Source organism: Hyperolius riggenbachi, chromosome 10, assembly GCF_040937935.1.
Source record: "Hyperolius riggenbachi isolate aHypRig1 chromosome 10, aHypRig1.pri, whole genome shotgun sequence".
NCBI classification, from domain to species: Eukaryota; Metazoa; Chordata; class Amphibia; order Anura; family Hyperoliidae; genus Hyperolius; species Hyperolius riggenbachi.
Genome location: NC_090655.1, coordinates 24,687,937 through 24,819,450, shown reverse-complemented (window position 1 = coordinate 24,819,450; position 131,514 = coordinate 24,687,937). Strand labels below are relative to the sequence as shown.

The window sequence follows — 131,514 nt, the reverse complement described above, 5'->3', positions numbered from 1 at the left end:
CTATATACCATGTATCCTATATTACAGTGCTGATATATATAGATATGTACATCCCTATATCTATCTCATTATACAGTGCCCTATATATTACCTTACTGCCCCATACATGCCAATGTATACTATTACTATATACCATGTATCCTATATTACAGTGCTGATATATATAGATATGTACATCCCTATATCTATCTCATTATACAGTGCCCTATATATTACCTTACTGCCCCATACATGCCATGTATACTATTACTATATACCAAGTATCCTATATTACTGTGCTGATATAAATACAGATATGTACATACAGTACATATAGCTATCTCATTATACAGTGCCCTATATATTACCTTACTGCCCCATACATGCCATGTATGCTATTACTATATACCATGTATCCTATATTACTGTGCTGATATAAATACAGATATGTACATACAGTACATATAGCTATCTCATTATACAGTGCCCTGAACATTACCTTACTGCCCCATACATGCCAATGTATACTATTACTATATACCAGGGGTAGGGAACTTATGGGTCGGGAGCCAGATGTGGCTCTTTTGATGGCTGCATCTGGCTCACAGACAAATCAGTAGGGTTTACTTCACTAAGCTACATTGCTCAAGCAGCGCAGCTTAGTCTGGCAGCGCAAGTAAAATTTTCAAAGTGCTGTAGCATGCACTACTAACTTAATCAAGCTCCGCCCAAAACTAACAGCTGCCCCAACTGTCCCACCCTGGAGCTATCAGGTCCAGTGACTTTGTAGGACGAGATCTCTGCATTTTGATTGGCCCAATAGGCTGCCTGTCATTTGACAGGCAGCCTATTGGGCCAAAACGCGGGGATCTAGTCTTACAAAGTGAATCAACCCCCAAGTCAGCTAGCTAATTGTACAAGCTGTTAGTCGGTATTTCTCCTGTCTGGCTCTCAGGGAAATTGCTAATGTTGCTGAAACCCAAGAGAAGCTGAAGACGTTTCTGGCACTTCCGCTGCTCAGAGGATCAACTGTATACACATCACCATAGCAATAGGAACGTGAGCCCTCTGCTGCGCATGCACACTTTGCCAGTTTGAAACATACTGTATGGCTCTCACAGAATTACATTTTAAAATATGTGGCGTTTATGGCTCTCTCAGCTAAAAAGGTTCCTGACCCCTGCTGTATACCATGTATCCTATATTACTATGCTGATATACAGTGGCTTGCAAAAGTATTCGGCCCCCTTGAAGTTTTCCACATTTTGTCACATTACTGCCACAAACATGAATCAATGTTATTGGAATTCCACATGAAAGACCAATACAAAGTGGTGTACATGTGAGAAGTGGAACGAAAATCATACATGATTCCAAACATTTTTTACAAATCAATAACTGCAAAGTGGGGTGTGCGTAATTATTCAGCCCCCTGAGTCAATACTTTGTAGAACCACCTTTTGCTGCAATTACAGCTGCCAGTCTTTTAGGGTATGTCTCTACCAGCTTTGCACATCTAGAGACTGAAATCCTTGCCCATTCTTCTTTGCAAAACAGCTCCAGCTCAGTCAGATTAGATGGACAGCGTTTGTGAACAGCAATTTTCAGATCTTGCCACAGATACTCGATTGGATTTAGATCTGGACTTTGGCTGGGCCATTCTAACACATGGATATGTTTTGTTTTAAACCATTCCATTGTTGCCCTGGCTTTATGTTTAGGGTTGTTGTCCTGCTGGAAGGTGAACCTCCACCCCAGTCTCAAGTCTTTTGCAGACTCCAAGAGGTTTTCTTCCAAGATTGCCCTGTATTTGGCTCCATCCATCTTCCCATCAACTCTGACCAGCTTCCCTGTCCCTGCTAAAGTGAAGCACCCCCCGAGTATGATGCTGCCACTACCATATTTGACAGTGGGGATGGTGTATTCAGAGTGATGTGCAGTGTTAGTTTTCCGCCACACATTGCGTTTTGCATTTTGGCCAAAAAGTTCCATTTTGGTCTCATCTGACCAGAGCACCTTCTTCCACATGTTTGCTGTGTCCCCCACATGCAGAGCAGGGACAAGGTCCTCCAGCACCTAAGGCTGAGACACCAAAGTGCGCCCCTCCATCCCTCCCACCCCAGCCGTCACACACTGATTGCTATTAGACTAAGAGACACAGGGCCCATAACCTCCCCAACACATTAATATCTAGTTATCTGGCTTGCAGTCACTGCTATGTATCCCATTTTCTTATTTCTTTCTGCTTTATACACAATTAGGAATGACAGCTGAATGAATTGTGCGCCCCCTCCTACACTGCGCCCTGAGGCTGGAGCCTCTCCAGCCTATGCCTCGGCCCGGCCCTGCCCACATGGCTTGTGGCAAACTGCAAACAGGACTTCTTATGCTTTCTGTTAACAATGCCTTTCTTCTTGCCACTCTTCCATAAAGGCCAACTTTGTGCAGTGCATGACTAATAGTTGTCCTATGGACAGATTTCCCCACCTGAGCTGTAGGTCTCTGCAGCTCATCCAGAGTCACCATGGGCCTCTGCATTTCTGATCAGCGCTCTCCTTGTTCGGCCTGTGAGTTTAGGTGGATGGCCTTGTCTTGGTAGGTTTACAGTTGTGCCATACTCCTTCCATTTCTGAATGATCATTTGAACAGTGCTCCGTGGCATGTTCAAGGCTTTGGAAATCTTTTTGTAGCCTAAGCCTGCTTTAAATTTCTCAATAACTTGATCCCTGACCTGTCTGGTGTGTTCTTTGGACTTCGTGATGTTGTTGCTCCCAATATTCTCTTAGACAACCTCTGAGGCTGTCACAGAGCAGCTGTATTTGTACTGACATTGGATTAGACACAGGTGCACTCTATTTAGTCATTAGCACTCATCAGGCAATGTCTATGGGTAACTGACTGCACTCAGATCAAAGGGGGCTGAATAATTACGCACATCCCACTTTGCAGTTATTTGTAAAAAAATGTTTGGAATCATGTATGATTTCCGTTCCACTTCTCACATGTACACCACTTTGTGTTGGTCTTTCATGTGGACTTCCAATAAAATTGTTTCAGGTTTGTGGCAGTAATGTGACAAAATGTGGAAAACTTCAAGGGGGCCGAATACTTTTGCAAACCACTGTATATAGATAGATAGATAGATAGATAGATAGATAGATAGATAGATAGATAGATAGATATGTACATCCCTATATCTATCTCATTATACAGTGCCCTAAACATCACCTTACTGCCCCGTACACGTCAGTGTATACTATTCTTATTACGATTATACAATTTATCCTGCATTACTGTGCTGATAGATGGATGGATGGATGGATGGATAGATAGATAGATAGATAGATAGATAGATAGATTAGATAGATAGCATCTAACTCCCCTACCCTAGTGCCTCCCTATGCAGAGTCCCTACCAGAGCTTAAATGAGAGGTTACTCACCCAGCTCTCTGCATTCCACGGACAAGATTTCCTTTCAGTCGGGGGCACCGCTAGCTACTTATTACCGAGGGTACCTCTGGCTACCCAATCCTAAGGGACACCTATAGCTACTGTATGTATGACAAGCTAGGGAAGTAAGGTAGAAGTGACAGCTGGGCCAGCCAGCACACTTGCAGTGCGGTTCGGTGGGGGTTTGTAGGTTCATAGAGGGGAAGTCTAGGGTGCCAGGACATCCGTGCCTATAGGCTCCTGTGATGCAAATCCAGGCCTGGATAGATAGATACGATATCCCAACTCTTCCTCTTTCTTCCTCATTTGTTCCACTTTCAGGACTCATATAAAAATCTATGTAAATATATGTATTTTTCTACTGAAAATTGTGTTTAACCACTTCGCATCCAGACCTTGTTTTCCCCTTATTGACCAGAGCAGTTTTGACACTTTAGCAGTGTCCCTTTTTAATCAGCCATAACTTTATCCTTACTCATGACACTTAACTGATCTAGGTATCGTTTTTTTCAGGACAAACTAGACTTTCATTGGCGGGTATTTTATCCCTAGACCAAAAAAGTTTTCTATGCATTTTAATGGGAAAGAGAGGGGGGAAATGAAAAAAATGCATTTTTTCCTCAGTTTTTATCAATTCCAGTTTAAAAATAAAAAGTACCACAGGAGATAAAAACATGTCACTAGTATTATGTCTCCCAGTATTGAAAGCAAAATGTGTCCCAAGTATCAGACCCCCCCCCCCCCTTATAGCCAGATGTGTCCCCAATATCAGTCCCCCCAGTATATCCCAATGTGTCCTCTGTGTTTGGCACCTCCCAGCATAGATAGATAGATGTATCCCCAGGATTGCTGCCCTTCATGTGTCCATATGTGTCCCCAGGAATAGTGGTCCCCCATTATAGCCAGATGCGCCCTCAGGATTTGCAGGTGCACCCAGGATTAGGGCCCCCCCACCATTATAGCCAGATCTGCCCCCAGTATAAAATTCTACATTTGAAAAAAAAAATATGTGGCCCCTCATACTTTATTCCCCCCCCCCAGCTGCACATTTTACCCCCCACCAGGGGTCCACACACCCCCATATGACCCAGCCAGATGTCCCCCCCCCCCAGGCAGCCCCCTCGGTGGCCAGATCACTATAAAAAAGGATTAGAATGCAGCCTGACTCACCTTTTCTCGTTCCAGCGATCAGCCTGCAGCCCAAGCCTCCGATTGCCGCTCTGCACACAGCCCTGTGATGCCGGTTACCGGGTCCCGGCTTGATGACGTCATCAAGCCGGGACTCGGCTATTCAGCATCACAGGGCTGCGTGCAGAGCGGCGATCAGAGGCTCGGGCTGCAGGCTGGTCGCTGGAACAGGAAAAGGTGAGTCAGACTGCTTTCTTATCATTTTTTTTTTTAGCAGATCCGACCATGGAGGGGGAGAGATGAATGATCACGCTGTTTGCTACAGCGGTGATCGTTCATCAGTGGGGGGGTCACTAATTGGCTACAAGGGAACATTTTCCCTTTCACCAATTAGTATTGCAGCTGTTAGTGCCAGGAGGTGTGCTCTGAAGCGCACCTGTTCCTGCACAACAGGGCTGCAAGCAGGTCAGTATATCTACGTCGCTGTGGCTTGGAGAGAGCCACAGCTGACGTAGATATACTGTAGCAAAGGAGAAAGTGGTTAAACTTATATATATATATATATATATATATATATATATATATATATATATATATATATATATATATACACACGTTTTGGGGGTCCCAAGAAGTTTACATTGTAAGAGGGTCCATGGATTGGGAAATGGCTCTGAAGCTAAAATTAATATGATGAAAAGTGAGGATAACACTGGTAAGCACATTCAATTTTCATTGGGCAATCACTGACCAATTTTCCAAGATTGCCAAGCTTCACATGCATTTTTCGCAATGTGAAAGCGCAGTGCAATGGAGGTAATGTGTGTTTTCCTGCTGTGGGGGGAAAAAATACAGTGTTGCATTTTTTCCTGCACGGTGTGTGTGATTCCATATTGCCGACTCTGAGCTGCTGGCCTGGCCAACGGCCAAGTGTGCCGAAACTACAAAGAATTGTCTGTGGAAAAATGCAACTGTTTTGCGCAGACTCAAGTGTGACGCTTGCCCACCTGCACAGTCTGCTGATAGCATTTAAAATCTGTTGACTCTCATGCTATATGGAGGTGGTAAAATTGGCCAATCAAAATTGAAGGTTTGTAATGGGCTTTAGACAATACAATACAATCTTAGCCCTGAGCGTGAAACGGCCGTCAGGCTCCTGCCCATTGCCCAGCATCCACTGCCACTGCACATACTCACACACACTCACACATACACTCACACACACATACATACTCTCTCACACACACATACACACACTCACATACATACTCTCACACACACACATACACACACTCACACACACATACATACTCTCACACACACACATACACACACTCACACACACATACATACTCTCACACACACACATACACACACTCACACACACATACATACTCTCTCACACACACATACACACACTCACACACACATACATACTCTCACACACACACATACACACACACACACTCACATACATACACACATACACACACTCACATACTCACACACACATACATACTCTCACACACACACATACACACACTCACATACACATACTCACATACTCACACACATACATACTCACACACACACACATACACACACACACATACACACACTCACATACACATACACTCTCTCACACACACACACACACACACACACACACTCACACTCACACACACACATACATACTCACATACTTACACACACACACACACACACACACACACACACACACACACACACACACACACACACATACTCACACTCACACACATACTCACATACTCTCACACACACACACTTACATACTCTCACACACACACACTCACATACTCACACACACACATACATACCTACATACTCTCACACATACACACACTCACACACTAACACACACACTACTTTTACCTTACATAGTTTGGTTAAAAAAGGACATTTGTCCACCAAGTCCAACCAGAATAAAAAATAAAGAAATAATGCTTAGCTATTCGCTGTTCTGTCTGTAGTTCACCTGATTAGCAGTCTGCTTGCCAGAAGGAAAGGCGTGCTGTTTAAAGGTATTAAAGGACAACTGACACGAGAGGGATATGGAGGCTGCCATATTTATTTCCTTTTAAGCAATACCAGTTGCCTGGCTATCCTGCTGATCCTCTGCCTCTGATACATTTAGCCATAGCCCCTGAACAAGCATGCAGCAGATCAGGTGTTTCTGACATATTCAGATCTGACAAGATTAGCTGCATGCTTGTTTCTGGTGTTATTCAGACACTACTGCAGCCAAATAGATCAGCAGGGCTGCCAGGCAACTGGTATTGTTTAAGAGGAAATAAATATGGCAGCCTCCATATGTTTCTCACTTCAGTTATCCTTTAAAGAGACACTGAAGCGAAAAAAAAAAATATGATATAATGAATTGGTTGTGTACTACGGATAGTTACTAGAAGATTAGTAGCAAAGAAAATATTCTCATATTTTTATTTTCAGGTATATAGTGCGTTTTCTAACATTACATCATTCTATAATATGTGCAGATTACACAACACTCAGCATTCAAAATGATTCTTTCAGAGCAGTCTGTGAACTAATGACCTCTCCTCTGGCAGAGAAAAAGTAAATATTTCAGGAACAGTTTAGATAATAAAAGTCAGATAACAGCCCTCTCCATGACTTTGAAAGTCGTAGAGCTTAATGGCTTTTTTGCATAGAAATAACAACTGGAGTTTCTTAACTCTTCCTGTACTGCAAACAATTAGACTAATTTATCTGATCTTAATGTTTTATTTCTTAGCTGTACTACACATACAAATCATAATATCATAATTTTTTTTTCGCTTCAGTGTCTCTTTAAAGGTGATATTTAGTGCACAACATGTTACTTGCCAAATGAAAGTTCATCCTTATTGACGTTGTGTGCATTTGTGCCTATCTACCTAATGTAAACATTTACATAATAACTGAAGCAGGATTCACTCTGTATCCTGGAAGGTTTTTAATCCTGACCTATAAAGTAGATTGTGGTATCCAGTGAAATGCATTGTGTACAGTGTAGATGCTGGCATGAAAGGTCAGAATAGACATGAAAGGTCAGCCACATAGGAGAGGGTTGTGATCAAAATCACATGACAGGAAATGAGGGAAATCTTTTCATTCTTTACCACATTTAAAAAAAGCCACCTGTGCCCCACTGGAGAGATTTCACCTTAAGGTGGCCAGAAATCAGGCAACTTGATGGCCGATCAACCATCCAATTCGATTTTTATAATCGTATTGGATGAAAATCGGTGCCGCCAAGTGCACACCCGACTGACAATGCGACCAATTTCGGGACGGAAACTGGCATGGTCAATCGTGCATACTGCAAGATGTCGGGCCGAAGTTGGTTGGGTGTGCGGCGGTACGGCAGACGATTTTAGAACAAGCGAGGGAACCGCTGCCGCTGCAATATATAAACGTGTGTATTTATACATTACCTGTCCGATGTCAGCCTCCATGCGGTTTACGTCCATCTCGCCGGGTTCTGCATATATGTTAGCGGCATGGATGCTCACCGCGTGGAGGCTGCTACAGGACAGATAATGTATATGTATGTATAATGTGTATGTATAATGTATAGAGATAAAAAGGGTCAGTAGTTCATAGATTTTAGCTCTGGCATACTTCAATGAATGTGTCATTGAGCAAAAACAATAAGACAGTTAAAACTTAAAAAGTAGATTTAAACATAAAATAAAACCGTGGAATATCTTAAAAAGTCATTTTTAGGAGAAGGAAGATAGATACAAGTGTTTGATTTATAAGTTTATTTTCGCTTTTGGGGTCCTTTAAAAAGGACAGATGTGTATACCTTCCTGCAGGCCTGTTTCTTGGCCCAGGCTGTCCAGGCTAAGGCTCCCTCTAGTGTACAAGGATGAAAGTGCGAAAGCAAAATTAAATTTCACAGAAACAGAGCATTGGTGGACAAGGGCCATGGCAGAGGGATAAATTCACCTGTCTCATCACCCCTCCCCCCCTATGAAGATTAAAGCTGACCCAAACCAAACATTTTTTTAATTAAAAATATTTAGTTGCAGCACTCTGACACATACAAAGATAAATAAACACTCCTTCAAGCCTATGATCATTTCAGTGCATGCTTCTCACCCTTTTTTTTTCATAGCTAAGGTTATACTGGGGGCAGCCATTAGCAATTCCTCCATTGCCGGACACCTGCTACTCCACTAGTTTGCCGGAAAAATTCCGGCAATTTGAAAGGAAGGGAGGGGTTCCTCCAATACATGTAAAATATTTTATATTTGTCATCATGCAGCTGAAAAAAGGCTGCTATTTATTATTATAATTTAGAAAATAGATTTTATTTCTGAAATCTTGTATTTTTAATTTCGGTCCGCTTTAAGGTTCAATCTCACTTAGTAGAATGTGTTGGCAGCTGGTTTCTAGGAAGGATCGGGTCACATTACCCAGCACAGTGTGCTCTACAAAGGTAGATAAGATAAGATTGTATGAGCAGAGCTGCTATAACATTGCACTCATAGGCACCAGCTCAGGGCAAACCATTCTCAGCCTGGCTCACGGATATGAAAATCCCAGGCAGTAATGCTGGGCATACACGGTGCGTTTCTTTCTTATCAATCGAGCCGCTGGTGGGCTCGATTGATAATATCCCACAGGTCCGATCACGAATGGTTCGACTCCCCGCTCAATTCCCACAGGCGGACGATGGCAGGGAATTGAGCGGGACGATAAGCAGCGCCGGCGGGGACGAGCGGTAATCGATTCGGGCGCACGAGCGGACGCGCGGGGACAAGGCGGGAGTCGATCCGGGAGCTAATCGAGCCACCAGATCGCACCGTGTATGCCTAGCACAACTAGAACAGTAATACTATGTGGACTAGGAAACGCGATCGCAATCGTGCTGCAATGCCACCACTACTCACCTAATTTCCACTAACGAGATTAAGATTTTATACAAAGCATAGAAGCTCAATTGCACCGAAAACGCCTCAGGATGAAGATTGCACTACGGAGAAAATTGTGCCGCAAATGGATTGCTCTAATGGAAATGGTCACCACCGTTTCCTTTAGTTTTAAGGGAAGGTTCAAGCAAAATAAAAAAAATGAGTTTCATTTACCTGGGACTTCTACCAGCCCCATGCAGCCATCCTGTGCCCTCGTAGTCACTCACTGCTGCTCCAGTCCCCCGCTGGCAGCTTGCCGACCTCGGTTCAATGCATACATTTTTACGCATTGAACCAGTAATGCGTAAAAATGTATGTGTTAATGTTCCTGCACTAGCGGGAATGCGTAAGAATGTACACAATGCGGCCCCCGACCTCCGAGGTCGGCAAGCTGCCAGCCGGGGACTGGAGCAGCAGTGAGTGACTATGAGGGCACAGGATGGCTGCATGGGGCTGGTAGAAGCAGAACTAGCTGGCATAGGGGGACTGGCGGAGCAGTGAGTGACTACGAGGGCACAGGATGGATACATGGGGCTGGTAGAAGCAGAACTAGCTGGTGGCGGGGGACTGGAGCAGCAGTGAGTGACTATGAGGGCACAGGATGGCTGCATGGGGCTGGTAGAAGTCCCAGGTAAGTGAAACTCATTTTTTTATTTTGCTTGGACCTTCTCTTTAAAGGATAACCGAGGTGAAAATAAACTAATGAAATAAACAATTGTATCTATCCTCCTCCTCCTCCTAAAAATGACTTTTTCAGATATTCCACAGTTTTATTTTATATTTAAATCTACTTTTTAAGTTGTTATTGTTTTATTGTTTTTGCTCAATGACACATTCATTAAGGTATGCCAGAGCTAAAATCTATGAACTATTGACCATTTTTATCTCAATTCCTGCTCTCAGAAGCCATTTTCTGCTAGGAAAGTGTTTTATAGTTATATAAGATAAATTCTTATCAGTGAGGGTCACACTGTAGTCACTTCCTGTCTGAGTCAGGACTGAGTCAGCTACTTACATACCTGATATTTAACTCTTTCAGGCAGAGAAAGAAAAAAAAGGAACACAGCATAGTTATTATTGTGCTAGGCACCGTACATACACATGTCTATCTCATCATGTCACACGTCACCTCAGGTATGGCTTGACATGCTATGGTGTTACCAGGCGGAAAACATGTGCACTGAGATGTGACCCCATGGGGGGGGGGGGGTGTCTATTCACTACAGATAGCGAACAACAGCAAGTACCCGACTGGTGCGCAGGATCAGCTGACAGGCTGCGAATACACCTCCCAGCCTCCCGTGTGAAAGAGACCTCAGTCCTCTGCTTATGCAAAATCTTTTCCCTTAGGCTGGTTTCACAGTGGGACGTTACAGGCGCACGTTAGAGCAGCCTGTAACGCACCCCACCGCACAGCAATGAAAAATCAATGGGCTGTTCACACTGCCCACGTTGCGTTACTCAGTAACGCTGCGCCATAAGACAACGTACTGCATGCAGTACTTTATAAGCGGCAGAGCCGTGTTAGACTGCTTGCACATGCGCAGTAATGTTGGGGAGGAGCGGAGAGCGGCCAGGCACATGGCTAATTAATATTCACTGCACTCAGTGACGTGTGACGTGTACTTCCTGGAGCCGCTGCTCTGTGCGTCGATTGGCCGGGCGGGACCACGTGATGCCGCATGCGTTCTCGAGTGCGCATCACGGCATCACGGACGCCAGAGTGAGCTGCACAACGCGGCTCACTCTGACGTCCACATCAGAGAGCACCAGGCGTTGCGTTAGGGGCACGTTATGCGACCTTAACTTCCCCTAAAACGCAACGTCCTGGTGTGAAACCAGCCTTAATCCATATATTGAAGACAGAGCCTCCAGGCAGGCCACTACTGCTGTGCTTTATTCTGAAAATGAGGCTTTGAAAGCAAAATAACACAGCCACACCATGTATAAATATTTATTTGGAGGGGGGGGGGGGTGTTAACACAAACAACTAAAAAAATATAAAATATCAGTTTGTAAACATTTCAAAAATTAACCCAAATCCTCGGAAGCTGATTGATACCTTGTTGTGTAGGGGAGCACCTAAGTAATCCTCCCAATGTAACGGAGATAAATACTTACAGGCTGAGATGGATTAAGATTTAACGAGAGAGGCTGCCATATTAAGGCTAGGTTCACAGTGGGACGTTACAGGCGCACGTTAGAGCAGCCTGTAACGCAGCCCACCGCACAGTAATGAAAAATCAATGGGCTGTTCACAGTGCCCACGTTGCGTTACATAGTAACGCTGCGCCACCAGACAACGTACTGCATGCAGTACTTTGGACTCGGCTGAGCCGCGTTAGACTGCTTGCACATGCTCAGTAATGTTGGGGAGGAGTGGAGAGCGGCCAGGCACATGGCTAATTAATATTCACTGCACTCAGTGACGTGCAGTGTTTACTTCCTGGAGCGGCCGCTCTGTGCGGCGATTGGCCGGCGGGACCACGTGATGCCGCATGCGCACAAGAGTGCGCATCACGGCATCACTGACGTCAGAGTGAGCTGCACAACGCGGCTCACTCTGACGTCCAGATCCAGCACCACCAGGCGTTCCGTTAGGGGGACGTTATGCGACCATAACGTCCCCTAAAACGCAACGTCCTGGTGTGAAATTAGCCTTACTTCCTTGTAGACAATTCCAGTTGCCTGGCAGTCCTGTAAATCTAGCATACGTAGTCAAAACCCTGGAACAAGCATATGGCTAATCCAGTAAAACCTGAGTCAGCTAATTCAGAGTACCTGATTTGCATATGCTTGTTCAGGGTCTATGACTAAAAAGTATTCGAAACACAGGATTAGAAGGACAGCCAGGCAACTGGTATTGTTTATAAGAAAAATAAATATGGCAGCCTCCATATCACTCTCATCTCAGGTTCACTTTAAAAGGAGAACTGTAATGAGAGGGATATGGAGGCTGCCATATTGATTCTTTTTAAAGAAGAACTGTAGTGAGAGGTATATGTAGGTTGCCATATTGATTTCCTTTTAAGCAATGCCAGTTACCTGGCATCCTGCTGAGCAATCTGCCTGCAGAATCACACCAGAAAGAAGCATGCAGCTAATCTTGTCAGATCTGCCAAAAATGTCAGAAACACCTGATCTACAGCATGCTTGTTCAGGGTCTATGGCTACACGTATTAGAGGCAGAGGATCAGCAGGACTGCCAGGCAACTTGTATTGCTTAAAAGGAAATCAATATGGCAGCATCCATATACCTCTCACTACAGTTCTCCTTTAAGATATGGACGCAATCAGAACCAGTTACCCTACCAGAAACAGCCAGGCTGGCCAGATGACTTATTACATCAGCTTCATGGCAACTAATGTTCAGGAATTAACCACTTAAAGAGACTCTGAAGCGAGTCTAAATCTGCGTTTTTATTCTATTTATGTAAAGCACTATAGCTGGTGCTAAACCGCCGCATCCCCGCGGCAAAACGAGAGGTTTATACCCCAAATCCCAGGTGCTAAATCCAGGGAGCGCTTCCTGCTTGAGGCAGAGCTTAGGGCTGTAGCTCTGCCTCTCAGCGAGTCAATCCCCGCCTCTCCCCGCCCCTCCCAATCTTCCTTTACTGAGAGAGGCGGAGATCCGCGGGCAGATTGACAGGCATGGAGGCAGAACTGCAGCTCAAAGCTCTGCCTTCATGGGCAGCAAAATCCACGACCAAGAAAGTCGTGGATGTTGCAGAGGGGATTTGGGGGGTATAAACCCCTCGTTTTGCTGTGGGGATGCAGCGGTTTAGCACTAGCTATAGTGCTTAACATTAATAAAAGTTAAAAACATGAATTTAGACTCACTTCAGGGTCTCTTTAAACGGCGGAATACCAATGAATCGCTGCACATACACGCCTCAACTGCCGTAAACCCACTCTATCAGTGTAAGCAACTCCCATTGGCTTACAGCTCCCATTGGCAGACAGGGTCATGAGCTAATGAAATCGGCCCCTGACCGGCTCACAGGTCTCTGTCGTCAGAGACAGCAGGGTGAGTGAGCGGTGATGGGCAGAGAGCAGCAGCGGTGAACTGAAATCTATGCCCTGGCAGCTGCAACAGCATCAAAACAGGGTGCAGATTTCAACTAGTGTCGTCCTCAAAGGGAACCTAAACTGAGAAGGATATGGATTTATCCTTTTAACATAATACCAGTTGCCCGACTCTCCTGCAGATCCTGTGCCTCTAATACTTTTAGCCACAGTCCCTGAACAAGCATGCAGATCAGGTGCTCTGACCGACGTCAGGCTGGATTAGCTGCATGCTTGTTTCAGGTGTGTGATTCAGCCACTACTGCAGCCAAAGATCAGCAGGACTGCCAGGCAACTGGTATTGTGTAAAAGGAAACATTCATATTCCTCTCAGTTAAAGGGGTTCTGTGGAGGGTTTAAAAAAACAAAAAACTGACACTTACCTGGGGCTTCTATCGGCCCCCTGCAGCTGTCCTGTCCCGCGCTGTCCTCTACGATCCTCTGTTCCAATTATTCTTCTAATACAATTGCGGTTGCGTGGCCATGCGCTCGGGTCTTCGGGAGCTTACTGCGCAGGCTCAGTATGAGGTTTTCTCGTACTGCGCAGTAAGCTCCCAGAGACACGAGCGGGAGCGCACAGTATTCATCTAGTTAGACGAATAATTAGACCGGGACCGGCGGCAGGGAATGGAGGATCGTAGAGGACGGCATGCAGGGGGCTGATAGAAGCCCCAGGTAAGTGTCAGTTTTTTGTTTTTTTAAACTCTCCATAGAACCCTTTAAATGGTTAATGTATTTTCAGTGTGTAATTTTAGTAGTAACTCTCCCTCTAGTGGAGAAAAGGCACATTGCACCAGTTCTAACAGTTGATTTCAAGTCCAACAAAATTCAAAACTGTAACAAGCAGGGCCGGATTACTGACCAGGCAACAAAAGCAGTCGCTTGGGGCCCCATTCAGAGTCAAAGGGGCCCCATCAGCACATAAACCAGCCCTCGCCATCCTGTCAGCGGTGGCTGGATGGTATAATGGTTAAAGGGACTCTGAGCAGTGCAGTAACTATGGAAAGATGCATATCATTTTAAAGCTCTCTATCTCCTCTTTCCAATGATATATAAACGGCCACCCTATGCCTTTTAGTTTTTGCTATTTTTGTGATCGAAATCAAGGCCACAGGACGACTTTTCTCCAAAGTCGGCAGCTCGATTCAGCACAATGCAATGAAATATAAGGAACCCAGGGGGATTTAATTACAAACATCATGCTGGTAGGTGTGAGGATGTAATGAATTAGTTGTGGGTATGCTTAAAGGCATACCCACAGGCACTGCTCGAAGTCCCTTTAAGGGCTCTGCCTCTGACACAGGAGACCAGGGTTCGAATCTCGGCTCTGCCTGTTCAGTAAGCCAGCACCTATTCAGTAGGAGACCTTAGGCAAGTCTCTGTAACACTGCTACTGCCTATAGAGCGCGCCCTAGTGGCTGCAGCTCTGGCGCTTTGAGTCCGCCAGGAGAAAAGTGTGATATAAATGTTATTTGTCTTGTCTTGTCAAATGTTGCCGTGCGCTGATGATTGTCTTCAGAGCCAGGCTCTCCTCCTAGGTCCCCCTCCTGCTACTGTGCGCTCTGCCGCTGCCCATTCCGCCCTGCCTTCCCACAGAGAACCACAGCTGCAGTAAGAATGATAGCAGCAGATGGCAAACGCTCACTCACCTATCCATGATCCAAGCGATAGAGATCCCGTCATCTGAAACCCATCTGTCACTTCTACAGTGCAGCCGCTGGCTCTGAACTTCCTGATTCTCAGATCAGACAGAAAGTAGGAAGTAGTAATAGCAGTAGTAACAGAGCGGCAGCACTGTAGAGGAGACAGATGGGCTCCGGATGACGGGACCTCTATTGCTTGGATCGCAATAGGTGAATGTGATTCATCTGGTGCTGTCATTCTCCCCCACTGCGGCTGCCTTCTCTGCTGGACTATCGTATTCACTGGGATGGAGGCTGCATGGTGGCTGTCTAGTTTGGGAGGAAATCGGTTGTTTGGTGGTGGGGGTGGTTATGTAATTCTATCTGGGGAACGGCTTCCGGTTTGGCGGTGTCCAGAGCTTTCTGCTATTGCCAGGCTGGAGATGCAGGGGGAAAGTGCTGCTGCTGTGATATCTGGCGCCCTCTTCACAGGGGTGCCCCAGCCCCTGACTGCAAATGTCCCAGCCATTCATCTCTCACTCTGCATTTTGCCGCTGCTATTCCCTGCATTGTGCACCCACAGAGAAAAGCGGGCTGTTGTCCATAGCAACCAGTAGCTTGGCTGCCCCGGTGTGTGTGGTATGTTGCTGTGCAGCTGCATCTTCTGATTCTATTACGACATGATGGGGGGCCCAAATCAGTTACTTTGCTTAGGGCCCCATTTAGCCTTAATCCGGCTCTGGTAACAAGGCATAACTTCTGCAGGGCAGCAATCAGGATGATAAAGGGACATTCTTTATAGTTTCATCGGCCAAAATGTACTTGCCTCTGCAGTGCAGCTCGATTCTCCTCCTCAATGAATTTAGCTGCTGGGTGGGTCCTCCCCTTAGTGTTACCCACTGCTGTATTTATTGTATTCTGTACAGTGCTATGGAATATAATTGGACTTTATAAATAAAATAATAAATAATCAACATGACAGCCTGCAACATTTGCCTTGTTCAATTTTGCTCGTAGTTGGGCATTTGTTGAAAACAAGATGACAAATGCACCACATAATTATGGAACAACTTTTTTTTTCGAACCCTCTGCGTCACATGATGTCCTTCAAGCTGCAAAGAAAATGGGACTGCAGTTACATCGCTCAAGGACTTTTGCGTTCAGTTGACACCACAACTACTCTGTGAAGCTGTGCATTTCCCCCACACAACCCGGAGTGAGGCCTACAAACGTCAGTATTCTTGTCCAACCACTGGTGTCCTTTGTCCATTAAATTGTCCATCCACCAGCAGCCACAAGCGGCCAGTTTTGTTAAGTTTTGATAGGCCTCAGGCTCTTAGAGGGCGGGACCATAGCATGACATCACAGTGGCAGGATTTACAAAGGGAGGGAATTGATATGCTGGAGGAAGCGGGAATGTGCTTGAGGGAGACAGGAAGAGTCTTGGATAGGGTGGCACATGGTGGTTTATGGTAGGGCTCATGGCAGACAGTTGTGCAGAGCAGGGATAGGATGGAAAGGGTGGTATAAACTGAAGTCCAGGACTTCTGGGGCAGCTGTTAGGATTATAGCTTCTGCCGTCTGGACTTTCTAGAGGTTGCTGCTTCTTCCACTTTGTCCTGCGGTTCTGGAACCAGATCTTCACTTGCGTCTCGGTTAGGTGGAGGGTCAGAGCCAGGCTCAGCCTTTCACACACCGATAGATAACGGCTGCTGCGGAATCGGCTCTCTAGCGCTACAAGCTGTTCATAGGTGAAAGCGGTACGGGCTCGGCGAGGCTTGGCGCCACCAGTGGACGACTTGGGGTTGTTCTGTCCAATCTCTGTCTTCACGGAGTCTTCTTCTGGCTCCCGGCCTTCAAGGTCTACAGAGGATCCAGCTTCATCTCCAGAGCTCAGGGCAACGTCTGTGCTCACATCTGTTTATAGGAAGAGAATAGTGATAACGAGTGAGGGTCTAATATCAGCAAATATACAATATAACATCTACTGTATGTGTCATATACTAAATCCTCTAATGCTGGGAACACATGAGACTTTTTTCTGTTCGATTCTCCACTCGATTGATTCTTTTATCTTCCGCTCATTTTTCTTATCTTTTTCCATTTACTTCTATGAGGAATCGAGCAGTAAAACGATCAAGAGGAATATCGGACATGATCGAATTTATCAATCGAACGCATCTATCGAGCAGGAAAATGAAACGTATGTTCCCAGCATAAGTCTGTAACGCTAGACTCGTGGCTTCAGATTACAGTAGAGTCTCAGTTACCCGGCATCGGCGGGGATTGGCTGATGCCAGATAAATGTGCTTTCTGGTTGCTTGAGACTCAATGTTAAAAATACCCAGTTTTTAAGCAGAGCCAAGGCAGATTCTAGACTTTTTGTTGCCTGAAGCAAACTTGAGGGAATGTGCTGCCACACCCCAACCCATCCCCCCCCCGGGTTTGGAATGATCGCACAGCACCCGATAATTTCCATTGCACATTTTAGCTGCGGTGCGCCCCCACCAAAACAAAGAACCTGCATATAGGTAGGTATCCAGGTATAGGTGACCCCAGTATAGGTTGCCAGGTATAGGTGCCACCCATATAGGAAGCCACATATAGGTGACCCTAGTATAGGTAGCCAGGTATAGGTGACCCCAGTATAGGAAGCCAGGTATAGGTGACCCTAGTATAGGTAGCCAGATATAGGTGACCCCAGTATAGGTTGCCAGGTATAGGTGCCACCCATATAGGAAGCCACATATAGGTGACCCTAGTATAGGTAGCCAGGTATAGGTGACCCCAGTATAGGAAGCCAGGTATAGGTGACCCTAGTATAGGTAGCCAGATATAGGTGACCCCAGTATAGGTTGCCAGGTATAGGTGCCACCCGTATTGGAAGCCACATATAGGTGACCATAGTATAGGTAGCCAGATATAGGTGACCTCAGTATAGGAAGCCAGGTATAGGTGACCCTAGTATATATATATATATATATATATATATATATACACAGTTGCTTGCAAAAGTATTCGGCCCCCTTGAAGTTTTCAACATTTTGTCACATTACTGCTACAAACATGAATCAATTTTATTGGAATTCCAGGTGAAAGACCAATAAAAAGTGGTGTACACATGAGAAGTGGAACAAAAATCATACACGATTCCAATCATTTTTTACAAATCAATAACTGACAAGTGCAGTCAGTTGCCGATAGACATTGCCTGATGAGTGCTAATGACTAAATAGAGTGCACCTGTGTGTAATCTAATGTCAGTACAAATACAGCTGCTCTGTGATGGCCTCAGAGGTTGTAAAAGAGAATATTGGGCGCAACAACACCATGAAGTCTAAAAAACACACCAGACAGGTCAAGGATAAAGTTATTGAGAAATTTAAAGCAGGCTTAGGCTAGAAAAAGATTTCCAAAGCCTTGAACATCCCACGGAGCACTGTTCAAGCGATCATTCAGAAATGGAAGGAGTATGGCACAACTGTACACCTACCAAGACAAGGCCGTCCACCTAAACTCACAGGCCGAACAAGGAGAGCGCTGATCAGAAATGCAGTCAAGAGGCCCATGGTGACTCTGGACGAGCTGCAGAGATCTACAGCTCAGGTGGGGGAATCTGTCCATAGGACAACTATTAGTCGTGCATTGTACAAAGTTGGCCTTTATGGAAGAGTGGCAAGAAGAAAGCCATTGTTAACAGAAAGCATAAGAAGTCCCGTTTGCAGTTTGCCACAAGCCATGTGGGGGACACAGCAACCATGTGGAAGAAGGTGCTCTGGTCAGAGGAGACCAAAATGGAACTTTTTGGCCAAAATGTAAAACGCTATGTGTGGCCGAAAACTAACACTGCACATCATTCTGAACACACCATCCCCACTGTCAAATGTGGTGGTGGCAGCATCATGCTCTGGTGGTGCTTCTCTTCAGCAGGGACAGGGAAGATGGTCAGAGTTGATGGGAAGATGGATGGAGCCAAATACAGGGCAAACTTGGAAGAACCCCTTTAACTGAGTTTATCACGAGACACAGTGTAAAAGGGCCCATTCACACTAGAAGCGCTTTTCTGAGCATTTAGCAATTAGCATTTGTTTAAAATCGCTCCCATTCACTTTCATTAAAATCGTGGTAATGAAAGTGAATGTGAACAATTTTTAAAAACCGCTAATCAATCGCAGAAAGCTCAGAAAATCGCTTCTAGTGTGAATGGGCCCACAGTGCTTTTGAAAATAAAGAAAACCCTGAGGATCCTCCATGAGGAGTTGGACTAGTCCAAAACCTGTCAGATTTTCACTATGTATTGCGATAGTAACCTAGGAGAAAAGTAATTTATAGAGCATTTTACTCAGGGGGAATGTACGCCTTATAAATGTGTACATGTATTTTATAAATATTACAGTTTTTTGCAACAGTGGTCCTTTGGGCCTCCTTACCACCAAGACGTTGCGTTTTAGGGGACGTTATAGGTCGCATAACGTGCCTCTAACGCAACGCCTGGTGGTGCTGGACGAGGACGCTACCTAGAGCCGCGTTATGCAGCTCTTGGTGCGCCTGTTTTGTGCAATGTGATGCGGAGACCACGTGATCTGCATCAGGTGGTCCCGCCGGCCAATCGCCGCACAGAGCGGCCGCTCCAGGAAGTAAACATTGCACGTCACTGAGTGCAGTGAATATTAATTAGCCAGGTGGTTTACTATGTCATGAATTTACTATATCAAAAATTGTCCTAGAAATTGCCCAGCATGCTTTGGTACAGTCTCTGCTGCAAAGGAGCAACTCTGTCCTCCCATTGGAGGTACAGTACAAGCACTTGCGCATTTGGTGGACTACAAGGTTAACCACTTCAGCCCTCAGTCATTTTCACTTTATGCATCCGAGCAATGTTCACCTCCCATTCATTAGCCTATAAATTTATCACTACTTATAACTGTATCACTACTTATCACAATGAACTGATCTAGATCTTGTTTTTTTCCGCCACCAATTAGGCTTTCTTTGGGTGGTACATTTTGCTAAGAGCCACTTTACTGTAAATGCATTTTAACACGAAGAACAAGAAAAAAACTGAAAAAATTCATTATTTGTCCGTTTTCATCCATTATAGTTTTAAAATAATACATGCCTCCATAATTAAAACTCATGTATAGTATTTGCCCATTTGTCCCGGTTATTGCACCATTTAAATTATGTCTCTATCACAATGTATGGCGACAATATTTTGTTTGGAAATAAAAGTGCATTTTTTCCGTTTTGCATCCATCACTATTTACAAGCTTATAATTAAAAAAAAAAAAAAACAGAAATATTTCAGCTTTACATTGATATTTAAAAAGTTTAGACCCTTAGGTAAATATTTACTTTTTTTTATTTTCTTTTTTAATTGTAATGTTTTTTTTTTTTTTATTAAACATTTTATTTGGGTATTTTTGGGAGGGTGGGATGTAAACAGTAATTGTTTTTTTGTAAATATGTGTTGATTTTAATTTGTTTTTAAATTTGGTTGTGGTTTTACTTTTTGGCCACAAGATGGCAGCCATGAGTTTGTTTACATGACGTCACTCTAAGGGTAACATTTACACTTAGAGCGACTTAGGGGGACGTAGGAGTCAGAAAAAGGGAAGCTTCCGAGAGAAGCTGTCGCTTTTTCTGCGGGGGAGAGGAATCAGTGATCGGTCACCATAGCCCAATTCATTGATTCCTGGGCTAACGATCCGCGGCCGGGGGCACGCGTGCATGCCCGCGATCAGCCGAGGGAGTGCACATGGCCTCCTGGAAGTAGCTAGTACGTCCAGGAGGCGAAAGTGGTTAAAGAGAGTCTGAAGCCGTTTTAAAAATCAGTTTTTACCTCGTATTTAATTTAACTGGTGATCTAAATCTACGCCCTGTTTTGGTGGGCTCCTCGCTGGCAGGGCGTAGATTTCAATCACCGCCGCAACGCGCATCCGTTTCCATCAATCCCCGCCGATCAAACCCGACGTCTCTAGCCGCAGCTCACTGGCTCTGCCTGTCTCTATGAAGGCAGAGCCATGTGAGTCGGTCAGGAGCTGATTTCATTGGCTCCTGGGCGTGTCAATCAATGTAAGCCACTCCCATTGGCTCACATTGATAGACACGGTCAGGAGCCAATGAAAGTGCCTCCTGACCGGCTTACATGACTCTGCCGTCATAGAGACGGCAGAGTCTGTCACAAGGATCCCGGCGTGTGACGGCGATTGCGGCGGGTATGCGTCGTTATTGTACCAGCGGTCTCTGGTCCTTAATGGGGCAGAGACCGCTGGTGCTTAAGTGGTTAAAGATCCTTGCCAGACCCAAAATGATGCATTCCCACGGCCGAACGAGGGTTTTATATACCCTTAAATCCCCGGGACAAAAACCTGGGAGCGCTGCCTGGTAGAGGCAGATCTTAGGGCTGTAGCTCTGCCTCTACTCGCATCAATCCCCGCTGATCGCCGCCTCTCCCTGCCCCCCTCAGTCTTCTTTCACTGAGAGGGGAGGGAGAGAGGCGGAGATCCGCGGTGTATTGATGCGAATGGAGGCAGAGCTACAGCACTAAGCACTGCCTCCCTGGGCAGCAAAATCCACGACCAGGAAAATCGTGGAATTTTGCCCTAGGATTTGAGGGTGATAAAACCCTCGTTCGGCCGGGGGATATCTTATATTTTAGGTCTGGCAAGGATCCTTAAACCAAATAAAAGGTAAAAACTGATTTTTAAAGGATACCCGAAGTAACGTGACATGATGATATAGACATGTGTATGTATAGTGCCTAGCACACAAATAACTATGCTGTGTTCCTTTTTTTCTTTCTCTGCCTTAAAGAGTTAAATATCAGGTATGTAAGTGGCTGACTCAGACAGGAAGTGACTACAGTGTGACCCTCACTGATAAGAAATTCCCCCTTTTTATCCAGGGCTGTGGAGTCGGAGTTGGAGTCGAGGAGTCGGGGAAATTTTGGGCACCCAGAGTCAGAGTTGGAGTCGAAGTCGTTAATTTCATAAACTGAGGAGTGGGAGTCGGGAGTCAGAATCAGATGATTTTTGTACAAAATCCACAGCACTGTTAAGTATTACACTAAGGAGTCGAGGAGTCGGAGTCAGGGCCATTTTGGGTACCCGGAGTCGGAGTTGGAGTCGGAGTCGTGGTTTCATAAACTGAGGAGTCGGAAGATTTTTGTACCGACTCCACAGCCCTGTTTTTATCTCTTTCTTGCTATCAGAAGCCATTTTCTGCTAGGAAAGTGTTTTATAGTTGGAATTTCTTATCAGTGAGGGTCACACTGTAGTCACTTCCTGTCTGAATCAGGACTGAGTCAGCCACTTACATACCTGATATTTAACTCTTTCAGACAGAGAAAGAAAAAAAGGAACACAGCATAGTTATTTGTGTGCTAGGCACTGTACATACACATGTCTATCTCATCATGTCACATGTCACTTCGGGTATCCTTTAAAGAGGCTTCGGAGTCTCTTTAAGTGTACCTTAGGGTTGCATAATACAGTATCCAGAGCCCCTTAAAAATCCGTCACTGAATAGAAGCAGCCACTCGCTTCCTTTGAGTGGCTCCAATACCTCCGCGGGCGGGACTTGCAGCACCAGCCTGAAGCGAGCAGCCAACCATGGGTTTCACAGTGACATATGCACCGCCCACTGACATATGGCGCATGCACCGCCCACTGACATATGGCGCATGCACCGCCCACTGACATATGGCGCATGCACCGCCCACTGTTTACTATACCCAGAGTCAGCGTCACGTAGGGGCCAAAAACATGTTTAATATTACTATAACAGAAGTTGTATTATATCTGGGATTACTAAGCCAGGCGTTTCTCCCATCGAGTTATAATATGGAGACTGATCGGGACCTGGAGAGTTAGTTTACTACACCCGAGTTTATTATAACGACATTATACTGTATAATAAGCTGCGTAGTATAATGAGCTTGTCCGGTCTGCGGTGACGAATGTCCCTGATGTAGGTGACAGGGCAGGATTGGGCTGGCAGGATTTATCAGGCCGGGTGATTAGGGAGGAATTGCCGACTTTCTTTAGCTGATGGAGAGAGCGGCTTGCGATGAGGATCGATAGCTGTCATCTCGGCTACACGGGGTCCCCTCATCAGACAGGAGGCCTGCGCACAGAGATAGGCAGCTACCACTAATGGGATATTGATCATTGTCAGGGACAGCGGTCACACTGCTAAACCTACCTGCCCCTGCCTCCCACAGGGGCCAGAGCAATTACCCAGGGCCCTTTGGCTCCAAGTAATCAGCAAGGCCTTATCTCCGCTTCAGCATCCTGGAAACGAGTGTCTGATTCCCGGGGACACTCCCAAGTCCTGTCTGCGGAAATTCAGACCAGCTTTGGTGACCGCTAGTGCTGTTATATCTCTCTCTGCGCTGGTCAGATTCAGTGCGTCTATCCTCCTATACTAAGAGCGGACCTGAACTCAGAACTTCCTCTCAACAGCAACAGCATAATAACATTTATAGATAAACATTTCTTTGTTACAGCTGATACAAATCCTGCAATAAATCTGCAGTGTGTCTACTTCCTGCTTTCATGGAAGCAGACCTAGGGTTAACATCCTGTGTCTACAAATTAGCTGCTCTACCATGGTAGACAGCCGAGAGATCAAATTACAGCTGTAATTAGACACAGATCAGGGGTAATTAGACAGGCTAAACTCTCTAAAGGCCTACACTTTGCTAACAAAATAATCCTCTTTTCTAGCAGATGAAACAATATTTGTGCAGCATAAATACTAAAAAGCAAATAAAAACTTGTTTAAATATATATAGAAGAGAGGTTCATTTTGTTAGCAAAGTGTAGGCTGGCTGAGCAGGTTACGATTGTGATTGCATGACAGATGGATTTGATAGAACCTTTCGCATTGATGTAAAATTGAACTGTATGCTTAAAGCGGATCCAAGATGAATAACTAACTATAACAAGTAACTTGTCTATATATCTTATCTAAAGTTTAGATAGTTTACACAGCAAATCTAGCTGCAAACAGCTTCAACAGTTTATGATTATTTATTCCTGTGTTACGAGAGCAGCCATATTCTGTTTGTCACATTACACACAGGCAAGCTGATCTGCATCTCCAGCCCCTAGACCAGGCATGGGCAAACTTGGCCCTCCAGCTGTTAAGGAACTACAAGTCCCACAATGCATTGCAGGAGTCTGACAGCCACAGTCATGAGTCATAAAGGCAAATGCATTGTGGGACTTGTAGTTCCTTAAGGGCTGGAACCCACAGGAGCGCTTTTGGCAGCGTTTTGGCAGCACTGCGATACGCTAGCAGTTTGCCAAAACGCTGGGCTAATGTTAATGGATGGGGCAACTTCCACAGGTTAGCGCTTCAATGTAAAGTATTGAAACGCTAGCAGAAACGCTCAGCAAAACCTAAACTGAGCGGTTTTGCTAGCGTTTTGCGGTTAAGCACACTGTAACAAAATGAAAAATAATTCACAGGACCAATCAGGATAAAAACGCAAAACGCAAAACGCTAGGCACCCGCTGGGGAAAAAAATACAATGTTGCAAAACACGACCAAAAACGCGCATGAATCCGCTTGCAAACCGCTCAGACAAAACGCTAGCGGTTGCGTTTTGCGTTTGCGGTTTTCAGTGGGTTCCAGGCCTAACAGCTGGAGGGCAGAGTTTGCCCATGACTGTGAAAACTTCACTTCCCTCTGCCTCTGAAATATCTGGCTAGTAACCTCCTCCTCCTGCCCAGACTGAGCTCCCATAAGTTTTTACTACTAAGGCTCAGAGTGCCAAGGCTCTCTGGAGAAGCTGTGGGCAAGGCTTGTTTAGTTTATTGGGAAATAGTGTTAAAAAAAAAGTATTTAGCTTGAGGAATGCCCTATAAACAATATGAAAGGAACACAATTATGCAATGAGTAAAAGTTTATCTCGGATCCACTTTAGGCCTCTTTCACACATGGACGTTGCGTTAGATGCGACGTTAAGGCCACATAACATGTCCCTAATGCAACTTATGTGAGCTTTGAAGTTGGCCGTTCTATAGAGCCGCGTTGAGCGACTCTTGATGCGTCCGTGATGCGTACTTTTTGACGCATGCGCCGGCGGAGACCACGTGAGCGGAACACTCCGCATCACGTGGTCCCGCCAGCCAATAAGCGGCCGCTCTAGGAAGTAAACACTGCAGTGCAGTGCATATTAATTAGCCATGTGGCTGGTCGCAATAGCGGACTCGCCCCGCCTCCCCGCCTCACTGAGCATGTGCAAACAGCCTAACGCCGCTATAACGTACAGCATGCAGCACTTTCTTTAAACGTGCTGCGTTACAATGTAACGCAACGTGGGCACTGTGAACAGCTCATTGATTTTTTATTGCTGTGCGGTGGGCTGCGTTACAGGCTGCTCTAACGTGCGCCTGTAACGTCCCACTGTGAAACCAGCCTTAAAGTGGACCTGAACTCTTGCACAGGACAGAAGGAAAACCGAGAAATGCTCCCTGTATGTATTTAGAGAGTTTAGCTTGTCTAATAACCCCTCATTTGTGTCTAATTACAAGTTGTAATTTGATCTCCCCCCTGTGTCACCGGACTGCCATGGCAGATAAGCTCATTTGAAAGCACAGGATGTTAATACATCTGCTTCCATGAAAGCAGGAAGTAGGAACACTGCAGATTTATTGCAGGGTTTGTATCCGCTGTAACAAAGAATTGTTTTTCTTTAAAAGGTTATTATGCAGTTGCGCATCTTGTAGAGCAGAGAGGAAGGAACACACTAGGCAGCATTGCACATGCGTTTCCATAGCACATAGTGGAAAACGCATATGTGATTCTGCCTAGTGTGTTCCTACCCTAAAGGTGCGTACACACATGCGACTATAGTCGTTTGAAACGATAGTTCCCCGATCATTTCAAACGACGATCGTTTAAAAAAAAAATCAGCCAACGACCATTAAGTCTAACGACGGACGAGCTAGATCGTTAAAAACGAACGATCTATCTTGGCGGATTTTTTTCAATGACGATCATTTGCAAAAGTAGTACATCGTTGGAAACGGTCGTTCGCACTAGGCTTAACATGCGCATTTCACTATTTCTCCCTGAAACTTCTCATTTTTATGCGCAAGCGCAATCGTTGCTTTACGTGATGTAACGTTCCTTCTAACGATCTGATCGTTACACACATTTAAAAGCTAACTTTACTTAGGTCGTTATTTCATCAATTAAACGTTCTTTCGTCGTTCACAACGAACGATCGTTGTTGTATGTGTGTACGTAGCTTTAGGAGAGCTCAACTCGTAGGTGTTTTCACTCAGATGTGATCAGTTTAACCAACAGGAAAACCAAACATTTGTGATTGTTTAAAGAAAACCTGTAATGAGAAAAAGTTCCCCTGGGGGGTACTCACCTCGAGTGGGGGATACCTCCGGATCCTATTGAGGCCTCCTGTGTCCCACGGCGGTCTCGCTGTGCCCCTCTGAACAGCGAGTATGTAAATATTTACATATGCATACGCATGCGCAGTATCGGCTCACCGCTTGGAGATAGGCGTAAATAGCTGATCGCTGTCGGTCCGCTCTACTGCGCAGGTGCAAGTCTCCTGTGCCTGTGGAGTAGAGCGGACCCGACAGAGATCGGCTATTTCCACCTATCTCTATGCTGAGAGCTGCAACAGCGCCCCCGCTGGAGGCAGGGAAGGTAAATATATTAAGCCTTGTCAGCCTTGTCGAGGGAGGATTGCCGGACACTTCAGGGGAGCCAGCGCTGGATTGCCTGCAGCTACAGGGGAGGGGGAAGCCTCATTGGGACCCTGAGGCTTCCCCCTCCCGAGGTGAGTACCCCCCAGGGGACGTTTTTTTCAGTACAGGGTCTCTTTAAACTTGCTGTTTTTTTTTTGTTTTTTTGTAATTGATCGAAACGATCACTTAAAATCCTTTTACAATTGGTTTAAAAACAGATCATTTCGAATGACTGCGTTAAAATCTTTTATGGTGTGGCCAGAATAGGACAGCAATCATCCGCGTTATAAAGCAAGGGGACTCCGCTGAAAGCGCACTGAACTCCCCTCCACCGGAGAGAGGCAAAGGACTCGTTTGGCGGCGTAAAAGGCGATTATAGGATTGAGGGGATTACAAAAATAATGAATTCACACATCAATAGAACACGTGTGAAATATTTCTGTTTAATTGTCGGAAGCAATGAAGGGGGCACAAGCCAACCACTCTGTGTGAGATAATCGATAACAGATCTCATTAGATGCGTGCGTAGGTTAAATCGGACCTGTTGTCGTTATGACCTAAATATAATTAACGGGGATTGTTAATTGTGCTTGTCACGGCTGTGTTAAATGACGTCTGATTGGATTGCCGTATTGGAGAAGAGTAGAATTAGCCAAAGAAAGGTTGACAACAGCAGGAACAATTGTGTAGTGAGACAATGCCCACTGATGATACAATCTTGACTGTACAATCTTGCCACTTCTATGTAAGATGATGGGCTACCTAAAATATCTATTTAATGCTGGGTACACACGGTGAGTTCCCGCATTGAATGCGCCGCTCGATTCCCGACGATTCGATTATTTCCGAGCATTTCCGAGGGCATTTCGATGATTTTTAGGTTGAATGCCATGTAAAGTATGGCAAATCGACCTAACGATCCATCGAAACGCGAATCGGACATGTCGGAACGCACCGTGTGTACCCAGCATAAAGTACGTTCATTCAGCCTACTTTCTACTACATAGGTTTCCTAAGATTGTACAATCAAGATGTTACCATTAGCACCCATGGTTACATCACACCTAATCGCTGCTTTTAAAGAGAACCCGAAGTGAGAGTGATATGGAGGCCAAATATTTATTTTCTTGTAAACAATGCCAGTTGGCTGGCAGTCCTTCTGATCCTCTGCCTCTCATACTAGAATACAAAAGCCATAGACCCCGACCAAGCATGCAGCAGATCAGGTACTGACTCAGCTGACACAGGTTTTACTTGATTAGCCGCATGCTTGTTCCAGGGTTTTGACTCAAACACTAATTATGCTAGAAGATCGGTATAGCTGCCAGGCAACTGGCATTGTTTACAAGGAAATAAATATGACAGCCTCCATATCCATCTCACCTCGGGTTCCCTTTAATTCAAAAAGCATTACCACATTCGGTAAGGTATAAAAAAAACAAGCTGATTTTATCGAACATGTGAAATATCAATTCACCAAGTGAATGCCTGGCTCTTCTACTGACCACATATGCTATTGCTCCGTTGTTATTGCCTGATGAAGCGGGATCAAACCTGCGAAACGCGTTGCATATTTGGAGTTCATCAATAAAATATATTGACTGTCATTACTACAGTCGTTGTGTGTCTACTTGGAGGAGGTAAGTCCACCACTACCTCCTCTATTTACCAAGAATTTGGTTTTTAAGCTCATTTAGCTTCCTTTTATCCTCTTGGCGCCTCTGTTCTCCTGCATAATATTGAGCCCACCCTGGGTGGAGGGTTGTACCCCCTTTTTCTCATCTACAGAGAGCGACTTCTTATTCCCGAGTGGGGTCAGGAAAATCTCCCCGCCTGCCTTTACAGTGGTTGCCTAATGGTCCCGCAAGGAAACTAAAATTACCGACTTTTGGAGGTAAAATACATCAATAATGTCAGTTCACAAAGATTAGAGTTTGTGGTAACACAAATGAAATGTTCGGTGTCTCCAGCCTTCAGCTGTCAGTACGGTAACTAAGGGCTCATTCACACTTGAATGTGTGAACAGCGCAGTGTTTTTTAGCGCTGGCGATTTTAGAAATCGCCCCAAAAGCACTTGTGCAATGTTTTCCTATGAGAGTGTTCACATGTGCACATTTGATTTTACTAAAATCGCAAATACGCTACATGTACCATTTTCTGAGCGCTTTGGCTCAATGGAGGGTATAGGGAAACCGCAAATTTCTGTTTGTATAGCGAATTCCCGAGCCGCTTCTATGAATAAATACATTGTATTTATTCATTTCCGAGGTTAAAGAGTTCACTTCCTGGCTGAAGTCAGGAAGTGAAAAAAAACCCCATGGCTGAGCAAAAGCGATTATAAAAGCACTTTTCTAAGCGCAAATCGCAGGTAAAAGCTCATCAAAAATAACAGTGTAAAATCGCTCAGTCATTCGGAAAGTTATAGAAGGAAGGCAACAAAGCGCAAAAAACAAACTTATAGTAACTATTTAGGAAAATAAGGCCTCTTTTCCACGAACTGTTGATAGGCAGTGAAATACCTCTCAAACTCTCACAACTGCTTGCTGATGCCTGGTAACTGCTCACTGACACCTGGCAACTGCTTGCTGAGCACACAGTTCAACTGCCCATGGAGGAGTCCTCAATTGCAAAATGCTGAACACAGGGGCGTAACTAGAAATCACAGGGCCCCCTGCAAAACTTTGGATGGAGACCCATACCCCTGCACACTGAATAGGGACTGTCTACAAATGTTTGACTACAAAAGTTTCTACGTTTCCTTATCAGTGGCTGAGCAGATGCAGTCATTAGAAAAACTGTGCAGAGAGCAGAACATTTTTTTTCTCCTTGCCCTTAGTTTTCTGTCTCTCAGGACGGGGCCCCCTGTGGGTTCTGGGCCCCACTGCGCCTGCATCCCTTGCAGGGTCTATTGTTACGCCCCTGGCTGAACAGTTAGGCCTCTTTTCCATGGAGAGATGAAGTGTGTGCTCAGCAAGCAGTTACCAGGCGTCAGTAAGCAGTTACCAGGCAGCAGCAAGCAGTTGTGAGAGTTTGAGAGGCATTTCACTGCCTATCAACAGTCCATGGAAAAGAGGCCTTAAGCCTAGTACACAATTATGATTGACCAATCACTGACCAATTTTACCTACTGCTTACTGCTGCTGCCCTATAAGGGCTTGCTGAGCACACAGTTCAACCGTCCATGGAAAAGAGGCCTGACACGTGCTATATGTGTCACATCTTTCATCCATTTTGCAAGCACTGCAATAATCCATCAAATAATGAATGAAATGCTGCATGAGGAACATTTTTGAGAATGATCACGCAGTTTTTTTTAGTAAATTACAAAACTATAACCATACGTGTGAAAAACATAGTGAACTTTGTAAAATAGGCTGAAACACCAAATGCAGGCTTTTACCGATGGAGGCTGCCATATTTATTTCCTTTTAAACAATACCAGTTGCCTGGTAGTCCTCCTGTTCCTGTGTCTCTAATATGTTTAGCCATTTACCCTGAATGAGCATGCAGCAGATCAGGTACTCTGAGGCCCAGTGCACACCGGGTGGATCCGCCGGCCGAATCCGCCTGAAAATCCGCGTGGCTAATGTATCTTTATGGGCTGGTGCACACCGGCGGTTTGAGGTTTTTAGCAAGCCGCAAACGTGCCTCTTGCTGCATGTTTGCGGTTTGCTTAAAACCTCAAATCGCCGGTGTGCACCAGCCCATAGAGATACATTAGCCACGCGGATGCGGCCGGCGAATTTCATACAAAATCCGCTCGGTGTGCACCCGGCAAATATCGGCTCTCTGCTCCGAAAACCGCTAGCGTTTTGACGATCTCATCGCGGTTTTGGTGTGCACTGGGCCTGACTCTGGTTTTACTGGATTAGCCATATTCTTGTTCCAGGGTTTTGACTCAGACACAACTTATGCTAGAAGATTAAGGCCTTTTTTCCACGGCCAGTTGATAGGCAGTGAGATGCCTCTAAAACTCTCACAACTGCTTGTTGCTGCCTGATAACTGCTTACTGCTGCCAGTTCAACAGTTCATGGAAAAGAGGCCTAACAGAGCTGCCAGGCAACAGGCGTTGTTTACAAGGAAGTAAATATGGCAGCCTCCATATCCCTCTCATCTCAGGTCCCCTTTAAGAAACACTCATTCCATACACTTTCTGCATAATAATGTTATTATGTATTAATATATCAGAGTCACATCCTCATTACAAAGTAAAATAAAAATTAATCAACCAGCTCAGGCTTGCATAAATTGCTATGTCAGAGCTCGTGCACACGTAAAAGCGCTAGCAGAATTGCAAACGCTAAGCGGTTTTGGAAGTGATTTTTCAGAGCGATTTCAGCCACCGGCCTAGAGATTTTGGGGGTAGTAATTTTTTTGTACAGTTTGAGCTGGAAGTGAACAGCTTTTTAAAAAAAAAACAAAAAAAAAAAAAACGCTTGGAAAATCGCTCTGTTCTAGTGTTTTTTAGAGCCATTTTCCACTTTCCTTTACTTAAAGCAGAACTGAAGATTGCCCTAAAACAAAGCGTTTCACTTACCTGGGACTATTGTGACGATATTGCGGACGGGAACGCAAAGAAGGATACGCGTGACCAAGGCTTCTCAGGCGCAGTTGGCGGTAACAAAACTAGCTGGTGGCGGGAGAACGGAGACTCGTGGAGAACCGGCGCGGGGCAGGAAGGCTGTAAGGGGCTGGCAGAAGCCCCAGGTAAGTGAAAGTGTTTGTTTTAGGGCAATCTTCAGTTCCACTTTAACACTAAGACTGAATCGCCTCAGAAATGCTGCAGGACCCACGTTTGCGTATGGGGAAAAGAAATCACATCGCTCTGGTGTGATCCATCCCATACAAAGACATTAGCCAATCGCTTTTCAAAGTGCTAGCGTTTTTAAAAGCGTTCAGAGGCGCTCTTGGTGTGCATCAGCCCTGTGTGTCTGTTAAGTCCCCATTTACTTTCATACTATATGGAGGTGGTAAAATTGGTCAGTGATTGGCCGAAGTTGAAGGTGTGTACCAGCCTTAAAGGACAACTGAAGTGAGAGGGATATGGAGGCTGCCATATTTATTTCCATCTAAGCAATGCCAGTTGCCAGGCCCTCCTGCTGATCCTCTGCCTCTAATACTATTAGCCATAGCCCCTGAACAAGCATGCAGCAGATCAGGTGTTTCAGACTTTAAAGTCAGATCTGACAAGACGAGCTGCATGCTTGTTTCTGGTGTGATTCAGACACTACTGCAGAGAAATAGACCAGCAGGGCTGCCAGGCAACTGGTACTGATTAAAAGGAAATAAATATGGCAGCCTCCGTATACCTCTTACTTCAGTTCCCCTTTAACTCAAGACCACCTCAGATCAGCTGCAGACATCCACTGACTTCTTTGCAAACAAAACACACAATTGTGCAGAAACCTGAGTGGTTCTTTTACCACAAAGCAAACACTTGTGAGCTTCGGGGACTGTAGGGTACATACACCCGGCATACAAATGTCTTTAGTTGCAAGTCAGGCACTAAAGACAGAGGATTGCAGCATGCGGTTTTGAGTGACAATTCGCACCAGCAACAATTGTACACACGCGACAACATACTGAGTGATCTCACAACGGAAGCAATCTGCCACAGACCTGTAAAGTGATCACCATCCTCTGCTTCCAAGCTGTCCACAAGCTGTGCGTCTTTAAGACATTCGTACACACAACACAACAACTCTAAATTGCACGACGTTCTGCACTACAAAAGTTGTGGGTAATAAGACTGCTAGGGCTTGTCTGCAGCCAGTCTTGGTCACGTCCTGCATACTCACGGAGCAATTGTTGCACAAACCGTCCTCCGTCGCCTGTTTTGAGAGATATTTGTATGCTGTGTGTATGGGCCTTGAACTATCGTTCCCTCCAAAAAAAGTGCACATTGTCATTGCTGCATCCACCCGCTCCCTATTACATTGGTATAGAGGCTGCATGCAATATTCGAAAGACACCATGGCTGACAAATGCCTGTGCAACTGCCGATTCAACTGCGTTATTCAACCCCACCTGAAGTGAGAAGGATATGGACGCTGACATATTTTATTAGTTTTAAACAATGCACATTGCCTGGCAGTTCTTCTGATCCTCTGCCTCTAATACTTTTAGCCATAGACCCAGAACAAGCATTCAGATCAGGTGCTCTGACTGAAGTCTGACTGGATTAGCTGCATGCTTTTTTCAGGTGTGTGTTCAGACACTACTGATGTCAGAAATGTCAACAGGACTGCCAGGCAACTGATATTATTTAACAGGAAATAAATATGGCAGCCTCCATATCCCTCTCACTTCTGGTCAGTGTTGCCAACTCATCCCTTTAATTACTGACACATATGAATTATACAGGTTTTGTGGCTAGGTAGATGCAGTTAAGGCACTGATTATGTGCAAATAGCCCCAGAACCTGTAGAACTTAGATGTGTCAGTAATTAAAGGGATGAGTTGACAACACTGCTTCCGGTGTCTTTTAAACACTTCCAAGAGAATACACTAATTAAGGACAACAGATTGAGCTCTGGGGGACCGTGCTGCGCAACTACTACAAAAACAACTGTACGTCTGGTTCCTTAGGCAAGTGCCTATCTCACCTGCCGTTACCAGTTAGTGGCGTCCAACTGTCTCACCTGTTTCCTCCTCAAGTGCTTCAGTCTCTTCAGAACTCTCACTTCTTCCTCTCTTGTTGCCAACTTGACTCAAAATGTCCACAATGAAGAAAGGAGTGTGGAGGTGCTTCCGATTAACGCTAACTTTTTCTTCCGCACCCTCACAGTTGAACATGCCCATGATGACCCAGCTGAGGTCAGTAGGGTCCGTCCAAGCCTCAGACGTAGCAAAGCGTCCTGTGCAGCCGATGAGAAGCGCAGAGTCAGGCGAGGGGCAGAGGACAGATCTGATCGCTGCAGTCCCCTCAGCCTCTGACTCTCTCTGATGACAGGTGTCTATATGAGTCTCCGGGTGGGTTTAGAGTGGGCAATCCATAGAGGAGGAGACACAGCAAGCAGCCACGAGACAAGGAGGGGGGGGGGGGGAAGGAGGGGATGCTAAACTGTAACAGTGACAAGACAGGAGGCGGAGGAGAGCAGTCTATCTTTGGTACCCAGTCCATTTATCTGTCCTTGGTGTCCTGCCATTGTACTCTTTCATGGCCACAATTACCGCGCGTGTTACACGACCCCATCCAGTAAATGCTGCTCTTTTCAGCCTGCATCTGCCCATAATCTCAATCATCTATTTAATTCCTCATCCATTTGGTCTCAGTCTCCAAATTAGTATTGGTTGGTTAGGTATAATGTGAGTTTCAGGGTGCTGATTAAAACAAAGACCTGAGCTCATCATTGTTCTCCGGTGTAAGATTGATGCGGACCTAAAATAACTCACTGTGGAAACAAAACAGGAGAATATTTGTGCTCAGAGAGTAACCAGAGATAACAAGGCTTACACAGAAGAAAGTGACGTCCCAGTGAAAACATACATGTGTACGAAGGCCAATGATGACCACGATTGACCAATTTTGCCACCTCCATGTAGTAGGAAACTCAACAGATTTTGAATAGACAAGACAAGACAAATAACACTTATATAGCACTTTTCTCCTGACAGACTCAAAGCGCCAGAGCTGCAGCCATTAGGGCGCACTCTATAGGCAGTAGCCGTGTTAGGGAGACTGGCCCAAGGTCTCCTACTGAATAGGTGCTGGCTTACTGAACAGGCAGAGCCAAGATTCAAACCCAGATCTCCTGTGTCAGAGGCAGAGCCCTTAACCATTACACCATCCAGCCACTGAATACTATGAACGGACTGTGTAGGTGGACCCTCATACTACATTGAGGTGCTAAGTTTGGTCAGCGATTGCCAAATCAAAATTGAGGGTGTGTACACACTTGAGACAAAAGTCTTTGGAAAATGAAAGATCACGGACCAATTTTCCCCCTTCCATGTAATATGAGGGCATACCTACAAAGTTCGCCATTGTGTAATCCCCTAAGATTTTTTGCCTTAAATTTCCGCATGCGGTCAAAGTGCGCAAATGATGCGGACAGTTACCGCAAAATTCAGTAATTTCAGCAAAAGATCCAAATTCACAATGAAAACACATTATTTCTGCCTTAAAGGGAAGGTTCACGCAGGAGCTGTAAACAATAGAAATCCAAATCCACTTACCTGGGGCTTCCTCCAGCCCGTGGCAGGCAGGAGGTGCCCTCGCCGCCGCTCCGCAGGCTCCCGGTGGTCTCCGGTGGCGAGCCCGACCTGGCCAGACCGGCTGCCAGGTCGGGCTGCTTCTGCGCTCCAAGTTGCGTGTCACTTGTGCGCGCTGACGTCATCGGACATCCTCCGGGCTGTACTGCGCAGGCGCAGAAGTTGTGAGCCTGCGCAGTACAGCCCGGAGGACGTCCGATGACGTCAGCACGCACAAGTGACACGCAACTTGGAGCGCAGAAACAGCCCGGCCTGGCAGCCGGCTTGGCCAGGTCGGGCTCGCCACCGGAGACCACCGGGAGCCTGCGGAGCGGCGGCGAGGGCACCTCCTGCCTGCCACGGGCTGGAGGAAGCCCCAGGTAAGTGGATTTGGATTTCTATCATTTACAGCTCCTGCGTGAACCTTCCCTTTAAGTACCGATTTTTCATCACCTACAAGTAGCAGGTGATATATTTAGCTTCCAATTGACTTTAAATGGAGTCTGGAGGCTTAAAGTGAACCAGAGACGAAGCACCCTCACGTATTTTACCCTATATATCAGTGGGAACATTAGAGAAAACACCTACCCTGCTCTCTGTTTCATCCTTCACTGCTCAGCCTGCTTGTTATCAGCCCTGATAAAATCCCAGACTGAGCATTCAGTCTGGCTTTGCTCAGGAATCATTATAGCAGAGCCAGAAGGGGGCAGGCTTGGGCTTGAAAATATATCAGAGAAGACAGACTCAGCTATAATGATTCCAGAGATGAAGCATCCTTATGTATTTTACCATATATATCAGTTGGGACATTAGAGAAAACACCTATCGTTCTCTCTAGTTTCATTCTTCACTGCTCAGCCTGCTTGTTATCAGTTCTGATAAAATTCTCCACTGAGCATTCAGTCTGGCTATGCTCAGGAATCATTATTAGCTGAGTCCGTCTTTTCAAGCCCAAGCCTGCCCCCTTCTGGCTCTGCTATAATGACTCAGCTATAATGATTCCTGAGCAAAGCCAGACTGAATGCTCAGTGGGGGATTTTATCAGGGCTGATAACAAGCAGGCTGAGCAGTGAAGAATGAAACAGAGAGCAGGGTAGGCGTTTTCTCTAATGTTCCCACTGATATATATAGTGAAATACATGAGGGTGCTTTGTCTCTGGTTCACTTTAAATGCTGTGTTTGCTGAACTTAGAAACATTTTTAGGGGGACGATTTTTTAATGCTACTTTTTTTTACGCATGTTTACCGCAAGTCTAATGCCTGTTTACGGGTGCTGCCGCACTTTTTTTCCCGCAATATACCCGCATGTGGAAAACAAGCGGAAAATTTTTGTGAATGTGGAAAAAATGCGGACATTACCGCTGGCAGTAATTTAGCGGTAAAAAATCCCTTACCGCATACCTGATTGTGAATAGAGCCCAATATCTGATGACCCTCATACTATATGGAGTGGGTAAAAGTGGTCATCGATTGGCCAATCATAACTGAACGTCTGTAACAGGCTTTATTTTAAACAGAAGATGAAATGTATTTCCTAGGAGAAAACTTATAGGAAAAAGTGAATTGGATCGGGCCCATGGTGTGTCATTTAGAGGGAACATGAGGTCAGAGGGATATAGAGGCGGCCATATTTATTTCCTTTTAAACAATACCAGTTGCCTGGCAGTCCTCCTGATCCTGTATCTCTAATACTTTTAGCCATAGATCCTGAACAAGCATGCAGCAGATCAGGTGCTCTGACTCAGCTGACTCAAGTTTTACTGGATTAGACATATGCTTGTTCCCAGGTTTTGAGTCTTCTTATGCCAGAAGATCAACATGGCTGCCAGGCAACTGGTATTGTTTACAAGGAAATAAATATGGTAGCCTCCATATCCCACTCACCTCAGGTTCCCTTTAATAGTCTTGTCTGTCATTATGGGGCACATGTGTTTTCGCCTGCGTTGTCTAGAAACATGCTGCAGACTGCATTTGAATGAGTCGGTTCATTAGGGTGCAGGGATGTGCACATACCTACCATCCAGTTATACGGGCAGTGTAGTTGCAGGTTTTAGCAAATTACGTTAACCTCCTGAGCGATAATCCCGAGCTGAGCTCGGGGTACATCGCGCAAGAGGATTTCTCAGGCCCTGGTGGGCCGATTTGCATAATTTTTTTTTTGTTACACGCAGCTAGCATTTTGCTAGCTGCGAGTAACTTCCGATCGCCGCCGCTCGCCGCCGATCCGCCGCCGCTCGCCGTGCCGTGCAGTCCCCCCCCTCCCCGACCCCTTGCGCAGCCTGGCCAATCAGTGCCAGGCAGCGCTGAGGGGTGGATCTGGACTCCCTCCGACGTCACGACGTCCATGACGTCGGTGACGTCATCCCGCCCCGTCGCCATGGCGACCGGGGAAGCCCAGCAGGAAATCCCGTTCTGAACGGGATTTCCTGCTTGCTCTGATCGCCGAAGGCGATCGGAGTGGGTGGGGGGATGCCGCTGCGCTGCGGCTATCATGTAGCAAGCCCTGGGCTCGCTACATGATTTAAAAAATAAAAAATTTAAAAAAATAGTGCTGCGCCACCTCCTGGGCGATATAATTGTATCGCCCAGAGGGTTAATGTGCAATGCAGTCTCCAAGCAGCAGTAACCCTGTGTTATCGCTCCCAATAGAAGCCTTCAGCAAGTCTTCACTGTGAGCAGCAAGACCTGATTACTGCTGCTTGGCCAGCAAGTGGATTTCCTCAGCTTTTCCAGCTCCCAGTCCGACACCGCCAGTCTCCATAGTGTAACTGAGCCTCAGAATATGAAAATCACTGGACATTGGTCATTCGTTCTTTAGCAGAGGTCACCGGCATGGAAAAGCCATTGGGCAGGCTAGGCAACAAGGAACACTCATTATTGCAGTGGCTGAATAGTGTGCTGGCTAAAGGCTCTGCCTCTGACACAGGAGACCAGGGTTTGAATCTTGGCTCTTCCTGGTCAGTAAGCCAGCACCTATTCGGTGAGGAGACCTTGGGCAAGACTCCCTAACTGCAGTTTTGGAGTCCGCCAGGAGAAAAGCGCAATATAACTGTTATTTGTCTTGTCTTGTTTCTATTGCATCATCAGGTCATGCAAAAGCTAGATGAAAAAAAACAAAACTGGGTCTTTGCTGATCCCCCACCTCCCCTATCTTGTCAGAAAACGGAGAGGGGTGTAGCTATTCTACACAAGTGCAGAATATACTATTAGCAGACTTTAGAACATAGTTTAAGCTAACTAAACGGCGGTTAGTGATTGCCCTGATATAGGTATCTCCGGTGTTTCTGTCGTTAATACTAATTAGAGGCTTCCTAGAAAATACTACAACCACTGTTTTGGGAAGACAAAAGTCCAAATATTTACAGTGTCACAGCCTTCAACATGTTTCACCCTGAAGGGCTTCTTCAGGAAGTGAAAAACGTGTATAGCACCCCCCCCCCCCCCCCCTCCCAGCAGGTTTTTCCAAAGCCTTCCAGTCTGTGCAGTCAAAACAGGCCAGAAGTTGGTGTTTCGCCATATTTGACCGCACTTTAGCGGACTTCAGAACCGGTTTTGCTGATTCCAGTCACCTCCTGTAGGTGGGGCCTAAGTGGATGAGACAGTGGTCGGAAGGAACCCAGTGCTTCCCATGCGATGGCCTTATTGGCATCTTTCAGGACTGTGTCACATTGGTTAAGGGTGCTCGCATTCCTAGTGGGGCAGGCAACGTGCTGGTGGAAACGTGGCAGCTCCTGGCGGAGGCTAGCTTTGTTGAAATAGCTCATTACGATGAACAAGGAGTCTGGAAGGGATGTCTCCCAATGCGTGATGCTATCAGCATCAGGCAGGATGCACACACCTACAAGGACGAGGGAGAACTCTGTGGGCGAGTAGATCCGTCTACAGTTAGCAAGTAGGAGTTCGAGCATGGGGGTGCACTTCTTGTCTAATACCGATGTGTTGGGGCACCATGAGGAGCTGATGTAAAAGCAGATGACTCCACCTTTCTTATTCCCCAGTTGCGGTCCGCCCAGATGAAGATAAAGCCTGGGAGAAGTAGGGTATTGTCTGGAATTTCCTCATGTAGCAATGCCTCTGTGAAGCAGTGGACCGGGGTGTTGCAGCCGATCTCCCTCTTGCCGGAGAGGAAGTGACGTTTTTTCATCTTGTTGGGGACGGAGCAAATGTTTGCCAGGGAGCCGAGGGGATGGCTGATCACAGACCCTTTTTCCTCAGCCTCACAAGGGCACCCGCTTAACTGCCCCTTCGCCACTGACCCTCATGGGCCCTTGAGGCAGGGCCAGTAATTTGTAGGATGTGGCTCCAGACAGAGTTAAATAGGAGCCTGCCCTCTGGGTGAGAGGCTCTGCGTGGTTCCCACTGAATGAGCTGCGACCTGGTGTCACCTGGCTTTTTTAGAAAGTTTTGGAGGAGGCTAGCATCCACTAGGCCCCTAGACTCTCTCCAGGCCCTGGGCAACTGCCTAGGTTTGCTTTTTGGAGGCAGAGGCACTTAGAGTTACACTGATCTGCAGCTGTTGTATACTTCGTTTTTTACTGCCTGATGAAGCAGGGTTACGCCTGTGAAACGCGTTGCACAATTTCTTGGAGTGTATAAATAAAACTTTTCACTCTTGAAATGGACTGTTTGTCTGCTTGAGGAGGTAAGTCCACCACTACCTTCTTTTTATTTATGTTTTTAAATTTTTTTATTGGATTTTATTCTTTTGCCGCCTCTGTTCCCTTCATACAATTTTGGAGGGTCCAGCTCAGCTCTGAATGCAGCCTAACGGTTTCCAGCAGGGCTGTTGAGTCAGTACAAAAATCATCCGACTCCAACTCCGACTCCTCAGTTTATGGAACCACTGACTCCAACTCCGAACTCCAGATACCCCAAATTGCTCTGACTCCTACTCCACAGCCCTTGCATGGCTATGGAGTGGGTATAAAAATCATCCGACTCCTCAGTTTATGAAACCACCGACTGCGACTCCCGGTACCCAAAAATGTCTCCGACTCCACAGCCCTGGTTTCCAGGACTACCTCACATTCTGGAATCAGACATTTTCCCCGCTTCACCGAGGTGAACAAAGCTCAGTCCCCCCTGAAATAACAGATATGACACGCTGGTAAAACGCATACTGATCTCTCCACCGTGACTCTATAATAGTAACATTCTTACCGATCCACTAATACACCGGCGTGTCTCTGAAGGCCTCAGAGCCGCCTGGCATAGCAGTGTGACATTATTACCTCATAACACAGAGACTTCCACCATACCGGACGGCTGCTAGCAGCAGGATTACCATTTCTTTACAGGCCTGCTTTATACCTTCATTTATATTCTGTCCCCGTGCTGCCTGTAAATTGCTTTGATCCTGGGTGTGTTTCACCCCCCAACCTGTCCCAATGACTCTAGCAAGCTGAAATCAATATTCCCAGCATGTGGCGGGCTCTGATAAGAACGCACTGTGCGGTCTTACCCATCGCAAGCGTGGCGCGCTGGATTCTGTATTACACACCATGCAGAGCAGCGGCTGCTGTAACTTGTACCGACACGGAGAACGCAAAAACACCTTTCACAGCATGTCAGACGTCTCATATGAGGTGTCTGCTGTCTCAATAAACAACCGCGACTATTAAAGCGGACCTGAACTCTTGCGTAGCACAGAAGGAAAACAGAGAAATGCGCCCTGTATGTATTTAGAGAGTTTAGCCTGTCTAATGCCCCCTCATCTGTCTCTAACCACAAGTTGTATTTTGATCCCTCAGCTGTGTCAGCTGACTGCCACAGCAGAGAGTGAATTGGTAAGCACAGGATGTTAACAATATGTCTCCTTCCATGAAAGCAGGAAGTAGATACACCGCATATTCATTGCAGGATTTCTATCATCAGTAACAAATAAATGTTTTTCTTTAAAGGTTATTATGATGTTGCTTATCTTTTACAGCAGAGAAGACGCTCTGTGTTCAGGTCCACCTTAAAGGGGAACGCCAGCCTAAACAAACACACTGTCATTCAGTTACATTAGCTATATTAATTAAAATAGATATGGTAGGTAATAAAATCTCTTACCCACCCTGTTTTAAAAGAACAGGCAAATGTTTGTGATTTCATGGGGGCAGCCATCTTGTTCATGGGGGCAGCCATCTTTTTGGTTGAAAGTAGGTGACATGGAGCATATGATGACAGTTCCAACTGTCCTGTGTCCTGATCACCCCTCTCAGCTGCATGCGCTAGGCTTCAAATCTCAAATTCAAAAAAAAAAAAGAAAAAAATATTACACCAAAACAGCAGAACGAGAACAACAACATCAGAAATCCCACCATGCTTTGCACAGCATCAGGGGAAAAATGCCCGGGCAGTTTTCTTCTGTACAGCTAAAAATGAGTTTTAGATAAGACAAACAAAGTTATGATGCTGTGAAACTGTTAAAGAAACATCAAGCCTTTTCAGTGCTGGAGGTTCACTTTAAGGCAGTACCATAATAGCGGGAAAAATATAGACCTACTGTAGACGAGTTCATTCTTACAATTCACAGAGTTTACAATATTAGTTTGAGGCTGCTCTCGCACACATGCGCTGTGCGAAAACACAAACATGTTGCTGTAATTGGATTTCACTGCGTTTTTTTGCGCAATTCTTGTATGCAGTTTTACATTTTGGAAATGCATTCGCATGCGTTTTAACGCATAGCGTTAAAATACATCGATTTCAAAAAACACTTTCATGCAGAACACAAAAGCTGAGTGTATGCAAGCGTTTTCGCGCACGTTTTCATGCGCAATTGCAAATTTTCGCACGCAATTTTCACGCACAATCGTGAATTTTCACATACAATTGCATGCGGAAATTCGCGATTGCGCATGAAAACGTTAGCGCGGCCGTGATATCAGTTATCTTATCACGGTTTAGTGACTCAAGCCCATTGTGTGCACCACTGTGTGACAACTCACTGCACAGCACATGTGAACTAGAATGTGAAAGTCTATGGAGTGTAGTATAGCCTTGTAGATAGCACACGATGTGCTGTGTGATGAAACTGCCAGCACTACACACAGCGTGAAAGAGCCCTAGGCAAGAGGATTGTAGAATAGAAAGAGTGATGTCATTTAGGTGACCTTCTCACTGTCCTCTTGTAAGCAAATAACCTTCCCCAACAGGGGCTTCTCCTAAAACAATGAATTCTCCTGCCGCTTCTCCTAATACTACAGTACCCCCTCCTAACGGATGTGGTGGGTCATAATCCATGATAGGGGCTCCCTTCCAGGCACAAGTTTCAGTACTATGCTAGTAGCACTAGTAACTCCCCGTCCCCCCAGGTAGTGCCTAACACTTTACTTCCCTGACCCTAACAATTCAGCCTCCCCTAACCTACCCCCCAGGTAGTGCCTAACACGTACTTCCCCTCCCCCTCTCCTAACTCTTGTTAGCTTGCTCCTAACTGATGCTTATTGCTAAAAAAGCACTCCTCATCCTCAACAGCTCTTTTGAGAGCTAATGTTGTTCTTGTGATCTATTTTTTTTTGTGTGTGTGTGTGTGTCCCACCTAGGTGGAGGGAGAGGTCAGTATGCCACACTAGGATTCCAGGCTGGGCCTCTTCACTTTAAAAGTGTCCCAGGCGGGGGCGGAGCTTCCCACGGGTGGGCAGGGCTTGTCGGGGGCGGAGCTTATTTTGCACTGCGAGAGGGGCCTTTTTTTGAAGACTTTGAAAAGGGGGGTGCCTGGGCACCCAGAGCACCCCCTGTGCACGTGCCTGGTCCCACAGACACTTGTGTTGCATATACAGCCCTGTCAGTCAGTCGCAGCTGTTGGACCTTGGCTCCTTGGTAATTCCTACTGTGCCACTGCCAGGCCCAGCACATTCAGTGACTACCTGTGTGTGTGTGTGACAGCTGCACATTTGTAATACCAATCCCTGCATACCTGTTCCGTAGTGCACCTACCTACGTGACCGCAAGCAGTGTTATATTATATACCAGTCAGTCGCTGCACCTGTTCACAGTACCTGTGTGTGTGACAGCAGCACATTTGTAATACCAATCACTGCATACCTACCTGTTCAGTGCACCTACCTACGTGAGCGCACGCAGTGTTATATACCTCCAGTCACTGCACCTGTTCATGGTACCTGTGTGTGTGACAGCTGCACATTGTATTGATACCAGTCACTGCATACCTGTTTACTGCACCTGGGTGACTGCACATTGTATTAGTTAAGTCAGTGCATACCTTTCACTTCATCCCCCCTCTCCCAATATGGGCAAAACAGGCAGAGGCAGGCCACCCGGCAAGTCTGTTCGAGGTCGTGCTGTCCTGCGTCCCTGGACCACAGTACAGTGTTTAGAAGGCGCGTGCCATCAACCCCCAAGATTGTCAGGATGTAGTTGACCATTTAACACAGAACACCTCATCTTCTTTAGTTTCTGCACGGAACCGTGACATATCTTCCTCCTCCTGCTCTGATTCTGCACAGAAAATGCTCAGAAATCCTGACAAGTGGAAACAGCCCCATCCTCTTGTATTGCCCATGCGAATTCGCATGCGGGATGCGCATCCGAATTCGCGATAGTGGAAACGGGCCCTCCAGCATCCATTTGATACAATATAACCTTTCCCCACCTTAAAAGACACTTGGAGTTAGAGGTATGTGGAGGCTGCCATTTTTAATTCATTTTAAGCAATACCAGTTGCCTGGCTGTCCTGCTGATCCTCTGCTCTAATACTTTTAGCCACAGCCCCTGAACAAGCATGCAGCAGATCAAGTGTTTCTGATATTATTGTCAGATCTGACAAGATTAGCTACATGCTTGTTCCTGGTGTGATTCAGACACTACTGCTGCCAAATAGATCAGCAGGGCTGCCAGGCAACTGGTATAAAAAGAAATAAATATGGCAGCCTCCTACACTTCTATGGCAGCCTCCTACACTTCTTGCTTCATGTTCCCTTTAAGAAAACTAAATGAAAGTTTAAGTCATAGTTACACTGTATCTCCTGCACAATGGCACACTTAGAATAAGCCTGGATTTTTCCCATTATCCGTGAAAGAATATAAATAGCAGCAGCCACCCTGACACTTACCCTCTCTATAGTAACTCCCACCCTATAACAACTCTGTAATAGTAACTTCTCCTGCAGAGGCCTCAGAGACTACATGTCCCATCATGCAGCGCGCCTGGACGTCTCGGAGGCGTGGCTTACGCCCGGCAAGTCGGCTGTAGAGAGCGGCCAGACATGGCGTCCTGGTGTCGGGGGGTCCGGGCCGTGCTGCTGGATGTCAGCGGAGTTCTGTATGACAGCGGAGGCCCGGAGGGGGGCGCTGCTATCCCCGGCTCTGTGGAGGCAGTGAGCAGGTGAGACGGGGAGCGCCGGAGGGGCGGAGCTTACACTGGTGGTGGGCGTGGTTTAGAGTGGAAGACTCACCTGTGCCAGTCACAGTATGGCGGCCAGACAGTGCTGTACATGGTATTCTGACTTTATAAAGTTCATGAAAGACAAGCATAATCGCCTGTGAATTCGCAAGAACCCATTCGCCTAAGGGCCTGTTTCGGCGTTTCCACTTGTGCAGTGGGAATCGCCGCGGAAAAAAATTTGCATGCAGTTGTATGCAAATTTTCAAGTGAATTCGCATACGATTTCGCATGGATGACTATACGAATTTAACCATTGCAGTGCCTGTGTGCTTTTCCATTGTTTCTATGCGAAGTCGTATGCGAATTTTCTATCAGGGCCCGTTTCCACTTGTGAGGTGCAGAATCGCCGCTGATTCCCCGCTGACGAAATCGCATTCGAGTGCGATTCCGCATGCGTATTTCACCGCAATTTGGCATGCGATTTCGCATAGGTTAGTATTGATACGATTTTAACCATGTCACTGCCTGTGTGATTTAACATTACTTTCTATGCGAAATCGCATATGAAATCGCGGTAAAATATGCATGCCAAAACCGCATGTGATTTCCCTATTAAATACATTAATGGTGATTCGCATAGTGGTATGCGAATTCTGCGGGGTCTACCGTGCAGATTTTTTCTGCACAGAAAAACGCTCAGAAATCCTGACAAGTGGAAACAGGCCCATCCACTTGTATTGCCCATGCGAATTCGCATGCGGGATGTGCTTGCAAATTCGCGATAGTGGAAACGGGCCCCTACATACAATGATAGTCAATGGAGAGTCGCAATTCTGTTTAAAAATTGTGTTTTCGCATGCGCAGACAAACCCCGCCCATCTTGCAGCATATGTTCGCACATTGCATGTGAATTCTCATTGAATTACTAATGGCCCAAGAGACTTGCGCCTGCGCAGTAGAGCGGGCCGACAGTGATCGGCTATTTCCGCCTATCTCCGAGCGGAGAGCCGATACTGCGCTGGGGACCTATTCGGGGAGCTTTATCGCCGCAGCCGTGGGACCGAGGAGGACGGGGGAAGCCTCAATAGGATCCAGAGGTTTCCCCCACCCGAGGTGAGTACCCCCCAGGAGAGGTTTTTTCGTTACAGGTTTTCCTTAAGAGACTGAAGCCTCAGGATGCTATTGAGGCTTCCCTCGCTACTCCGTTGTCCCCCGTCGCTGAGCGCGCAACCCTAGCTAGCCTCAGCCTTCTCTATCGCTGGTACAGGGTCCTGTAAATACGGCCAGTCTGAGCAAGTGCAGTGCGCTCCCTCTGTTTTTTGCCGGTGGATAATAGTACAGCACAGAAGAGGGAGAAGGCTGAGGGTGGCGGTGTGGGAGCGATCGGTGCGGATGGGGCTGGAGGAAGCCCCAGGTATATATAAAACTTTGAAGAGTTTTCATCTCTGGTACACTTTAAGTCTAGTTCATAAATAAATTGACTTTTGCACAATATATTCATTTTTTTGAGTTTCACTTGTATTAAGAAATTGACAATCTACCCTACAACACTCAATTTCCTTAAAAATTGATCAGAAAAATCCACCACACCTGATTGACTTACCGTATATTCCGGCGTATAAGACGACCCCCCAACTTTTTCAGTTAAAATATAGAGTTTGTGATATACTCACCGTATAAGACTACCCCTCTTCCAACGTACACCAAATAAAAAAAAAATCATATACTGGTGCTGTACTGTATGTGGTACCCAGTATATAACAGTATATAGTCAATTGACTGGTTGGATTGGTCAACTCTCCCTCTCCATAAGTGCATAGGTCAGCTCTCATTGACTACCTGTTTATCAGAGCGGTATGGAAGAATAGATTGCGCTGTGCCCATAAAAGACGCCTCTTTCACCCTTCTGGCCCACCCTTGTATCCTATTTACCTCCCTCTCTGCCTCTCAGATCTTGCACATGTGCGCCTGCGCCGCTTCACTACAGTCCTCAGCAGCGAGATCTGAGAGGCGGTAACAGGATAGGGCGTATCCCTCGGCATCAATGATACCCGGCGTATAAGACGACCCCCAACTTTTCAGAAGATTTTCAAGGCTTAAAAAGTAGTCTTATACGCAGGAATATACAGTGTATATATATATATATATATATATATATATATATATATATATATATATATATATATATATATATATATACCGTATTTTTCGCCGTATGAGACGCACTTTTTCTCCCCAAAAAATAGGGGGAAAAAGTCCCTGCGTCTTATACGGCAAAGGCAGGGAATTCCCGACTTAGAAACACCCGCCGATACGGACCGCGACCCGCCGCCACGTCGGGAATTCCCTGCCTGTGTGGCTGCACCCGACCGTTGCCTCTGCCCGCTCCCCATGCCTGTAATGTGCCGGCATGTGTAATAAGTTCCCTCCCGCTGTGTGGCTGATCTCTGCGTGCCCCCGCGAGTGTCTAATATGCCCGCTCCCCCGCCTGCCTTACCTCCCTCCCCCATGTGAATGCTGGCCCCCCCGGGTGTTAATCTGCAGCGGCTTACCTCTCCGCCATGCCCGCGAGGATTGGAGACCTCCTTCACAGCCGCGCATCTCGCTCTAGTGATCGGCATGTGATGATGACGCAATCATCACATGCCGATCACTAGAGCGAGATGCGCGGCTGTGAAGGAGGTCTCCAATCCTCGCGGGCATGGCGGAGAGGTAAGCCGCTGCAGATTAACACCCGGGGGGGCCAGCATTCACATGGGGGAGGGAGATAAGGCAGGCGGGGGAGCGGGCATATTAGACACTCGCGGGGGCACGCAGAGATCAGCCACACAGCGGGAGGGAACTTATTACACACGCCGGCACATTACAGGCATGGGGAGCGGGCAGAGGCAACGGTCGGGTGCAGCCACAATTTACAAACACACACGGGGGACACAGGCACATGGGGCAGGCATAAGGGACACAGAGGACACGGCAGGCATGGGGGACACAGGCACATGAGGGACACATGAGGCATGCATAGGTGACACATGGGGACACAGGCACATGGGGCAGGCATGAGGGACACACAGAGGACACGGCAGGCATGGGGGACACAGGCACATGAGGGACACATGAGGCATGCATAGGTGACACATGGGGGACACAAGCACATGGGGCAGGCATGGGTGACACATGGGGCATGTATGAGGGACACAGAGGACACATGGGGCAGGTATTGGGGACACATGGGGAGACAATGGGACACAGGAGGACAACATTTGAGGGTAACATGTACAAGACTCTCCTGGAATATGGACGCACCAGGTTTAGTATAAATCTTTTTTTTTTCTGGTTTTTGCCCTCTAAACCTGGGTGCGTCTTATATGCCGGAGCGTCTTATACGGCGCGAAATACGGTATATATATATATATATATATATATATATATATATATATATATATATATATATATATATATATATATATAAATTTGAAATCTGATCGGATTTCTTGTTCGAATAAAAAAAAAAAAAAAAGCTTTTGATAGTTTTGGGAAATCTGATCATTTTTATTGATTTGCCGTAAAATCGGGTCACTGTATTGTATCATGTGTGGCCACCGTCAGAGTTCTGCAGTCCTGTGTCGGTGCTGAAGGCTTGGGTAATGTTTTGCAGCCCTGGAGCTGTGACTATACAACACAGCAGGTAATTATATAATGCTGGGAGTGTAATGGCATCCCCGCAGTGATTGCTGCGCACCAGGGGGTCTGGCGGACGGACGCTATATTTAGCCTGTTTTCTGTGCTTAGCTAGCGACAGATGACACCAGGCTTAAATATTGACTTACCTACAAGCCTTGTTACACGGTTCCTGGTGTGACTGATTGGCGAGAGATGCTGCTGGTGAAATATTTACTGCCGCACAATGAGGCGGGCGGTACAGGCAGGTGGTGACTACATGACATGACATGGATTGTCAGTAACCGAAGAAAAAGAACACAGTAAATAGTTAATTTAAAGCGGAATATAACCCTGCATTTCAACTTTGCTCTAAAACATTATTTACAGTATATTATATGCAACCAGCATTTTTTTTTTTTTACTAGACCAGCGTTGGAAGGGTTACACAGAGCTTTAAAGTTCCTGGAGAGAACTGCAGACGCATCCGAAGCTTACATAGATACATTTTGTTTACATAAATGTATCTAAGTGTTGAATGTGATTCACTCTCTCTGACGGAGAAGGAGCTGGAGGACAGCCAAAGAGTGTGTAACATTTATCACTTGTTACATTCTATTTAGTTAAAATGTATCTATCTGAACTTTTGCATATCTCTCCACGGAACTTTAAGGGCTCATTCACACTACACAACGCAAGAACGGACACGATTTCGTGCTTGCGCTTCCATCGCACGGTTCAACGCACGGAATGAACGCCGGGGAGCGCTACAGCGCAGACGCCGGCAGCCGTACCCGTCGGGAAACGTGTGCGTCGTGCGATTTTATGTCCCCAGAAGCGTTACGTCGTAACGCATGGGAACGCACACCTGTAGTGTGAATGGTACACTATGTGCGTTGCGTCAAAACTGACAGCGCAGCACATAGTGTGAATGAGCCCTAAACCTCTGTGTGTAACCCTTCCAATGCTGGTCTAGTAAAAAAAAATGCTGGTTGCATATAATATACTGTAAGTAATGTTTTAGAGCAAAGTTGAAATGCTGGGTTATATTCCGCTTTAAGTACAGACATGTGAGGGTAGTTAGCAAGCTACACAAATCCAATTTTTTTAAAAACCGTTTTATTGAATTTTTTTAAACATTGTTACAAACAGCCCGATGTTTCAGGCCGATTTTACACCTGGCCAAAGCGTTGCAGCGCGATGCTCCACCCCCCATCCATCGCACCGCAATGCTTAAAACTATATTCATATGACTGCTGCAGAGTGCGCCTACAGCATCATATGCTTAGTGCCGCGTCCCCCCGCACGCCCTATTGCCGCCCCTCGCCCAGTGACATACACCCTGCTGGACAGGGGGATTCCCACATTCCCCGTTTATATTTGCAGCGTTCCGCGCATGTGCGCCGCACTGACACCCCCAACAAATTAAAAATGTTGCTGTGCTGTTGACATTTATCATCCCTTAGGCTCCCTGCACACTGCAAATCTGATTTGCGATTCCGATTCCGCTTTTGAAAAATCTGATTCTGGTTTTCCCTGAATGCTATCGACAGAAAAACGCAGGAAAAAACGCAGCATGCAATAACAATTAAAAAATCGGAATCGCATGTAAAGAAATGCTTAAAAATCAGAATCGCATGCAGTGTGCAGGGAGCCCAATACTGACATCTGATCCTTTCTAGTAGTGGTCATACCCTGGTAATGAAGAAACTAAACCTCCACATTCAGGGCTGGTGCACACCAAGAGCGCTCCTGAGCACTTTGAAAAACGCCAGCACTTTGAAAAGCATTTGGCTAATGTATATGAATGGGATGGATCACCCCAGAGCGATGTGATTTTCTCCCAAACACAAACGCGGGTCCTGCAGCATTTTTACTGATTTCTGAGGCGATTCAGCCTCAGTGTTAAGTATAGGGAAGTGAGAAATCGCTCTGAAATGCGCTAGAACAGAGCGATTTTCCAAGCGCTTTTGTTACAGAAGCTGTTCAGTTACAGCTCTACTGTAACAAAAAAGAAAAAACGCTACACCAAAACGCTCTGGAAATCGCTAGGCATGCTTAGAAAATCGCTAGGCACATGGCTAAAATCGTTCTGAAAAATCACTTCAAAAAGCGCTAAACGTTTGCGATTACGCCAGCGCTTTTCCCTCACTTAGGGCTTGTTCACACTGTTAAGGTTTTAAGCGCTGGCGATTTCTAAAACTGCCATAAAAGCGCTTGTGCAATGGTGCTGTATGTGGGTGTTCTCACTAGAGCGTTATGATTTCTTTCCGATCACAAACGCGGTTCCTGCAGCATTTCCTGAGTGTTTGCGCTTCAATGCAAGGTATAGGAAAATCGCAAAGCTCTTGAAAAAGCTCTTTGCAAAGCGTTTTGGTGAGCGCTTTGTAAAAAAAAATACATTGTAATTAATCAGTTCCAGGGAAAATAGTTCACGTCCTGATTGTCATCAGGAAGTGTAAAAAAAAAAAGCATTGAAAAGTGCTTATAAAAGTGCTTAAGAAAGCACAAATCGCCCAGAAAGTGCTGGGGAAAATACTCACAAAAGCTCTCAGCGCTTACGCTGGCGATTTATAATGTGAACAAGGCCTTAAAGTGTACCAGAGACGGGGTGATATGTATACTTTTTTTATATCTGGGGCTTCCTCCAGCCCCCTTCAGACCAATCGCTCCTTCGCCATCCTTTTGCAGCACCCAGATCCTCAGCTATTCAGCCTGTAAAGTCCTTCAGTCTGGGTGTATTGCGCATGCACAGCCTGGCCGCGTGCGTGCACAGCTCTCAGTGACAGGAGCATGATGGAGCAGAACGTGCAGCCAGACTGCGCATGTTGTGACTGGCCCCGACTAAAGGACTTTACAGGCCAAATAGCGGAGGATCCAGGCAACGCAGAAGCGATCAGCCTGAAGGGGGCTGGAGGAAGCCCCAGGTATGTACAATATCCTCCAGAGCTCCTACCATCCACCTCACGATTCCAAGGCTGGGACCTTCTGAAGCCTGTCCACAAGGGCTTGTTGATAGAGCTTGGCTTGCACCTGTAGAGTACCACAGAGCAAAACGGGCTCTGCAGCTTCTAGCCAGTGGCAGCTCCTTGCTACTGTGCAGGCATGAGATGTCCTGGGCAGTGTGGCCATGCTCATTCACTTATGGGAGCGCGGCTGCAAACTTCTGAGGGTCCCAACGCTAGATCGGTGGTCAGGAGGAGGAGGTAGAGCATACATGTCAAACTCTGGCCCGTGGGCCAAATTTGGCCCTCAGAGCCATTAGATTTGGCCCTCAAGTGGTTTCCCCACTTTGCATTATGTTTGGCCCACTCTAGACCACCAGGGGAGCTATATTGGAGATTAAGCCCTAAAACACCAGGGAAGCCACAGTGTTCTCCCCAGGCTCTTTTAGCCGGGTGCTCCACCCGGCTAATTTTGGTGAACACCCGGGTGTCATCTGCTCACCTCCCCATCCTCCTCTGCTGTAAGCTGAGTTGTGCAGAAAAGCACCAGCCCTGCATTCTCTCATCTCGCCCCACCCGGCTAATTTTTCATGCCACCCGGCTAGAAAAAAATGTCTCCGGAGAACACTGAGCCATATGGGAGAGGTAGGGGGAAAGCACTAAACACTAGGGAACTGTATAGAAGAGGGGGGGCTCTAAACACCAGGGAACTGTATAGGGGTTAGAGGGTGGCTATTAGACACCAGGGAACTTTTATAAGGAAGGAAGGTGGCCAGTAGACATTGAGGTTGGCCTCACCAATAGGTCCCAGTGTACAATTTTGGCCCACTTTGTATTTGAGTTTGACACCCCTGACGTAGCGGATACAGCTTCCCTTTACCGAGGTAGGTATCTACATTTTAGATCTGTGGATCTCACAGGTGTGCTTTTAAAGCGCACCTGAAGTGATAAAAAAAAGTTAGTTACCTCAGTAGTTAGTAGCCTCAGGATGGTCCAGAGGCTTCCTGTATCCGCGCACAGCCCACTATTCCAGCACAGGGTCTCTTAATCTCCTGTCTGCATGCCTAGCCGTGAACAAGTACGTACGGACTGGGCATGCCTGAGAAAGGTCAGCACACGCCCAGTAGAATGAAGACACTTGTGCACAGCTTTGTTACTCCACTTCATTCTACTGAGAATGTTTTGACCTTACTTCCCCATGCTCAGTCTAGTTGTGCTTGTCCATGGCCACAAGAAACCTATTCAACTTGTCAGGGGCTGTAGGAGGATCCAGGAAGAATTTGGACAATCCACAGGCTTATCATTACAAAGGGGAGTACCTAACTTTATTGTTTGCTTTAAAGGAGTTGTCAGGCAATCTATGCTGCCCCATGATATAATTACCTTCCTCCATCCTCTGGCAGTCGACATGTCCCACGCAGCAGCTCCGCTCGCAGCCGCCGGCCTGGGGGTCCCCGCCGGAGCAGAGGCCGACCTCTTCTACTGTGCCTGTGCGAGCGCCACTGTCAATCAAGTCCACGTTGTCCGCAGTGTACTGCGCAGGCGCAGTAGTTCTGCACCTACGCAGTATGCTGTGGACAACGTGGACTTGATTGACAGTGGCGCTCGCACAGGCACAGTAGAGGACGACCTCAAGGCCAGCATCTGCACCGGCGGGGATGCTGGTTGGTACACGTTGGCTGCAAGGGGCTGGAGGAAACCCGGGTAAGTATATCATGGGGCAGCATACATTGCTTGACAACTCCTTTAAAGAGGAACTCCAGTGAAAATAATGTAATAAAAAAGTGCTTCATTTTTACAATAATTATGTATAAATGATTTAGTCAGTGTTTGCCCATTGTAAAAGCTTATAAATCCCTGATTTACATTCTGACATTTATTACATGGTGACATTTTTACTGCTGACAGGTGATGTAGCTGCTGCATTCTTTTTTGGCAGTTGGAAACAGCTGTAAACAGCTATTTCCCACAATGCAGCAAGGTTTACAGACAGGAAACTGCCTGGAGTACGTACTCAGAATTTCTTTGTGGGAGGGGTTTCACCACAATATCAGTCATACAGCGCCCCCTGATGGTCTGTTTGTGAAAAGGAATAGATTTCTCATGTAAAAGGGAGTATCAGCTACTGATTGGGATAAAGTTCAATTCTTGGTCGGAGTTTCTCTTTAAGGCCTCTTTTCCACAGACTGTTGATAGGCAGTGAAATGCCTCTCAAACTCTTACAACTCCCTGCTGCTACCTGGTTACTGCTTGTTGCTGTCTGGTAACTGCTTACTACTGCCTGGTAACTGCTTTCTGAGCACATAGCTCAACAGTCTGTGGAAAAGAGGCCTAAATCCCCATGTACATGATACAATTTTTTGTGCGATTCAATTTGATTCATCGACTCGATTTAATCCGACATGTCTGATCGGGATTGTATTCGATTCGATTCAATTTGCCATTGTTTTGCAATGGCAAATTGAATTGAATACCGATCGGACGTGTCTGATTGAATCGAATGGATGTATCGAATCGAATCGCACAAAAAATTGTACCATGCAGATGGGTCTTAAAGGAAGTCATGCACTATGCAATAAACAACCCCCCCCCCCCCCCCCCCCTCAATCAAATCCAAAGCTAGGCATGCATGGCCTAATTATAGTCTGGTACACCGAGCCTCTCTCTCTCTCTCTCTCTCTCTCTCTCCCTCCCTCTCTCTCTCTCTCTCTCTCTCTCTCTCTCTCTCTCTCTCTCTCTCTCTCTCTCTCTCTCTCTCTCATTACAGTTATGAGCTATGATAGTATTGGATTTGCGTTTGTGATTTTATTCAAATCACAACTCTGCAGTGTGAATATTTATTTCAATACGTCGCCATAACCCTTCACTGATCGCCGGCAATCAGCAAAGCGCTGACTTAGGCCTCTTTCACAGTGGGACGTTGCATTTAATGTGACGTTAAAGTCGCCCCTAACACAGCGCATGTAGGTTATAAAATTGGACGTTATTTTGTACTAGGTTATGTGTCTCTTGGTGCGCCGTTTTCGTCGCATACTGATGGAACGAAAACGGCGCATGCGTTACATTTAAAAAAAAAAACCTTACTGAGCATGTGCGACACACATAACGCAGCAAATGTATTGCTAAACACACAGCATGCAGCACCTTCTAAACATTGCTACACGTTACACACAACGCAACGTGTGCACTGTGAATGTCGCACAGACTTTGTATTGCTGTGCGTTAATCTGCGTTGGAATATTTTGTAACGTGCAACTTTAACGTCGCACTGTGAAGGAGGCCTAACGCTCCACTGTGATTGGGGCCTAACGTTTTGCTGCTTTCCAGCACAGGTTAGTAGGACGTGATCGCCACCTTGCTCAAGTTTGTGAAGGGGGAAGGGGTATCTTGACCCTATAGTTGCTTGTTGAGGGATGACTGTACAGACTTGTCTGCATGGGTTTCCTCCCACATACCAAAAACATATAACCGATATGTTAATTAGCTTGGCCCTAGAGTACGGTACATACACTACACAATACATGCATAGACATTAAGGGGCCCATACATTTGCCGACCAACCAACCAATCGACCATCCAATTCGATTATTATAATTGAATTGGATGAAAATTGGTGCTGCCAAGTGCATGCCCGACCGACAAAGCAACCAATTTCATTCTGAAATCGGACGGGAATCGGCCTGTAGTGAATGGACAGATTCAATTAGAGATAAATTTGTCTCTTGGTCAAATCTGCCCATAATCTTCTAATGTATGGGCACCTTTAGATTGTGAGGCCCTTTGGGGGACAGCTAAGTGACAAGACAATATACTCTGTACAGCACTGCAGAAGCTGTCGGCACTATAGAAATACTAAATAATAGACTTCTTGCCAGGTATGCACAGCATAATCTGCAGATGAGTAAACCGCTAGTGTGACATCTCCAGTGATGTATGCAGACTGATGACTGCTAACTGCCATTGTATGGCCAGAGTCAGACACAGCTGGGGTGGGACAGTCTGGACCTGCTCCATGTAATGACAAGCATAGGGCTGGTCCCCCCTTTGTTAGCCTGTTGGAGTAACAGTACAGAAAGGGGACGGCACGAGTACAAGAGCTCTGCAAGGCTCCTCCATACATATCAATGCTGGGCTGGTTGAACATTTACAGCTTATTGTTGTAGGAGCTGCAATAAGGAGTTGAAGGTGACAGCATGAGTTAGCATCTGCTGGCCACTGTCCCCCCACCAGCAGAAGACCTGCACCCTGCAGGAAGCCCTCCGCCGGGGTATATTATACACCATATAGCCAGGACTTCAAAGCCTGCGTGCCATTTTATGCCCGTGCCAGGAGTCTTTGTTCCGGCTGTCTGCACCCTATCGGCCTGCAAATTCCACCCCATGCGGCTTCCTTTATGTGCGGAGCTGAGGTTAAATGGCGGTAAAGTAGGGGCGATCGCTTTCTAGGGATTTCCAACTGTCAGTTCCAACTAGTATTGTTCTGGGTCATCAGACTAATGTTCATAAGAGGAACTGTAGTGAAAATAAGAAAATGTATAAAATTGCTTAGTTTTTTACAGCGTTCATTTAGGCCTTGTTCACATTGCGTTCCGATCGCGATAGCGTTCGCTTTGGTTTTTTTTTTTTTTGACAAGTGTTTTTTTTTTTTTTTAGATTCTCTGCACTTGGGTGGGAGGTGCGTTTTTGTTAAAAGCGCTTTTCTAAGCTCTTTCCCAGGGCGGTTTTTTAATTCACTCCCTGACGCGAGTCAGGAAGTGAACTTTTTGACCCGGAAAAGAATAAATACAAATGTATTTATTCTTAAAGGGGAACTGAAGATAGCGGTATACAGAGGCTGCCATATTTGTTACCTTTTAAGCAATATCAGTTGCCTGGCAGCCCTGCTGATCCTCTGCATCTAATACTATTAGCCATAGCCCCTGAACAAGCATGCAACAGATCAGGTGTTTCAGACTTTAAAGTCAGATCTGACAGCTGCATGCTTGTTTCTGTTGTTATTCAGATACTACTGCAGAGAAATAGACCAGCAGGGCTGCCAGGCAACTGGTATTGATTAAAAGGAAATAAATATGGCAGCCTCCGTATACCTCTTACTTCATTTCCCCTTTAAAAACGCTCACGCAATCGGTGCACAAATCGATTTTGTGAGCGTTTTGCCTATACCTTCCATTGAGGCGGAAACTCCCAGAAAATGGTCCATGCAGCGCTTGTCAGATCGGAAAGCGAACGGAACGCCGCAATCTGAACTACCGCATAGGAAAGCATGGTGTGAGCGCTTTCAGGGCGATTCTGAATAATTACCAGCGCTTAAAAAGATCAAAAAGCGCCTCTAGTGTGAATGAGCCCTTATAGATTATTTAGTCAGTACTCTTTCTGTACATCTTTCGTTCTGCCAGGTGCAGCTCTGCAGAATGTTAGTTTCTGAGAATTCCAAGGCCAGTACAAGATGATGCCAGAAGGCTTTGGTTGGAGACTTCCACACAGCTAAACAGCCTAGGCTAAGCATCACTAGGAAGGCGGGGCTACATGCCAATATACAGCAATACATAGATATAGGAAGGGTTTCTGATGCTGAAACCAGGAACATTAAAGTAAAATTGTCTATCTGGAATAATTTACTGTATTCTTCTATGTGTGTATTTCAATGGATATCTAGACCTTTTTTGTAGATTAGGTGGAGCTAGGTACAAACATGCAATCACTATCGCCTGTGGGGATTGGGAATCGATTTCTTGGGCGACAGTTTGGGGGCCCAATGCTGTACAGATGCATAGCTAGCCTGCAAGTTAGCTATGTGTTCTGTTACTACGATGTTTCCCCTAAAGTAAGACATCCCCTGAGAATAAGACCTAGCAGGAATTCCTAGCATGCTTAAAATAGAAGACATCCCCCGAATGTAAGCCCTAGCAGCAGCCCACATGACACCAGCAAGTCACGCTCAATACAAAGTCTGCATGCAGGAGAGCAGCAGTATAATGTGAGTTCTACAGTCCTGTATATGTGTCAGGCAATTTGTGTTTTTGTTGGAGCCAGCCCTCCTGATCTGTCGTGATAAGCATCAGCAGCTCTTCCCAGGATACACAGCATATCCTATCATAGCTCTGGGGAGCCTGACAGAGTTCTCTGTCTGCAAGAAATAGACTGCAGGGCATACACGTCTCGATTCTACCGCCCGATCGATTCCCTGCTCGATTCCGCAGGCGATTCTCTTATCTTCCGCTCGTTTTTCTTATCTTTTTTCCATTGTCCTCAATGCGGAATCGAGCGCAGAAACGATCGGGCGGGAGATTGGACATGTCGGAAATTATCTATCGAGCCATCTAAGTGGCTCAGAAGAATCGAGCCGTGTATTCCCAGCATTACCCACATGATCAGCAGAGTCAATTTCTTGTGAGAGCCAATATCTGCAAACCACAAGCTCTGTGCATGCTGCTTGTGTTTCAGCATGGCAGGCAGTATATACATTTTGCATAGGAAAACTACCAGTGTTTCCCCCAAAAATAAGACATCCCCTGAAAATAAGCCCTAGCACATATTTTGGATAAAAAATTAATATAAGACACTGTCTTATTTTCGGGGAAACACGGTATGTTAGAGGGGAGTGGCAGGACGTCGAACAGCACGTGACAGGGGGACCGGGTAAGATGAAAGAACAATGGAGTCGGGCAGCATTGAGCCAGATGTCTTGCTGATGCATCGGGGAGGGTATATATAGTTTCTCGGCATAGGCGGCCTTTAGTGCCCACCTTGAATTTTAGGTAATTGAGTCCTAGTAGATGAATCCAATCGGCAGGGAATCGAACGGGAAAATCGATACGTTATGGGCACCTTTACATGTCTGAAGGATTCTCACTGTCAGTGGTGTAGCAGTGGGAGCTGCAATCGCATCGGGGCCCCTGAACTTAGTGTGACTGCCTGGGGCCCTTTTTCAACCGCTGTATGCTAATACATTGGTTGCTGCTGCAGTGGTAACGATCACTTCTATATATGCTTTCAATAGTGATTATCATTAGCAACCTGTTCCCCTCCTCTGCTTACACTTACCTGATACTGAGGCTGTCCTTATGTATTGCGTGTCTGAGGGGGGCCCAGATGAAAACTTCCACTGGGGCCCATAGCTTCTTTGTCTTGAAGTTTTGCTCTTGGTTAGTACGTGGTAATCCTCGTCTGGCAGCAGGAAGTGACGCTTACTTCCTGTTGGCGAATCGATGATGTGCGCAGAAGAGTATTGTTAACCACTTAAAGTGGACCGAAATTAAAAATACAGGATTTCAGAAATAAAATCTATTTTCTAAATTATAATAATAAATAGCAGCCTTTTTTCAGATGCATGATGACAAATATAAAATATTTTACGTTTATTGAAGGAACCCCTCCCCCTTCCTTTCATATTGCCGGGACAAAATCCGGCAAACTGGTGGAGTAAGTGGTGTCTGGCAATGGAGGAATTGCTAATGGCTGCCCCCAGTATAACCCTAGCTATGAAAAGAGAAGGGTGAAAAGCATGCACTGAAATGCTCATAGGTTTGAAGGAGTGTTTATTTATCTTTGTATGTGTCAGAGTGGTGCAACTAAATATTTTAAATTAAAAAAAAGTTTGGTTTGGGTCCGCTTTAAAGTGAACCAGAGACGAAGCACCCTCATGTATTTTACCATATATATCAATGGGAACATAAACAGTAAACACCTACCCTGCTCTCTGTTTAATTCTTCACTGCTCAATCTGCTTGTTATCAGCCCTGATAAGAATCCCTGACTGAGCATTCAGTCTAGCTTTTCCCAGAATGATTATAGCTGAGTCAGTCTTCTGTGATGTCTTTTCAAGCCCAAGCCTGCCCCCTTGTGGCTCTGCTTTGCTGCTATTTATCCTTGAAGCTATAATCCTGGGAAAAGCTAGACTGAATGCTCAGTTGGAGATTCTTATCAGGGCTGATAACAGGCAGATTTAGCAGAAAAAAATGAAACCGAGAGCAGGGTAGGTGTTTTCTCTAATGTTCCCATTGATATATGTGGTAAAATACATGAGGATTCTTCGTCTCTGGTTCTCTTTAAGCCTATCTGGACGGATATATACGTCCAGTGTATTTGTGGCGAGTGCACCACCAGTTTGTTACTAAATGAGGCAAGTGTGGTATCATTTTAATCGTGAAGAGTTGTAGAATACATTTTGGTGTGTCTTAAAGAGACACTGAAGCGAAAAAAAATATATGATATAATGAATTGGTTGTGTACTATGAATAATTACTAGAAGATTAGCAGCAAAGAAAATATTCTCATATTTTTATTTTCAGGTATATAGTGTTTTTCTAACATTGCATCATTCTATAATATGTGCAGATTACACAACACTCAGCATTCAAAATGATTCTTTCAGAGCAGTCTGTGAAGTAATGACCTCTCCTCTGCCAGAGGAAAAGTAAATAGTTAACTAACAGTTGAGATAATAAAAGTCAGAAAACAGCCCTCTCCACGACTTTGAAAGTCGTAGCCATAATGGCTTTTTTTGTATATAGATAACAACTGGAGTTTCTTAACTCTTCCTGTACTGGAAACAATTACACTGATGTATCTGATCTTAATGTTTTATTTCTTAGCTGTACTACACATACAAATCATAATATCATAGGTTTTTTTTCGCTTCAGTGTCTCTTTAAAGGTTGGACACTCGTCACATAAAAAATGGGCAGGGACAAACGCAATCCAACATAAAAAAGTACCGTATTTTTCGGACTATAAGACGCACTTTTTCTCCCCCAAAAGTGGGGGGGAAAAGTCAGTGCGTCTTATAGTCCGAATACTACATATTTGGACCTGTGCCTCCTTCCCCTGTCTGCTATATCTGCATCCCCCTGTCCGTATGTCCCTCTATTTCACAGTGTCTGCCTTTCTGCATGTTTTCTGTGACCCGGTGTCTGCTTGTCCCCGGTGTCGATGTCCCAGTGTGGTGGTCGCGTCCATGCGGCTGCCTGGTGTCTGCTTGTCCCCGTGTCGGTTTCCCAGTGTGGTGGCCACGTCCATGCAGCTGCCCGGTGTGTGCTTGTCCCCGGTGTCGGTGTCCCAGTGTGGTGGTCACCTGCGTGCAGCTGCCATTTGATGGCCAGGCGGTTCCCCCGTGTCTCGGGTGCATGGCTCTCGTGTCTTTTGTCATCGCGCTGTCCCCCGGTGCCGCCACAGCTTGTGTCATCCTGGTAGGTCCTGGACGTCTTTGCAGAGAAGTGCACCAATCAGGCAGGGGGCGCTGGCTTCAATGGCCAATCACAATGCTCTCTGCTCCTTACTCCTATGTTGATAGGACGCGATGATCTCGCCGGCGGGACCACCTCTCCGTCAATTTGGCCAATCACAGCGCGCAGTGATTGGCCTCCAGCCCGATTGGTTGTGTATCTGCGGAGATGTCCAGAACTTCCCGATAATGCAGGCTGCAGCGGTGCCGAAGGACAGCGCGATGGTGGAGGAAGCAGGAGAGGTGTGTGTTTGGGACACGGGGGACAGCATTGTTGATGGGTGGCAGCTGCATGTGTGCGATTGTTGCACGGGGACACTGCAGACACTAGGTGCAGCGGTGTCGGGGAACAGCGCGATGGTGAAGGAAGCAGGAGAGGTGTGTGTTTGGGACACGGGGACAGCCTGGTTGATGGGTGGCAGCTGCATGTGTGTGATTGTTGCACTGGGACACCGCAGACACCGGGTCACAGAGCGCCTGGAGACAGGCAGACGCTGGGACATAGGGGGTAGGGAGACACTGGGACATAGGGGGTAGGAAGACACTGGGACATAGGGGGTAGGCAAACACTGGGATATAGGGGGTAGGCAGACACTGGGACATAGGGGGTAGGCAGACGCACAGATCCTGGGACACAGGGATAGCATGCACTGGGAAAATGGGGATAAAGACCCTGGGCATGGAGGAAACAGGGGACTAAGGAAGGGGGGACAGGGCATTGGACACCAGGACAGAGGACACAGGTGGACAGAGCACATGGAGACAGGAAGGAGAAAGAAGACACGGGGCAGAGGATATGGAGACAGAGGAAGGGTGAAAGAAGACACAGGGGGCAGAGGATATGGAGACAGAGGAAGGGTGAAAGAAGACACAGGGGGCAGAGGATATGGAGACAGAGGAAGGGTGAAAGAAGACACACGGGGCAGAGGATATGGAGACAGAGGAAGGGTGAAAGAAGACACAGGGGGCAGAGGATATGGAGACAGAGGAAGGGTGAAAGAAGACACAGGGGGCAGAGGATATGGAGACAGAGGAAGGGTGAAAGAAGACACAGGGGGCAGAGGATATGGAGACAGAGGAAGGGTGAAAGAAGACACACGGGGCAGAGGATATGGAGACAGAGGAAGGGTGAAAGAAGACACAGGGGGCAGAGGATATGGAGACAGAGGAAGGGTGAAAGAAGACACAGGGGGCAGAGGATATGGAGACAGAGGAAGGGTGAAAGAAGACATAGGGGGCAGAGGATATGGAGACAGAAGAAGGGTGAAAGAAGACACAGGGGGCAGAGGACATGGAGACAGGAAGGGGAAAGAAGACACAGGGGGCAGAGGACATGGAGACAGAAGAAGGGTGAAAGAAGACACAGGGGGCAGAGGACATGGAGACAGGAAGGGGAAATAATACACAGGGGGCAGAGGACATGGAGACAGAAGAAGGGTGAAAGAAGACACAGGAGGGGAAGAGGACATGGAGACAGAGGAAGGGGGAAAGAGGACATGGGGCAGAGGACACAAGGTGGACGAAGGACAGAGGGACCTAGGAGGACCACAGGGGACAAAAGAAAGACAAGGAAAGCATAAGGGGAGCATAATAATTGGAGGGAAAGGTCCATAAGATGCCCCTGCAACATAGACACACCTAGGTTTAGTTGTTGTTTTTTTTCCCCCTGATTTTGCCCTCTAAACCTAGGTGCGTCTTATGGTCCGGAGCGTCTTATAGTCCGAAAAATACGGTAATTTTCAAAATTATGATCAAAGTTGGGAAAGTCTTAGCAAAACTACAAGAGACATAAGTGGTAACATTTTAACCCTGATAAGTTGTAGAATGGAGTTTAAAAAGTTTTAGGGTTGAGTATTCTTTTTAGTCACAAGCTGAGTGAAAAGCAATTAAATTTTCGAATATTCTGTACCAAAATAAAAGATTTGTAAAATGAAAACAAAGTGACAGAATATAAGAGAAAAAAACATGTATTGTTACCTTAGGAACTTGGCTTTTTAACCTCCCTGGCGGTACGCAGATGTGGTGGCTGCGTCCGCGAGAGGGATTTTTTAAATTAGAAGTGTTAGCTAGCACTAAGTTAGCTAACTGTGGCCCCCAAGTCCCCCGGCACCGGTCTGACACCCCCCCCCCCCCGATCGCCGCCGGCAACACTCACCCATCCATGATCCCGCAAGAGCCGCAGCTTCCCAATTCACTTTACTTGTCGCTATGGCGACGATCGGACATGACATCATCACGTCATGCGCAGTTCCGATCCTCCGCAAAGCGAAGCCTGGTGCTGATTGGGAGGCTGCGGGATCCCTGCGGGGTGCGTATACTAGAGGTGATCGGCGGCGATCAGAGGAGACCGGAGGCACTTGGGGTACATGGTTAGCTAGCGAAGAGCTAGCTTAAAGTGAACCAGAGACGAAGCACCCTGATGTATTTTACCATATATATCAGTGGGAACATTCAAGAAAACACCCACGCCTGCTCTCTGCTTCATCCTTCACTGCTCAGCCTGCTTGTTAACAGCCCTGATAAAATCTCTGACTGAGCATTCAGTCTGGCTTTGCTATGGAATCATTATAGCTGAGTCTGTTTTCTCTGATGTCTTTTCAAGCCCAAGCGTGCCCCCTTCTGGCTCTGCTCAGGAATCATTATAGCTGAGTCTGTCTTCTCTGATGTCTTTTCAAGCCTAAGCCTGCCCCTTTCTGGCTCTGCTATAATGACTCAGCTATAATGATTCCTGAGCAAAGCCAGACTGAATGCTCTGTCGGGGATTTTATCAGGGCTGATAACAGGCAGGCTGAGCAGTGAAGAATGAAAGAGCAGGGTAGGTGTTTTCTCTAATGTTCCCACTGATATATATGGTAAAATACATGAGGTTGCTTCGTCTCTGATTCACTTTAACCACATACAACTATTTTTATTTAAAAAAATCCTCCCGGGGCCATGCGATCCCCTGCGGAGGCTAGCCCAACACTGTGTCGGGCTTACCACCAGGGAGGTTAAATATGTATACTATGAGGGTATATTACTGTTATTTTTTCAAATAAGGTCTCGTATTCATCAATGGTGTACAATGAGAAACCTAAATACACAAAACAGAAAAAAGGCACCTTTATTTCTAAATACAATATTGTCCCCATACATTGTGCTAGGAACATAATCTAAATGTAGTAATAACCAGGATGGAAAAGCAAATAAAATTTGTGGGTTTAAAGGGACTCCGAGCTCACGAAAAAAAGAAAAGTTGTACTCACCAGGGGCTTTCTCCAGCCCAGTGCTGGTCGGGAGGTCCCACGCCGGCGTCCTGGCTCCTCTCCTTCTCCCCGCTCCGGTATAGCTGACAGGCCGCAGCCCGGGCGACACTCGGTGGAGTGTCGGGCTGCAGCTTCCGCGTATGACGCGGATTACGTCACACGCCGGCCGCCTCGCGTCATCACGGCGGCCGGCGTGAAAGTACTGCGCATGCGCGATTAAAGCGCGCATGCGCAGTACTTTCACGACGGCCGCCGTGATGACGCGAGGCGGCCGGCGTGTGACGTAATCCGCGTCATACGCGGAAGCTGCAGCCCGACACTCCACCGAGTGTCGCCCGGGCTGCGGCCTGTCAGCTATACCGGAGCGGGGAGAAGGAGAGGAGCCAGGACGCCGGCGTGGGACCTCCCGACCAGCACTGGGCTGGAGAAAGCCCCTGGTGAGTACAACTTTTCTTTTTTTCGTGAGCTCGGAGTCCCTTTAACTTATACTTAGCACTGTTTATTGTAAAGCTATAATGAATGTAAATGGAGAAATAGTGTGTTTTTTCCTCAATTTCCTTAACCTTAATTTTGCTTTAAAATGCATAGAAAATAAGGTATTTACTAAACAAAATTTTCACACACTAAAAGCCTAATTTGTCCTGGTAAAAACAATACATAGATCATTTAGCTGTGATAAGGAGTAATAAAGTTATTGGCGAATGAATGGAAGCAGTGCTGATATGTGAAAACTCGTCTTTAAGTGGTTAAAAATACTCTTCCGCGCATGCGCAACGCGTAAAACTGCGGTGGTCCGCTTAAAAACACGTGTGTTGCCATAGACTTACATGACTTCTGGTCTGGTCTGCTGCACGTCACCACAGGTGCCGCAGGGTAACGTAGGTATGCGCTTGCATTGGATAGGGTACTTCCAGGGCGGCGCATGCAATATGAACTCCCCCATAGACTTTCATAGACTGCAGTAAAATCTTGATGTTGCACAGCGTCAGTGTGAAAGGGCCCTGAGACTCTGTGCACAAGCGACTTTGTGCTGCTGCACCTGCGCATGCCGTACTTGTGCAGGCGCAGTGTGGCCACGCAGTATCCAGACGCTTCCCTCTGTTCAGGTAAGTATAGTATCGATTTAGAAAGTACAGGTGTAAGGGTTCGTTCACACTAGGGGCGTTTTTGCCCTTTTTTGCAGCGCAGGCGATTTTCAAAATCGCCCACAAAACGTGTGTGCAATGAATCTCTATGAGAAGGTTCATATCAGAGCGGTTCGTGCGCTGTGTGTTCAGCAAAGTGGTGCCTGGACCATTTTTGGGGCGTTTTTGCTATGATGGAACGGTGGCACGGTGGCGTAGTGGTTAGCTCTCTCGCCTTGCAGCACTGGGTCCCTGGTTCGAATCCCAGCCAGGGCACTATCTGCAAAGAGTTTGTATGTTCTCTCCGTGTCTGCGTGGGTTTGCTCCGGGCACTCCAGTTTCCTCCCACATTCCAAAAACATACGGATAAGTTAATTGGCTCCCCCTAAAAAAAAAAAAAAAAAAATTGGCCCTAGACTACAGTACTTACACTACATAATATAGACATATGACAATGGTAGGGATTAGATTGTGAGCTCCTTTGAGGGACAGTTAATGACAAGATATATATATATATATATATATATATATATATATATATATATATATATATATATATATATATATATATATATATATATACACTGTACAGCGCTGCGTAATATGTTGGCGCTATATAAATACTAAATAATAATAATAAAATAATAATGGAAGGTATAGGAAGAGCGCTAAAAGCTCACAAATCTGCTTTATAGGCGATTGCATTTGCGTTTTTTAGAATAAATACATCGTATTTATTCTTTTACGGGTCAAAGAGTTCACTTCCTGACTCGCGTCAGGGAGTGAATGACAAAACCACTCTGGAAAAGCGCTTAGAAAAGCACTTTAACCAAAAACGCAGCGCTCAGTGGAGCGCCGGGAGGGGAAAAAAAACAGCACACATAAACGCAAACTGCTTGTGTTTGCCTTTTTAGGGGTGAATGAGGCCTTATGCTGGGAATACAGTGTTCTCCCCAGGATGTTTTAGCCGGGTGCCGCACCCGGCTAGTTTTGATGAGCACCCAGCTGTCATCGGCTCACCTCCTCCTATGCTATAAGGAGAGTTGTGCACAGAAGTACCAGCCCAGCATTTTCTCATATTACCCCACCCGGCTACTTTTTCATGACACCCGGCTGGAAAAAAATTCTGGGGAGAACACTGGAATACATGGTACGTTTTCGTGGCTCGATTCTGCCGCCCGATCAATTCCCCGCTCGATACCGCGGGAGATTCTCTTATGGGGGCAGCACGGTGGCGTAGTGGTTAGCTCTCTCGCCTTGCAGCGCTGGGTCCCTGGTTCGAGTCCCAGCCAGGGCACTATCTGCAAAGAGTTTGTACGTTCTCTCCGTGTCTGCGTGGGTTTCCTCCGGGCACTCTGGTTTCCTCCCACATTCCAAAAACATACAGATAAGTTAATTGGCTCCCCCTAAAAATTGGCCCTAGACTACAGTACTTACACTACATAATATAGACATATGGCAATGGTAGGGATTAGATTGTGAGCTCCTTTGAGGGACAGTTAGTGACAAGATATATATATATATATATATATATATATATATACACTGTACAGCGCTGCGTAATATGTCGGCGCTATATAAATACTTAATAATAATAATAATAATAATATCGTCTGCTCGTTTTCCTTATCGTTTTCCATTGTCCCGCCCGCGGTATCGAGTGCGGAATCGATCGGGCAGGAGATCGGACATGCCAGAAATCTAGATGTCGCAGCATAAGGGGCACATTACCTGATCCGTCAATCATTATTAAACCTCTGTCATTCCAAAAAGTTGACTTTGATTTATGAAGGGCCGATTATACTTCCCACACAAAGCTTATACAAAACCCGCCATGTTCTGGTGTAAAGAGTACCTGTCCCGATGAAATGACACAGGGAAGGGTAATATCAGTATGCAGACAGCCCTAAACTTGTTCTATGGAAGGGATATAAAGTCAGAATAGCAGGAAATAATAGTGGCTTTTATTTTGTTTACTCTTGTCGAGTGATCCTCCAACGTCCCACTCCTTTTTAGCGCTCCCATAAAATAAATGTTCCTGATTAGGCTTTTGTGTCTGTTTAATGAGGGAACAGATGCCTGGGCCACAATTCGGATTCCTGTCAGCAGCCCGTTAATGATTAAATAGCACACGAGCCGCCGCAGAGCTAATTGTTTTACCAACACAGATGTTTTGTGGAAGTCGTAAAAGATCAGAGGAGCTGATTGTCTCCTGGAATTAGGATTTCATTAGCCTCAGGCCATTCACAGCGGCATGTGGCTTGCCGTGAGCGGGAAGATGGGCGCCGGTCAGCGTGAGGTACGGACACATGAGGGGGTAATTGGTGGCCAAAATCAAGTAGAAAGAGTTCTGCTAAATATTATAACATAAAGGTGGCCATACATTAATGGATGGCCACCTGATGGCGTCTATTGAAAAAAGGCGCATGGAAACTGGGGCGCCCGGTGATCCTGATAGTAAAACATCGGCATTTAAAGGATACCCGAAGCGACATGTGACATGCTGAGATAGACATGGGTATGTGCAGTGCCTAGCACACAAATAACTATGCTGTGTTCCTTTTTTTCTTTCTCTGCCTGAAAGAGTTAAATATCAGGTATGTAAGTGGCTGACTCAGTCCTGACTCCTCACAGGAAGTGACTGCAAGGTGACCCTCACTAATAAGAAATTACAACTATAAAACACTTTCCTAGCGGAAAATGGCTTCTGAGAGCAAGAAAGAGATACAAAGGGGAATTTCTTATCTCCTGAGTCAGGACTGAGTCAGCCACTTACATACCAGATATTTAACGCTTTCAGGCGGAGAAAGAAAAAAAGGAACACAGCATAGTTATTAGTGTGCTTGGCACTGTACATACACATGTCTATCTCATCATGTCACATGTCACTTCGGGTATCCTTTAATACTGATATTTTACTATAGCTAAACGTAAGCCTTCTCTCACACAGAAAACTATCTCCCATGACTCCTAACCTTAACCCTTTGGGGACCGGCCGACTAACCCCCCCTTAAGGTCAAGGCATTTTGCTGAAGGTTGGGGGGGCGTTTGGGGAGGTCAGGCAGCCGGATCCCCAGTGGGGCTTGCTGGGCTGTGTGTCCCCCCTATAGCCAGGTGTCCCCCCTGTAGCTGACAGCCATTACTCACCTTCCAGGCTCCAGCAATGAGCCGTAGTGGACCCCTCCGCTCCGGCCGGCATCTCCGCTCCTACTGCCACTTAGTTCCGGGTCGCGGGTTGATGACGTCATCAATCCGGGACCCGACGCTGAAGTCAGAGATAGCGGGGATGCCGGACAGAGTGGTGGGTAACACCAATCGTCATTGGAACTGCAGAGAGGTGAGTGGATCCTCTCCCCCCCCCACCCCCCTCCCACGGCCGCAGCTGCCGATAGTGATCACTATGATCCGCCGGTGATCATAGTGATCAGCAGCCATACGTGATGGCTCCTGATCACTGAGTGGAGATGTCAGCTGTCATATGACAGCTTAATCTCCCCTCTCGGGTGCGCACGATCGGGTCTGGAGCGGAAACGGCGGGCGGCGTAGATCCTACGACACATCAGGATAGAACAGCCACAAGTACGGCGTAGGATCTAATACAGGCAGTCCCCAAAAGGTTAATGAGTTTAAAGGGAAATGGAGGATACCATATTTATTTCCTTTTAAGCAATACCAGTTGCCTGGCTCTCTTGCCGATCCTCTGCCTCTAATACTTTCATCCATAGACCCTGAACAAGCATTCAGCATATCAGGCGCTCGATTCACTAGCCAGGGCTAACCTAGTTAGCACGCCTAAAGGCTTTGGACGTGCTAACTAGGGCGCTAAGCAGTTAGCACGCTCAGAGATTGCGCGCTGTGCGGTGCGCCAAAAACATTGCATGGTGCGACGATAACGTCGCACCATTCGCGCACTAATTAGCCTTCGCGCAGAACATCGCACCTGGAGCTCTGGAAACGCAGCAGCCGGTTTGCCGTTAACGTCGCAACGGTGTGCCGTTTCGGGCGCACCCAATGCGATGTTTTCAGCGCACCGGCCGCGATGTTTCCAGGGCACCAGGTGCGCTGTTCTGCGCGAAGGCTAATTAGCGTGCAAACGGCGCGATTTGTAAACACTTTACGCACAGCGCCTTTTAACGTGGGAAAACCTGTTTAGCGCTGCGGCGCTAACACTTAGCGCCAGTTAGTGAATCAGGCTGCAGGTGTTTCTGAAATTATCAGATCTGACAAGATTAGCTGCATGCTTGTTCCTGGTGTGATTCAGACACAACTGCAGCAAAATAGACCAGCAAGGCTGTCAGGCAACTGGTATTGTTTAACAGGAAAAAAATATGGCAGCATCCATGTTTTTCTCACTACAGTTGTCCTTTAAGGGTATTGAATGGGGTAGGGAAGAGGGGGGGATTGGAAGGTGATAGAAGGGATCATCACAGCAAGCCCGCCTCTTCCTTTCTAAAAATTGGACTTAAGCCAAAAGTCAAAGGAGTTCAAGTAGTGATTATGGGGATCTGGGGGAATGAGGAGAGGAATGGATACCACACAGAGGTATAGAGATCCAACATGAACACACCTCTCTGTTCAGCTTTGGTAGCTTTGCCTCCTGTCATGTGTGCTTTAATGAACCGAGCACCATTTTTTAGCACCCAGGGCATCTCAAAAGCACATTTAAAATGCATACCAACAATGTGGCTCATTACAAAAACAAATTAATTTTTACCTCATCTTTTTACATTTAAGGGTTAATTACAGGCAGTATTCTTCTACTTCCTCAGTCTGTAAGCCACAGGCCACAGAAAATGGAAGGCAGATAATGACTCCTCTAATTACACTTAATTGCCTAGAAGCTTAGATTAAACAAACCCATTCAGCATTAGAGAGGTGGGAGAAGGGGGGGCAGTGTGCTTCAAACAAGAAGACCATAAGAACATAAGAAAAGTTACACTTGATGAACTTTACACCAACCCTGGTAATGGCAGTGAAAAGGGGGGTTAACTTCTCAAACATGGCAGCCCTTTTAGTCGTTTGAAACCAGGAGCTACTAATATCCCTTTCAAGTTATTGGGAATCGTTATGAAAAAAAAGGGAGATACTTACTTAAGGTGAGGGTTGGCCCTGGGTCCTATAGAGCCTTCTCTCTCCTCTCCCGGTGCCCTCGGTGCAGCCCTGGCTTACCCATTTGAATCCCCCGCCACGGGGAACTTCTGAATTCTTCGGGAACCGAGTCCTCCCGAAAACAGGCGGATCCATACTGCGAGAGGGCTCCCTTCGGCTGCGGAGACAGCAGCATTTGACCGAATTGGTGCTACGGGGGATCCTACGATAGAGCGGGCACCAGGAGAGGAGAGGAAAGCCTCATTAGGACCCAAAGCCTTCCCTCACCTTAGGTAAGTATCTGTGTTTTTTTTTTTTTTTTCTACAACACTTTCCAATGACTTTAAGTATAGCACCATTCTGGGGCTCAAAGTATATTCTCTATCTTGGCTCCTGAAGTGGACAGCCTTTGATGTGGACATATACCGTCTTTTCAGGATTCCATTGTGAGTGCCCTCCGCCATACACTGCGTCCTGTCTGGGGGGGGGGCACCGTATTGGCAGGCGTTACTATTACACGATAGAACAGATGTTGTCTCGGTCCTCTCCTCCACGTCACACCCGCTGCTCACTCTTCTGAGAAGGTCGTCTAGTCATTTATTAGGGATAATTGGTCCCTCATCTCCGCCGCTCACCTGCATCATTACCCTCCAAGTACGCCACGCACCGCTGGCAGATTAGTGCCGTACGTTGGCACCTCGTTATCTCTTTATCCAAATGGCCTCGTTTAAAAGAGAAAAGCTCATGTTATGAAGGGCAATTACACATTAAGGGGTTATGTATAATTTTCATCTGTCTGATGGCAGCTCAGACACAAGTCACCAGGCAACGCTTAACCTCTGGCTGCGGAGGCCGGGGTATTGCAAGGGACGGACTGTGGTCTCCAGCTCCGCTGCGGTATGTATGGACGCCACTCATTCCATGCACGGGACTCCAGAGTACCCAGACAGCTCATCAGGGCTGTGGAGTCAGTCGGTGGTTTCATAAACTGAGGAGTCGGAATCGGATGATTTTTGTACCGACTCCACAGCCCTGCAGCTGAAGGTGACCCAGAACCACCAGGAAAGTATAAAGCCCTCCCAAAAAACCAAAACTTTTAAAGGACATCCAAGGTGAAAATAAACTGATGAAAAAAATAATTGTATCTATCCTCCTTCTCCTAAAATGTTTTTTTTTTTAGATCTCCCACAGTTTTATTTTATATTTAAATCTAGTTTTTACTGTTTCATTGTCTCTGCTCAATGACACCTTCATTGAAAGGGGAACTGAAGTAAGAGGTATACGGAGGCTGCCATATTTTTTCCTTTTAATCAATACCAGTTCCCTGGCAGCCCTGCTGATCCTCTGCCTCTGATACTATTAGCCATAGCCCCTGAACAAGCATGCAGCAGATTAGGTGTTTCTGACATTAATGTCAGATCTGACAAGACTAGCTGCATGCTTGTTTCTGGTGTTATTCAGATACTACTGCAGAGAAATAGACCAGCAGGGATTCCAGGCAACTGGTATTGATTAAAAGGAAAGAACTATGGCAGCCTCCATATACCTCTTACTTCAGTTCCCCTTGAAGTATGCCAGGGTTCACATCTATGAACTATTGCCCTTTTTTAATCTCTCTACTGCTTTCAGAAGCCATATATTGACAAGAAAGAGTTTTATGGCTGTAATTACTTATCAGTGAGGGTTATGCTATAGTCTGACCCAGGCCGACCTGGACAGAAACTGTCACTTGCATACTTGATGTTTAACTTTTTCAAGAAGAGAAAGAAAAAAAGGAACACAGCATAATTATAGTGTGCTTGGTACTGTATATACACATGTCTATCTCATCATGTCACATGTCACCTCAGTTGTCTTTTAAAGGGAATCTGAATCGAAAATAAAGTTATGAGATAATGATGTGTATGTGTAGTACAGCTAAGCAATACAACATCAGTAGCACAGAAACCAGTCTCATATTGTTTCCAGTACAGGAAGAGTTAAGAAACTTCACTTGTTATCTATGAAAAAGAGCTTCTCTGAGCTCTCAGACTAATTTAGTCAGAGATCAATGCTATTTTCTGAAGCACTTATCTCAACCTATCTTTCACTGTTTCTTGTTTCTTAAAGAGGAGCTGTTAGGTATAAGGTCTCAGAGAAAATAAACACATATATCAGTAGCTAAAGATTGGCTGTACTTACATTACATATGCATTTCACTGTCCACGTTTGTACTTCACAGAATTTGTATATAGTATATGCAGAGATAGATGCTCCTGACAGCTCATGGCAGGCTCCATGTTTTTCTGTCAAATGTGTCGTCATGTCCTGCCTGATTCCTGATCACAGATAAGCTCGTTCTTGAACAACACGGTGTGCAGTGAATATTAATGAGCCATGTGGCTAGGAACAATAGCTGACTCCTGCAGAGTACTCTGCCCCGAGATTTATCAGTGCTACACAGCTAGACGGATTACAAGCTTCTGTAACGTCTCATTAGCAGCCGAGGGGAGGGCCCCAGAATGCTTTGCAGTTTAGCTGCGGCTTGCGTCTTTATGGGTCTATAACAGACTTGCTGATAAGCACACATCAAAGGTAACTGAAATGTTTATCTTCACTAATGGCTTTTGAGCTTCCTTCTAAACTGTTTAACACAGGAGAATAGAGGTTTAAATTAGCTTCTGCAGCCTGACAGTTACTCTTTAAGGTTTTACTGCAGAACTAATGACCCTTTGAACTTTCCTGCTCTGTTTCATAGTTTAAAATATAGATTATAGTTTGTAAACTGCAAATATAAGGGCTGGTTCAGACGGACGTTTGCAGAGCGTTTACAGCCAGCGTTCAGGGCTTGGTGTTAAACGCTCCCATTCAAGTGAATGGGAGCGTTTGTACCAAGCTTTCAAGCGCGTTTACACAAACGCGGCGTTTGGGTCCCGATTTTCTCTGGCGTTCAAGGAGCCCCTGGAAGCTACATGTAGCTTCCAGGGGAGGTTAACCGCGACGGCTAATGTCCCCCTAGGGGAAGAAAAAACGCGACCGCATCCAAACGCACGCGAACGCTGCTGAACGCGACGCCAGCAAACGCAACGCCTCCAAACGTCCGTCTGAACCAGCCCTTAGAGACTGATGCAATGTCATAAAAAAAGCTATATAATGGAAAATAAAAATATGAGACAATTTTCTTTGCTACTAATGTTTTGAATGAATTACCCATACTACACAGCAATTCATTATACTATAAGGTTTTGTGTTTTTTTTTTTCCGATTCAGTGTCACTTTAACCATTTCAGCCCGCGGGCATCAGAGCAATTTTCACCTCCCATTCATTCGCCAATAACTTTATCACTACTTAACACAATTTATTGATCTATGTCTTGTTTTTTCCGCCACTAAAAAGGCTTTCTTTGGGTGGTACATTTTGCTAAGAATTATTTTTTTATAAATGCATTTTAACAGGTTTAATAAGAAAAAAAAATCATTATTTCTCAGTTTTTGTCCATTATAGCTTTAAAATAATCCACGCTACCATAATTAAAACCTACGTATTTTATTTGCCCGTTTGTATCGGTTATGACACCACTTAACTTTTGTCCCTATCACAATGTATGGCGCCAATATTTTATTTGGAAATAAAGGTGCATTGTTTTCGTTTTGCGTCCATCACTTTTTACAAGCTTATAATTTAAAAAATGTTCGTAGTATACCCCCTTCAAATGCATATTTAAAAAGTTTAGACCCTTAGGTAACTATTTGTTTTTGTTTTTTAATTGTAATTTTTTTTTCCATTAAAAATTTTATTTGGGTAATATTTTGGTGTGGGAAATAAAGAGTTAATTTTTAATGTTATTATATGTGTAAATTGTAATGTAAAAAATATGTAGATGTAGTTTTACTATTTGGCCACAAGATGGCCACCTTGAGGTTTTTTTTCTCTCCATGTGCTTCTCGCTAAGCGGAAGCACAAGGGGGATGCGGAAAATTTTATTTGCAGAAAGACTGATGCCTCTAGTAAGAGCGCTTCGGTTTTTCTGCTGGGGACACAGATCGGTGATGGGGAACCAGTTCACTGATCCCAGGGGCTACCAGGGGACAGCACGGTGGGCGCGCCCGCGATCGTGCACTGAAGTGCGGCACTGCAGCAGTCCTCAAACTTACACAGTTTCCCCATTAAGCAGTTCGTTAATTGCGGGACGTCGACGTCGAATGTGGTGTATCTCATTACTTGTGGGGCTTGTGCCCTACAGTATGTGGGATGCACCACAAGACCGTTACGCGCTAGAATAGGGGAGCATTACTGTGGTCCGGGCTGGCTTAGCACCAGTGTTTCCAATGTGGCGAAACATTTTCGCCAGGTGCATCAAGGTGACATGTCCTCTTTTTTCCTTCCATGGCCTGGAGAGGGTTCTACCTGCCCAGAGAGGAGGGGACACAACTAAACGGCTCATGAGCCATGAGGCATTGTGGATCTTCAGACTGGGTACGAGACTCCCTAAAGGTTTGAACTCCCGCTGGGACCTGGAGCTACTAACATAGTGCCTGGCTCCTCCATATACGCTGCTCCTAGGCGGTTTTATTTGTACAATTTATATTTAACAACCAATCCTCCAGGATGGCTGATACAAGAGAGGAAGCCTGCTCCACCCACCAAAGGAAACACCTCCAAATAAAACAATTAGGCAATTAGGTAGCCCTATAAATCCTCCCCTGCCTTCACTCCCTCAGTTCTAGTGTGTTTCCCACACCGAAGACACCTTACAAGGCAGGACTGTACCTGTCTTCCAAGATCTTGGCGCCTCCTCCATGGATGGGACTGCGAGTGGAGCTCTCCCCGCTCTGGGTGGCTGCAGACGGGGTTTTCTGTGTCTCAGAGCGGCGGCGGCCTGGACGGAGTGTCGGGGTTGGCCGCATCCGCGGCGGGAGGTAGCGTGTCCGTATTGCCAGCATCCACAAGACTGGCGTTTGGTACGGATAGGCGCGCGGGGCACGCAACTCTCCTGTTTGTAGGAGGCGTCAGCATGATGACGCACTTCCGCTTCCGCTTAAGGGCGGAAGCATAGGCAGCGTTCCCCCGCCAGCCGCATCCTCGTGCAGAGATTCAGAGGGAAGGCATGGAGCAGGCAGACGCCTTTCCCTCTGAGCCCAGTGGATCCCAGAGCAGCGCACAGCCACCAGGACAGGTGAGAGCGGACAGAGTGAGCCTCTTTAGTGGAGTATTTTAACTCACTCTGTCCTCAATAAGTGCTAATATGATTGTCACAGGGCTGAAGGAAGATATATGTTTTTATTTTGTTTTGCAGACTGTCCCTTCTGTACCTGAGGACTCTAGTCATCCTCAGAAGGCTACTGACAAGGCCAGGCGCTGCAGACAGTGTGATGCTAAATTGTCTAAAACTTGGACTAGGTCACACTGCGATAAATGTTTAAAGTCTTCTTCTACCCCAAAGCCTCCAGACCCCACTGTTGTTATGTTGAACTTTATGGAGTCTATGAGAAAGGAGTTTTCGTCCACTTTTAAAACCTTTAGATCGGTTATGTCCGCCCGGCCCAATGGACAATACCGCAGTTACCTACTTCTGCAGTGCCGGCAGTTCCAGCCCCACTTCTACCCACTCCCCCTCCCCCTCCTCCTCCGGTTGGGATACCGCCTAACCCTCTGGGGGTTCAGTCAGATTCGGGGTCTCTGGGGTTGGCGGTTGCCTCATCAGGGGAGGACTCTCTTGAGGAGGGCGAGGAAAGAAGTGAACCCGATTCAGACTTAGAAGATTTGGAGGGTGCTCCTCAAAAATTTTCTAAGTATCTGTTTAATGCAGAAGAAACTGCTGAACTTCTTAAAGCAGTATACGAGGCGGAGCAGCTACCTGAGCCAGCTGCTTCGTCTTCAGTAAGAGACGATATTTATGCAGGGTTGGAGTGTTCAGAGGGTAGAAGCTTTCCGGTACATCCGGCTATTCAAAAGCTTATTCAGTCTCAGTGGGAGGATCCGGAGAAAAGATTTTACATTCCCAGATCCTTTAAACGTAGATTCCCCTTTAAAGAGGAGGATATTGCCTTGTGGGACAAATGCCCGAAACTGGACGCTGCTTTGTCGCAGTATTCTAAAAATACTGATTTATCTTTTGAGGACGCAGGGGTCCTGAAAAACCCGATGGATAAAAAGGCGGAAAATTTACTTAAAAGGGCATGGGAATCCATCTCATTTTCCTTTAAACCAGCAATCTCAGCTATGTGCTTGTCTCGTAACTTAAACAAATGGCTGGCAGGGCTTAATAAGCATCTGGTGGATGGTACGCCTCATGCGACTATCCTAGAATCATTCCCTGTAATTGCACGTTCAGTGGCGTTCTTGGCCGATGCTGCGACTGAATCTTTAAAGTCTGCGGCGAGAGCTTTAGCTCTAATCAATACAGCAAGGCGGGCCTTATGGTTAAATACCTGGGAAGGCGATCTAGTTTCTAAACAGAAATTATGTGCTATGAGATTTGACGGTGACCTTTTGTTTGGAAAAGGATTAGAGGATATTCTTGAAAGGTCTTCGGAAAAGGGCAAAAAAATTTCCTGACAAAAGGAAGAAGATGCCCTTTCGTAAAAACTTCCGGGGCAAAAGGCAGTTTGCCCATAATGACACTAAATATCAACCCCCGAGGAAAAGGTGGACATACAATTCGGCGAAATCAAGAACCCCCTTTTTATTTAACAAACCAGCCTCCTCTAATACAAAGGAAAACAAGTGACAGGGAGCTGGTCGGGGGGAGACTTCAGGGGTTCAGTCAAGTGTGGGCAAATGTCACCACGAACCCATTTATCTTGGACCTCATGAAATTGGGGTACAAAATCGAATTTTCCTCCCGTCCCCCCCAGAACTTTGTGCTCACAGGTCTATCCAGGGATCAGGAGAAAGCATCCGCCCTGTTAGACTCAATAACCTCGTTAATACAAGACAATGTAATTACCCGGGTCCCAGTTTCCCAATACAAGAAAGGATTTTACTCCAGGGTTTTTATGATAAAGAAACCGTCAGGCAGATACAGGATGATCCTAAACCTCAAACAGCTAAACCCATTTATTCGGGAAAAGAAATTCCGCATGGAAAACATTCTTTCAATAAAGAATTTAATCCCAAAAGGAGCCTTTATGGCGACACTGGACATTCAGGACGCATATCTACACGTGCCGATACACCCGGCATATCAGCGGTTCCTGAGATTTGCAATACGGGTGGGGGACGCAGTTCACCACTTTCAGTATCGAGCCCTTCCTTTCGGGATTTCATCCGCTCCCCGTATTTTTACAAAGATAATGGCAGAGGTGACATCCTTCTTACATCTGCAGACAATTCATATAATACCGTATCTGGACGATTTGTTGATGATAGCAGACTCGGCTCATACGCTTCTACGTCACATAGAGGTGACTATACATTGCCTGTCCCAGCTGGGATGGCTAATAAACTACGACAAATCGATGTTAATCCCAACCCAGAAGGTCAAATTCCTGGGTTTCTGGGTAGACTCGATAGAAGAGAAATTTTGGTTGCCAGAAGACAAACAACTGAATTTAATGCTAAGGGTGCAAAATTTCAGATCCCAAGTAAGAGTATCCCTGAGGGAGACTCTATCATTGTTGGGCCTAATGACATCAACAATTCCGGGGATAGTCTGGTCACAGTTTCATTCCCGAGTCCTTCAGGAATGGTTCCTCACTGTCTGGGACAAGTCCAAGGAGAGTCTAGATCAATTTCGGGTACTCCCACCCTCTGTGATCTCGTCTCTCCTATGGTGGGAGGAGGTAGGAAACCTCAACCAGGGCTGCCTCTGGAACCCCACAGTCGTCAAGAGAATCTATACGGACGCCAGTCTATGGGGCTGGGGAGCTCACTTGGAACATTTACAAGCTCAGGGACAATGGTCCCCAGAAATTCGAGGAAGATCTTCGAATTTCAGGGAGCTCCTAGCAGTAAAAATGTCACTGCTAGAGTTTCTCCCAGCCATACAAGACTGTCATGTGAACATATTGTCCGACAATATTGTAACAGTGTCCTACATTCGAAAGCAGGGCGGGACGAGATCAAAAGTCCTAAGAGACCTGGCGCTCCAGATTCTTCAGATAGCGGAGAAAAATTGCAAATCAATCTCGGCGGTGCATATAAAAGGCTCGCTAAATATTTTAGCAGATCATCTAAGCAGACATTCAGGAGTAGAGGCAGAATGGTCCCTCAACAAGGAAGTATTCAATCAGTTGATAGCTCATTGGGGGCAACCGGTAGTAGATCTGTTTGCATCACCACAAAATGCGAAAGTCAAAACTTTCTTTTCCCTACATCCTTCATCCAACCTGTCACACCTGGATGCTCTAGCGATACCATGGCCGAAGGGACTTCTATATGCCTTTCCCCCCTTCAACTTAATAGCAAGGGTATTAAAAAAGATAGAACAAGAATCGGCTTTGGTAATTTTTGTGGCCCCCCACTGGCCAAAACGGGCATGGTTCTCAAAGATTCTTCAACTGTCTCTACAGGGACCGTTATTTCTACCTCCCAGGATGGACCTTTTGAGTCAGGAAAAACTTTTGCACCCGAACCCCCAGATGTTTGCCCTAGCGGCCTGGCTCTTGAGCGGGAATCCCTGAGGTTAAGAGGATTCTCGGAAAGAGTCATCTCTACTTTAGTCGATTGCCGTAAATTGACTACAAGAAAAATTTATTGTAAAATTTATAGAGTGTTTGCCTCTTGGAAGAAAAAGAAAGGCATAAAAGAAACAACTCTACCTATTATTTTAGATTTTTTGCAAGACGGTGTTGATTTAGGTCTTGCCCCCAGTACCCTTAGAGTCCAGATTGCGGCTCTGTCCTTTTTTCTTAATTTTAAACTAGCCAAGGAACAGGCAGTGATTGATTTTTTGAAAGCAGTATCCAGATCGAAGCCGATCCCATCAAAGCTTGTGCCTCCCTGGGACCTGAGTTTAGTTCTAAATTGCTTAACTGTTTCTCCTTTTGAACCACTCGACTCAATTTCGTTAAAATGGCTAACTTTGAAAACTGCATTCTTGGTGGCTATAACGTCGGCACGTAGGGTAGGGGACATTCAAGCCCTCTCTATAAAAGACCCATATATGACTATATTTCCGGATAGGATAGTCTTCAAAACAGATCCCACTTATCTGCCTAAAGTGTCTTCTCTGTTTCACAGATCGCAAGATGTTATTATTCCTTCTTTCTGTGATCCACCTACTAATCAGAAAGAAGCAAAATTTAACAAATTAGATGTTAGGAGAATTCTTCTTTCCTACCTAGAAACTACAAAATCTTTTAGAAGGTCTAATCACCTTTTTGTGGCCTTTGCAGGGTCAAGGAAGGGGTTACAGGTTTCTAAGAATACTATTGCTAGATGGATTAGGGAAATTATTACTTTAGCCTATACCAATTCAGGACAATCCATCCCTCAGTCGGTAAATGCTCATTCCACTAGATCCCTCGCCACATCTTGGGCGGAAAGGTCAGGGGCTTCCTTAGAGCAAATATGTAAAGCAGCGACCTGGTCTAGTCATCAGACTTTCGTAAGGCACTATAGAGTCGATCTGTTGTCAAGTCAAGACTTGTCTTTTGGGAGAAAAGTGCTACAAAACGTCATCCCTCCCTAAGGTAACTCTACTGAACTTCTCGCTGGTCTCTCTTGTATCAGCCATCCTGGAGGATTGGTTGTTAAAAGCCTGTTAGAACTTACCGGTAGCGGTATTTCAACGAATCCTCCAGGATGGCTACCTTAGTTCCCTCCCTATTAGGGGGGTTATTAATTATTAAATATAACTATGTCTTGTTGTTTTCCAGGTGGATCCTTCTGCGTGGTACTCTATAATAACTGAGGGAGTGAAGGCAGGGGAGGATTTATAGGGCTACCTAATTGCCTAATTGTTTTATTTGGAGGTGTTTCCTTTGGTGGGTGGAGCAGGCTTCCTCTCTTGTATCAGCCATCCTGGAGGATTCGTTGAAATACCGCTACCGGTAAGTTCTAACAGGCTTTTCCTGTATTTTTATTCTTTCTTAATAATTGCTTACTGCTATTTTAGGGTAGATTGGAACTTTGTACGTTGTGCATTTGGGCCCCTTTGTGATTTAACACTTAGCCAAAGAATGACAGTTGATATTTACTTGGCTACATTGTATTGTTAATATCCCTTCCTGTGTGTGGTGTTATGGGTGTGTTCCTGGGCTTGGGCTTCAAGGACCACCCACTCCACAAGAGGAGGGTATATAGGGGGCTTTCTGTGTTATTTGCACTCTAGCTATGAATAAGGACCAGTAGGTCCGATACATGTCAGCTGGTGATATGTGATGACTTTTTTGGATACGTCCATGAAGAAAGAAATTGGATTTTAGGAGCATCGTGCGGACATTCTTTCGTTTCAAGTGTAACTCTGGAGTAGCTGTCCTGGTCTGGCACTGCCCTTCGTGGAGTGAGCGGTTTTCTACTTTCTTTCTCCAGAGCAGCCGCCTGGACGCGAGCATCACCTCCGGGCGGCTGAAATGGTTAAAGAAGGCAAAATTACACATTATGCTTTTTAGTAAGTTGGCTCTTGTAGTCCCCTATGCTTTCCTAGTTGTTCTGGGTCACCATGATCTGTCTGGGTATACTGTAGCACTTTTCCAAGCCCTATCCCATACAGCTATAGCAATCCCTGCCATGCACTGAGGAGGACCAACAGTCTGAAACAGGCTGTCTGTATGTTGGGGTGGATGTGGCTGTGTAATATTTATAAGCTATAGGCTTGCTATACACCAGCAGTTCTGGATGCTAGCCTGGCTTCAGAGGCATAAGGAGACGAAAAATGAACCTACACACATCATACTGTGGCTCTGTAGCATTAATAAACTATAGGCCTGCTTATACACCAGCGGTTCTGGATGTGAGCCTCACTTCGGGGGCATAAAGAGATGATTTGCATGTTCAGGAGTGATGCATCATGAGAAGCCACAGCTGCTCGCTTAAAGGAAAGCTAAAGTAAAAAAAAAAAAAAAAAAAAAAAAAAAAAAAAGCAGTTTGACTTACCTGGAGCTTCTTGCAGCCCCACGGAGACATCCTGTGTCTACACCTTCCTTCTGTGACATTCCAGCCAGCAGCAGTTATTTAAAGCTGTCCGGTCACTCGACTCCTCATCATGTCCCCATGCAGGGTGCATGCGCTGGACGTTTTCAGCAAAGGGAGCATGATCAGGGAGCACGCAGATCGGGGCTGCACATGCGCAGTAGGCTGCGACTGGCCCAGACCAGCCAGCTTTGAAGGGGGTCAGTGCTGCTCACTGGAGGGCCGCAGGCAAATGATGACTGCAAGGGGGCTGCAATATGGACGTCGTGGGCACAAGATGACTCCAGGGAGCTGCAAGAAGCCCCAGATAAGTTGAATTGAGTTTTTTTTTTTTGTTTTTTTTACTTAACCATTTAATGGCATTCTAACGTATTAAAATGTCATGTTTTAACCTGTTAACGGCAGCATGACGTTTTAATACGTTTCGTGTTCCCGCCACCGCTACACACGTGTGCACGCCGCTCCTGCCACCGTTTCTGTCAGGTTTCCGTGTTGAGCGATTGGGGAACAGGACCGAGCGGTCCTCTACCCAATCGCAATGTCTGGATTGAATGGACGTGACCGCGATTAGCGGCCACGTCTATTCATAAAACAGGAAGCCATCACATTTTATTTAAATGTAGAAAAAAAAGAACATTTCCTATAATGTGGCCAAAAAGTAAAATTACACACACAGACACATACATACTTACACAATACTAATACATTTAATAACATGCATTACCAAAGCGCCCCCCCCAATAAAAAAAAATACTTATAAAAAAAATTACTTTTACTTTACTACATAGGGGCTTGTAATTATGGACCGGACAAAAGAAAAACAAAACAGAAAAATAACACCTATATTTCAAAATAATATACTGTCGCCATACATTGTGATAGGGACATAATTTAAACGGTTTAATAATCGTGACAACTGGGCAAATAAAATGTGTCTGTTTTATTCACAGGAGAACGTTTAATTTTTAAACTATAGAGGCCGAAAACTGAGAAATAATGATTTTTTTTGTCTTATTTTCTTATTTTTCCCATTAAAACACATTTAGAATAAAATAATTCTTAGCAAAATGTACTACCCACAGAAAGCCTAATTGGTGGCAAAAAAACGAGGTATAGATCATTTTCTTGTGATAAGTAGTAAAAAAGTTATTAGGGAATAAAAGGGAGGAGCACTGACAGGTGAAAATTGCTCTGGTCCGTTAGGGTAAAAACCCCTGGGGGTGAACTGGTTAAGTAACCCTTTTAAAGCTGATTTACTGCAAAGAGGACAAATACTCTGTTTTCATAAAATACAATCTGAAGAACCTCATTGAAAACACCGTCATTCACTGATAATTGTGCCGTTAATGGGCACCTTACGATTGTATATGATCTGAGTTAGCAGATGTCTCCTCCTCTCTTGTAGGATTCGCCAGGCTGGCCTGAAGCTGCAGTTCTGCACAAATGAATCTCAGGCCACGCGAGGCCAGTTTGTGCGCAAACTACAGAAATTTGGCTTCATCATCTCTGAAGAGGAAGTTACGGCTCCCGGCCCCGCTGCGAAGAGGCTGATAGAGGAGCGGGGTCTGAGGCCACACCTGCTGGTCCATGATGGTAGGTGGGGAAAGCAGTCATGTGATGGGAATCAGATTTATTTCCATGTGCGTACATGGAATCAATTTTGGCACAGACTGGCTCGGTGGGAGTGCAAATAGACAGAGAGCGATTGGCTGTCTCAGCTGTCACTTCTCCCCTATTTCCCTTGTCCATCATAGGTAGCTACAGGGAGTACGAGAGGATTGGCCGCCGGGAGACTTGGGTGCAGAATACAGCCGGTGTATGGCTGATCCTGCTGCTGCACAAGTCCCGGCGGCGGTAATTACTATTCTCCCTCCAGGTCCACGTGGATGATAGGGAATGATGTAATACGGCTTCCAGCTATTGCTGGTGGACAAATTATAGTGTTTTAAAAGTAACTTCAGCTCCATCTTCTGGCGGTGCCGAAGTTACTCACTGTGCGCTGCTATAACCGTAATTCCTATTACGGTCTATGGTGGCGCCGGCTGCACTCAAGTCTCCTGTGCTGGATTGCGAGTGTTCGGCTACAGGTGCCCCTTTGTATTAGATAGCCAGAAGTACTCTCAATATTAAGTATCTAGAGGTGCCCGCAAGTATAAGGTAGCTGGAGGATCTCTGTATTAAAGGGAAGGTCCTTTTTATTACACAAAGAAAGGGGGAGAAGGTCCGAGGTGATTAAAAAGCAAAAATTTACTTACCTGTGTCTTCCTCCAGCCCCTTGCAGTCGTCCTGTGCCCTCACCGCAGCTCCGCTCCCCGCCGGTGGCCCAGGGTCCCCTCCGGTGCAAAATGCCTACTGCGCTGCAGCAGTAGTCCTGCGCCTGCGCAATACAGTCCAGATGACATCAGTGCGACTCTGTGAGCTGCACGCTGGTACGCAGTAGATGCCGACCTGGCGAGGTCGGCATCTGCACCGGAGGGGACCGGGAGCCACCGGATCTTTGGCAAGGGAACAGGACAGCTGCCAGGGGCTGGAGGAAACCCCAGGTAAGTAGATTTTAGTTTTTTAATCACCTTGGACATTCCCTTTAAGTAGCTAGAGGTTCCCTCAAGTATTAGAGGAACCTCAGTACTAAGTAGCTAGTGGTGCCCAACTAAAGGGAGATCTCGTCAGTGGAATGCTGAAAGCTCGGTAAGTAACCTCTCATTTACACTCTCATCAGGAATCTTGGGAGTGAGCGGCCTTCCCATCATCAGGCGCCTGTAGCCACGTGCCTACAGTGCCTTATGGTAAATCCGGCCCTGGGTACATCCATACATAGAGAAACATATATATGGATGGGGGGGGGAGCTGCGTTGAGAAGCTGGATGACTTGGGGAAAGTAAGAGTTCCTGTGTCTGGAGGTCCTGATGAAGACGGACCTGTAGCAGTACCCAATGGAAGTAGATTTAGGGCTCTTTCACTATCCCTATGGTGCTGGATCGCAGTCTAATAAAATTGGCATTGCACTGTAATGCTTTGTCTCAGCCATGCTACACACATACCGTGTCTCCTCGTCTCTCACAGATCTCCTCCCTGAGTTTGCTTCTGTCGATAAATTTGAACCCAACTGTGTTGTGATCGGAGACGCCGCTGATAACTTTTCCTATCAAAATGTGAACAAAGCATTTCGGGTGCTGGTTGGCCTGGAGAAACCTGTCCTCATATCTCTAGGAAAGGGGTGAGTTCTTTGTGAGTTTCCCTTGGTGAATCTAGTGCATGTCAGTCTGGGCTTGGCATCAGGATATTTATGCCCACACGCTGAGGTGGAGGGACAATGAGCGGCACACAATGGAGCAGTTTAGCGCAGTTTGGGGAGCAGGGGGAACAATTCGCTCATTGGGTGTCAGGGATCACTGAAGATCTGGCATGGTGCCATTGTACACACGCTGGATTCACTCATGATTCTTCGACGAAGTGGTCTTTCTTGTCCGCCATAGTCGAGTTCACTCCAGCTTGTGTACCTAGCTTGAGGGCCGGTTCAGAGGGATGGCTGCCGGTATCCATCTGCTCGGTTTTAGCACCAGGATCCACCACGTCCCACATTGAGATGAATGGCAGCGTTCATCTCAATGGGTTTGCCGTCTATTGCTGGGTAACTGATATTGTTTAAAAGGAAATAAATATGGCAGTCTCCATATCCCTCTCACTTCCAGGGCTGGATTTGTACTCTTTACAGCCCAAGGCCACTGCCAAGCATGCAAATGCTTCATAAGTTCAGCCTACTGCTTTGGTGCTCTTGCTCCAGTGGAGCTCTAGGCCATGGCCTAGGTGGCCTTAGCCTAAATCTGACCCTGCTTACTTCAAGTGTCCTTTAAGTGCAGTGGATAGCATTCTCGCCTTGCAGCGATGGGTCCCTGATTCACATCTCAGCCAGGACACTAACCTGCACAAAGTTTGTATTTTCTCACACTGTGTGGGTTTCCTCCGGGCACTCCATTTTCCTCCCACATCCCTATAACATACAAATGAGTTAATTAACTACTGCTAAATTGTCCCTAGACTATGATGGACACATAACTATGCAGGCAAAAATAGTCAATAGTCACCTGTGGGTAGAAAAGTTTCTCCTCCCCTTCCTAGGAAGGCCTCCTCTGGTCCCTCTCAGTTCCCAGGTCTATTCACACAGGCCACCGTGCTGCAGTATTCAGTGGGTGGTAGCCCTGTCAATCAAATCTGTCCCCTCCCCCTTACCACAGCGCTGAATACTGGAAGGGGGCGGGACTGGCAGCCCTCTTGGAAGGAATTGTGTACAGAATCCCGTCTCTGTTATTGCAGACGTTACTATAAGGAAACCGATGGACTGATGTTGGATGTTGGTGCCTACATGAAAGCTCTAGAGGTACGAAATAATCGCCACTCTGTGAATAGTGTTGACTGCCTGTTACTCCTCGCTGACCTCACTTCTGTTCCTATCAGTACGCCTGTGATGTCACCGCTGAAGTTGTGGGAAAGCCATCTCCAAACTTTTTCCTGTCTGCGCTGGACACCATGGGAGTGAAGCCAGAGGAGGTGAAGGAGGGATAGTGTTGTTGGAGGGATTGTAAGGGGGGAGGGGGTTCAAAGTCAAGGCATAGCACTTCAACTGTTGGTTTTTTGAGTAGACAGTCCCAATATAGGCTTCTTTTTAAAAATGTTAACAACGCATAAAGATTAGAGCATACAACACATAAAGATTAGAGCATACTTGGGCAAAATTCAAGAAGAATGATGACCCTCAGTATAGTGGTAGTTTGTGTTTTGGTATTCATGGACTTCTCTTCTGTTTTACTCACATCAGGCGGTGATGATTGGGGACGATGTGGTGAATGACATTGGAGGGGCCCAGAGCTGCGGGATACGTGCGGTGCTTGTGAGGACTGGAAAGTACAGGTTAGAGACCAGTCTGTGAATAAGAGTTGTGCATCCAATACAGAATGGTATCTCTATATGACGTCCATCCCCCCTGTCCCTCAAACCTGCTGCCTGGATGTCACCCTCGGCTCTGCACCCTCCTTCACCCCCCAAATCTAGAACGTCTCCAGCTTCTGCCACTTCCATCTCTGGAACATCGCCAAAATCCCCCCTCACCCCCCTCCTCCCCACCCGACCACCAAACTCCTGGACCATGCTTTGGTCATCTCCCGTCTGGACCACTGCAATGTCCTCCATTTTGGACATCCTGAGACTAGACTCCGCCTCCTGCAATCCGTTATGTACGCAACTGCAAGGCTCAATCACTCCACTCCTCTTCAGCTGCCCCTCTTATCAAGTCCCTTCACTAGCTCCCTGTCCCCCTTTAGGATTACATGTAAATTTCTCTGCCTGGCATACAAATCCATCCACCATACCTCCTTTTCATTCATCTCCGATCTCATCCAGAGCTACTCCCCATCCCGCTCTCTCCGCTCCTCCAACACTCTACGGAAGCCCAACCCTTGCATCAATTGCTCACTCGTCAGACTCCAGGACTTCTTCAGAGCAACTTCTACTCTATGGAATTTCCTCCCCTCAGCAGGCTTGCCCCCACCTTCAACTCATTCAAGAAGGCCTTTCAAGACCCACCATCATCATAGCGCCAATCCCCTCCCTATGACTTACACCCCACGCCCTTATGTGTCCTTGTAACCTACCCCTTAGATTATAAGCCTATTTGGCAGCCCCCTCCACACATGCACTCTTCCCCGCCACCTTATGGACTCAGTGATTTGTCTTCTCTGCTTATCCCTACATTGTTATGTCACTATTTTGTGTACCGCTGTTGAACACTATAATACCCCTATGTTACATTGTTTAATTCTGTAATCTCTCCCCTATCTCTTGTAGAGCGTTGCGTAATATGTTAGTGCTTTATAAATAAAGTTTAATAATATTTCTCTTTTCATAGACCCAGCGATGAATCCCACCCCCTGGTGACGGCTGACGGATATGTGGATAACTTGGCCCAGGCGGTGGACTTCCTCCTGGCTTCTGGCACAGCTGCCTCCTGACTCCCTGGAGACCTATGCTAGCCTAAGTGCCTCCATATGCAAAGAGACGTCACCTCTGGACACACTGCACATCCTTAGCGATAATGGTTTAATACTTGAATAAATAAAGCCATGTAAGTCATAGACTTCTGGATTAACAGGGATATATTAAAACATGCATTTAAAAGACAACTGTAGTGAGAGAGATACGGAGGCTGCCATTTTTATATCCTTTTAAGTAATACCAGTTGCCTGGCAGCCCTGCTGGTCTATTGCTGCAGTAGTGTCTGAACAACACCAGAAACAAGCATGCAGCTAATCTTTTCAGATCTGACTGTCAGAATCGCCTGATCTGCTGCATGCTTGTTCAGGGTCTATGGCTAAAAGTATAAAGGTGGCCATTAACGGTCCAATTTCTAGCGAAAAAACGTTCGAGCGGTCAGAAATTCTGATCGGATGAAAAATCGTTCACTACACCATCAACTAACCAATCATTGCTTCCTATCTGTCACGACCAACAAGAAAATCCAAATTTTGGTTTGACGAAAATTCAATCGGACGATTGTTTTTATAATCGTTCATTATTGATTGTGCCCATCAACTGAGATTATTTACAACCAATCCGATCAGAATTTCTGATTGCTCGAATGATTTTTCGCTAGAAATTGGACCGTTAGTGGCCAGCTTTAGAGGCAGAGGATTAGCAGGACAGCCAGGCAACTGGTATTGCTAAAGCTGGCCACTAACAGTCCAAGTTCTAGCGAAAAATCATTCGAGCAATCAGAAATTCTGATCGGATTGGTTGTAAATAATCTCAGTTGATGGGCACAATCAATAATGAACGATTATAAAAACAATTGTCCGATTGAATTTTCGTCAAACCAAAATTTGGATTTTCTTGTTGGTCGTGACAGATAGGAAGCAATGATTGGTTAGTTGATGGTGAAGTGAACGATTTTTCATCCGATCAAAATTTCTGATCACTCGAACGATTTTTCACTAGAAATTGGACCGTTAATGGCAGAAATTCTGATCGGAAGAAAAATCGTTCACTACACCATCAACGAACCAATCTTTGCTTCCTATCTATCACAACCAATCAAGAAAATCCAAATTTTGGTTTGACAAAAATCCAGTCGGACGATTTTTTTAAAAATCGTTCACAATCGATTGTGCCCATCAACTGAGATTATTTTCAACCAATCCGATCAGAATTTCTGATCACTTGAACGATTTTTCGCTAAAAATTGGACCGTTAGTGGCCACCTTTAAAAGTAAATAAATATGGCAGCCTCCAAATACCCCTCGCTTCAGTCGTCCTTGAACATCTGTTCTGTTTTATAGAGAATTAAATGGTTATTTCAACCTTAATAAGGTAGTGGGAATTTTGGAACAAGCTATTCGCTATCTGGATTCCTGGAAGAAAGATTTGCTAATAACTGTTCTGATAACATGTGACAAAATAAACTTTGTATTTCGTCCATACTGTCCCTAGTCACTCATCTCTGATTCTTTTTTCTGCTGACACAACAACAAAACAGCTTTTTTACCCATAGGATCCTAAGTGCATAAGCTTGTCTTAGATCAGTACATAGTTGCTGTTTGTGATGCGTTGTTACAGGGAAAGTTATGTGATCATAAATGCTAACTAAACACATGGCTTTTCAGTTTTGATTTAAACGCCACCAGGGTTGGAGCTGTCTTGACTGGGTGTTGCAAGGCGTTCCAAAGGGTAGGGGCAGCATGACAGAGGTTTCTAAAGAGACTCTGTAACATCAAAAACATCCCCTGGGGGGTACTCACCTCGGGTGGGGGAAGCCTCCGGATCCTAATGAGGCTTCCCACGCCGTCCTCTGTCCCACGGGGGTCTCGCTGCAGCCCTCCGAACAGCTGGCGACAGACCCGACTGTCAGTTCAATATTTACCTTTGCTGGCTCCAGCGGGGGCGCTGTGGCTGCTTTCGGCTCCGAACTACACGGAAATACCCGATCTCAGTTGGGTCTGCTCTACTGCGCAGGCGCCGGAAACTTGCGCCTGCGCAGTAGAGCAGACCCGACGGCGATCGGGTATTTCCGCCTACTTTGGAGCCGACAGCCGTCAGAGCGCCTGCGCAGGAGCCGGGAAGGTAAATATTGACGTCATCTTTCACGGAGGGCTTCAGCGAGACCCCTGAGGGACGGAGGACGGCGTGGGAAGCCTCATTAGGATCCGGAGGCTTCCCTCACCCCAGGTGAGTACCCCCCAGGAGATGTTTTGATGTTACAGATCCTCTTTAAGTTGGACTCTGGGGGTGTTTATGTTATTTGAGCCTGATGATCTGAGGTTGGGGGAGGCGTGATGCTGCTGCAACAAACCCTTCAGGTATCTGGGGCCTAAATGGATTCTCCAGTAGCCAGTGTAGTGAGCAAAGGGTTGGTGTTATGTAGCAATGGTGGAATTGGCGTGTTAACAGAAGAGAAGACTCTTTCTGTGGATCTGGACTAATAGACGTGCAGCTATACATGTATGATTCTATGGGCAGAAGACTATATGCTGCAATATTGAATGACCACAGTTGTGAAAGAAACCCTCTTCCCATGTGCTCTGCACCAATCACCAAGACCATTACCCCTTCCTGCATGCTATGGTGCTGGTCCCTCTTGTGCATCAAAGCAGCTCTATCTTGTTGAACTTGGAGTCCACTAGTTCAGGCCCGTTTCTAGGAGCGGGCGAGGGTGCAGTGCCGGAGGGGGGGGGGAGCAGCACGGGCGCAGAGAGAGCACAGTGGAGCAAGAGCTGAGGTAAGTAACTCACCATCCAGGCCAATAGGGACATAAGCGATCTGGCTTCCTCATGGACATCCTGGTTTCCATGGCTACAGGATGTCAGTCATCACGTGACTCACTGCAACCAATGGTTTAATTTACGCAATGATCCATTCCCTGCAGCTATTGGAGTCCGGAAGACGAAGCCAGATTGCGTGCGTCTCTCCTGGCCTGGATGGTCAGTTACTTACCTCAGCTCTCTCTCCGCTGCGCACTGCACGATGGGGGCTACAGGCTGCCTACACTGGGGGGCACCTCTGGCTGCGTATACTGAGGGGTCATCTGGTTACCTATACTGGGGGGGAGGGGGGGCTATATTTGGCTACCTATACTGGGGGGGGGGGGCTACATCTGGAGTTTTATGATCTCTAATTAGTTATCAGTGAGTTATGCTGGAGTCCATTATCCCAGCTGCAGAGAAACTGACATTTATAGCCCTGGCTTATTACTCCTTACAGTGAAAAATAAAAGACACACAGGCTGGCAGTTGGAGTGGTACTGTACATACAGTACATGTCTTTCTTATCATGTTACATGTCACTTCAGGGTCATTTTTAAGCTGCCCATAAACATGTAGTCATCTCGCTGAGAAGCAGGCATAGAGTGACATCTGCTGGTCTGCAGTCGGTATTACATGTCCTGGTGTTAATTCTAGTCAAGATTTAGAAACAAGTTTCAAAAACCCCAGTCATATATCTGAGAAGAAAATATATGCCTGGTGGGACGTCGTGTGTATGGAAAGGTATGAATCCAAGGGGATCATACCACGACGTCTCAGGTGGGAAATTGCCCCGAATGAGGGAGAAAGGAGTGAAGCAGAGGATGATGAATGGTTCGAATTTTTTAATAAAAAGGGTATTGAACTAATTCGTTTTCTGCTAGTTCGAAAGAGAAGAAAATTGAGGAAAATTAATGACGATCTAGAAAGGGTCAGAGGGATGATGGAGGATCTGAAGACCCATGTTAATTATTCAGACATGTCTAAGGATTTGCAAGGTTATCTAAAAAGATTAGATGAGGAGGTGAAGAGAAAGAAACAGCGGAAGTTCATCAGAGATCTTACGGATTATCACAATAGGAATGTATTCAAATGGCAGGTCCCTCAAAAGAAACATCAGGGAGCGGAGCTAGTATCAGAAGGAGAAAAGGAGAATCTTGTCCAGAATAGAGGGATAGAAGATAGGGGGGAGGGACAGAGAGATAAGAAAACAACCACAGAAACCTGTGAGACAGGAAGGGGGTTACAGGCCCTTGGGTGCTCGTCCAAAACAACCGTCCTTGAATGTGAATAACAGGGGATTAGGTCCACCTAGACAACAACAATTGTTCCACAGAGATTTTAGTAGACCCCGGACCCCGAGATGGAATCAGCAGGAAAGGGGGAATTGGAACAAACCCTTTTATCAAGCATCTCCCAGAAATGGGTGGGAGAGAGAGGGATGGAAGCAAGTACAATACAGGAAGTCGGGGGATCCCCAAAGGAATAGGGGGTGGAAGCCCAAATTTCATATCCCCATCATCAACAGATTTTCACCTTTAGAGCAGGCCATAGCAGATTTACAAAAAGAACAAGAAGCACGTGGTAGAGGAGGTGAGGGTACTAGCAATGGATACCCTTTTCGGGTAAATCACAAGGAACCATTCAAAGTGGCGAACAAGCAGACACTGATAACCGAACACACGCTTACCCCCAAAAAACGTTCTGCGGACGATTTAGAGGAAAGCGAGGGGGAAGATTTAGGAGAAAAGACCAAAAAGATGAGAGGAACTTAGGGGAAGGAGTATATAATTTAAGCTCTGTTCAACTTACCTCACAGGAATTGAAATTGTTAGATTTGGGTCTAAAATATGCACCCCCAAAGGAATGTAACAAAGTGGATACTATGATTGATTTCAAGTGCTTTATGAGAAAATTGAATATAAAAAAGTTTTTTTGTAATCAAGATAAGACAAAGATGGGGGGGGAACAGGATATGGATTTGATTATACATTCTGGATTATCCAATAAGTCATTATTTAATCCTGTCTTGCAGAATAATGGCTGTGTGGAGGTGTTTGAAAAACTTGTGATGGATGATTTGAGAGATCTTACGGTTAAGAAGGCGTACAGACCTAAATATATAGATATGACTCTAAAGTCTATGGCAAAGAGGGGTGATGTGGTGTTAAAGCCAGTGGATAAGGGAGGTGGAATTGTTTTACTAGATAAATCTGAATATTTGAAGGAAATGTATAGACTATTAGAGGATGAGGATACATATAAGAGGTTAAAAGGGGACCCTACAGTGAGATTCAAGGGAGCACTAAAATCCCTAGTGGAAGATGGAGTAAGTGGAGGCATTTTAACAGAAAAAGAGAAGGAATATTTGATACCGAAAACTCCGAGAATTGCAACTATATACTATTTACCCAAGGTTCATAAAAATATGCAGAATCCACCCGGGAGACCTATCGTAAGTGGGGTGGGCTCATTATCAGCAAGATTAGGTGAGTACATTGATTTTTATTTGCAGCCTCTAGTAAGGAGAACACCCTGTTTCTTAAAGGATACGGGGCATTTTTTGAATATTTTATAGACTTTGAGAATAACTGACCAAACTTTCTTAGTGACAGTAGATGTTGCATCGCTGTACACTGTTATAGGCCATAGAGAGGGAATGCACGCTATCAATTTGGCATTAGAGGAGGATGGTATGTTGGAACCGGAACAGGTTGTCTTCCTACAGAGATGTATATGTTTTGCCCTGGAACACAACTTTTTCTGGTTCGAGAATAACTTTTATTTACAGCTCAAAGGCGTAGCGATGGGGGCAAAGTTCGCACCCAGTTTAGCAAATATCTTTATGTCAGAATGGGAGAAAACAGTAATCTTGGGGAATAGATGGCCTGAATTAAAATGTTGGAAAAGATTTATCGATGATGCATTCTTTTTATGGGAGGGGGATGAAAGATCTCTAAACAATTTTATAGCTAATATTAATGATAATTCCCTCAATTTAAAATTTACCTGTCAGTACAGTTTAAGTGAGGTTGATTTTTTGGATGTTACAGTGTACAAAGAGGGAACACTGTTGAATACACGTACTTTTTTCAAAAAAACCGACAGGAATAGTTTTATTCCGGTTTCCAGTTGCCATTATGATCCCTGGATAAAAAATATTCCTAAAAATCAATACTGTAGGATTAGGAGGAATGCCACTCGAGAAGAAGACTTTTTGGAGCAAAGCATGATTTTAACAGATAGGTTTAAGGAGAAAGGTTATGATGGGGATTTTTGGGAGAAACAGAGAAATGAAGTTCTGGAAATGGACAGGAAACATTTGTTATTGAAGGATGATGGAAGAAGAAGTAAAAAAGAAATAAAAAAGTTTTTCTGTCCAATGATTACCCAGTATAATGTACAGCACCAGGATATAAAGCAAATCCTGGAGAAGCATTGGGGAATTTTAAAAATGGATAAGATTTTGGAGAATAAGCTGCCCGACAAGCCAGAGATGATTTTCAGGAAAGCCCCTAATGTTAAGGATAGGCTCACTAAGAGTGTGATTAATGAACCAATAAAGAATATAGTGGGACGTAAAGGTTTCACTAAGTGTTTGGATTGTTTTGGATGTAGAAATACTAGAAGTTCAAAATTGTTCCAAGATCATTTTAGATCCAATAGCACAGGGGAAACTTTTAAAATGAGTGATGCTTATAGTTGTAATACTGAATATGTGATCTACATGCTGGAGTGCCCCTGTGGGCTTCAGTATGTAGGTCAAACCACCAGGTCCTTTAAAAGAAGATTATATGAGCATGTCCATAAAATTCAAAAAGGACACAAAGATCATAAGGTACCTTTACATTTTCTAGAAGCCCATGGGAAGGATTGCTCTGGTCTTAATTATTGTGTATTGGAGAACATAAATAATCATTGGAGGGGAGTAGACAGAGATAGGGAGTTGTTAAAACGAGAGACCAAATGGATATTGAGGCTAAGAACTATGTTTCCGGAAGGTTTGAATATGGAATACAATATGAATTGCTTTATAGCTACAGATTAGGTAGAGTTCCCTTTTAGATGTGTGCGCGGAGTGAATAAGGGATGAATGGGAGGATTTCAATCTGTGAAGTACTTATAATATATGAATAATCCATGTTTTTATGTAATATGTAAGGTTTTACGATATGTTTTTATGTGAAGAAAAATGTCATTTAGATGTATCATTATTGATGAAACGGGCAGTAAGCTGGTGGGCGCGACGCGCTATAGCCATAAAGGGAAGCGCCGTAGCCCATGACATTTGACCCCTTGAGAAAGTCACGTGGACGAAACCGGTTGGGGAGGAGCTACAGGACGCGTGAGGGATTGCGGAAGTGCGCGGATGCCAGTCGTACGGCGGTATTGCGTGGAGTAAACGGCCGGACGCTGCCCGCTACTTTAACCAACCCTGCGCTTACTTGTATGCCTGTCATAGACATACATTTGTGACACGTGAGTGTAACAGTTGATGTTTTAAACACAATAAATTTTTAAGTGAACGGGATTACGCTATGTGGAGCGTGTTTATGTTTTTACTTATGAGGATTTGAGGAGGCGACAGTGAAGAGCCCACATATGACCAGACGGGCTGGTGATTGTTTGACTGCACGCATATGATCATTTCTTATGATCTAAGGAGCTGGTGAGTGATCTCACAAGCGGTGTGGTGGTGGATTGAGAAGATAATAAGTTACTTTGAACAGATTGGGAATTCATATTGCGCTGATCATCATAGACTCTGTAATTTACGCAATGATCCATTCCCTGCAGCTATTGGAGTCCGGAAGACGAAGCCAGATTGCGTGCGTCTCTCCTGGCCTGGATGGTCAGTTACTTACCTCAGCTCTCTCTCCGCTGCGCACTGCACGATGGGGGCTACAGGCTGCCTACACTGGGGGGCACCTCTGGCTGCGTATACTGAGGGGGTCATCTGGTTACCTATACTGGGGGGGAGGTGGGGCTATATTTGGCTACCTATACTGGGGGGGGGGGGGCTACATCTGGAGTTTTATGATCTCTAATTAGTTATCAGTGAGTTATGCTGGAGTCCATTATCCCAGCTGCAGAGAAACTGACATTTATAGCCCTGGCTTATTACTCCTTACAGTGAAAAATAAAAGACACACAGGCTGGCAGTTGGAGTGGTACTGTACATACAGTACATGTCTTTCTTATCATGTTACATGTCACTTCAGGGTCATTTTTAAGCTGCCCATAAACATGTAGTCATCTCGCTGAGAAGCAGGCATAGAGTGACATCTGCTGGTCTGCAGTCGGTATTACATGTCCTGGTGTTAATTCTAGGACAACTGTCAGAAAAAGCAATACACTACAATACAGGTAGAGACTAACCAGCAAGCTCATGGTGAACCAGAACTCATTGGAGTGTGTAAGGGGCTACAATGGTCCTAAAAGCCCCCTTACTAAAATACTAAGGAAAACAAAAGTTTGCTTTCTTAAAACAGAACGAATTTGCGATAATTCAGGTTGGAGTGAGCTTGAGATGTCTCCCAGTGCATCACCGCTGAATATATGCAAATCAACCATTGTTGCCCTTAGAAGCTAAACACACCCCCATATCTGCTGGAATACAAGAATGTGTCAGCTTGTTAATTTGTACAGAGCCATAATAATCCAACATGCATACAGACTGTTTCGGATTGTTTGATCCTCATCAGTGCATGGCATGGATTAATTTCGCTGTATGGAGTGGGGCTTGTAACACTGAGAGGTACAGACTAACCAGCAAACTCATGGTGAACCAGAACTCATTGGATTGTGTGAGGGGCTACAATGGTCCTAAAAGACCCCTACTTCAATACAATAACCTTTCTATAGCGCTTTTCTCCCATAGGACTCAAAGCTCTTAGGCTCTCTCAGATTCAGTAGTTGTTAGTAGGATGAAGTTTTCACACAACAAAAGTTATATTTCTGCAAATGCCAAACTGAACAGGTGAGTTTTCAGTCTGAATTTAAACACGTCCAGGGATGGAGCTGTCCTTACCTGTTAAGGCAAGGAGTTCCAAAACGTAGGGGCAGCATGACAGAAGGCTCTGGGACCAAAAGTTTCCAGGTGGACTCTGGGTATGACTAGATTGTGGATCTGAGATTGCTACGCAGCTGCAACATTTCTTTCATGTATCCATGTATCCAGGGCCCAAAATAATCAGTGATTTAAATGTCAGTAGGCCAATCTTGAATAGGACCCTCCTTTCTATAGGTAGCCAGTGAAGGGAGTGCAGAACTGGCGTTATGTGGCAGTGACAGGGTGGGTTGGTTGGTTAGCAGTCTGGCAGCAGTATTCTGTATCAGAAAATAAACGCACCAGAAAATAAACGCACTGTGGGCAAACATGTCACCAGAATATAAACGCACTGCGGGCACACGTCACCAGAATATAAACGCACTGCGGGCACACATGTCACCAGAAAATAAACTCACTGCGGGCACACATGTCACCACAAAATAAACTCACTGCGGGCAAAGTTCACCTGGAAAAAAAAGCATTTACTCACCTGGCAGAAGACTCCTCTGGCGCGCATCTCCCCCGGACGATCCTCCTGCTGTCTCCCGCGCTGACAGGCAGAGCATGGCTACGGCAAGATGGTGCCCGAAGCCCTGTACTGGAGACACAAATAGTCTCCAGTACAGGGCTTCGGCAGCCATCTTGCCGTAGCCCTGCTCGCCTGCCGGTGTCGGAACACCGAAGACAGTAAGGAGGCTGGAGCGGGGCTGCGGGCAATGAACTGGCACGGCGTCTATAGACGCCGCTGCCAGTTCATGCAATAAAGTGACCAGAGTCCCGAGGCCGGGACGTCCCGCTGCTAAAAGCGGGACGTTTCCCGGGACCTCATGCTGCCTGGGACAGCGGACCCCGAATCCGGGACGCGTCCCAGCAATCCGGGACGTCTGGTCACTACTGTAGTTCACGTAAGCAGGCATTTATAGTTGGGTCTGTCACACCAGGCTTGAAGGAAAGATGTAGTTGGGTGGTCCGCATAGCAGTGGTATGTCAGGCCATGTTTTTGGATTAGTGTAAGAGATTGCGGAGAAGCCGCCGCGCAGACTGGCGGCGAGGCGGCTGACTTTGCGTCCAGCGTAGCGGTTTGCACGCAGCAGCGTGCGTCTGAGGTGGCTGGGCCTGTTAGTGCACAAAGACTGAGGAATACGCGCGCGCTGAGAGGCAGAACCTTTATGCCAAACCAGGAGGGATCAGCTGACCAGGTTGGTCAGCTGATCTCAGTACTAGTGGCCATTGCTTGATCAGCGGTGGGTGGCGCCGGAGAGCGCCGCTCTATATATACCTATTGCTGGTCAGTCTCAAGTTGTCTGCCGTTGCGAACACTTACGTGAAAGCACTCAGACCTTAGTCAGATCCCACAGTGTGTTTGAACCAGGAGGACCTGGGAATTCACACTGAGCCAGATTACTTCTGTATTATCATTGTGGTATACTTCAGACTAGTTCCAGGGTGTTGAGACCACGGACCTCACACCCAAGACTAGGGATTCTGTGTTATCATTGTGTTATACTTCAGACTAGTTCCAGGGTGTTGAGACCACGGACCTCACACCCAAGACTAGGGATTCTGTGTTATCGTGTTATACTTCAGACTAGTTCTAGGGTGTTGAGACCACGGACCTCACACCCAAGACTAGGGATTCTGTGTTATTATTGTGTTATACTTCAGACTAGTTCCAGGGTGTTGAGACCACGGACCTCACATCCAAGACTAGGGATTCTGTGTTATCATTGTGTTATACTTCAGACTAGTTCTAGGGTGTTGAGACCACGGACCTCACACCCAAGACTAGGGATTCTGTGTTATCATTGTGTTATACTTCAGACTAGTTCCATGGTGTTGAGACCACGGACCTCACACCCAAGACTAGGGATACTGTGTTACCATCATATTATACTTCAGACTAGTTCCAGGGTGTTGAGACCACAGACCTCACACCCAAGACTAGGCATTGTTTGATATCTGTTATGACCTATTGCATTCCTGACTCACCCTCTGTTTTCTGATTCGGTACCTATGCATATCTGATATCGTGTGTTGCCGACCTGGCCTGCCCGACCTTGAGAGCTATCCCTCTCCATTGAGAGATTAGTCTCCAGACCTGCTAGTGACACCCACCTTCTAGGTGTCATTTAGCCTCAAGGCCTTCCTGTCATTCAGCCAAGGACTCCACCCCTTTGGACGTCTCAGGCTGCTGAAAAGTCTTTGCATTTATTAGAGGGAGGTAACTCCCAAACGGCCAAGGACCACCTGCTCCTCGGGTGGTCCCACTCAAAGTCATTACTGTTGCACCAAACACTCACATTATATAGGTGTCCAGAGGTTAGCTATACTTGTATTATTGGTGATTCTGCAGATCATCAATAATCAGGTATATATCTGTATTCGGTGATACTGCAGATCACCAATAATCAGATTCTCTCTGTGTGCTGACACCGATCGTTACAATTAGTTTTCCAAGTGGTAACATGTAAATTGTGAAAAGCAGGGGAGAGAGGATTGAGTCCTGGGGCACCCCATACTTAAGTGGTACAGAGGTGGACAGGAAGGGCCCCATAGACACTTTTTGGGTTCTGCCACTCAAGAAGGATTGGAACCACTGAAGAACTATGCCATCAATGCCGCAGTATTCCTGTAGCCTGTTTATCAAGATGTCATAGTCAACTGTATCAAAGGCTGCAGAGAGGTCTAGCAGTATGAGGATGGAGCACTCTCCTCTGTCTCTTGCCATGAGCAGGTGGTTGCATATTTGGATGAGGGCAGTTTCAGTGCTGTAATGTTTCCTGAAACCAGGCTGGAATGGGTCATAACTGTTGTTTTTTAGGATTTTGGCTTCTAGCTGGAGGTATACAGTTTTTTCAATTAGCTTACCCAGAAAGGGAAGGTTAGAGACAGGTCTGTAGCTGGTCATTGCATCTGGGTCCAGGGAGGGTTTTTTGAGGAGAGGCCTGATGATTGCTTACTTCAGTAAAGCAGGAAATATCCCTGATTATAAGGAACAGTTCACTATTTTGAGGAATACAGGTACAAACAGGTCGGGGCAGTTCAACATGAACTGTGTTGGGCCAGGATCCAGGTCACAGGTAGTTTGGCGGAGGTGAAGGAGGATGCTTGATGTGACTTCTTCATCAATTTCTTTGAAGTTTGACCAAGGTGTTACGTTGTCTCTGCTAATGGTCTTCGGCTCTATATTAGGCTCAGATGCTGTAAGTTGGATGGCGGACCTTATAGCGGAGAGACTTTGTCTGAGAAGAAATGGGCAAATTGGTCCCAGAAGTCCTTTGAAGACTGGATATTACGTTTTTATGACATGCCGGGCTGCAGAGTTTTTCCACTGTGCGGAACAGTTTGGCTGGTTTGTTAACTGCATTTGCAATCTCTTGTGATAGAAAGGATGATTTTTTTTTCCCGTGATTACCTTTTGGTAGTTCTTCAAGTGGAGGATTAAGGCATGTTTGTCTTCTGGGGACTGAGATTTGCGCCACAGTCTTTCAAGTTTTCGGTCTTGTCTTTTCAGCTCTTTTATAGAGTTATCAAACCACAGTGCATGATGGTGTGGAGTAAGATATTTGGTGCGCAGAGGAGCAATGGTCTCAAAGGTGGAGGACACACATTTGTTGTACTTAAAGGGAACCAGAGAGGAAGCACCCTTGTGTATTTTACCATGTATATCAGTAAGAACATTAGAGAAAACACTTACCATGCTGTCTGTTTCGTCCTCACTGCTAAAAGTGTCTGTTATCAGCAGTCACAAGAATCCCAGACTGAGCAATTAAATCTGGCTTTGCTGGGAATGATTATTGCTGAGTCATTATAGCAAAGCCACAAGGGGGCAGGCTTGGGCTTGAAATAACACCACAGAAGACAGACTTAGCTATAATCTTTCTGTAGCAAAGCTAGACGGAGCAGCCTGACTTCTCAGTCGGGGGGTTCTTATCAGAGGTGATAACAGTCAGATTACACAGAGAACAATGAAACAAAGAGCAGATTAGGTGTTTACTGTCATGTTCCCACTGATTTATAAGGTAAAATACAAGAGGGTGCTTCATCTCTGGTTCTCTTTAAACACCAGAGTATTGGGGTCCAAGCTGGAGTCAGTCAATTCATCAAAGCTAAGGTTATCTCGGATATGTTGAGGTGTTAGCCCTTTTAAGCGGCAATATTTTATTTGATTCTTGAACTGGTGTTTGACAGCTGGTATTGAGAGGGAGAAGTGGATAGTGTGATGCAGAGGCGGACATAGGCCCATGCAGGCCGTGCAGCCGCACATGCAATTGCACCAGTCAGGGCCTGATTATCCTCTAGACTTTTCTCCACATATTTTTCTCTGAAACTCAAGAGAAACCGTGATAATAACTTAAACTTCAGTCATATACAAGTTTAATACAGTACCTACAGGATGTGACCTAGCTTCTTGTACTTTTATCGGCATTGTTTGGATCCAACCATGATCTGTTATAACCATGCCCACTCCCATGGGGCCCGCTTCATTTATTTTGCACAAGGGCCCAACGTTGGCTTTGTCCGCCACTGGTGTGATGGTCTGACCAGGCAACAGGATTAATTTCCACACTGGCTATTGACAGCCCAGTATGGAATATAAGGTCCAGAGTGTGACCTTTCTTGTGTGTAGCAGAGCTGATTGATTGGAGGAAGCCCAGTTCATATAAGGCACGAGGTAGCTCTATTCCTAATTGTGAAGAGGAGTCATCCACCCATGTATTGCAATCTCCAAGAACAATCCATCTGGGGTGTTCCAGTGTTAATTTGCATAGGAGATCAACAAGTTCCTTAAGGAAGTCCGAGTCCTTTCCTGGTGGGCGGTAGATCAGTTATATGTTTATGTTTCTCAGCTGAAAGTTGTGCCCCCAAGCATTCAAACGAGTTGGTAGGTTCTACAGTAAGTGGTCTCATTTTCAAAGCTGATCTAAAGCAAAGTGCAACCCCTCCTCCCCTGCGTTCTTTCCTGTTGCAGTGTGTCACGGAATAGTTTATTGGCACGGCGGCCTCCAGGGTGGTTCAGAAAGACAGGTTTCAGTCAGGCAGGCCAGATCAGAAGACTCTATTAGATCATGTATGATTGCTGTTTTGTTGTTTATCGATCTGACGTTACAGAGGACAGTCTTGATGGGGCTACCCTGGGAGCTGAGGTCTGAGATTGAGGACTCCAGGATAGAACGGTCTCCAGATGTGTGGCTGTCATCTCTGCTGGATTGTGCTGGAGCTATTAGGGTTGTTGCCTGGGTGTACTCTGTAGATTTTGTCACAGAGTTATTTTGGTTCTGCAGTAAAGAACGTCTTTTCCCATGTCCTCGGGACCCTCATCCACGATACGATTCTTTGTTCGATTCGAGTACGATTCTATTTACGATCCAATTAAATCCGACATGTCTGATCGCTATTCGATTCAATTCGATTTGCTATTGTTTTGCAATGGCAAATCGAATTGAATCGAATCGAATCCCGATCGGACATGTCTGATTTAATCAGATCGGAAATAGAATCGTAATCGAATCTCACAAAGAATCGTATTGTGTAGATTGTGTTTCTGAGTATTCCAACAGACTCATGCTGGGCATACACGGTGAGATAATGTGCCGGAATCGAGCCAGCGGCTCAATGCTGGCGCGTCACCGCTCGTCCGCGCGGATCGATTCCCACTCATCCCCGCTGGCACTTCCTTATCTGCCTTTCGTTTCTACCATTGTCCACCCGCGGGGATCGAGTGCGGTATCGACCCGCCGCGGTGATCGGACAGGTTGAATATTATCAATCGAGCCATCAGCGGCTCAATCGATAATATAAAACGAACCATGTATGCCCAGCATTACATAGAGATGTATGGATGGACAGCATGGATTTGAAAACACACACCCTTGTTTAGGAGTTTGAAGATATTATATATAACATATGTAGAAAAATATAGTCTACTAGCCAACCCGCGTCGTAGCATATGCCGCTTCTATCTATCTAATAGAGTACGTGCCTCAACCTTGAAGCAAGAAGAAGAAGTAGGCTTTCCATGAGAAAATGTATGCATGCTCAAACACCAAGTTTAACCCTAGCAAGTCTGGCTTTGCAAATCCGGCCTAATTGGCTATTCACGAGGCAATGCTCATGCAAATATGCATTTGCTTTCGCATGCCAAACTATGCAGGGTCCAAAAACCAAACCTACATTAGCGATATCCAGGAGCGCCACAGGGAGGCTTCCCAATGCCCCCATACAACCGGGGGGACTGCGGGGTCCCAGGCTCTCTCACTGCCTGGGAACCACAGCAGCACCCCGGAGGGGGGGCTAGGTGGCGCAGCCAACACCCCCCCCCCCCCCCAAGTGTGGTCAGCGCCGGGGAGAGCCGTCTGCACCCACCTCCCAATATTAAAAACGGGCACTTACCTTAACGTCCATTGCGTTCTGCTACATGCGCATTATTTTGGGGGCACCACATTAGAAAGGAATGAAGTATGGGTCACCCCGAGCTTTAGAGCTCAGGGCTGGCATACATACAGCATTACAGAGGGGGGGGGGGGGGGGGGGTTGCGGGAGAACAAGCGCAGACAACTCACTCCAGGGTTCACACTACCGGAGCAAGCCATCCACCACCTGCCTCCAAAGGATACAGCTGCAAAAAATGCTTTCCATGAGAAAATAAATGCGCATGTAGCAGAACGCAATGGACGTTAAGGTAAGTGCCTGTTTTTAATATTGGGAGGTGGGTGCGGACGGCTCTCCCCGGCGCTGGCCACACTTGGGGGGGGTCGTCTACGCCACCCAGCCTCCCCCTCCGGGGTGCCGCTGTGGTTTCCAGGCAGTGAGAGAGCCTGGGACCCTGCGGTCCCCCCGGTTGTATAAAAAAGGGGCATTGGGAATCCTCCCCGTGGCGCTCCTGGATAGTGCTAATGTAGCAGGGTGACCGCTTTGCGGTATTGGTTTGTGTATGCATTTGCATGAGCATTGCCTCATGGATAGCCAATTAGGCCAGATTTGCAAAGTCAGACTTGCTAGGGTAAGGCCTCTTTTCCATGGACTGTTGATAGGCAGTGAAATGCCTCTCAAACTCTCACAACTGCTCACTGCTGCCTGGTAACTACTCACTACTGCCTAATAACTGCTCACTGCTGTCTGGTAACTGCTCACTGCTGCCTGGTAACTGCTCACTGCTGCCTGGTAACTGCTTGCTGAGCACACAGCTCAACAGTCCGTGGAAAAGAGGCCTTAAACTTGGTGTTTGAGCACGCATACATTTTCTCATGCCAAGTACTTCTTCTTGCTTGAAGGTTGAGGCACTTACTCTATTATATATATATATAGATAGATTGAGCATAGATGCTGTAGATAATCGATGAAAGTTACTCACAAGCAGAAGCAGAAGAGGTTTAGCCTTTAACCTCCCTGGCGGTAAGCCCGTGCTGAGCACGGGCTATGCCGCCGGGAGGCACCGCTCAGGCCCCGCTGGGCCGATTTGCATAATTTTTTTTTTGCTACACGCAGCTAGCACTTTGCTAGCTGCGTGTAGCATCTGATCGCCGCCGCTACCCGCCGATCCGCCGCAATTCCTCTCGCCGCGGCCGCCCCCCCCCCCCAGACCCCGTGCGCTGCCTGGCCAATCAGTGCCAGGCAGCGCTATGGGGCAGATCGGAGTCCCCTCTGACGTCACGACGTCGATGACGTCGGTGACGTCATCCCGCCCGTCGCCATGGCGACGGGGGAAGCCCTCCAGGAGATCCCGTTCTTTGAACAGGATCTCCTGATCTCCGATCGCCGGAGGCGATCGGAGGGGCTGGGGGGATGCCGCTGAGCAGCGGCTATCATGTAGCGAGACTTTGTCTCGCTACATGAAAAAAAAAAAAAAAAAATTTAAAAAAAAGATTTGCTGCCCCCTGGCGGATTTTTTGCAAACCGCCAGGGGGGTTAAAGGGGCACTGTGGGGAGAAATTGTAAAACTGAAAATATGTTACAACATATAGAAATAAGAAGTACATTTTTTTTCCAGAGCAAAAGGAGCCATAAGTTACTTTTCTCCTGTGTTGCTGTCACTTATAGTAGGTAGAAGAAATCTGACAGAAGCGACTGGTTTTGGACTAGTTCATCTCTTCATGGGGGATTATCAGGGATTTATTTATTTTCTTTAGCACTTAGTGAATGGCAGTTGCTCTGTCCAACTGCTAAAAAACTGTATAGCAAGCAGGGAAGCTGGCCAGCATCATTGTTTAAATCCTTTTTAGGGAATATCTTCATAAAGAATAAAAGCCTTGCTGAGAATCCCCTATGAAGAGATAAACTAGTCCAAAACCTGTCACTTCTGTCAGATTTCTAATATCTACTGTAATATCTAAGTGACAGCAACATAGGAGAAAAGTAATTTATGGCTCATTTTACTCTGGAAAAAAAAGTACTTATTTGTTTATGTTTGCACATATTTTAAATTTCACTTTTTTTTGCCATAGTGCCACTTTAATTATAAAACGAGGGGAAGGTTTTACTCCGTTGGTCCATGCTTCACCATTGGGGGTAGAATAAGGTGGCTGTGGCCATAGACAGGAAGATATCTGAGTGAGATCAGTTTTCGGGTAGATATCTACCTGCGCTGGAATGCTTGGTTGCGCGACAGTTGCGAGCTCAAGTCTTTTAGATATTCATACATTTATCAGTTAGGACAAAGAACATGGAAAGAGGTTAGAGACTTTCTGAGAGTTTTATTGCTGTGTACCCATTAGAGAGAGTTTTTCCTTACTTTTTCTGTCCCTGGGATGGCCACAGAGCTATGTTACTCTACGATGAAACTGAAGTTAAAGCGGAATATAACCCTGCATTTCAACTTTGCTCTAAAACATGATTTACAGCATAATATATGCAACCAGCATTTTTTTTACTAGACCAGCATTGGAAGGGTTACACACAGAGCTTTAAAGTTCCTGGAGATAACTACTCCCAGCAGCGGAAGTTTAGTTACATTTAAATAAACAGAATGTAACAAGTGAGGAATGTTACACACTCTTTGGCTGTCCTCCAGCTCCTGCACAGTCAGAGAGAGTCACATTCCACACTTGTTACATTTTGTTTACTTAAATGTATCTATCTAAACTTCGGCTGCAGGGAGCAGTTCTCTACATGGAACTTTAAAGCTCTGTGTGTAACCCTTCCAATGCTGGTCTAGTAAAAAAAAATGCTGGTTGCATATAATATGCTGTAAATAATGTTTTAGAGCAAAGTTGAAATGCTGGGTTATATTCCGCTTTAAGAAACTCACTTCAGTTTATATACTTACCTGTGGAAAGGCAAGGCTCTGCATAGCATAGACGAGTCAGGCAAAAACGGCAGTAGAAATTTGGCTGTAATGGGAATTACGGCTTGGTCAGTAATTTGAGCGCCATCAAGACGCGGAGCCCAAATTACGATAACCGGCGGCCAAATGACATCTTACCTCCACGGCGGCCTAGAGGGGGAATAGTAATTAAAGCTGCCAGGACTTTTGCAGGAGCCGGGTGAGCTGGTTTTCGGCCTCACCTTGCGCCCAGATTTCCAGGAACCTTAAAGCATACCTGAACTTTACATTAAAAGTCAAAATAAAGATACACAGGTCATACTTACCTCCCGTGTAGTCTACTCATCAATCTCTTTCTCCTCATCAACCTCTTTCTCCTCTCCTGCGTCCCATTTGTCCACTGTGATCAGTGGAATTCTTCGTCCTCCATTTTGAAAATGGCTGTTACCCCATAACGGCTTCCTAGTCAGCACACTGTAATATCGCCCACGTGAGCCATAGGGAAACATGGCATTACCTTGCTCATCAGTTGTCCTTTCAGTTAAAACTGACAGCAACTGATATGTTTCAGTTGTGACAAAATCTTGTCAGAATTGGAAGGGATCATTGTTGTCAAATGGTGCGCTTCTAACAGGAACTGACGGCGAGGTAAGTATGTGATATTCATTGGCAGGTACATCATGTGTTTATTTTAGATAATTTTACTCGGTACAGGTTTCCTTTAATTACATGTACACAGCATATAGTCTTACCGTCATTCCAGTCCCCCCTCCCCCCCATTGAAGTTTAACCGATCTTCTAGGTTGAATACATCTTCGGTACTCCACGGCCAGCCCACTGGTGTCCCCGAGTGCTTTACAACACGGGCGCATACTAACAGTGCACAAGCAAGCCCAGACATGTACTGATTCTATGGAGGTGGAAGGAGGGTCAATGGTGCAGCATACAATGGAGCAGCTTATAGTAGGTGGTGTGAGGAGTAGGGGAACAATGGCCATTCATTGTTGCAACAATTCTCGTAGAAGTGTACAAGGCTTTCGGCTCAGTTTACACCAAAACATTAAATTCCTAGAACAGGCCACAATGGATAAATGAACATGTCGACAGATCTCATGTTAAACATAGAATACATTTAGATGCAGTGGGCGAGCAGCAGTGATCCACTGTATCCATTGTATGCTGCACCATTGACCCTCCTTCCACCTCCATAGAATCAGTTGATCCAACAGCAGAAAAAAGGTGGATATACCGCTACACTCAAACAGGAGACAGAGCTGGACCTAGGCAACCCAGACCAGTGAACTATACGTATGAAAAGAGAGGGACTTCAATGTCTCTGAGGTTTATTAGGAACTTATCCCAAAACAGCAGGACAAACACAACGCTGACCTGTTTCGGACCTGGATCAGTCCTTAATCATAGCTATGATTAAGGACCGATCCAGGTTGAAACATGTCAGTGTTGTGTTTGTCCTGTTTGGGATAAGTCACTAATAAACTTTGGAGACATTGAAGCGGACCCTCTCTTTTCAAGTAGATCAACAGCCTGTAGCATTGTACTGTATTAAATAGTGCAACACTGCAGTTTGATAGATTTTCAATCGATTTTACAATGAACTCTATTGAAAATATCTGTGTGCAGTGTATGGGGGCATTCCATCGGGATTAATCTGTTTGCCAAATTGCGTGACAATCTAAATGTGTATGGCCACTTGAGAATATTCTTGCTTAGTTTTTTACATATAATATTGTATATAATAAAAATAACTGTATATAAAAGTATAAAAAAGTCCAAAGAGCCCGATTACAACCTCATCTAACCAAGAACATAGATGCCTATAATAAACTGTTAAAAAAAAGAAAGAAAAGAAATAACCTCAGGGTGCTCCTTTACAAAGTCATCTAGCCCAATAAAGTGTCTGCATCTTACTGTGAACGTTCTTGTAAGTTTTTATTTTATTTTTTTCATTCATAGCATATATACAACATGGGTATATTATGTATTAATATGTGATAAGAAAAAAATATTTGTAAAAAAACTGCTACGTGCCAGTGTATTGCAGCAGCATCTAACCAAAAACATGTCTGCCTTCTCTTGTGGTCATTATTAGTGATGGTAGTATTTTGTTTATTTACTATTCATTCATAGCTATAATATATTGAAAAGAAAAAAAAAAACTTCAACTTGCCCCTTTACAAACTCATCTAACCAAAAAGATGGCTGCCTCCTACTGTGGACTTTCTTATAAGTTTATTTTATTGTTTGTTTTTCATTCCTAGCATTTATACCCAGGGCTGTGGAGTCGGTACAAAAATCTTCCGACTCCGACTCCGACGTTTCTGAAACCACGACTCCAACTCCGACTCCGGGTGGCTAAAATGCTCAGACTCTGACTCCTCGACTCCGACTCCTTATGGATTTTGTACAAAAAGCATGCGACTCCGACTCCCGACTCCTCAGTTTCTGAAACTCTGACTCCCACTCCGACTCCGGGTGCCCAAAATTGACTCGACTCCGACTCTACAGCCCTGTTTATACCATGTGTATAATATGTATAATATGTATTAATATGTGATTAAGAAAAAATGTGTAAAAAAAAAAATAAAAAAATAAAAAATTCTACGTTCCACTGTATTGCAGCAGCATCTAACCAAAAACATGGCTGTCTTCTATTGTGGTCATTATTAGTGATGTCTTGTTTATTTATTTATTATTCATAACTATAATACACACAAAAGAATAAAAAAAACTTCAACATTCCCCCTTTACAAACTCCTCTAACCAAAAACATGGTTGCCGCCTACTGTGAAAGTTCTTGTAATCTTGTAAGTTGATTGAGATATATATAAAACAAATATTAAAAAAAAAAACAACCAAAAAAACTACGTGCCAATGTATTGCGGCATCTAACCAAAAACATGGCTGCCTCCTGTGCGGCGACAGTCGCCTGTGACTGGCGCTTTACATTTCCGTCCATGGCAACGTAGAAGCTGCAGCGCTACTGACTACATGGGGCGGCCCACAATGCACCGCGCTAGTGACGCGCATCAGAAGGGCCGGGGATCGCTGTAGGCCGCTGGACTGTAATGTAGCAGCATCATATTTATATATATGTATTCCCAGAAGTGATTCGGTCCTCTCGCAGCATGAGTGAGTTCAGCCCTTCAGCGCTGGGGACCAGAGAGCAGTGAGTATGGCTGTAGCTTAACCGCCATCTTGGTACACCCAGAGAGATGGCAGCACATGGACCTGCTGCACTGCTGTCTCCTCAACTCCTGTAGCGTCATAACGACTGGCACAGTATAGCTCCAACTGTCCCTCTTTCCTCCGCATTTGTCCCTCTTTCAGGACTTTGTTCGTCTTTCTTTGTAAATATATATATTTCTCTACTAAAAAAAAATGTGTGATTGACTCTAAACTCTATTCCCATCCTTTAAATTGATAGATATCTAATTTTAAAATGTTAAGATGAAGGAAAATGGGTACTTTTCCGTTAGCCGAGCGCAACCGCTAGGTGGCGTAAATTACTATTCCCCCCCTCAAGGCCGCAATGGATAGTAGGGAAAGATGTAACTCCCGCGATCGCTGGCTGCAGAGTTACATCTTTCCCTACTATCCATGGCGGCCTGGAGGAGGAATAATAATTAGCGCCACCTAGCGGTTGCGCCCGGCTAACGGAAAAGTACCGGAAAATGAACCAGGATAGAAAGGATCAGTGTGGTTTGAATTATAAAACATTTTTTCTTATGAAATCTTTATGGTATGCGTGACTAGGGGCATGATCAGGGGCATGGCTTAACTGTCCCTCTTTCTCATCTCAAAAAGTTGGGAGGTATGCTGCTGCTGTGATGTCTCCTTAATGTCTCCTTAACTCTCCGGCGTCAAAACAATCATAACCATCTCATACACCGTGCTCTATACATGACAGGTACGCATGGTGCAGAATAGCGACTGGCACAGCAATAGGGGTGGCTGCTGCTGTGGTGAAAAGAAGTTCAACTTAGTCTGAATTTGCAACCTCTACCCCTGTTCTCCTATGGGATGCAAATTTTGACAGGTTGCATAAAATGCTACCTGTAGTGAAAATATTTGCAAATTCGACAGAATTTGCAACCTCTAACATTCCTCCACCTCACATCAACCCTTAAAGGGATACTTAAGTCAGGGCTAAAAAATGAGGTTAACTCAACTGGGGCTTCCCTCAGACCCCTGCAGTTGATCGGTGCCCTCGCAGCTCCGGTCCGATGCTCCTGGACCTGCCGGCGACGACTTCCGGTTTTGCCGTCACCGGCCGACAGGCATGCGAACGCAATAGCAGTATAGGGTGTGCTATTGTGGCTGGGAACGCGAAGAATCACTTGCGTTCTCATGCCTGTCAGCCGGTGATGGCGAAACCGGAAGTCGTCGCCGGCGGGTCCAGGAGCATCGGACTGGAGCTGCGAGGGCACCGATCAGCTGCAGGGGGCTGAGGGAAGCCCTAGGTGAGTTAACCCAGGCTTAAGTATATATTATTTATTTATTTTTTCCCTGATTTCTGTCCTCTAAACATAGGTGTGTCTTATAGTCCAAACAATATGGTACATTTCATACTTGATTGTCATTACTTGGCTAGTAAACCACCCTGTTCTTCATTCTCTGTCTTATTTAACAATGAGTTGTAAAATAAAAAAGCTAGTGTGGTTGAGGTGACCCACTAGTCTGCTCTCTCTGCAGCATCATGGCAATCTAGCACAGATCAAGAGTAGAGGAGAGCACTTTGTTAGGTATTCCACCATGTTCTGGGATCTCTGTAATAGTTAAAAATAAAAATTACGGTACATTAGTTACAGCACAGCCGGGTCAGCTTCTTCCTTATACTACTCCGAATGGCATTCAGATATGGACACACCACTAGCCTCTGACTGGACAGAAGTGGGTATGCAACTGTCACGGCTCTAGCAGGCACATGCTGGGCATCTTGGCTGAGGACACGCCTTTTTAGCATTGCATCATTCTGTCACAGTTGCAGTTTTAAAAGCACACCGTCTTTTAAGCTATAAATCAAAGCAAAAATAATAACCCTTTGCACTTTCCTGCAGTAAATTCTTATCTCAAACTATCTCTACCCGTTTCTTGGCTGTTTAAGTGTTTCAGAAAGCAGGACTGTATTTCACCCAGTGGATCGAAAGAGCTCAGAGAAGCTCTTTTGCATAGATAACTGAAGTTTTTTTTAACTGTTCCTGAATTGGAAAACATAAGACTTTTCTTTGCTACTAATGTTCTATTTCTTAGGTGTACTACACAAACAGCGAGGAGAACGCCAGCGCATACCACCAAAGGTGCCCATACACTCGTCAGATTGGCAGCAGATAGATAAGAAATGCTTTTGATGATCTATCTGATGTGTTTTTAGAACATTTTTTACCAGGATAGAATTCCAATTGATTTCAGATTGAAATTCGATCTGATGGCATTTTTTTTGCCATCAGATTTTCATTAAGGCCAATGCAAAATGATAAGCAATCTCATCAGATCGACCTAAATTTTCCACCCTGCCAGTTCGATGGAAATCTATCGAAATCGGCCATCGATCGGTCGGCCAGAAAATCGGCTGAGTGTATGGGCCCCTTTAGGCTGCATCTGAAATGACCACCAGCTCAGTGTGAAGCACCTAAATAGATTTTCTGCACACTTCGCATTCAATTCAGATGCAAATCATATGCAAATCTGCTACTACTTATCATGCAAACAGGAAACTCAGGAGGAGGGGCTGGGAACAGCTAACCTGATAGTTATACATTTTACAAAGTTAAGGAAAGGTGGGGGGAAAAGGCTGCGCATCCCTAAACACATGTTGCAATTGAATGGTTAATCGCACAGGCATACACCGCCTCTGCCAGACTGAAAAATGCATGCCCTGCATCCAAGACAAGTGCTAACATTTATTAACCTCCCTAGCGTTCTGGACGAGCTAGGCTCGTCCAGAGACGCCGGAGGTCACTGCTCAGGCCCCGCTGGGCCGATTTTGAATAATTTTTTTTTTAAAACACGCAGCAAGCACTTTGCTTGCTGCGTGCCTTACCCGATCGCCGCCGCCAATCCGCTGCTACCCGCCGCGATGCAGCCCCCCCCAGGCGAGACCCCATGCGCTGCCTGGCCAATCCGTGCCAGGCAGCGCTGAGGGGGTGGATCGGGTCTCCCTGTGACGTCTATGACGTCACGACGTGGGTCGCCATGGCGACGGGGGAGGCCCTCCAGGAAATCCCGTTCAGAACGGGATTTCCGGACGGGCCATTGCGCCGGCGGCAATCGGAGGGGTGGGAGAGATGCCGCAGGGAGGGGGGAATCATGTAGCTAGCGCTAGGCTAGCTACATGAAAAAGAAAAAAAAATATATGCAAAAAATTTTCCCGCGGCCGCAGGAATCAGAACGCCAGGCAGGTTAAACTAGGAGGAACTTTAGCTTCCAATATGGTTTGCATGCAAAGTATACTATACTAGACACGGTGAGGCAAACCTCCGGGCAAGTGACCTAACCTAAATTTAAAACCTTGGGAGCAGCTAAGCTAAAAAAATGTGTAACTTACATTTGGTTCAACAGCGAGTACTACACAAACAACTTATTAGCCTAAAAGTTTATTTTCACTTCAGATTTGCTTTAAAGCATAAATATGACTCACTCTTATATTGCATATTTCACAGTTTCATAAACAGTCGCCCAGTCCAACTGGCAATTTTCTGTAATTGCTTTTTCTGTCTCCAGCTGGGATGCGGTCTACAGTCGTGAGCTGCAAGGCTTCCAGGAGTATGGGGATGAAGGCGAGATCTGGTGAGTGGCAGGAGATCTGGTGAGTGATAGATCTGGTGAGTGACATCTGGTGAGTGGCAGGAGATCTGGTGAGTGATAGATCTGGTGAGTGGCAGGAGATCTGGTGAGTGGCAGGAGCTCTGGTGAGTGGCAGGAGAGCTCTGGTGAGTGACAGGTGCTCTGGTGAGTGGCAGGAGCTCTGGTGAGTGGCAGAGAGCTCTGGTGAGTGGCAGAGAGCTCTGGTGAGTGGCAGAGAGCTCTGGTGAGTGGCAGGAGAGCTCTGGTGAGTGGCAGGAGAGCTCTGGTGAGTGGCAGGAGAGCTCTGGTGAGTGGCATCAGAGATCTGGTGAGTGGCAGGAGAGATCTGGTGAGTGGCAGGAGAGATCTGGTGAGTGGCAGGAGATCTGGTGAGTGACATCTGGTGAGTGACAGGAGATCTGGTGAGTGACATCTGGTGAGTGATAGATCTGGTGAGTGACAGGAGATCTGGTGAGTGACATCTGGTGAGTGATAGATCTGGTGAGTGACAGGAGATATGGTGAGTGACATCTGGTGAGTGGCAGGAGAGCTGGTGAGTGGCAGGAGAGCTGGTGAGTGGCAGGAGAGCTGGTGAGTGGCAGGAGAGCTGGTGAGTGGCAGGAGAGCTGGTGAGTGGCAGGAGATCTGGTGAGTGGCAGGAGATCTGGTGAGTGATAGATCTGGTGAGTGGCATCTGGTGAGTGGCAGGAGCTCTGGTGAGTGGCAGGAGAGCTCTGGTGAGTGACAGGTGCTCTGGTGAGTGGCAGGAGCTCTGGTGAGTGGCAGAGAGCTCTGGTGAGTGGCAGAGAGCTCTGGTGAGTGGCAGGAGAGCTCTGGTGAGTGGCAGGAGAGCTCTGGTGAGTGGCAGGAGCTCTGGTGAGTGGCAGGAGAGCTCTGGGGAGTGGCAGGAGAGCTCTGGGGAGTGGCAGGAGCTCTGGTGAGTGGCAGGAGAGCTCTGGTGAGTGGCATCAGAGATCTGGTGAGTGGCAGGAGAGATCTGGTGAGTGGCAGGAGAGATCTGGTGAGTGGCAGGAGATCTGGTGAGTGGCAGGAGATCTGGTGAGTGACATCTGGTGAGTGACAGGAGATCTGGTGAGTGACAGGAGATCTGGTGAGTGACATCTGGTGAGTGATAGATCTGGTGAGTGACAGGAGATATGGTGAGTGACATCTGGTGAGTGGCAGGAGATCTGGTGAGTGGCAGGAGATCTGGTGAGTGGCAGGAGAGCTGGTGAGTGGCAGGAGATCTGGTGAGTGACATCTGGTGAGTGGCAGGAGATCTGGTGAGTGGCAGGAGATCTGGTGAGTGGCAGGAGAGGGATGTGCTGTCACGGGGGGAAATGTGCTTTCTGTGTAATGCTGATATTGCTGTTTGTGTAGTGTACTTGATATAGTAGCACAGTGGTTGGATGTGTGTCCTATGCTAGTGTTTGTGCTCCTGCAGTCAGAAACCTGAATTATTCTGAACACTGCACGTCATCACCCGTACTAGTGGACAGGGTCTCGTGGTTACGGTCCTCGTCGCGCTTCATGTGACTATGATGCTTCCTCCTTCCAAGCCATTCTGCAATTTATCACAGGCGGTGACATCTTTAGTCCCGCCAGGTGATGTCTGTGCACAGAACTCTAAGTAAATGAACATTCTGCAAAGGGACATACTAGTTGCTTGGCAGCTGGAAATGGCCATTATTTCCCACAACGCAATGGGGTTCACAGACTGGACTATGGTCCTGGCATCACACAGGGACCACAATATCAGCCAGACAGACAATGGATGCTTTCATGTTAGCTGGGACTGGTAGTGATCATCCCGGTACTGTAGAGCTCTGTACTGGCAGTGATCATCCTGGTACTGTAGAGCTCTGTACTGGCAGTGAGCATCCTGGTACTGTAGAGCTCTGTACTGGCAGTGTGCGTCCCGGTACTGTAGAGCTCTGTACTGGCAGTGATCATCCTGGTGCTGTAGAGCTCTGTACTGGCAGTGATCATCCTGGTGCTGTAGAGCTCTGTACTGGCAGTGATCATCCTGGTACTGTAGAGCTCTGTACTGGCAGTGATCATCCTGGTACTGTAGAGCTCTGTACTGGCAGTGATCATCCTGGTACTGTAGAGCTCTGTACTGGCAGTGATCATCCTGGTACTGTAGAGCTCTGTACTGGCAGTGATCATCCTGGTACTGTAGAGCTCTGTACTGGCAGTGATCATCCTGGTACTGTAGAGCTCTGTACTGGCAGTGATCATCCTGGTGCTGTAGAGCTCTGTACTGGCAGTGATCATCCTGGTACTGTAGAGCTCTGTACTGGCAGTGATCATCCTGGTACTGTAGAGCTCTGTACTGGCAGTGATCATCCTGGTGCTGTAGAGCTCTGTACTGGCAGTGGTACTGGCAGTGAGCAACCTGGTACTGTAGAGCTCTGTACCGGTACTGTAGAGCTCTGTACTGGCAGTGATCATCCTGGTACTGCATAGCTCTGTACTGGCAGTGATCATCCTGGTACTGTAGAGCTCTGTACTGGTAGTGATCATCCTGGTACTGTAGAGCTCTGTACTGGCAGTGATCATCCTGGTATTGTAGAGCTCTGTACTGGCAGTGAGCATCCCGGTACTGTAGAGCTCTGTACTGGCAGTGATCATCCTGGTACTGTAGAGCTCTGTACTGGCAGTGATCATCCTGGTACTGTAGAGCTCTGTACTGGCAGTGAGCATCCTGGTACTGTAGAGCTCTGTACTGGCAGTGATCATCCCGGTACTGTAGAGCTCTGTACTGGCAGTGATCATCCTGGTACTGTAGAGCTCTGTACTGGCAGTGATCATCCTGATACTGTAGAGCTCTGTACTGGCAGTGATCATCCTGGTGCTGTAGAGCTCTGTACTGGCAGTGATCATCCTGGTGCTGTAGAGCTCTGTACTGGCAGTGATCATCCTGGTGCTGTAGAGCTCTGTACTGGCAGTGATCATCCTGGTGCTGTAGAGCTCTGTACTGGCAGTGATCATCCTGGTACTGTAGAGCTCTGTACTGACAGTGATCATCCTGGAACATTGGGTGGCCCTACTAAAGTTTTGCCGGGGGACCCCATGGTTTATAGTTACGCCACGGTTTGTTCCATGTAGCAGGGAGCCTTCTGCTTCCTCTCTTTCCAACCCCCCCCCCCCCCCCCTCCTCTTCATAGGACAGTACATGCTGCTCTGCCGGTACATTAGCTGGCCATTGGCAGAAGCAATCAGAAAGCATCATTTTGATTGGTTTTGGTTACTGTCTCTATGAGGCCCACTCGTGTCATGTTTTATATGCAGTTCATGTTCAGATTGACACACCTGTGTTGTAAGATTGAATATTGAGCAATGTTTGCCTAGAGGGTGGTACTGATGGACAGTTCTCCTCTGTGGCAGGTTTGGAGAAGGGAGCATGACCCGAGTGATCCGATGGCTCAGTGCCCAGAATATACCTCTCTGCTCATCCATACTGGATATCGGCACAGGGAACGGCATGCTGCTGGTGGAACTGGTAAGAGATTTATCTTTATCATTGTGTAGCTGTATGATTGTGAACAAGAGAGGTCCATGTTAGAACTCTCAGCAAGGATTGCAAGCACATCTCAAACAGTATGTTCCAGGAGAGGCCACTGTATAATTCAAAGGACAACTAAAGTGAGAGGGATACAGAGGCTGCTATATTCATTTACTTTTACACAATACCAGTTGCCCGGCATCCTACTGCTCTTTCATGCATCAGTAGTGTCTGGATCACACTCCTGAAACAAGCATGCAGCAAATACAGTCACACTTCATTCAGAAACACCTGATCTGTTGCATGCTTGTTCAGGGTCTATGGCTAAAAGTATTAGAGGCAGAGGATCAGCAGGACAGCCAGGCAATGTGCATTGATTAAAAGGAAATACACATTAGCCTCCACCTTATCTCTCTCACTTCAGAATGTAGATGCAATTGCATTATTAAAGGACAGACAAAGTTAAGGTGGCTATACAGTAAAGGGGCCCATACACTGGTCGATTTCAGCCATCGATCGATTCTATCAAATTCCCCGATTTTGATGGATTTGATCTATCTGTTGGGATGGAAGATCTAGGTAGATCTGCTGCTGCTGCTATAAGTGTATGGCCTCCTTTATAGATTTGCAGCAGATTCGACCATCAGATAGATTTCTGTCAGATGCCTGTCAGGTCGAATCTGACAGGAATCTATCTGATGTGTGCCACACACTAGGAACAGATTTCCAATAGATTTCAGAATGAAATCTATTGGAAATCGATCTAAATACATTATTGGACCATTATTGGACTACATGATACGATTCCTTGTGCGATTCAATGACGATTCTATTTACGATCTGATTAAATCCGACATGTCCGATTTGGGATTCAATTCGATTTGCCATTGTTTTGCAATGGCAAATCGAATTGAATCGAATCAGGATTGGCCATGTCGGATTTAATTGAATCGTAAATAGAATCGTAATCGAATCACACAAAGAATCGTATCTTGTAGATTGGGCTTGAGATCCAATGCAATTCTATGGGCCATCGATCTGCTGCAGATCGACCTAGATCTTCCATTCTGTCAGATCAAATCCATCGAAACTGATCGAAATCGGCTGCAAATCGATCGAATGGGGAATTTGATAGAATCGATATCGATCGATTGATTCTATAGAATCGATCAATCGATTGATGCCTGAAATCGACCAGTGTATGGGCTCTTTTAGAGACAAACATGGGAAACAAAACAATACAGACAGTGGTGCACAGACAGTGGTGTACTCCAATATACAAGATACAGAACTGGTAATTACAGTGACAAAAGTAACATGATGAGTAAAATGTATAACAAAGTCCAAAACACAAAAGGGTGAGAGAGCCCTGCAAGCTTACAATCTAAAGGAATTGGGGGGGGGGGGTGTAGTATACAATATTCAAACCTAGGGGCAGTGTGTATTTAAGTCTATCTAGTAATGAGTATCTCTTGGCCAGATGTGAGAGGGAGATTGGCCTAAGTTAGAACGTATGCTGGCAGAAAGGACTAGCTGATCAAGAAACACAGCCACTATCTGTGTACAGTTGCTTATGGGCCCGTTTCCACTAGTGGGGTGCGATTCTGTTGCGGAAAACGTGAAAACGAATTCATATGCGTTTGTATGTGAATTTCAATGCGAAAACTCGTTAAAATTTGCATCTGTTTGTAAGTATGCGAATTTAACCATGTTAGTGCCTGTGTGCTTTTACATTGATTTTAAGCGAAAACCGCACGCAAATTTGCATGCAAAATTCATTACAGGTGAATCGCACATTAACCTTGCGGTGTGCGAATTCTGATGGCTCTGCTGTGCAGATTTTTTTTCTGCACAGTCCACCGCACAGAATTTCTGACAAGTGGAAACCAGGCCCATTGATTTATATTAGTTATGCGAATCTGCATGCAGAAAACGCCTGCAGATTCCTTCTAGTGGAAACGGGCCCTCATTGTCTTCTCAAAGGGAAAGTTTTATCGCCAGTCTGTAAATATTGTACTGACAAGGATGCATTTCTCTGTGGCCAATAAATGCACAAGAGGCTATTATGCTGGGTACACACAATGCAATTTCCCGTAAGATCGACGGGTGATCTGACAGGAAGTTGCATCGTGTGTACATGTCCAAACTGCTTCTGATCAATAACGGGATCGATTTTCCAATGATACCTTCCCAAATTGATCCCATTATCAACCGGGAGCCATTCGGACATGTCGGAAATAATCTGTTCAATCCCGTCAATCAGGAAGTTGTATTGTGTGTACCCAGCATTACTCTATTCCCTACAAGCTCATAGTTGCCCATTTTGTTGCCAGTTTTGTCACAAATAAAACGTCCCTTTAGCAAAAGTTAAATGAGCACCAAAGTAACCCATGGCAACATCAGGTATATCACCAAAGTAACCCATGGCAACATCAGGTATATCACCTGTGTCCATGTTAGCCCCTTATTGCATGTTGTATTCACCAACACAAAAAAGCACTGCAAGCAGAACCTCAGAGGGGGAGCAGCAGTCGCCTGGTTTCCATACTACAGTAAACCTTAGAATGACAGTAAGTTAGTGTAAGAGCGCTCTGCAAGACCAGCAAAAATTTGTGCGAAGATTTGACTTGACAAGCAAGCAACGTCTTGATCTATAAGCACAGAACTTATACGCATCGCGTCATCACAACTGAGCCACTGGTTCTTCTCCCTTTGATGCTGCAGGATTGTACTTCATCTGAGCAAAATCAACTGTCATTGGATAAGTCCCTTTTTAAAGTGTTCCTGATATAGTTCACTATCGCTGATTTATACCTACCGGGGGCTTCCTCCAGCCCCATGAGCAGTGCTGAGTCCTTCACCGTCCTCTTAGGCCCCTGCGTTCAGTCACTACGACTCCCAGCAATCCGTGCAGTCGCGGGCCTCTGCCCATGGATGGCTGGTGCCCGCTCTGCGTGACCCCAGTGCACGTGCAATGAGTCATGCAGTGCGGGCACCACAGACGATACAAGCAGGATGGGACACAAGACGGAGGACTGGATCGCGCCAGCTGAAGAGGTAAGGGTATGCCGTGTACTCTGCAAGGACAGCAGGGATTCCTGAAATGGGGCTACGGAGAGGCAGCATGGGAGAGGGGAGGGTGCATTTTTTTTTTCATTTGGCAACATGGAAACAGTTGGGATTTCTGGGGGAGGGCTTGCAAACGACTGGCAAGTACCTTAACTTGTGCAATTGAAAACAGGGAAGCTGCAAGGATATCTCTAGGGGGGGGGGGGGGGGTCCATAAGACGCACTGACTGACCGAAAATTACCTGGTAATTCTGCATGTCAGCTCCCTGCCCATACAATTCTATGGGCCTGTTCACAGTACTGCAATGTAACTGATCGCGTTGTTCTAACTCGCTGCATGCAGGCTTTGTATTAAAGTCTATGTCCAGTCTCCATTGCAGGTCACACTCATTATAACGCTTGCGTTATGCTACTGACCACTGTGAATCCAGCCTGAGAGGTTGGGAGGGGCTTATAAGAGCAGCTGTATAGATGTGTTAGCAAAACATGCGTGTGCTAGGTGGGTGGAAATAATTTTATTATCTATTCATTTAAAGTGAACCAGAGATGAAGCACCCTCATGTATTTTACCATATAGGTCAGATGGAACATTAGAGAAAACGCCTACCCTGCTCTCTGTTTCATTCTACACTGCACAGCTTGTTTCTTATCAGACCTGATAGAATCACCGACTGAGCATTCAGTCTGGCTTTGCTATAATGATTCCTGAGCAGAGCCAGCAGGGGGCAGGCTTGGACTTGAAAAGACATGAGAGAACACACACTGAGCTATAAATATTCCTGAGCAAAGCCAGACTGAATGCTCAGTCAGGGATTTTATCAGGGCTGATTAGAAGCAAGCTGAGTAGTGCAGAATGAAACCGAGAGCAGGGTAGGTGTTTTCTGTAATGTTCCCACTGATAGATAGATATATATATATATATATATATATATATATATATATATATATATATATATATATATATATATATATATATATATATATATATATATATATATATATAGTAAAATACATGAGGGTGCTTCGTCTCTGGTTCCCTTTAAATATACCAGCATGTTCTGGAGACACAGAAGACTGGAGGTACTGAAGTTCCATCCCTCATGGTAATGGCTTTAATGGCACTAGGAATATATTCATGTATAATTGTTTTCTATACCTTACAGGCGAAGGCTGGATACAATAACCTGACGGGCGTGGACTACTGTGCTGATGCCATAGCCCTCGCCAAAAGCATCTGTGAAAAGGAAGGGGTTTCCCGGAGTGTAACTCTGCAGGTGAGACTATATAATTATTATCACTTCAGAGGACTTAAAGCGGATCTGAGATGAAAAACTATCTATCAAGTAACTTGTCTATATATCTTGTCTTGAATGTAGATAGTTTGCACAGCAAATCTAGCTGCAAACCGCTTCAACAGTATATGATTATTTCTTCTTGTGATTCAATGACAGCAGCCATGTTCTGCTTGTCACATTACACAAGCTGATAGCATTTTACCAGTCCTCAGCCTGTGAAAAGTCCACTCCCCTCTCCTCCCTCCTCACCTCTGCCTCTGAAATTTCTGGCTAGTAACACCTCCTCCTGCCCAGACTGAGCTCCCATAAGCCCTTGCTACATGGGTCTAATAGTGCCAAGGCACAAAAGGAGCTGTGGGCGAGGCTTGTTTAGTTTATAGGAAATTAGAGTATTAAAACAAAAACAAAAAAGTATTTGGCTTGAGGAATGCCCTATAAACTATATGAAAGGAACACAATTATGCAATGAGTAAAAGTTTATCTCGGATCCACTTTGATACTGAAATGAGGGCAGCATAAATACTGTATGTACTCAGCTATAAATAGATTACAGAAAAACGCAAGCCTCCCATTGTAACACGAGGGAACTGATAGAAACAGTCTCCTCAATTATTAGTGGAAGAAATCTTTACTTTCCTGCTGTCACTCCTGCCAACATGTTAGTTTCTGTATTTATCTGCCACTACAGTTCACAGTAAGGATGAGCAGACAAAAGTGAAATTCACTTTGAAGCTGCGATAGTCGGTAGTCTCACTGCATTCCCATTTCATGCGCTTTCAAGTGCTCCAGGCTAGTTTATTTTAGCACTTTTTATTCCTTCATTGTTACATTTGCTTGCTACTAAATAGTACAGCTGTAATGTGTACTTTAGGCCTTTTGTCACTAGGGGGCAGTGTGAGACAATAACAGAGGACTTCTGTTTTTAGTTTCTGCATTTTCTGTTAGTAGAGAGCATTCAAAGCATTCCAAAAACTTACAGCACAGCGAGTTCTGCTGACTGAGGTCAAAAGCATTGCACTTATCTATAACAAGATAACTATTAAAGTTGCTAATGTGTTAACCGCTTAAGGACCACAGTGACTGGGCCATTTTTTACAATTTAGTGCTCTGCAGCTTTAACAGCTCGCTGCAGAGCCGTACAACTTATCAGCCAAATGAATCTGCCCTCCTTTTGTTGCCACCAACGGAGCTTTCTGTTGGTGGCATCTGATCGCTGCTGCAACTTTTTTTTTTTTAATAAGTCTTTTTTTTCCAATAAAAATGTCGTTTTTTTTTTTTTTTTTTTCCCAGCCACCCTCCCTCCCCCCGCGAGATCCAATCATGGTGATCTGTTTGCGAGGCTCTACTGGGGACAGCTCAGTGACTGTCCCCCGTATAGATCGCAGCACTGTATAAATAGTTTTGGCCGTTTTTTTTTATTGTTTTACAGCCCCTCATGGCTGGCAGGTTGTTTACGAAGCTCCGCTCTGTAACTCAGCGGGGATCATCCGCACACAATCCCTGCCAATCTCCGCCCCCAGAACTTGACGCTGATCGGCGTGAGGCAGTCTTGGGGGAGCCACCTTCCCAAAGCCTATCGGCGTTAGGCAGTCAGGAAGGGGTTAAAGAAAACCTGTAACAGAAAAAAGTGCCCCTGGGGGGGTACTTACCTTGGGAGGGGCAAGCATCTGGATCCTATCGAGGCTTCTCTCATCCTCCTCCGTCCCACGGGGGTCTCGCTGGGCCCCTTCCGAATGGCGGGCTTGTAAATATTTAGCTTCCCGGTTCCAGCGCAGGCGCAGTAGCGGCTGTCAGCTCGGGATTAGGCAGAAATAGCCGATCCCAGTCAGGTAAATATGCCACAGCTTGACAAATTATTATGCTTTTCTATTCTACTCTGATCAGTTTCCCATGTTACCACATGCTCTTATAGGTCACAGATTTCCTGGGCTCCTTCAGTCCGACACAACAATTTGACATCTGTCTGGATAAAGGCACGTTTGATGCCGTCAGCCTAGATCCCGACAATGCAGAAGAACGCCGCCTCCAATACGTACAGTCACTCTGTAGGGTCCTAAAACCCAGAGGCCTGTTTGTCATCACATCCTGTAACTGGACCGCAGAGGAGCTGCTCAGACAGTTTGGCAAAGGTAAACAGTCACAAAAAATGTGATGTTGTCTAATCTGTTAAAGTAAACCTTAAGACAACCCTTGTGCCGCGACACATTCATGTGTTGCGGCAGCATTGGGTATGTGTTGCCGCTCTGTCCCTCCGCAATATCCCTCCCTCTGCAAATGTCTACATTTGTGGACATCGGTGGCCATTTTCTTGTAACCCTGCTCTAACTACAGATGGAGTAGAGGGGGGGAGAAGCAGGGAGAGAAGAGTGATGTCAGCACTGGAATGCATGAAGATGGTAGGTGATCCGCCGTCACTATCACCAGCACATGCCACTGAAGGGAACCTATAGCTCACTACCTATACTGGAGGCACCTACACCTGGCTTCCTATACTGGGGGCACCTATGCCTTGTTACCTATACTGAGGACACTAATTCCACCAAGGGAACCTAAACTGAGAGTGATATGGATGTTTCCTTTTTAAACAATACCAGTTGCCTGTCAGTCCTGATGATCTCTTTGGCTGCAGTATTGGCTGAATCACACACCTGAAACAAGCATGCAGCTAATCCAGTCTGACTTCAGTCAGAGCACCTGATCTGCATGCTTGTTCAGGGGCTGTGGCTGAAAGTATTACAGACACAGGATCAGCGGGAGAGTCAGGCAACTGGCATTATTTTAAAAGGAAAAATCCACATCCTTCTCCGTTTAGGTTCCCTTTAATGCTGCGCTACCAGTTCAAATGGGGGGGGGGGGGGTGTAACTGTCCCACTGATTGTCTTTATTAATATTCCTGAAAGGTTCAAGGTTTCATTTTTAAGTGTATTCAGTAAAAAGCACTCTTTCCATCCATTTCGTGGTTATTAGTATTTTTCTATTATACACATGTGATGTGTCACAGAGATCTGAGCGTTTGGCGTGATGTGTCACAATGTCAAAACGGTTGGAAACCACTGTCTTAAGAGGAACTTTATCCCAGGATTGAACTTCCTCTCAGTCGGTAGCTGATACCCCCTTTCCTATGAGCAATCTTTTCCTTTTCACAAATAGATCATCAGGGGACTCTGTATGGCTGATATTGTGGTGAAACCCCTCCCACAGTGTGATGTCATGACCATGGTAGTGACAGTTCCCTTTCTGTGAGCCTAGTTGCATTATAGGAAATAACAGCGGTTTCCAATTGCCAAGCAACGTGTGTAGTGTGTGTAGTGTGTGTGTGTCTGTGTGTGTGTCAGTGTGTCAAATTATATAGTGAATATCAATTTCTTGATCGCTTTTCTATTTTTTAACTTTTCACTTTGCAATATATTGATTTTATTATTTTCATCCCAGTACTATTTTTCAGTAAAGTTCCTCTTAAAGTGAACCAGAAACAAAACACCCTCATGTATTTTACCATATATATCATTGGGAACATTAGAGAAAACACCTACCCTGCTCTCTCTTTCATCCTTCACTGCCCAGCCTGCATCTTATCAGCCCTGATAAAATCCCCGACTGAGCATTCAGTCTGGCTGTGCTATATTGACGACTCGGCTATAATGATTCCTGAGCAGAGCCAGAAGGGGCAGGCTTGGGCTTGAAAAGACATCACAGAAGACAGACTCAGCTATAATGATTCCTGAGCAGAGCCATAAGGGGGCAGGCTTGGGCTTGAAAAGACATCACAGAAGACAGACTCCGCTATAATGATTCCTGAGCAAAGCCAGACTGAATGCTCAGTTGGGGATTTTATCAGGGATGGTAACAAGCAGGCTGAGCAGTGAAGAATGAAACAGAGAGCAGGGTAGGTGTTTTCTCTAATGTTCCCACTGATGTTTATGGTAAAATACATGAGGGTGCTTCATCTCTGGTCCCTCTGTGTCCTCCCAGTGCCCTGCACTATGATGCTACTGCCCCAGCTACCCACGCCTCCTCGATCACACGCACCATTTGTAAAACTTGCAACTGCGCAGAACGCCTCTGGCTACAGGAGCGCAATCGAAAGCCGGAGGCTGCACATGTTCAGTAGTCAACGATTGAGCAAGTCGCAAACTGTACTGGGGTTGACAGCAGCACAATGGTGGGGACCGGAAGGACACACAGGGACCCACTGCATCTGAAGAGTCTTATGCTGTGCCAGATTTTACTCGGCAACATCAATATCTAGCAGCAGCCAGTTGTCCTATGTCCAACATTGGTCCTATGTAGGGATGGTCAATGAGATTCAAATAATTTGCATTATGCAAATGTATGCAGCTTGAAAATTAACCAATCAAATTTTACCTCAGCTGGAGTTGATTGATTCGTGTTCAAGCTGCATAAAATTTGCATACTAAATTTGAATAATGCTGCATCAACTAAAATTTTTTATCTCATTGACCATCCCTAGTCCGATGAAGGAAAATGCCAATGTAGGACATCGTCCAACATAAGATTAGAGAGGTTAAAATATTTCATGATGAAAAATTTCCACTACACACTGTACGGGGAACAGCCAAGATGCAGGTTGCACCCACCAAACAGGTCGACGTGCTTCGTAGGTCCAAATCCCTCCGCCTCTGGGGATTGTAACCAACTGAAAAGCCAGAAGATAACCCAGCACCGTCTTGAAGATATATTATAAGCTCTTTATTGAAGCATCATGAAATAATGGTAGGATACAGCATAAAATGAGGCTAATGCGTCCAAAAGCAATGTTTTGGGAGGATGCCCTCCCTTTGTCAAGCCTAAAATGCCTTAAGAAAGATGCTGTATCCTGCCTTTATTTCATGATGCTTCAATAAAGAGCTTATAAAACATCTTCAAGACGGTGCTCAGGCCCGTGTCTATTAAACTGAACCAGAGGCGAAGCACCCTCATGTATTTTACAATATATATCAGTGGGAACATTAGACTGCTCTCTGTTTCATCCTTCACTGCACAGCCTGCTTGTTACAGCCCTGATAAAATCCCTGAGGCCTGGAACCCACTGAAAACAGCAAACGCAAAACGCTACCGCTAGAGTTTTGTCTGAGCGGTTTGCAAGCGGATTCATGCGCGTTTGCGGTCGCGTTTTGCAACATTGTATTTTTTTGCTCAGCGGTTGTGTAGCGTTTTGCGTTTTTATCCTGATTGGTCCTGTGAATTATTTTTCATTTTGTTAGTGTGCTGAACCGCAAAACGCTAGCAAAACCGCTCAGTTTAGGTTTTGCTGAGCGTTTCTGCTAGCGTTTCAATACTTTACATTGAAGCGCTAACGCTCCCAAAATGCTGCATGTCCTGCGTTTGCGTTTTTGGGAAACGCAAACGCTCCTGTGGAAGTTGCCCCAACCATTAACATCAGCTGAGCGTTTTGGCAAAACGCTAGCGTATCGCAGCGCTGCCAAAATGCTCAAAAAAACGCTCTTGTGGGTTCCAGCCCTGACTGAGCATTCAGTCTGGCTTTGCCCAGGAATCATTATAGCTGAGTCATTATAGCTGAGCCAGAAGGGGGCGGGCTTGGGCTTGAAAAGACATCAGAGAAGACAGATACAGCTATAATGATTCCTGAGCAAAGCCAGACTAAATGCTTAGTCAGGGATGTTATCAGGGCTGATAAGAAGCAGGGGAATTTGGATGGTTGGAGGCGCCCAATAGAAATAATAAGTGAATTTTTTGAGATGGTAAAAGATAAAAAATCAGAGTTGGTATTCTCTAAATAATTAATTTGACTTGGTCAGATTAAGGTAAAATATAATTTCATTTATTTGCGAACAGCACTGTGACAACGCGTTTCTCGGCGTAAGCCGCTTCCTCAGGTCGAATAAGTGCCTGCACTCCTGTGATTTATCCAGACAAGTCACTGGCAGGCATTCCACTTCCTGGAGGAGCCTCGGGGGGGAGGGAGGGAACCGGCGGAGAGCACACACACATGGAGGGGAACTCGCTCACCTGCTCCAGCAGAGTGGCAGCGGCCAGCTGAGGATTTTTACTACTTCCCGACGCGGAGGGAAACTCTGCATGCCGCTGGCGTGGTCTAGTCAGTGATGTCACTAGACCAGGCAGCAGCATGCAGAGTTTCCCTGGTGCACCTGGAAGAGGTAAGCTGTTCATTGGCTGCTGCCACTCTGGAGGGAAGAGCGAGGAAGGGGGAGCGGAAGCCACGAGGATTGGGGGGGGGGGGGGGAGAGAGACGTCCCCCTTTCCAGGCTACCTAAACTGGTGGACACCTATAGAACTACTACCTAAACTGAGGGGCACCTATAGGCCTACTACCTAAACTGGGGACACCTATAAACCTACTACCTAAACTGGGGACACCTATAAACCTACTACCTAAACTGAGGGGTACCTATAGACCTACTACCTAAAATGGGGACACCTATAAACCTACAACCTAAACTGGGTACGCCTATAAACCTACAACCTAAACTGGGTACGCCTATAGACCTACAACCTAAACTGGGTACGCCTATAGACCTACTACCTAAACTGGGGGCACCTATAGACCTACTACCTAAACTGGGGGCACCTATAGAACTACTACTAAACTGGTGGACACCTATAGAACTACTACTAAACTGGTGGACACCTACTACCTAAACTGGGGACACCTATAGACCTACTACCTAAACTGGGGACACCTATAGACCTACTACCTAAACTGAGGGGCACCTATAGACCTACCGAAACTGAGGGGCACCTATAGAACTACCTAAACTGGGGACATCTGGAACTACTACCTAAACTGGGGACACCTATAGACCTACTACCTAAACTAGGGACACCTATAGACCTACTACCTAAACTGGGGACACCTATAGACCTACTACCTAAACTGAGGACACCTATAGACCTACTACTTAAACTGGGGACACCTATAGACCTACTACCTAAAGTGGGGACACCTATAGACCTCTTCTGGATTCCCACTACACACTCTACTACACGGGATAATTCCTTGCCTTATTATGCATATAATAGTGAGAGTTGATGGTTTTGTTTTTATAGTTGATGGTTTTTTTCCCCTTGCAGAGTTTGAGCTGAAAGCTGAGCTGCCGACACCAAGCTTCAGCTTCGGAGGACAGTCGGGACACAGCGTCACTGCTATGGCTTTACAGAGGAGGGACTGAATCTGAGCTGCCGACACCGAGCTTCCGCTCCGGAGGACGGTCAGGACACAGCGTCACTGCTATGGCTTTACAGAGGAGGGACTGAATCTGAGCTGCCAACACCAAGCTTCAGCTTCGGAGGACAGTCGGGACACAGCGTCACTGCTATGGCTTTACAGAGGAGGGACTGAATCTGAGCTGCCGACACCGAGCTTCAGCTTCGGAGGACGGTCAGGACACAGCGTCACTGCTATGGCTTTACAGAGGAGGAGCTGAACTGGTAGACTCGGCCAACAACCTGAGGACAAGGACGCCACAGACTCCAGTCACTGCATCTTTCTTGTATTAAAGTTATTTTATAGAATCTATTGTATAATTTACGTTATTACTGTAAGCTACTTATGAATAGGAGTTTTGTATAAAGTTCTATCCGATAATGTATTTATAACCCTCTACCAGGTTACTGAAAAACAAACGAACCCAAGTACAGGCATATTCTTTTAGGGCCTGTTCACACTAGGGGCGTTTCCACCTTTTTCAAGCGCAGGCGCCAACAAAACGCTTGTGCAATGATTCCCTATGAGAGAGTTCACAGCTGAGCGGTTCATTTCCGATCCGCTCAGCAAAGCGCTGCCTGTACCATTCTTGAGGCATTTTTGCTATAAAGGAAGATATAGGAAAAAAGCAAAATGCTCACAAAATCGCTTTGTGCATCGATTGCGTTCACATTTTTAAGAATAAATACATTGTATTTATTCTTTTCCGGGTCAGCGTTCACTTCCTGACTTGCGACAGGGAGTGAATTACAAAACCGCTCTGAAAAAGCGCTTTTTACAAAAACGCAGCGCGCAGTGCAACGCCGGGAGGGGGGGAAAACGGTGCACAAAAACGCTTGCATTTTAGGTGTGAATGAAGCCTTAGGCCAGTTTCACACCTAATAGAAGTGGTGCAATAATGCCGAAATCAGCCTTCATATGACCCAGTGCCACTTTGCGGCAGCAGCAGGGTCATATGCATAGCTCCGGATACTCATTCGGTTTTCTCTTCTAGGTTTTATAAAGTTGTGCAAGGAAGATTGTGTCATCAGTGGGCACGTTAAAAAACCTGAGACAGTTTGGAGGAAAAGATTTTTACTTATCTGGGGCTTCCTTTAGGCCACTGTAAGTCCATCTTCTCCCTGGAAGTCCGTCGAGTCCCCTGTGGGCTGCTAATTCTGTGATTTAGCTGTGTTGGGGCCACTGTGCATGCATGGTTCTGGCCGCATGCACCACCTGATCGCGCTCCCGTCACCGGGATCGTTCTGCACAAATGCAGTTACAGTCTTGACAACTTGACAAACTGCACATGGGCAGAACATTCCCAGGCACAAAAGCACAATCGGGTGGTGCATGCGCAGTACTCCTAGTGGATGGGACTGAGAGAACAAGGCAGCAGACAGACTATGGGGGGCAGGAAGAATCCAGGTAAGTAAAAGTAATCTCGTCCTATAGTGTAAGGTGCGTGTTACACATAAAGGTGGCCATTAACGATACAATCCTACAGATGATGAATTATTTCCGATCACCAGGTTTATCTATTGGAAACAATCGTATAATAATGATCAAAATCCTACAATCCAATCAGAAATGTTAAATTGTCTGTGGGATTGTATTGTTAATGGCATCCATAACAGATTAGTGAGCAGTGATGCATATCTAAAGGGATAAAAAGCCTTAGAGCAAACAAAGATGTCCTGCAGGGCTAGAAGCCCAAATGATTGGGGAAGCAGTTAAAGATCGGGAGGATCACTATCAGGATCCTGATGAGTTATACACCATGTCAGACACGGCAGAGAAATGGTACTTAAAGGGAACCTTAACTGAACGGGGGGTAAAGAGTTTCATTTACCTGGGACTATTACCAGCCCCCTGCAGCAGTCTTGTGCCCTCGGAGCCGCTCTGGAATCCTCCGGTCCCCCGCTGTCACTTAGTTTCGTTTTTGACGTCTCACCAGTCGGCCAGCCGCCATGCGTATTATTGGACGCATTCCCTACTGCAATTAGCGCTGTTGCTGACCGCAACGCGTACAAAAATACGCGGTGACGCACCCCGCACACGTAGCCATGCGGCAATGCGTATTTTTGTACGCGTTGCGGTCCGCAACAGCGCTAATTGCAGTAGGGAATGCGTCCAATAATACGCACGGCGGCCGGCCGACTGGTGAGTCGTCAAAAACGAAACTAAGTGACAGCGGGGGACCGGAGGATTCCAGAGCGGCTCCCAGGGCACAGGACTGCTGCAGGGGGCTGGTATTAGCCCCAGGTAAGTGAAACTCTTTACCCCCCAATCAGTTAGGCCCCATTCACACTGCACGCGTTTCCAGCCGCGTTTTGGAAACGCGTGCAGGTGGCCGACACGCACGACATCAGACATTGCATAGAGTGCAATGTCTGATGTTCACACTGCATGCGTTCCGGACCTGTGCGGTCCGGGAACGCATGCTGCACGCATTTTTTGCAAAAACGCGTGGCTGTCCCATTCACTTTTCAGTGATGGGATCAGCCACGCAACGCATACAAACGCGGAGGGTGTGCGTTCGTACGCGTTGCGTTTCGTGTGCGTGCCCGTCCGCGTTTGTAATGTGAACGAGGCCTTAAGGTTCCCTTTAATCAAGCCTATAACACGTGTGAGGAGGTGGGGCACAAATGCACAGAGCAACATTTAAAGGAACCTTGGCTCAAAACTCAAATGAAGCCAGCGGATACACATGACCCCTCCAAAAAAAACCTCATAGATTATTGGTTCCACCTATCCGCACTGTCCACTGACAAGATCTCCCTTCAGTCTGGGGCACCACTAGCTACTTAATACTGAGGCTACCTAATACTAAGGGGCACCTGTAGCTACCTGTGATGGGTAAGGGAGGAGTGACAGCTGGGACAGCCAGCACATTTGCAGTGCGGTTCGGCTGGAGTTTGTTGGTTCATAGAGGGCGGAGTCTAGGGTGCCAGGACATCTGTGCCTATAGGCTCCTGTGATGTAAATCCGTGCCTGTAAATAACCAAGTCGGTTTTTTAGGTTTCAGTTCCCCTTTAAGGTACCCATGTATCTAGCGATGATGGGCAGATTCGGCCAAGAGACAGATCTCTCTCTGATCAAATCTGATTAGAGAGAGATCTGTTGGCTGCCCATACACCGCAGGCCGATTCCCGATTGGTTTCAGCATGAAATCTATCTGGGAAATCAGCCTTGTGACAACACATTGCTGGCCCAACACTGCCCCCCTAATGTAAAATGCCGGCAACCACCTGGGGCGCGTTTATTTGCAGATTTCGGACGGAGCCAGCGACGGCCACAGACAGGTATAATGCACCGGGGGTGGGACAGACGGTTTTTATGATGGGGGACAGCGCAGGGGATTTTCCCGATATTGCTTGCTGTTACCGCTGCTCATGCTCTTGGCGGCACTGATTTTCATCCAATTCGATAATATTTACTGAATCAGACAGTCAATTGGCTGCCAAGTCGAGACATGTATGGCCATCTTTAATTATTTGCATCTTATTGACCATCTCTATTTATCAAACCTATGATGGCCAGAGATAAAAGGTGTGTAGGGGGAGCAACTTATCAGGTTACCTTTTTTAAAAGACAGTTGTTACAAGAGAAATAGGCCTCGATTCATCATTTTCTTTGAGATAACTTTTTCCAGTTTGTTAAATTACCGAATTCGAAGTTTAGCGATTTCTAGTTGTATTCATCAAGGTTTTTCCTCATTCGGTGTGAAATCGATAACAATTCGGTAACGTGTCGATATTTCCATTTCACAACGGTAATGTAACACAAGGCCATAAGATTCCCGTGGAATTGTGGGTAAAAGGCAGTCCTTTGAGCACTACGTAGCAACATTCTGAATAGGGCTGAACACCTGGACCAGGATTCTGGAAGTGGCTTGGGACAATCCCACAATTTGATCGGAGCCTTTTCTAAAAAAAAAAATATAGTGCAGCTAGCAAATTAGTTAACCCTGGCACTGCCTGTGTTCTCTTACAAGAAGATTCAAGAGAAATGCAGATGTCCTGTTATAGCAAATAAATCTATTCTCTTGCAAAGTGATATGGTTCTAGACCTTATTCTTGCCCTTCTGCACATTTGAATCACTCTCAGCTGATACGTAACCACTTCAAATGGCTCCATCTTCTCTGTCAGCAATGATCTGACAGGAATAACGCCAGAGCAGTGAAGGAGATAACTAATCCTAAATTTAAAGGAGAACTGTAGTGAGAGGTATATGGAGGCTGCCATATTGATTTCCTTTTAAGCAATACCAGTTGCCTGGCTATTCACCTAATCCTCTGCCTCTAATACTTTCAGCCATAGGCCCTGAACAAGCATGCAGCAGATCAGGTGTTTCTGACAAATTTAGACAGATATGGCAAGATTAGCTGCATGCTTGTTTCTGGTGTGATTCAGACACTTCTTTAGGCAAATAGACCATCAGGGCTGCGAGACAACTGGTATTGCTTAAAAGGAAATAAATATGGCAGCCTCCAGATCCCTCTCACTACAGTACTCCTTTAACGATAAACCACGCCCACTTTTTATTTTCATGAATTGCACTTTCTTCCGTTTTAACGCATCACTAACGAATTATTACCGAATACTCGCTAACAGCTGTAGATAAATTTGATGAATCCTGAAATCAACTTAACGAATTCGGCATTTTACCAAACTGTCGTTAACCAATTCGATAAGTCTTGATGAATCGAGGCCCTAATCTACTGGAACCTAAACTAGCACTAAAATGTGTAATGCT

The 131,514-nt window shown here is 45.9% G+C and overlaps 3 protein-coding genes across 4 annotated transcripts; 2 read left to right on the top strand and 1 right to left on the bottom strand.

The window, feature by feature from the left end:
* Positions 1-15,667: 15,667 nt before the first annotated feature.
* On the bottom strand, positions 15,668-44,442 carry NKX1-2 (NK1 homeobox 2). 2 transcript variants are annotated; one of them, XM_068255369.1, is made up of 2 exons: positions 33,571-33,845; positions 15,668-17,122 (listed from the first exon to the last, which is right to left on the bottom strand). In XM_068255369.1, the coding sequence occupies exons 1-2, from the start codon at positions 33,728-33,730 to the stop codon at positions 16,542-16,544; spliced, it is 741 nt and encodes a 246-aa protein (XP_068111470.1). In that variant the 5' UTR covers positions 33,731-33,845; the 3' UTR covers positions 15,668-16,541. The 2 variants fall into 2 exon arrangements, 1 of the variants encoding a protein (XP_068111470.1); XR_011024293.1 differs by lacking the exon at positions 33,571-33,845 and adding an exon at positions 44,185-44,442 and having other exon boundaries at positions 17,034-17,122.
* Positions 44,285-86,858, top strand: LHPP (phospholysine phosphohistidine inorganic pyrophosphate phosphatase). Its single transcript, XM_068255368.1, has 7 exons — positions 44,285-44,456; positions 82,199-82,386; positions 83,857-84,010; positions 85,108-85,171; positions 85,249-85,341; positions 85,610-85,701; positions 86,696-86,858. Exons 1-7 carry the CDS (start codon positions 44,338-44,340, stop codon positions 86,796-86,798), a joined length of 813 nt encoding a protein of 270 aa, XP_068111469.1. The 5' UTR covers positions 44,285-44,337; the 3' UTR covers positions 86,799-86,858.
* Positions 86,859-107,894: 21,036 nt separating this feature from the next.
* EEF1AKMT2 (EEF1A lysine methyltransferase 2) lies at positions 107,895-127,084 on the top strand. The gene is made up of 6 exons (XM_068259389.1): positions 107,895-108,080; positions 111,635-111,700; positions 115,088-115,202; positions 119,438-119,548; positions 121,482-121,698; positions 126,644-127,084. The coding sequence occupies exons 1-6, from the start codon at positions 108,040-108,042 to the stop codon at positions 126,739-126,741; spliced, it is 648 nt and encodes a 215-aa protein (XP_068115490.1). The 5' UTR covers positions 107,895-108,039; the 3' UTR covers positions 126,742-127,084.
* The last annotated feature ends 4,430 nt before the right edge of the window (positions 127,085-131,514 follow it).

Excerpts from the sequence above, each read along its gene's own strand:
- LHPP (XM_068255368.1), top strand. The coding sequence starts at position 44,338 with ATGGCGTCCTGGTGTCGGGGGGTCCGGGCCGTGCTGCTGGATGTCAGC. Across the intron at positions 44,457-82,198 it reads TCTGTGGAGGCAGTGAGCAG|GATTCGCCAGGCTGGCCTGA; the intron begins GTGAGACGGGGA and ends CCTCTCTTGTAG. Across the intron at positions 82,387-83,856 it reads ACACCTGCTGGTCCATGATG|ATCTCCTCCCTGAGTTTGCT; the intron begins GTAGGTGGGGAA and ends CGTCTCTCACAG.
- EEF1AKMT2 (XM_068259389.1), top strand. The coding sequence starts at position 108,040 with ATGAGTGAGTTCAGCCCTTCAGCGCTGGGGACCAGAGAGCA. Across the intron at positions 115,203-119,437 it reads GCATGCTGCTGGTGGAACTG|GCGAAGGCTGGATACAATAA; the intron begins GTAAGAGATTTA and ends TATACCTTACAG. Across the intron at positions 119,549-121,481 it reads CCCGGAGTGTAACTCTGCAG|GTCACAGATTTCCTGGGCTC; the intron begins GTGAGACTATAT and ends ATGCTCTTATAG.
- NKX1-2 (XM_068255369.1), bottom strand. The coding sequence starts at position 33,730 with ATGGGCATGTTCAACTGTGAGGGTGCGGAAGAAAAAGTTAGCGTTAAT. Across the intron at positions 17,123-33,570 it reads AGCACTTGAGGAGGAAACAG|ATGTGAGCACAGACGTTGCC; the intron begins GTGAGACAGTTG and ends TCCTATAAACAG.